Source organism: Manis pentadactyla, chromosome 13 (assembly GCF_030020395.1).
Source record: "Manis pentadactyla isolate mManPen7 chromosome 13, mManPen7.hap1, whole genome shotgun sequence".
NCBI lineage: Eukaryota > Metazoa > Chordata > Mammalia > Pholidota > Manidae > Manis > Manis pentadactyla.
In genome coordinates this window covers 96731425-96874770 of record NC_080031.1, presented here as the reverse complement: position 1 = coordinate 96874770, position 143346 = coordinate 96731425, and the positions used below count along the sequence as shown (strand labels likewise).

The 143346-nt window shown below is 47.9% G+C and overlaps 2 protein-coding genes across 14 annotated transcripts; both read left to right on the top strand.

Moving 5' to 3' along the window:
* Positions 1-2846: 2846 nt before the first annotated feature.
* On the top strand, positions 2847-3437 carry TIFAB (TIFA inhibitor). The gene has a single exon (XM_036894658.2). The coding sequence runs from the start codon at positions 2847-2849 to the stop codon at positions 3435-3437; it is 591 nt and encodes a 196-aa protein (XP_036750553.2).
* Positions 3438-40212: 36775 nt separating this feature from the next.
* Positions 40213-122359, top strand: LOC118918758 (core histone macro-H2A.1). Of its 13 annotated transcripts, none has more exons than XM_057490897.1 (9): positions 40213-40406; positions 49500-49704; positions 69817-69923; positions 70361-70558; positions 96133-96243; positions 103617-103716; positions 105206-105326; positions 109685-109794; positions 110232-110321. In XM_057490897.1, exons 2-8 carry the CDS (start codon positions 49533-49535, stop codon positions 109782-109784), a joined length of 909 nt encoding a protein of 302 aa, XP_057346880.1. In that variant the 5' UTR covers positions 40213-40406; positions 49500-49532; the 3' UTR covers positions 109785-109794; positions 110232-110321. The 13 variants fall into 13 exon arrangements, with proteins under 13 accessions (XP_057346880.1, XP_036753854.2, XP_036753859.2 ...); XM_036897942.2 differs by lacking the exons at positions 103617-103716; positions 105206-105326; positions 109685-109794 and adding exons at positions 105420-105510; positions 112755-112929; positions 121595-122359 and having other exon boundaries at positions 40219-40406; XM_036897925.2 differs by lacking the exons at positions 105206-105326; positions 109685-109794 and adding exons at positions 112755-112929; positions 121595-122359 and having other exon boundaries at positions 40219-40406.
* Positions 122360-143346: the final 20987 nt, after the last annotated feature.

Here is a 143346-nt window from a genome sequence, read left to right as displayed (position 1 = left end):
TGCCGTGGTGACACTGGGTCACTTCCAGGACAGCTGGAGCTAGCTTCCATCTCCATCTTTTCCAGGCAGCCATAGAAGGCCTGCAGAGCCCAGGAAAGGTGGACAGAGAAGGTGGCCTTCCTGCAGCCCTGCAGGAGAGGGCGCCTCCATGAGCAGCCGTTTGTACCCTCCCCCCGATGGTGACCCTTTCCTGACCACTCATTTGACTCCATTTGCCCACCGCTCCCTTGGCTGCCTCTGGGCCAGCCATCACGCTCTCCCCACAGTGGGGCCCCCTTCTTGTCTGTCTGTCCAAAAAGGCTCTCCTTTCTAACAGGCCTGGGACACAAAGGAGAAGAACCCTGTTGACACGCTGGCCACAGCTCTCAAGGTCCCCGGGGATGGGCCAGTAGAGACTGCAGAGCTGAAGCCCGAGAGGGCACCCCCATCAGGGGCCTCTCCTAGCAGGGACCCCAGGCTGGGGTTTTCCAACCTTTCGGCAGTGGAACTGCACTTCTGCAATGGGAAATTATACTTCCTTTTTCTTTCCTAAAGGGAAAAAGGAAGAATGAAAGCAAACTGATGCTGAGCATTCCGACACACCCCATCCCCAAAACGCAGCGGGAATTGCCACCCCCAGCCCCACCCCGCCCAGACCCACTCGCTCCCGAGAGCTGGCAGCTGCTGGTCCCAGCCAGATGTACCCCTGAGAGGCAGGTAGGCGGCAACCAGAGGGACTTGAACCCACAGCTAGGGGAGTGGGCCCGGTGCAGCTGGGAGCAGGCTGCCACCGGCTCCTCGCCAGGCGCGTTCCCCAGAGTGTCTGCCAGCTGGAGACGTCTCATCCCAGAGATGGCAAGGGCAGGGCTGGGGGCTGCTTCCCCAGAACAGCCAGGTCCTGGAGACTGAGAAGGCCTCTCTGGGGGCTCTGCTCCGGCACACTCCGTGGAGCAGAGTGCGGCCACATGAGCAGTGGTGAACCTTTCTTTCGGAGGGGTTATCTTAGGGCCCCTGGGCCACGGGATTTGTTCTAGAAGTGACGTCTGAGTTTCTAGCCAGGCCTGAGGACTTGGCCCAGCTCAGCTATCCTGGGCACAGCTTGTGTCACACACTCAGACAGAGGCTTTCTGCAGGCTGGGGCTGCAAGGGGCATGTGGGTAGAGGCATGTGTGTGTCTGTGCATTAGGGAAAAAGCGGTGTCCTGAGGGGCTCACCCCTCACTATCAGACTGGAAGGTTCTCACCATGAGCTTACTTTCATCCAGAAGCAAGGGAGCAGAGGGTCTGGGGCTCAGACGGGCATCGAGCCTGTGCCACCTGTGACAGGCTTCCTGGCCCACAGCTTTTAAGGACCAAACTCTCTTTGGGGTCTCTTGGGACTTGATTTCACATGATTTTCATGTGTGTGAACTTCTCCGCACTTAGCCAGGTGGCATATGTGCTCCCAGACACTCACTGTGGTCAGGCCCTGTCCGCACAGGACGGTGGACACAGGGCAGTATGGCAGCTCAGAGGGCACCCTGCCCTCGGGAGGCCTCAGGGGCCACAGGAGGAGAGGAGCTCGGGAAAGATGGGACAAGGGCCCTCATAACTCTGACATATAATGGGAAGATGGACTGAAGAGGAGTGTCCTGGGGGGAGACTCCCCACTGTGGGGATCAGAGGGCAGAGAGAAGAAAAGAACTTCAGAGGAAAGGTCACATTTGCACTGGGCCTTTAAAGATGTGCAGTGTTTGTACACAGTTTAGGCTAGAAGATGCATTCCTAGTATAGAAGACAGTGTAAGCAAAGCCAGGTGCCAGGAAAGCAGACGATGGGTTATTCAGATCCACTCAGCCCTTGTTCCTGTTGAAGGCGGTGGCAGGTCCTGGGCTACCTGGGGCTGGTGGGTACGCCAGAAAGTTTACGTTCCTTGAATCCATGCAGGAACAAAGCCAAGGGTTATAAGTAGCCTTCTCGTAGGAGCCCATGGATTCTAAAGGACAATGACTGGAGGTAGAGTTGCTGGGACAAATGATGTGTGCACTTCACAGGACGGCAGATATTGCCCATTGACCTCTGCGCAACCCCTATCAGTTCTTGAGTAAGATCTCCCAGCATTCTCCACGTCCTTGGTCAGGATCTGTTTGGCGGTGGGGATGCGATTCTCAGGGCATTCACACTTAAAAGACACTTGGCCCTGGGCCAGGCCCATAGAAGCACTTTGGAATGTGCTAGATGTTTTTTTTATCTTCTTTTGCATATCCAGGCAGCCTTTCTGACCCCCCAGGAGCAGGATGGGCTTCCCTCTTCCATGCCCCTCCAAACTCCTGATTCCAGAAGCACCTGTCTCCTCTACCAGCTGGGTACTCAGGGAGTAAGGGCTTTTTCTCCTGCTTCATCTGCCTGTCCCCAGCTGCAGGCGGTGCCTGGCTCCGAGGGCTCAGCACGGCTTTGTTGCATGACTGTCAGATACAAGGAAGGTATGTCCTGTCTGTCCTTCTCTCCCCACGAAGCAGTGTCCCCAAATGACACCAGGCCACTCAAAACACAAGCTGGTGTGCCCTATACCTTGCACAGACAAGAATAGGCATACCTATATTACAGAAAAGAAACTAAAATTCAGAGTAAGTGAGTGGCAGTTTCCACTCACAGAGTGTGATGGAGATGAACTGAGGCTGGAACCAGCGGGTCTGATCTTCCACACCAGCTCCAATCCTGGCTCCGTCCTGGCTTGAGCAGCCGCATCCAGCACTCAGTTCTTGGCTGTTAGGCGGGAAGTGGTCCAGGCTCCCTGAGGTGGGTGAGCATGTGTAGGTTTAGGTAGCCACCAAGGTGGGTCTGGCTCCAGGCACGCCTGTGTCTGTGTTCCTTCCCAGGCACCCATGCATGGAAAGGCCCCTACAGTCCTGCACGTGGGCCTGCGCCACCCCACAGAACCCAGCCTCCTTCACCAGCGTCCCACCATGGCTGCAGCATGACGCCCGCCCACTGCTGCTGGGGCGGGGCCCGGACGCCCCCCTCCGTCTGCAGCTCCCCTGCCTCTCCCGCCGACACCTGGCGCTGGAGCCCTGCCGGGAGAGGGGCAGCGTGCTGCTAGCCTTCTGCCTGAAGGCCCCGACCCGCAAGGGCTGCGTGTGGGTTAACGGGCTGACACTGAGGTTCCTGGAGCAGGTTGCCCTGTGCACTGTCAACAGGGTCGCCTTCTCTCGTATCCAGATGCTGGACCGCCTAGAGGAAGGCACCTCCCTGGAGGCCTTTGCCTGCTGCTTCCAAATCAGCCCATCACCCCTGATTTACAGGCCCCAGGCCAACAAGACTGACAAATGGAAAAGCATCCCCGAAGAGCAGCCTCCCCCAGGTTCAGGGCAGCAGACTCCAGGTCACCTGGGGCTTCTCCACAGCCCTCCCCAGCTGAACCCTGGAGAAGGAACAGAAATACAGTCCCAGAGGGAACCCCCAGACAGTGTGCTCTGCTAGCCCTGCCGGCCAGCTGCCCTGAGCAAGCCTTGGCGTAAACAGAACTTGACATACTGGAGCTACATCATCCAAGCTTGACGGCCCAGACCTGCCTGGTAATAAGGAACTGCTGGAGTCGGGGACGCGCTCCACGGTTACAGCTGTGCAAGGTACCGGGAACTTCATATACTTTTAGAGGCCCTGAGGGGTTCTGGGAGCCCCTGTCAGCGTTCCCCACATTTCCCCCTCTTGTCTGACCAGGAGTTACTTTATGTTGCTAATTTTGTGTGCCGCTTAGTTGCTGAAGTTTGAGGTTGCACCAGGAATGCATGGACACATGTAACAATTACCTTTGTGGTAGCTCCAGGTTACCTTGGGCTTCCAAATACCCATAGGCACTTAGGGCTTAGAGAAGCCTGTGTTTAATAAACTGCAAGTATTTCATTAAACTGGCATACCCAATAGGATTCCCCCACCCCCAGACAGGCTGCATGCACGCTCCATTGTCACGCAGAGGCGGGGGCGGGAAATGCAGAAGAGGTGTAAGAGGAAATTAGAAAGGTGGGGGCTCACATTTCTGGAAAGGACAGGACACAGGCAGAGCTCAGAGCTGCCTGGGGATGGGGAGCTGGAGGCTGGGCCTGCCTGAAAATTCATTGTCACCATGATCCTTCTCATCCTCAAGCTCCTCAATTCTGTCATTTCTGGATCAAAACCTTGGCTGGCTAGGGGGCAAAGTTCTTCTGGGGAAGGTGGCTTCCCAGAGCAATGGGCTCTTTACAGAACTAATTCTATGAGAGGGAGGGGTTGGGGAGAGTGTCTTAGAATTCAGCCAGCAGTTATTTCATGCCGGGTGGGGTGGTCTTTCCAAATAAGGTACTAGTAAGGGGCTAGGCAGGCCAAGGGTGGGAACATTTTCTCTGAACAGCAGTGAGCAGAATGGAAGCCCCTCTACGTGCCATCCTGGGGAGTGGGGGGTGGGTGTGCGGGGGTTGGGAGTGTGGTATAGAAACAATGCTCACCTGTGTAATAAAGGCAGGGACCTACAAATCTGGATGGTAGCCATCATCCTAGACCCCACTGGGGATATCTGAGACCCTGAGGGCACAGTGCTGCAGACTGGCTGGCTCTCGGCCTGAGGTCTGTAACCACCTCCAGCAAGGCTTTCAACACTCCCCACTTCCCACCCCAGAAGAAAGACCCCTTTGCCTCCAGGGAAGGCTGCAGGAGGGTCAATTGCACTGCCAGGCCCTGAGCCTCCCCTCCATGGGAAAGATGGCAGTGGGCAGGACCCAGTCCTACTTGGCTTGGGAAGCTCCCCTTCCAATAGGGAATGAGACAAATACACTCAGATCACAGCCACAAGGCAGAAGAGGGCAAGGGCTGCAAGGGGAGGGGGCTGTCCGATGCTGCAAACGGCCCCCAGGGACTCCCAAAGCAGGCCCCTCACTGAGTCATCCAAAACCTTCACTGGACACCGACCTTGCCCCACAGGCGGTGCAAAGCCCTGAGAGCCCACAGTGAATATGGCTGACAGAGTCCCTACCCTCAGGGCACTTGCATGCCCTCAGGAAAGACGAGTTCAGGAGCTGATCCCTTAATTATGGGATGGCCACTATGAGTGGTGCTCTGGACATCTGCGCTCTCTAACTTGGGTGTGGCACTAGCTGTGCTGCTAAGTGCCCGTGTCTGACAAGCGCTCACCCCAGAGGCAGCACTCCGTTGGGGTCTGTGTGCACTGCCCCATGCATCCCCCCCAGCCCCAGATAGACAGCGGTATTCACCACATTGCACAGATGAGGAGCAGGCTCAGAAACTGTAGGCATCCTGCCCAGCAACATGCCACTCACGAGCTGTGTGACCTTGGGCAAATGGCTTAGCCTTCCTTTGTCTCTATTTCTCCTTCTGGAGAAGGAGTAGTTGTTTCTTCTAGCTCAGGCTGTATGGGAGTCTTAGGAGGTGGCATGTGTAAAGACTTAGCGTAGGGCCTGGCACACGGCAGGCGCTCAGTAAAGGTTAGCTGCTACCACGAGACCCGAGAGAGGGAACATAGTATGTCTCAACCTAAGGGCTTACCTGAGATGCGTATATGGAGCTACAGGAGGCGGGCAGCCCAGGCTGGCTGCAGAGCCCAAGGGCTCATCCGTACTCTGTGATTCCCTGACAAAGGTCTGGTCTCAGCCATGGACCTGGTGGGCAGTCAGGAAGGATTTTGACTCGTCCCTTGGGCCAGAAGGGCCAATATTCAGGGTTTGCAGACCAGGAGGAACCCTGTCAGGGCTGGCAAGCAGAAGAAGGCCCTTGTGGTGGTCTGATGAAGCCGGCTGTTTTTAGAACTGTCTTTATATTTCACACACAGATTCCAAATGCAGTCACGATGCCTTTGCAGACCAAAGTGCCCCCCACACTGTGCCTTAGGGAGCAGCCCCCCACACACAGAATCACGAAGCCACAGCCTGGACACTGCATCTTGGCATCAAAGGCTGGAGGGAGGAAGCTGGCTGGTAACACCCCAGAGTTCCCGGGGAACACTTCCCCGCTCCCCCAAGGAACCTCTGCCCCTCAGTGAGGGCCATCTCTCCCCCCAGGAGGGCGCAAACCCATCCTACCTGGGGGTCCGTGGGAGGGAGTAGTCTGCCTTCTCGGTGGGACTGTCTGTGCCTGGGAGTGACATGCCTGTGAAGCACCCCCCCGGGATGAGCCACACGGCAGGCCAAAGGATGACAGGCCAGAGACAAGAGGGAGTAGCCAGGATGCGTCCAGCTTGTTTCTCACTCCATCAGTTCAGGACATCTCCTGAGGACCCCACTGCTTGCCTGTACTGTTTCCGAACAGAAAAGCTACATTGCATGGTGGGTTCCATTTCTCTTAAGTAGATAACCATTTAAATCGCCAGGTCCCTAACCCTCACACCCATTCTCCCCTAGCAGCTGGGATTATCGGGCTGGCTTCGGGCCCTGGACTACCCACCTAACGCCACTTCCGTTCGCCTGCAAGACAGCCTGAGCACTTGGTGAGTCCCTCCCAGCAACATCCTCTGCATTCTCCTGACTCCCAGCCCGGGCAGCCCGAGTGGTTGGTGGGATGTGCATGCACACACACACACTCACACACACCACATGTGCATGCTGTGGGGGCTCCAAACTGGGGCTCTGCAGTCAGCACTGCCTGCGTTACAGCCTCGCTCTACTGCTTCCTAGTTCTGTGATCTTGGACAAGTGACTGAATTTCCCTGTGCCTCAGTTTCTCCTTCTGAAAAATGGGAAAGATAAACAGCTCTGTGGAGGTAAGACGAGGCCCTGTATAAAGCCCCTGGTACACTAAGTACTCGATGGGGTTACCTTCCAGGGCCAAGGCAACAGAATGGAATGAAGGCACTGAGCGCACGCAGCCACGTAGACACAGCCTTCACATACATCTGCTGCAAAGAGCTACATGCAGGCATACCCCAGGGCACTACAGGTCTCTGAGATGATGTCTGGAAATGTAGACACCAGCCCCTGTGCCCTTTAAGACATGTTTAACCCTCACATTCCTTTACTTTTCCGAGAATGGGAGTCCTCCAACCTGTCTATGAGACACTGAACCCCCTTGAGACCCGTGTGGAGAGACACACACAAATGCCCCATCAATGCATGGGGCTCTGCAGCCTGCAGAAGTGCCATGAGGATGTGATGGTGACACATTGGAGGTGCAATCCTGGCCATGGCCCAGACAAGGAAGGCCATGCCGCACACAATCCCGTGTGACATCAGAATGCTGTGGCCACGGTTTCTGTCTGCCTCCCTGTGAGACCGCAAGCTCCCCACAGACAAGGACCACAGGGTGGTCACAGTTGTGTTCCTGGTGGCCATTGCAGAAGTGGGCAGAGGATGGGTGGACACAGACAGGCCCTGCTGGCCAGGGAAACAGTCACCGTGGCTGTGCTAAGGCATGAGCCAGGCTTCTCAAGGCTACGAGGCAGGGCTGAGGCCTGCAGCAGTGGGACCAGAGCAGGCTGACCAGCTGGGGTGGCAGGACGGCCACCAGGCCGTGGGCAGACAGTCTCTTGCCTGCTCTACGCCTCAATGAGGGGAGCCCAGACTCTGGCTGTGGCAGCACAAGGCTGGTGCTTCTGCCTAGTTCTGGAGCCTCTGCAGCCTAGACTCAATCAGAATTCTGGGTTTTTGGAATTCTGTGTGAGTATTGCTGAGGAAGATTGAAAGATTTGAGAGGGCCCCATGTCAGCAAAAGACAGCTCTGCCCAAAAGAGACACACAGGTGCCCCAGGGGACTGTGGGAGGGGCTCCAAGCAGTAGCAGTCCGGAGCTGGGCTGCCTGGATTGAGTCTGGCCTGTACCCAGCCAGTCTCCATAGGATAGGGTTTGACCTCTCTCCTCTCCACTCATACCCCCAGCCCCCATGCAGTGCTGGCCAGCCCAAGTAGACCCCTGTCCCAAACACACACTAGGAACCCACTGCTTCCCTGGAGCAGCACCCCACCTGCACAGACCAGAGCTGTCTCAGAGATTCCCTGTGGTATAGGAAGCTAGGGTGTCCCCCCTGCTAGAAGCATCTGCATTTGCAAAAAAAGGATTGGAGAGGGTATGCTTACCTCCAAGAACCGAGTGTCCCTGTAGAAGGAGTGGCATTAAAAGCTACCCAGTAGGCCAATAAAGGACACACTCCCTGCCCCCTCAAACAGACAGTCACTTCATGACTGTTCACAGGGAGATGTAGTCAAGGGGCTGGCTCAGGGTCTCCCTGTGACTAAGGGGTGCTGAGACGGGAGTCCACTGGAACCAGTTCTTCCCACACAGCCCACTGAGCAGCCAGGCTGCCATCAGCAGGGGCATGTGCAGAGTCACGGAAGCCACATGCAGCGTGGACATTCGTCATCGCCTCCACAACCTCCACCACCCCGCAGTGGGTGGAGAGCTGAGAAGCCTGCCTTCCACTGTGTCTACACTGTGAGCTCGGCGGCCACTCCACGGCCTCCGATGGGGCTGATGTTGCCGTGGGATCAGCTGGCCCCATCAGAACCATCAGCTCCCCTCCACTGCACCAGCTAGGCCCGCATTTCCGTTTTCCTGTCACTTACCACCACACCAGGTCCTCCTGAGCTTTGAGGAGAGGAGTAAACAAACCCAGTTCCTCCATGTTTCAGAGGAGATGCTGGAATCAAGGAACCCTAGGCTCCTCGCAGGTCTGTGATCCCTCTTACCTTGAACATGAACTCACAGGCGGATTACACTGAAATAAAAGCTATCATGTGAGTTACATTCTCAGCTGATTGGAAACATGCCTTACCCCCCCATGACCGGACCGTGAGAAGGGAAGTTATGATCTTTCTTTAGATTTTGTAAACTCTTTATGGCTGAGGCAGCTTTAATCCTGCTGGAGGTAAAAATGATCCGGGAATAAACTGCTTTCATTTACCTTTGTTTTCCAATCACACGCTCCAGTGGGAACAAAACATTCTAAGTGAGGGGATGTGGGGAGCCAGGCGATCCCCAACAGAAGAGTTTAATTATTTTCTTCTTTGGACACTTGAGTTAAAAGAGCTGTAGAGTGCCATTTGGCACAGGGGGCTTGCTCCACAAAAATGTGCAACACTGCCAGCCCTGAGCTGTCACTCTTCTTTGCCTTTTCTTTCCATGTCCCCACAATACCCATTTCTTTAAGGGGCACTTGCAGCCACAGTGCCCAGAGCCAGACATTTGGGAACTAGCAGGAAAGAGTCTGAGACAGGGCAGATGTCACTGCACACGCATGGGCAATACGTGACTCTACGTGAAGAGCTCTGCCCCGTGCTCTGGGCTGCAGGGCTGCAAGAGAGCAGAGGCTGGAGTGGTGGCAGCGCCGAGGACAGAGGCTGAGGGGGCTGCGGGGATGGGGAGGCCCAAGGCAGAGATCAACTTGCTGCATGCAGACTTGCCCTGAGGTGGATGGGATTCCAGTGCTTGACCTGCCACTGTGGGACTAAAGCTGGGTACAAACCCTTTCACCCCAAGAACGGTCCTTTGTCATTTTTCCGTCTCACCAAATCAAGAGTGAACTTACCCGGGACTGAAACCCACTGGCAAGACACCCACCTCACTTGTGAAGGCAAGCATCCAACCTTTAAAGAAACTTGGCACCTGCACCTCAATAAATGCCACCCATTAACCTTGCCCTCCACCCATCCCCAAATGCTCCTCCCTCCAGAAGGCTTCCCCCGACTTTCCCACAAAGCCGTCTCCCTCCTAGCTCACTCTGGTATTAGACCCTCAGAGGGCGTTTTCGGGCAGTGATCCATGGAACTAAAGGGTTTCCCTTGGCTGGGAACAGGTACTTGCTGTGTGCTGGGCACCACGCCAGAACCTCTCACCAGCAGAGCCCCGGATGTGGCCGAAACTGTCTTGGACACACGTCTGCAGATTAAGCAGCCACCTGGCACACAGTAGGTCCTCAGTAAGGGTGTATTGATTGAATAATGAGAGAGTAAGCTGGGAGAAAGAATTTGGGTGGGATAAAGGCACACTTTTGGGGAATGAGACTTTGAGAAGAACCTCAAACCATAATGAAGCTGCTGCTTTAAAGGTTCAAATGCACTTGTAGCAATGAGTTGCTGAGGATCAGAAGAGGCCAAAGTGAGTGGTTTGCACAGTGAATGGACTCACTGTGTCTATAGGACTCTGAGCCCAGGAGCCAAGGACAGATCCCAGCAGGGCCATGCAGGGCCCCCACCCTCACTCCTCTCTGCCAACAGGTGCTCCTATTTCCAGATGAATCCTTTCTCTGGTACAACACGACCACCCAGCCCTTCACCACTCAGAAACCCGCGCATGAGGGGAAGAGCTCCCAAACTTAGATCTCTGCCCTGGGGGCCCTGGAAGCTTGATGTCAGAAGCTTCCAGAACCAGCACTGGGCCTCATTATTGAGGAACACGTGGTCCCCTGTGGACACTCACTGAAGGCCAAGGAGGGATGCTAGTAATCGGGGCTCCATCTTTCAGTTTTATGTTCCTCTTCCCCTGGGCCTGTGGTTGCTCTGCAGATTTCAAATTGAAACATCAGGAAAGCCTCATATGGGCATATTTCTCCTTCCCTACTCCACCCCCCAACACACGCACACACGCCTGCCTCTGGGCTCCATCAAGCTCCCCAGGTAAAGTGCTGGTTAGAAAACCACAAAGTAATTATGAGCTCTGAGTTTTGCCCCTCAGTTAAAGAGAAAATACCTCCACTTGAGATTCTCAGCATGCTTTATAAACTAGAGTGAATGCTTGGGCTCAGCTCAGGGGGAAAACAGAAGCCGAGGAGAAGCCTCATTAGAGGTATGGCTGGAGGCATTTGGAGGAGGCCAGAGTGTTCTGTATAAATAAATGCCGTACACACTGGACACGAGGTCCTAGGGATGCTGGAACGGCTAAGCCTGATGGAGAAAGCAGCCGGCTGAGAGGGAGACCCTCAGCCCAGCCTCAAGACTCTAAGAGTCACTGAAAGCCCCACACGCCTCTCTCTACACCAGTCTCTGCTATCGAGAATGTGCTGGTAAAAGTTTAGCAACTGGCTCTCTGGCTCCTAGTACTCTCTGATTGCAGTGCTTACCAATTTCGGGTTTCAACAGTGTGAATTCTTGCATCGTGGTCAATTTCAAGGTATCAAGGTGACATCCCTGAACTTGGAGTTGGAAAAAGATGTGTAGTGCCCTTCCACCATACAAACACAATATGTGTGTCACAGATATAGTAAAATAATTAAGAAGCAGTGAATTTTAATAATTTATTAACTTTGTATTTGATGTAATTTAACTGGAAGTTCATACCATTTAATTTTTAATAATGGCTTGTTTAACAATCAGCCCTCACAAGACAGTGTGGGACAGCTCCAGCCCACCACCACTGGAAAATTTCCATTCCCTTGTACTCAACCGTGGGCCAGAGAAACAAAATAACCTATATGAAAATGCCTTGAAAATGAAGATGGTACCTACACAAAAGCTCTGTAGAGGCCATGCTAAAAAACTTGTAGTATGTGTTGCTACTTAAAAGTAAATGTGTTTACAATGGAATATTATTATTCAGCCATAAGAAGAAAACAAATCCTACCATTTGCAACAACATGGATGGAGCTAGAGGGTATTATGCTCAGTGAAATAAGCCAGGCCGAGAAAGACAAGTACCAGATGATTTCACTCATCTGTGGAGTATAAGAACAAAGAAAAACTGAAGGAAGAAAACAGCAGCAGAATCACAGAACCCAAGAATGGACTAACAGCTACCAAAGGGAAAAGGACTGGGGAGAATGGGTGGGAAGGGAGGGATAAGGGTGGGGAAAAAGAAAGGGGGCATTACGATTAGCAGGTATAATGTGGGGGTGGGGCACAGGGAGGGCTGTGCAACACAGAGAAGATGAGTAAGGATTCTGCATCATCTTACTACACTGATGGACAGTGGCTGTAATGGGGATTGCGGGGGGGACTTGGTGAAGGGGGGAACCTAGTAAACATAATGTTCTGCATGTAATTGTAGGCTAACGATAACAAAATAAAAATAAAATTAAAAAAAAGTAAATGTGTTTAAACATTAAATATTCCAAGTAACCCTATGAGGATATTAAACCATCCTGTGCTAGAGATAAGGAAACAGGCTCAGAGAGGAGAAGCATGGCCCAATTCACTCAGCAGGTGAGTGTGGGCACCAGCATCTGATCTACTCTAGATCCTTGCTCTTCTCTTTTCCTCCATGTGCACCTTCGAGCTCTGGCTGAGCTGGGGCTGCAGTATCCCTGTCAATGCCCAGCTAGCAGATGTCAGCAAATCTAGTTCACGACTGGACTGCTGGAATCAGTCCTTTGGCTTAAAATGTGCAACAGGGCTATTAGGAAAGAGGCCACACTCAGTTCTTTCCTGGTGCCACCCTCTCAGGGCTCAGGAGCAAGACAAGCCGACTGCCATTTAGAGGCTACCCTCTTTTTCATAAGAAAACACAGCTCTCTGGGCCTTACTCCACCTCTTGGCTCTCTTGGATGTAGGATGTTGGAGTCTCCAAAAAACTGATCAGGAAGCAGAAGGACTTTCAACTCAGTCTCTGAGCTGCAGCCAGACTGCAAGGCCCCCTGACACTGAGAGCAGGGCAGGGCCTGGTTGGCCCCTAGGCTGTGTGTGAGCATTACCCAGCAGCCCTTCCAGGAGCCCAGACAGGCCACCCCCTCAACCCAGAGCAACTGCCAATGGATTCCAGACCATATCAGGACCCCGGCTTGAAGCTTTGATCCCAGACCCCAAATTCACATGTGGCTGGAAACCAGTCCCTACAAAATCCTCCAGTACAAAGTGAGCCCCTCTCACACCTCCCACCTTCTCCCCACTTGGCTATGACCCCTCTGGCTTCTGGGAAGGAGACGCCCCATTGCCCAGGCCATGCCCCCTCAATCTTTTGTCATTTCAAATTCTCTGGCAGGTAGGTTTGGTATGCTTGGCTCTTTTAAATATCACGCTTTATAGCCGTTTGCAGGGCAATTTTGTTCCTGTCTTGCCATTCAGTTTGAATTAAATATCAAACAGATGTGAGTTATTTTTTGCTCTTTCTAAAGAAAAAGTTTAATATTAAGGAGCATGCCCTCCTATATGATCAGGAAAGCCATTCAGAGAAATAAGCCCATTCAAATTAAAAAAGAATCACATTGGTTAACATTAAGATGCTTTCAAGTGGTACATTTTCAAGTGCTAAGGGAAGGTGAAGGTGTTTCCAGCAAGCTATAAAGCAGCCAGGAGAAAGGAGATGATATATGGCCCCAGGCCGATGGGGAAATTGGAGCTCAGAGAGGGGCAACCCCACCTGGGGAGGAAGCTCTGAGCTTGGAGATGAGGTTCCCAGATGATGATGATGGTGGGGGAGGCCATCTTCCCCAAAGGCCTAGGGGGCCCTGCTCTCTGCAGCCTGTGTGGTCAGGGTGGGAAGGGAGTCAGGAGGGGCTCCATTCTGCTCAGAGAGCGAGCCTGGCAGGGGCACCCAGTCCCCATCCTCAGACACTTACACCGGCTTGGCACATCTCCCCCCACCAGCAGCCGCATGGGTGATCGTGAATACCTGGACATGCTGAATGGCTTAGTCCCTTGGGTCCTGCTGTATCTCTTGGATAGTGAGGTCTTTGGCCTTTGGCAGGTCTTGGACACCTCTGATAACTCAGAAAAGTCTCCAGTGACTCCTCTTTGGACAGAGGGACATGCGTAAACCTGCATACAACCTCAGAGGCCCACGGTCCCCTGCCTTAGACACCCTCCTCCGACCCCCACATGACAGCATTTCATCACCAAGACACTCAGCCCACAGGAGTGAGGCTCTTCTCTCCCAAAGAACAGGAACCTGCGTTCATGAGCACTCTCACGCCCAGCATCACGCAGGGCCTTTGTGTGAGAAAGGAGTCGTCTCCAAACCCCTCTGGTTTCTTGGCAACACGCATGCCTGGAGCTCAGCATTGCCGGACCTGCTGCCATTCATGGCTATGAGCCAGGGCTTCTCCAGGCCTGAGTCAGGCTAAAGCATTTCCATGTGGTCCTTTGACTCACTGCACCTACAGGGCATCTCTCCAACGACAGCCGGCTGACTACAAATGACATTTCCATGTGGCACGGGAAGGGGCCGAATGCCTCTGCTTCCAGCTGGTTCTGGACATCCTGGACCTGAAACAGGGCTCTGCACACCAAGGTTGGCCTCTAGGGATGATATGCAAATGCCCAGGGACCCCGCTCCCCGGGGACCACGAGGCCCTGCTGATGAGAAACAGAACCAACACTTCCTAGACTTCTGCAGACAAAAGAGAAAGTTGAATGAAGGGATTTAGAGCAAAGAAAAGCCTAGACTTTGGAGTCAGACAGCCAAAGTCTGGATCCCAGCTCTACCACTTACTAGCATTGGGACCCTGGGCAACAGACCCAGCTCTCCCAGCCTCGGCCTCCTCCACCTGTGAAACAGGAATGTCACCCATCTCACAGGCTGACTGGGTGGAGGAAACAGGATAACGGATCTGCACCACTGAGCAAGGGCTCCATGCTTGGAGATTCTTTCTTTGCCCTTCCTTTCAAGATGAAACCCCTATCTGGGGGGCCTGGGGGGCCTGGGGGGCTGGGAGGTGGGTCAGAAAGCTTAGGGGAAGGGGGAGGGGCAGCAGGGCAAGGGGGAGGCCTGGCTGCCACCCTGCAGGGACTCAGGACCACATCCAGATTCTGCAAGGGCTCTGAGCTCAGGTCAGCGAGGCTTGGGCTGGCCAGGGGAGGTTTCTGGCAGGAGGAGGACAGAGCTGCACCTTGAACAAGGAAAGTCAGGGGAGAGACGCCTACTGTGCCTTGAGCCCACCAGGCAGGGGTCTGAGGACAAGGCAGCCAGCTCTCAGGAGTCTCAGTTTAGGCCCCCTCAACCTCCCATCCTACACAGCCCCTTGCACAGCCATTCACTTGGGCTTCACTAAGAAGAAGGGGTCCCTTCCTACAATGCTGCTTAGGTGCCCAGCCTTCAAACTCCTAACAGCGATGAAAACGCATTTCACTCATATTACAGGACTCATTATAGCGGCAGTCGTGTGCCGATTAGATCCCTGAGAACAACCCTAAGGACACTCCAGCCCCTCCTCGGGGGCTCAGTGGGGTACATGAGGTCCTGGCTGTGAAAGGCTCAGCCCCAACCCTCCCCCCACAGGATACCCAGGATACCCCCCCCCAGCCCCCTGAACACGCAGGTGGCCATACTTATTCTGATGACACTTCTCCTATGTCCCCGGCTTGGGCAGGCTTTTCTCCAGCCTTCGAGACCATATATCTTTTCCTGGACTGATGACACTGGGTCCCATCCTAGTAGGAACTTGATACCTTAGACATATGCATATCTATCTCTGATCTTATTTCATTTTCTTTTTAAATTATGCATTTCAATATTGAATGACATTTAAGTAAGCAATTACTTACCTCTCCTTCCTGTCTGCTTCAGGGTAAACTTTTTCCCACAGTTGTAACCAGGGCACATAGACTTGTTTCCTCCAGTTATTTCCTGGGCATTTTCCATGACATCCTCCTTGTCATAGTGATGTCATTGGATGTCACATGAATGACCTTCCTCGATATATAACCAATTGATGGGCCTTGTCATAGGTTACAGGTTTTTTGTGTTTTTTGTGGGGTTTTTTTGCTGTGTTCAAAGTAATACCGAAATGGTTTTCTTGTGAGTGATTCCTTTGGGGCTGTTCCCAGGAGCTGGGTGAAGATTCTCTGTGTGCTGGTCGCAGACCGTGGGGCTGATTGTTTATGGATGGTATCTCATTAATCCTCATGCCAACACAGCAGAGTTCATTCCTACATTTCCCGTTTTACAGATGAGAACACTGAGGTGGGTGGATGGAGGTGGACATTTGCCCAGAGCCACCCAATGCGTGTCTCTGTGCCATTTCTGGGATGGCCCCTCCCTCTAGATACACTCTGGGTTGAACAGGAAGGTAAGTACCCTTACCTGGCCAGGGAATGACCTAAGGTTGGAAATGCCCCTGTGGCAGCAGGGAGCTATTACAGGCTGAGGAGAGCTGCTTCTTCAGCCTCTGAAATAAGTCCTGCAGGTGGCCATCCCACACCAAGCCCAAGGCTGCCCTCCCCAACCCCTCTGGAGCTCCTTTAAGCGAGGGAGGGTGTGCTTCCTGGATCTCTAAGCCCTTCAGAAGATGTGAAAATGGGGGCAGGTCAGCCACATGAAGCGCTGGCTACAATGTGTAAACACCACCTCAGGGCGCTGATAATCTCCCAGGTCAGGCCCTGGTGCCACCAGCGGCCACTGTAGGCACATAGTCTGGGGTGGCTCTCGCAAAGTTGCCTGTGTGATTTCATGTCAGTGGCGGGTGATCACTGGGCTCCCGGGGCCAGGCAGGGGACCATTCCTTGGTTGGTACCTCTGCCCTGCGGCAGCCTGAGTGCCCTGCCCAGCCATCCCTACATGCAAAGCCACAGCGGCTGCTGAGCCAGAGAGACCCTGGGCTCACACAAGCATCCCTGGCCCCTAGTTGTGCCCCTGGGCGAGGTGCACGGGGCTAACCAGAAACACCTGTGGACATGGAATTTCCTGCCCCAGTTCAGCCTTCATTTCCTCCTCCAGTAAAAACCCAAGGCATGCAAAGGTGAAAGAAACCAGCCAGTCAATCACCCAGACAACGGCCACCAGGGCCGCAGAGACAGGACTTTCTAAATTAAATTTTAATTCCCACCTGATGGCCTAGCCAGGACAGCCATGATTCAAACTGTTCAACCGGCTGCCTCAGCCAGGCAGATGCCTGCCCAGGACCTTTGCAGGAATTAACCTCCCCTCTGGGCCAGTGGACGGTGGTGTCTGCCTTGGCCATCAGGTTGTGCAATGAGCCCCTAAGAATGAAGGGGTCCCCTTTCCCCCTCAACCTCATTGTGCAGCTGCAAGTGCTGCCCAGCTGATTAGCTACTCACTACACCAGGCTGTTTGAATTATTAGGTGCTGGAGAGATCAGAGCCCACGGGTGACTTGCGGACATTTACCAAGACAACATCAAAGCCAGGGGCAGACTTGGTCCAAAGTGTAGGATAACGGTCAGAGCCTCAGGGTCTGCTCTCTCCTGGCCCCGCAGGTTTAGGTAAGGAGAGAGTTGTAAAAATGCCTCCTTTTTTCCAAAACATTTTTCCAGAAATTCCTGCTGGCTAGAGGAGGTGGGGCTTGGAGCAAGAAGGGAGGTACTGAGCTGCCTGTTTTCTGGCCAAACCAACTGAAACACTGAGAGAATGACTTGTTTGATCACGCAGCCGGCTGGGGCCAGGCCAGCAGACTGAGTCCGTCGCTGGAGACTGAGTCATGGACCGCTCTGCCCATCTCAGCCAGCAGTGGGAGGGACAGGGGAGTGGCCTTGAGAGGCAAGACCAGAGTCACACAGTCCTGGACTCAAAGCCCAACTCGTGACCTTCTGCAAGGGAACTTCTTCCATTCTCAGGCTCTTGGTGTCTAAGATGGTAAATGGTAGATGGTTCTTCCTTTATAAAGTTGTTATGAGAAGTAAACCAGTAGCCATGAGGTGCTTCAAGCTGAGGAATGCGACAAGCCAGGAGACCAGATGAGGCAACCTTTCCGAGGAAGCTTCTGTTTCTCTGCCAGTGGCATGTCATCGATGGTTGCCGTGGGAACAGAGGTGCAAACCCTCCCTCGAGGAGGCCCACCCCCCATCTTGGACACCCCCAGCCCCCTTTCCTGCTCAGCCTTGTGCCAGGAGCACATGCCCCGACCCCCATTCTGTCAGACTGGTGTCCACCGGGGGCTCAAACACAAACATGTGCCATTGGTGACAGCACCAGGGGATGGTGGAATCAGCACAAATCCTCTTCTAGACCTGGAGGAGCAACTGGGAGACACAGCGTTCCAGGCAGTGGGTGGGGGAGGGGGGGCCAAGTAGAAGCCTCCTTGGAAGGTGAGAAGAATCCCAGGTTTTTAATCGCTGCTACCTGTCATCTTTTTAAAACAGCTTTGTGATTTTAAAACTAATACGTGCTCATTAAAATATACGACGAGTGCATACCACAACATGGGGGAGCCTCATCCACCACGTTGGGCAGAAGAAGCCAGACACAAAAGAGTTCACACTGCGTGATTCCATGTATATAAAGCTTTAAAACAGGCGAGTAGGGTCCACGGTGTTTCGATCAGAAATGGGTAAGCCTTGGGGGGGTAGTGACTAAACGGGGCCACAAGGGGAACTCCTAGGAGGGCCCGTGACGTTCTGTTTCTTGATCTTGATGATCTGTTTCTTGTAACTTCCTGGTTACCCAGGCATGTTCACTTTGTGACAATCCTCTAGGCTATATACTTACAATTTGTGTACTTTCTTGTATGTGTGTTTTATTCAGTAATAAATTTCCTTAACATAAATGATCAAGGCCATGACAACACTGCATGTACAAATAAATAAACAGAAAGTATTCATGTTCAGAGTAGAAAATGAGGGTAGGAAATTGCAAACAGGTCCCTCATCCTACCATCCAGAGTTAATTCCTTTAATGTTTTAGTAGTTTTCCTTCCCACTGTTTTCCAGGTATGATGTGTGCTTATGTTATACATTTAGTATTATTCTCGTAAAATTATTTCTACAACTTCTTTTTCTCAAGACTGTGTTGTAAGGATTTCCCCAGGCGTTCTTAATGACTCTTGAAAACCATCCTCTGACTCTGTAATATGCCCCCATATGGACACATGATGCTGTAACCTAGCGGTTCCCAACCAGAGTCAATTTTGCAATGTCCGAAGACATTTTTCTGTTTTGTCACAACTTGGGTGGGAGGGTGGCAAATGGCATCTTGTAGGCAGAGGCCAGGGATGCCACTAAACATCCTACCATGGCCAGGACACACCCACACAAAGAATTATCTGACCTCACATGTCACAGTGCTAAGGCAGAGAATCCCTGTAGAATCATATCCTTATTGTAACACAGTCAGGCTACTTCAACCTTTTTGTGTTATTAGTAAGGCAGCAGCAAATCTACTAAATCATTCTGCACATGTCTGCTTATCTCCTTAGTCTCAGTGTCTGCGGGTGAGCTCAATGTCATGGCCACTTTAAAGAGCTTGGTACCGACTGTTAGCCCGTCTTCCAGGAAGTGGCCTCAGCAGCCCTTACCATCTGACGTACCCCTTCCTTCTCTAGGGACAAGCTCTGGCTCCTCAGCCTTTCAGAGGCTCACAGATCCCCCCCCCAGCCCTAAAAATAGTCTTTGCCCAGACTCCCTCTCTCATTATGGCCACCATCTCGTGCTTTCTCTGTGGAGCTTCCTGACAGAGCCTGCATATCCTTCTCCCCACCCACCACTCAGGGCGATAAAGAAGCCCTCCCACCCTCACCATCCCACCGAGACCGACCTCAGAGCTCCTACAGGCCCCCCTTGAGACACATACCAAGGCTGCCTTTCAATGCTCCATCCAGCTGACCCTCAGCCATGTCTGCCACAGGCTCTCTGTGTCTGCCCCCCATCTCTCTTAGAAGATTGACCAAGACTCCTGTGCCCTCCCCGACCATTCCCCACCTGGGGCTGCCCCTCCCCAAGGCTGCCACCCCACCCCTTCCTCACCCAGGAGCTCAGAGTGATCACAGCCCAGCCTGTTCTCCTGAACTTCAGACCCACGTTTCCAGCTAAAACAATGCATCTTGGCCTTCCTCCTGAGCTAGACTTGAACTCTCCATGTTTCACCTACTCTGGGTGATCTTTCTAAAGCAAAAGTCATCACTGCAATATGTAGACTTGATTCGAGTCCTGATTTATACAAATCAACCCTGAAACAAAAACATTTGGGAGACAATCTGGGAAATTTGAATATGAACTTGGTATTAGATATCAAGAAACTGCTGTTCCTTGTGTGAGGTGTGATAATGGTATTAAAAAATCCTTGTTTATAAAGAATGCACATTGAAGTTTTTAGAGGGGAATGGGTAGGGTGTCTAGATTTGCCTTAAAATATTTTAGCGAAGAAGAAAACACATTAAGCAAATTTGGAAAAACACTAATAACTGTTCAATTTGAGTATGGGTTCATGGAGGTGTGTTATACTCTTCTCTCCTCTTTTTAGGGGATTTTCATACGTTGAAAACACCCCTGCAAATCTGACCACCTAGGTCTTCTGCGCAGGATATTCTGTGTTCCCTACTGCCTAGAGGATCCAGTCCGGACTTGTCACTGTATCATACCAGTCCAGGGGGCAGGTCACTGTTCCACATTCTAGCTCCCCTACTCTTTGCCAATGGCCAATCCTTTCACTCTGCTTGGACAACAGGGTCCCTAACCCCATCCTCTCTGCCTACAAACCCTTACTCCTCTTTCAAGAGTCTCTCCAAAGTGTCCGCTCCTTCGGAACTCTTCCCTGAGTACCCCCATCTCTGATCCCTCAGGCAAAGCCACTGGCCCTCCCCCTACACCTCACCCTACCCACTGAGCAATGGTTTTATGGTGGCCAGTTTTCAGTGTTCTCCACCCCCACTCCCAGCCCAGATGGGACTCCCTGTGGGCACTCCCACTCCAAAGGGACAGGACAGAGCCCCCCCAAACTCCCCCACCCTTCCACCCTCACACCTGGTTGGGATTCAATAAAAATCAGTGGGATGAAAGAAGGAACTTTCTGAAGATGAGCAGTACTAACATTTGAGTTCCCAGGCTGGGCTTTTTCTATGCTTTTCTGTGGATGGGACATTATTAGAAGAGTTTCTGCAAATGAGTCTTAGGGACTTAGTGGAGGTTAAACCCATCTCAAAGACTCCCTGAGTGGCAAGGCAACAAAAGGGTACACACATGGGTTCTCAGAGGGCCCAGAGCTGGTCTGTGATCGCTCAGGATCATTCTCCTCACTGGTACCTCACTTACTTGTATACAAAGGAAGACTTACTCAAGCAGTGCAGAAAATCACGTCCTTCACCGACAGCAGAACACCAGAAGTGAGATCATGCACACCGAGGGGACAAGCACAGGCCCCACCCCGGCACCGGGAGTGTTAGGCAGAAGGAAGGCAGTGGGACCACCCCCAGGAAGTGGTCAGAACCCAAAGCCGCCTCCTGCCTCTGGACTTTGCTGGACCCGGCAGAGAAGTGTGGCTGGGGAAGTACAGGCTGGCAGAGGATGCAGGATGGGGCTCTGAGACCTACATGGAGATGGGTAGGTGCCACTACCAAGCCCTGGACCTCAGGGCCACGGGTTGGTTGTAGTGTCCCTGATGGTCCTCTGACCCTGAAACTGCCGCATTCAGAGGTGCCCTGGGTACACAGTGTGCCCATCCCCACTCAGCCCAGGCACAGGGTGGCCTGCCTTCCCCCATCCCAGTGTGTAAACTGTGGGCGTCCTGCCTTTAGGACAAGCTCTGAAAAGCAGCAAGCACTCCTCTTGCTTCCCTTTGTTTCGCAAGAAAGGCGGGTTGCTCAACCTCTGTATCTCTGCATTTCTAAAACAGGCCCCTAGATGACCTGCATCAGAGACACTTGGCAAGCCTGTTAAAAAGACACATGGTAGGGCCCCACCCTGGACTTAATAATAAGTTTGGGAGCCGGTCCCAGGAATTTACATTTCCACAGACTCTTCCGGTAACTATTTTAAAAACTGTGATAAAAAAATATATATAACATAAAATATTGTCATTTTAACTATTTTTAAATGTACAATTCAGTGGCAGCATCAATCACATCAACACTGTTGCATAGTCCTCACCACTGTCTGTTTCCAAAACTTTTCCATCACGCCAAACAGAAGCTCCTACCCATTAAGCAGTAAACTCCCCAGTCCCCTAGCCTCTGGTAACCTCTAATTCACCTTCTAGCTCTATGAATCTGTCTTGTCGAGATAGTTCCTATGAGTGGAATCATACAATGCGTCCTTTTGTGCCTGACGTATTTCACTTAGCATAACTATTTTCAAGGTTCATCCACATTGTAGCATGTAGCGTGTATCATCACTTCATTCCTTCTTTTGGCTGAATAATACTCCATTGTATGTACAGACCACATTTTGTTTACCTATTTTTCTCTTGATGGACACTTGGGTTGTTTCTACCTTTTGGTTGTTGTGATTAAGGCTGCTGTGAATGTAGGGTACGAATGTCAGCCAAACTCTCTGTTTTCAGTTTTCTGGAGAGGAATTGCTGGATCATATGATAATTCTATGTTTAACTTTTTGGGGGCAATGCCAAACTGTTTCTCCCAGAAGATGCGCCATTTTATGTTCTACCAGCAATGGACGAAAAGGGTTCCGTCTGCATTTTGTCAACACTTGTTATTCTCCATGCTTTTGATTCTAGCCATCTGAGTAGGTGTGAAGTGGTATCTCCTTCAGGGTTTTCTTCAGGTAATTCTCATACACACTAAACTTGGAGAACTCTGCTGTATATAAAGGAGACAGAAACTTCAATAAAGAGATAGGAACTCAGGATCAAAGGAAGGGGATTTTTGTCCTTTTTCAAAATGAATTTTCTTCTTCTTCTCCTCTTTCCCCTCTTCCACTTCCTGCCCCCCACCACCACCTTTCTCTTCTTTTTATAAACAAATGCTGGTTCCTACTGCTGAATTCAGTGGCTCATCAACAGCACCTCTTGGTGCTGCAGTGAATTTGAGGAGTTTGGGAGTTGCAAGGGCCAGGTCGAGATCTAAGGAGACTGGGCCGGTGAGCGCACCTGAGCTGGGGCAGACGCTCAGGGCTGGAGACAAAGGAGCTGAGAAGCCAACAGCCAGGGGCCCACTCTCATTAAGCTTTTGCTGGTCGGAGGAATTAAGTCTGAACCTCTCCAGGGGCTAATGATTTTATGACTCAGCTTTGAAGGATAACTGCCTTTTAGGAAGAGCTGCAATGAGAATTCACAGTGGGAAACGGGCTGGGCAGCTCTGAATAAAAAACCATGTGAATCAGAGGTGAGGTGACTCACTTTTCTGCCTTCCCACCAACAGTGTCTGTGGAACAGCACTCAGTGGGTAAGATACCAGGCTCTGGGCCTGTCTTGACAGATGTCCGATAAGAGGGCATTTCTCATATTCCAGGACTTTAGTCCAAACTGAGTGGAAATCTCTTTGGAGGCAGGTGATGCTCCTCATAACCCTGCCTCACCCTGATCAAGAAACTGCTGCCCATTAGCTGTGGGGGTTCTGAGTGTCTGGGAGGAGTTGGGGGAACCTAGAGCTGACCCTCAGTCCCTGGAGAGGCGGCCCCCTCCAAATGCCAGAAGAAACATTCACTGCTTTTGGTGGGATTTTGCTTCCTTGTCTACACCAGGCCAATTAGCGTGGCTAAGCTCTGTGGGTAAGCACACTCTCAGTGGGACTTGTAAGATCTCCAGTCAAGAGATCAAATAACCCCCTTGCTCACTGTGCAATGGGCCTGGACTCCATCAGAAGGACACGCCCCTCCAGCCAAGATGTAGCTTTGGTGTAGACAGCAGGGCAATGAGGCAAGTAATAAAAAGGCCTAATCTCTTAAGGCAACATGAACTGTTGGCAAGAACCTAAGGGGAAAGCGACATTCGCCCAGGATCATTTTCCTCTTGCTAGAGATGCCTGCTGACTGCTGGGAAAACCCGAAGTGGGAAAAAATCCTGTTAATACTGGTGGATGGCAAGTTGCGATTTACAGAACTACTTTCCCCCCAATTTTAGCAGCTAAACAGTGAGTCTCCTTGCAATCACTGGTGACTACCATTGACTGTGTCTTCTGTGACAGGTATTATATATTTAATAGCTCGCCTAATCTCTGTGATCCTAAAAAATTAGCAGTATCAGTGTGTCACTGAGGTTCAGTGCAAGAAACGGAAGTCATTCTAGGTGTTTCAAGCAAAAGGGTATATTGTATTAGGAATCAAATGCTTATAAGATTATGGTAAGGGCTGAAGAAGCTTGTGCAATGGGTTAACAGTGAGCCGTTGAATACAAGGATCATTACATAACTGAGACCTCAGGAAACTGCTGAAGTTGCCACCATAACTATTACCACAATTACCTCTTCCACCCTGAAACTGTTGTTCATCTTTCTTGGCTGCCCCTAAACTCACTACAACCAAGCTTGCCAACCTCAGCAGGAGGAAGAGGCCCTTCTCAGTTCCACCTTTCAAACCTTCCATGAGAACCCTTGTCTAGTAGAACCTCCTTGCCATCCAGAACACTAGCTGCAAGGGAGTCTGGGAAGTTTTCTAGGCTTCCCAAGGGAGGAGAGTGGAATTGAGAACGAGAGTGCCTTGCATCCCCAATTTTCAGTTACATCCAGTAAGTCACTCATACAAGGCCGCACAGCTAGTGGGTAGTGGAACCAGTACTTGAGTCCAAGTTTGCAGAACACGAAAGCCTGTTTTTACCCATTGCTTTCTGGGAGAATCTAGGAAAAAAATCATTCTACTTATTCTCAGCATTCTTATTAATTATAATTACATTGGTGGTTATTATTAGATCTCAGATTAAATTGCCAGGAGATTGTTCTGAATTTTATAAAGATAACAACTTTCACAATTATGGGACAAGTTCCAGTATCAGGGGAGAGAAATAAGTAAGACAGCTCTGAAAGAAAACAAATATGACTAATCTGGAGTCAGTGCAGGGTAAATTTATTTCTCCCAGGGTCCCGTTCTTAGCCCCTGCTGCAGGCAGCCTGGAGAGCTTTACCGTCCCTCACTGAAGAGTTAACATGGAAGGGTAATAGTCAAAACTCATCCATACTGGCACTTGGATGCCAGACACCATGCCAAGCATATTACAAGGATTAATTCATTTCATCTGCATGACTTATGTCTCATATGAATTTCATAGATAAGGAGATTGAGCCTCAGAGAGGTTAAATGACTCACTCAAGGTCACACAGCCAGTCTGTGATAAAGTCTGAGTTGGCACCTAAGTCTTTCCAAGTCCATATTCTGAAATTCTTAGCCCCTGGCTGTGCATATACTTGCCTGACCCTACAAGTACTGGCAGCCCCTCACCCCACACACAAAGCTGGATTAAACCAAAAAGACCAAACACCAGGTGGGCGAACATAGCTTGGGCACAGCACTGGTGACTGACTCCCAGCACCCCAGTGTGGAGAATTCAGTGGAGATGGCTCCAGGAAGCCTGGAGATAATGTAGGGACAACAATTTCTCTACATCAGTGAGTCCTTCCAGGTCCATCATTCATCCCCTCTCCCCACAGCACCTCATCCTGGGGGATTTGGGGGCAATTCCTAAAATCCCATTGTTCTAGCTTGAGAAACTTTGGTGACTTGCCAGTCCAAGCCTCTTACCGTACACATGGAGAAACAGATTCTAAAGAGAAAGTAGCCCGCCAGAGGTAGGTCAGGTGACTGAAATTAAGGGGAGGGCAGAACCCAGGCCGCTTCATCTTCTCAGCTTTGGAGTAACATTTACAGGAGGCGTCATAGCCCGAAGAAAGTACCAGCAACTCAGCACGCCTAGATCACCCTTCCCCATCACCGAGAACTGCCCTTCCTTCCTTGTTAGTTTCTGAGGTGGTCCTCATGCTTTATTTCTTGACCTGAATGATAGTCACATGGCTGTATTGACTTTGTGAAAATTCACTGAGCTGAATACTTATAGATTTATTTTTGCATTTTTCTGAAATACTGTGTCAAGCTTCAATAAAAAATTTACTTAAAAATAATGTTTCTGACTAGATCTCCCCCAGGACCAGGAAAATATTCCATGTTTTAATTGGAAAGTACCTTCTTTCTAGCTTTAAAAGGCTGAAAAAACTGTATGCGGTGCTTCTGTCCACTCAAGGTTTAAGTAAACTGAGGAGACAAAGATCCAGGAAGGGTTGGAGGCTTTTTTGCAAAAGCAGAGACTTTCCTTTCACTTCTTCTTCAAAAGTAGAAACACACAAACACACGCGCACACACACGAGACCTGTGGTCGAGACTTGATAGCTGTTCACAAACTATTTACCTGTATTCCTCCTGGGCAACCTCGAGGTCACCCTTCCCAGCCCCCTTGTGGGAAGGCGCAGCCACTTTGACTGGATTCTGGTCAATGGAATGCCCGTGGTGTGGAGAAGTGGTCCATACAAACGCCAAGTCTGGCCCATGAGCCTTCCCACGAACAAGCCTCGGTTACCTTTTGCTTCCTACTGGCTAAGTGGAGAGCTCTCTGAGGCCCTGGAGGGGGAAGAGCCTTAGGATGGAGGGAGCCTGAGGCCCCATGGGGTCCTGCGCAGGAGAGTCGCCTGGCCAGGAAACCTCTGCTGGGATGTTTTGCACAAGCAAGAAATGAATATTTCTGTGTGAAGTATGGAAATTCATAGCTTCTTTGTTACATCAGTTAGTCTACCTGGATAAGAAAAGGGCCGTTTTGAAATTAGGCAAATCCTACTGCCCAAATCCCTCCTAGCTTCTTAACCTAGAACAAGCCTCAAAGGATTTTTTAAATATCCAAGCAGCCAAAGTGCCTCTTGCCTGTTACCTATTGACGAATTTCAATTCAGAAGCGAGTCAGGGCAAGAGACCAGGGGAAAGACTTACAGATTCAAGACGTGAGAGCTGGCATCTTTGTAATTGTTTTTCATTTTTAAATTCTAGTTAATTGAATAGATTTATTTAAATAATTAACATTTTAATGTATTACTTTAATTTTAATTTAATTATTTTTAATTTTCTCTTTAATCCTTCTGTCTCCCTTGCTGACACACCGTTGAGAAAAGCAGCCCTGTGGACCCACCCAGTACAGGCGCTCACAGTCCCGAACCACCAGAGGGCAATACTATGTAACAGCTGCTGTGCAGAATCACGGTGAAAGGGGGAGACAGGGTCAACATTTATGGAAAGGGGCAGGAGGCAGACACCCTGACTGTGGAAAGGTCCCCCTGTGTGACGGCATGGGGGACAGTGTGGAAGTATCTTTGAGGTGCATGCTCCCCACCTCCATATCCCTTAAAATTGTTCCAAGGGCTAACTTTGCCTGCATTTTTTCTATATGTATAAAAATTCTCCAGCTGAAAGATTCAGTTGCATGAGGCAGGGGAAAAATTGTGCTGAAGCTACCCTTCCACCAAAACCCCCAAACAAGGGGAGCTGCTACAAGACAAAGGCAATGAGAAAAAACAGAAATAAAAGGGAGGCATGTGAAGGGACAGAGCCCCGTTTTGTTCTCTATCAGGCCTGGGGCACGCAGGAGGCTAGAAGGAAACAGCAGTTTCTCTAGCTGGCCTGTGGTTTCCTTTTAAAATCTAGGGTTGTGAGTTCTGCTTCCTGGAACAGGGAGCAAGCTTTTTTCCAGACCAAGCTTCTAGGTGAAAATAACTAGAGGAGAAGACAGACATATACACCTTTTTAACTGTTTGATGGCATTAAAGAGCGACCAAGGCTTTTGTACAGCAAGATCTCAGAGAGAAAGGGAACCCAGGAATCTGAGCCCATTTGGGCGTCCCTTTTCTCTTTGAGATATTTACCAATTCAACTTTTTAATTGAAAGCTGATCAGAGAATGGCAGCAGAGAAGCTGAGCAGAACTTCTGACAGCCTCTCTCCGGGTTGTAGAAACACAAATTGCAGTTTGAGACCTGCCAGTCAGGAGAGGATATGATGAGCAGCACCGGTGTTCAGTCAGGATCTCAAAGATCTATAACCTAGAATGAGGGTCTTACCCAGATTTCCTAGAGGACAGAGCCAGAGGCCAAAGCTTGCATGCTGACCGTTTACTAGAAAATACACTTGCAGGGAAACCGAAGTGAGGAAGAAAGGGGAATGAGGCAAAGCATAAGGGAGAACGAGTGTAGGGGAGGGTGTTCGAAGCCCTACAAAACACCAGTAACTCCTCAAAATGCTCAAGGTCATCAGAAACAAGGAGAATCTAATACTGTCACAGACCAGAGGCAGATGAGACATGATGACTAAATATGAAGTGGGATCCTGGAACAGAAAAAGAACATTAGAGAAACACTAAGAAAATCCAAATAAAGTGTGGCATTTGGTTGGTAGTTATGTACCAGTTGGCTCCTTGATTGTTATAAATGTACCATAATAATATAAATTGTTAGCAATAAGGAAGAGTGGGTACAGGGTAGCCAGCACTCTCTGTATTATCTTTGCAACTTTTCTGTAAATCTTAAACTGTTCTGAATGAAATTGTATACCTTTTAAAGTTTGAAAAGAAAGAGTTAAACCAAACGAATTTTCACTGTTGAAAACACCAGTAATAATATCTTGTGGGATTTTAAATACAGATTTAATTATGGAATGAATTATATAATCATTCATACACATATTTAAATTATAGCTGCAATTAATTTTAATTAATTCATACACATAATGAAATGTTACAAAGCATAAACACATATTATATTTTGTACATAATTGAAGCATACAACAATAGCACAAAAGGCAGGAGGAGGGTGATAAGCAGTTAAGATGTTCAAACTCCTTGTCTGGAAAGTTGTAAAATTATTCATTTACATTAGATTTTAGTAAACCCCAAATTCATGCTGTAATCTCTAGGTTTATCACTGATAGAATAATAACTGACTATGTAACTAAGAAATAGTAGAGAAGAAAAACAGACCAATAAAAATAATACAAAACAAGCTAAGAAAGGAAATGGAACATAAAATAGGTGGGACAAATAGAAAAAAAAGGTAAGTTGCAATTCTTAAACCCAAATATCAGTTATAACCTTAAATAAAAATGAATAGAATGCTGCAGTTAAAAGTCTAAGTTAGAGTAGATTTAGAAACATCAACCAAAAGCTAAATACATAGTTTAACTCTAAGGGTACAGATCATTAAAAAAATAACGGGATGGCAAAAGACAATCAGTTCAAACAGTAAAAAACAAGAAAGGTGGTGTAGCTTAGTGGACTTTAAAACAAAGTATCACTAGGCATAAAGAGGGATAATGTATGTTAAAAGGCTCAATCCACTGGAAATAGACTATGACAATTCCAAATTTGTATTACTTTATAACAGAAGCTCAAAATATATAAAGCAAAAATTTGAAAGAACGAATAGGGAAAGAAACAAACCCACACCTAGAGTGGGAGATTTTAATACACTTCTCTCAGTAACTGATAGAACAAGCAAAAAAGAATCAGGAAGGATTTAAAAGAACTGAGCTATGCAATTTTTAAAAAGTTGATCCAGACTACCACTTCCCAACAACCAGAGAACGAATATACATTCTTTCCAAGTGCACATGAGCATGTGCCAAGACTGAACATATGTTACACCATAAAGCAAATTTCAACAGATTTCAAAGAACTGAAATCATACATCTCAAACCACAGTGGAATTAAGCTAGAAATTAGTAGCAACAAAATTACTAGAAAATACTCAGATGTTCTGAAATTAAGCAATATACTTCTAAATAAATCATGGATCAAAGAAGAAATCACAATGGAGAGGAGAAACTGCATAATAATGAAAGTACAGCATATGAAAACTTATGTGCTGTGGAATGCATATTTGTGTCCCCCTTAAATTCATATATTAAAACATGGATCCCCAGGGTGATGGTATTTGGAGGTGGGGCCTTTGGGGAGTAAAGAGGTTTAGGTGAGGCAGCATGGATGGGGCCCCCATAATGAGATTAATGCCTTTATTCAAAGAGGAAGAGATCGAGGCCATTCTCTCCCTTTTTTGTAAAGATACAGCAAGAAAGTAGCTATGTTCACATCAGGAATAGGGCCCTTACCAGACCCTAAATCTACTAACACTTTGATCTTAGAATTCCCAACCTCTAGAACTATGAGAAGTAAATGTTTGTTGTTTCAACCACCCAGTCTATGGAACTTTATTATAGCAGCCTGAGCTAAGATGTTGTGAGATATAGTAAACCTGGATGTAGAGGGAAATTTACACCCTGGAATTCATATAAGAGAAAAGAGGAAAGAACATTTATCTCCAGGAAGTTACATAACAACAGCAAATTCAACCCGAAGAGTTCCACTTCCAGGTAGATGAAGTAGTTTGTGGTAAGGCAATGCTCCCTTTAAACAAAACCCTAGAAATATCACACAACTTATAAAAATCATATCTTCAAAAGCATCAGAGAACTACAGAGACAATGGAGATGGAAGATTAAGAGACCTCTCACCAAACAACTGCACAGTACACATTCATTTCAAGACACATGCATGTGATAAATTCATTTTCAGTAAAGGTGCCAAACCAGACCAATGGAGAAAGAAGTCTTTTCATCAAATGATTCTGGAACAACTGAGTATTCAAATGAGATAAACAACAAAGCTGAGCCATCCTACCTCATACTCAAGATTTAATTTGCCATGGAGCAATGTAAAATGTAAAAGCAAACTGTACTAGAATTTCTTGTTACTGAAGGTGAAATAAAGAAGTTTTAAGACTTTTGGAAAGAAGAGAATTAATTGCCAGCAAGTCTGTATTAAGAGAAGTACTAATGATAGTTTTTTCAGGAAAAATAAAAATGATCCACATGGAAACATAGATACGCAAGGGAGTGTGAAGAGCACCAGAAAGGGTAAATATGGGGGTAAGCATAAATTAATACTACTGTAAAAAATAGTCCTAGTAATGTTTTGGAGTTTAAAAGATAGGTAGAAGATCCATAAGAATAATGAAAAGTTGAAAGAGTTAAAATATTCAAATGTCTTGAAATTATTGGGAAGATAGGAAAGATAATTTCTTGGTAAAATGTAAAATGATCCATCTTGTAATATCTATCATAATTTGTTACAACAGTAATAGAAATAGCTCCACTGATGATTTTTTCCCTAAACTGACCTTTACTACGAAGAATGCAAAGTGCAGGATTTCCAACTCTGACACTCCCTCTACATTGACTAGTTCATTTCTACTAGTTAACTTTCTACCAAAGCAAGAGAATTTCTTCCCCCAGCCTTTATAAATACATACATATATACTATATGTATTTATTACACATATACATAGATAGGTTTAATTACACAATTTTTTTATTCTCAGTATGGGCTAAAAAAATCACTCAAATTGTCCCAGGTTTGGCCAAAAAGAGCCTCTTCAAATAGGCTGCTTTGTTCTTGTGACATGCCCCCATCATTGTGCGTGTGTGTGTGTGTGTGCACGCGCGTGTGTGTCTATACGTTCCTACTTTCTGGCATAAGAAGGTCCCATGCTCATCTTGTGTACTTTCTGCCTCATCCCTAGAATCAGCCATTTCTCCAAGGAGCCCTGGGTCCTTGTAGTAGGAAACGGTATTAGAAACCCAGATCTGGGTGCTGAATGTACTTATTGCTACAGAAATGTCTCCTTTCAGCAGGTAGAGCTAGGAAATATATGCATGTATATAGACACAAACATACACACATGCATATATATGTATGTGTGCACACACACAGGTACACACACACACACACACACATATACCTATTTTGTAGTGAGTTTAACACCATACCTCCAGTCCCAATTTATCCCAAGTTCTTTCTTGCCTTCCTCCATTCCATATTTATATGTCCCTTCTACCACATGAGAACCCTGACTCCCGATATCACCAACACATTTACTCATTTGCTAAAACCTATCATAAATCCAAAATTGTTTTAGAACTGATTTTCCCATATATCACTATAAAAAACAAATGCAATAAAAATGGTTCAGGATTTGTTTGTAATTCTTCTCTGACTCCCTTTCTCACCACAGGCTGAGAAGATCAAATACTGTATTCATAAATTAAGTGGATTACTTCTTTTTCCCCCCTTCAGTAGGATTGTGGTTTTCATTTGAAATACAACTGGGTTCATTGGTTTTAGTTTGATTTCAGTTTTAGGGATTTTTCTCCCTGTCCATCCTTACAGAGGCAATTTTAGTTTTTGGATGTATAGAACATTAATATGCTTCCAAAAGCCTAAGGTATGCAAAAATATACTCAGAGAAATATCACTGTGTCTCTTTCTTCCTACCCCTCACCCTTTATAGGTAACTACCTTGTTTTCTAGTTTATCCTTCCTGTGTTCCTACTTGTAGAGATAGAGATATGTTTTCTTATTTCCCCTTCCTTCTTACAGAAAATGTAGCATACCATACATGCTCATTTGCATTTAGCTTTTTTCACTTCACAGTACCTCCTGGAAGTCACTCCTTAATTAGTTCATAGAGATCTTCATTTGTTTTTACAGCATATAGTATTTATTTTGTATATGTATCATAGTTTATTCAATCAATCTCTTATGCTTGGATATTTAAAAATTTGCCAATATTTTTCAATTACAAATAATGAAGCAGGGAATATTCTTGTGGGTATATATTTTTACAGCACTGGGGTGCATGTTCAGGGCAAATTCTAAAAGTAGAATAGCTTGGTTAAGGGTAAATGTAGAGAAAGTTTTGCTAAATATTGTGAAACTTCTCACCACAGAGCTGTAGTTGTTTATACTCCTACAAGTAACATGTGAGAGCCTGTTTCTTATAGGTCTGCCAACAGAGTGTAGTTTCAAGCTTTTGAATTTTTGCTAGTCTGATAAGTGAGAAATTATATCTAGGTGCAGTTTCATTTGCCCTTTTCTTAATGAGTGAAGTTGAACATCTTCTCAATGGTGCTTAAACCACCATTTTTATCTTTTTGTTCATTGTTCATATCTTTTGAGCTTTTTAAATAAGATTTTTAGTCTTTCCCCTTCAATTGTAATTCTCCACCTCAATATGTATGACTGCCATGGACAGAATTGTGTCCTTTCCCCTGCAAATTCATACTGAAGCCCTAATCCCCAATATGGCTGTATCTAGAGATAGGGCCTTTAGGAGGTAATTAAGATTAAATGAGCTCATAAGGATGGGACCTTAATCCAATAGGATTAGTGCCCTTATAAGAAGAGACACCAGTCAGCCATCTCACTCCCCACTCTCTCTTCTCTTTCCCCCTGTACATATGCAGAGAGGCGAGGTCACGTGAGGACAAGTGGCTGTGTGCATGGGAAGAGAGCTTTCACCAGAAAGTGAACAGTACCAGAACTTTGATCTTGGACTTAACAGCCAGCCTCTAGAACTGTGAGAAAATTCTACTGTTTAAGCCATTTAGTGTATGGTGTTTTGTTAGGGCAGCCTGGTCAGATTAAGACAGGGAAAATACTTTTTATCTGTGTTATATTTTACCAGTATTTTCTTCCAGTTGGTCATTTGTCTTTTGACTTTCTTATGGTTCATTTTTTTCTATGCAAAATTTTGTTTTGTTTTTAATGTACTTAAGGGAGGAGTATTACAATAACCTTTTCAGATAATTGTAGATATTGTTTGCTGATTCTACACCCAAATTCAACAAGTGGTAGTTACTTAAAGGTTAGCAGTTATGTAGGATATTAAAACAGATCACCAATTCCTCAAACTCTGTGACATTACAACATTGGTTTGTCTTGTACTTTGGATTTTTAAAACCTATCTGTGATTCTGTAGCATCATACATTAGTCATTTGGGAAAATATCGGTTCACTAAGTTATATTATCGCATAACAATAAGATATGTAAGATCTTTCCAAATGCTGACAGATCTGATTATACAACATCAAAAAATCATATTTGTTAATAACATCAATCTCATCAGGAAAGTTTTAAGTATTGGGAAGCTTTCAAGCTCATGGTGGTAGAGAAACGCTTTCAAAAATTTTTCAATCTGCTTCATTGAGGACATGTTTAATTCCTAAGTGAAACTAGCTCTTGTTATGTGTTTCAGTTAGGGGGGGTGGGTGGAAAGTGCAGGGGTGGGGGGTAAAGAATCCCACAGCTGCTAGCAGTTTGTGGCCACTGCCTTGATTAATGCTGAGGCACCAACAGCTTTGCCCACAGTGTGTGTGTGTATCATCAGTGCTAATGTCAACACAGTGAAAAAGGAAAATAAGGCCTTAGTATTTTTAAAATTTTTATTACGGTATCATTGATATACATTCTTATGAAGGTTTCACATGAAAAACATCGTGGTTACTACATTCACCCATATTATCAAGTCCCCCTGCCATACCCCACTGAAGTCACTGTCCATCAGTATAGTAAGATCAAAGTAGTTTTGACCTGCAGACCCTATTAAAGGGTCTCAGGGACTCCACGGACCACATTTTGAGTGCCGCTGCTCCACAGGTAGCCTAAATCCTTCAAACTGTATTTTCGATCCACCTCTAATCTCAGGGAAAAAATATTTAAAGCTAGAGATATCCTCTAGGTGTGGAAAGAGGTAATACAGCCCTGCCTCCTTCCGACCTACACTCAAGGATGGATTTCTTGGCTCCTTTGTTATTCTTCCTGAAGGGTAAATATTCACCTGTACTTCTCTGAGAAAGGGGATTAGCTGCTAACAAAGACAGGAGGGGGTGGGGATTGCGAAAAACAAGGAATACCGTCAGATGTTGCCGCCAACAGCAGATCAAAGGGAATTTATCGCTGAAGTAATCAAGTAAGGAAGAAAGGCTCCAACCGCAGGGATGACGAAGGCATCTGCTCCGTGGAAGAGAGCACATCTGTTTGTGGGGGCAGAGGATGGTCCCCCTTGACGCACACACTCTCCTTGGCTTGGTGTGTGTCGATCAAAAGCTTAAGAATTAACTAGAGACCCACTCCCTGCCCTTCCACAAACACAATCAAGCTAAACTGAGGGAAAAGGCGACACCCCACTGCCTGACTCACACGCAGATCATCAAAGGTCTCGGCGACCCCTCAGGGTGGGGCGAAGAGGTGCTGGGGAATGCAGGAATGTTCTGGCGCGCCCGCTGGCCAGCGACGTCTCAGGAGGGCCATTTGGCTACCTGTGTTAAAGCTTTTAACTGTAGATCTTTGACCCAGCAGTTCCATTTCCAAGAACTTACCCTCAACAGCCTGATGTGCACAAAGATGTATCTCAAAGGGCGTTCATCAGGTCTTTATAATAGAATTGGAAATGGCTTAAAAGAGAAACAACAATAAGGAACTGGTTAAATAAACGACAGTACAGCCCAAGATATCTGGAACAGTGGTTTGAAAAATGGGAGTCTGCAGATCCCTGAAGGTCACTGAGACCCTTTCCAGGGGTCCACAAGTTCAAAAGTTTTATAATAATGCTAAGACATTAATCAGCTTTTTCACTCTCTTGATCTTTGCAGCAAAGTTGCAAAAACAATAGTGGGTAAAATGGCAGATGACTTAGCACAGATCAGCAAGGGCACCAAACTGTCCTGGCAATAATTTTATTCTTTATTGTGAAGCACTCGCAGACAAAAACAAACAAACAAACCAGTTTCACTTAAGAATCTCCTTAATGAAGAGGTAAAAAGTGTTATTTTTATTGAATCTGGACCCCTCAGGGCACATGTCTAAATACTCAATGTGGTCAAAGGCAAAGTTTACATAAAGCACCTCGGCCACAATACACTAGAACAGTTGCCTTGAGGAAAAGTATTTGTGTGATTGCATTGTGAGCTAGACTAGCTGTCTTCTTCATGGAGCATGTTTTACTTGAAACAATGACTGATCACAGGACTTCCTTAATACTTTCATGGGCTCTGGGCACTTTTGCCCTGAGGGGCCCCTTTCTCTATAAAAATACATGAAAATTATATTTGATGACTAAATAAATATGACAAATATGTCAACATTATATATGAACATATTTTCTTCTACAAAATTAATCTTCATTCTCTTTTTCTGATTTTAAAAGAAATTAAAACTTTTCATGAACCTGTAAATCTTGTGGCCTCAGCAACATCCCTAATGGAAAAGCTGACTGACAGCTGTGAGTACAGATGTGGGCATGTGCAGGGCTGGTTTCTGCAAGAGCCACAGTTTTAATATATAATAGTAATATATTTGTCTTTATATGAAAGTGGATTTTTTTTTATGAAGCAAAGAGGCAAAATGCCTAAGGCCCACAAAATTCATAAGGCAGCTCTGTGTATGTGGTAGACATTTTCTTGAAAATGAATGAAATGAACCTGTCACTTCAAGGAAAATAACTTGACATTTTATCACCAATGATAAAATTGAACTTTCAAGCACAAATTACCATTTGGGGAAACTTGTATCTTGCTACCATGAGTTTGACAACTTCCCAATACTTAAAAATCTTCTCATGATACCAGTGGTGTATTAAGGAATGTTACTTTATTATATTGTCCATTGAAAGCTGTTCATATTTGAAAGTTTGGAAGATCTATATAACTCAGTGAACCACTAGTTTCCAAATGACCAATGTATATAATTTTACCAATCATGCATGGCTAAGAGATCAATTCGAGATATAACATAGATTAGTGGAGTTTTATATTACTAAGCTCAAAAGTTTATGGATTGGTTCCATATTCTACATTGCAATTAACTTTAAGAAACTATTCATTCTTAAATTTTGGTGTAGTATCAAAGAATAAAATCTGAAATTGTCTACAAAGTCTATTAAATATGCAAAATTGTAAAATGATGCCACTCTTCCCAGTAAATTTGTTTTTTGGAGAATATACAAATATGTTATTTATGATAACATGTAACTTCTTTTCATGTTAATATTTTAAAACATAAATAAATTAATAAACATTTTTAAATGTTCTGTTTTGATTACTAACAGGGCAAATACTGATAGATATAACCACATTAACAAAGCTCTTTGAGGTCTTCAATTTTTAAGTGGATAAAGGAGTTTTGAATTCAAACAGTTTGAGAACTGTTGTTGTAGAATAACTATCTGGTAAAATGTTCACAAAGGCTCATTAAATTTCGAAAGCGGGTGATAACCACTTACATGCAGTAGGAACCCAAATATATTTAAGATTAAGTAGTATGGACACAAAGGCTGGAAGGGGCACAGTGGTTCTTTCATAGTGGTGTATTTAGGGTGATTTTTATTTTTTGCACTTGTTAAGTTTCCAAGTTTCACATGGTGAGCATATATTTATTTTGCAATTGGGAAAAAGAAAAGCTGGTGATACCCTCTGAGCCAGATTGAGGGAAGGAGCAGGTCACTGAGGAGGGAGAACAGGGCACACAAAATAATGGAGGAGAGAGAGAGGGCAGTGCCTTATGCAGAGAGGTGGGGACAGGACCTCTGCACCAGACAGCTCCAGGGGACAATATTCCCAGTGAGTGCTATGAGAAAGGCACCCTGCAGAGGGTCACTGGGGGTGAGGAGGGCACCAGTATCAGCTCTTGGGAGAGTATAGACTCTAACCCAAGAACACTATGACTGAGTAGGGAAAAAAAGACCAATTCTGCACTGGGAGACATGGGGAAGATGGATGCTGGGCATAGAGGAACCAAGCCCCCAGAGGGACTCCCTCCAGGCCTGAATCATGAAAGCTCAGGTCCCAGACAAAGATGAAGAGCAAAAAATGACCTTTAAGAATTACCCACTAAGGATGTTTTATTGCCCTTGTCTAGCTTGGATTAACACATAGTCTACAGGCACACACTTGATCATCTACATTTGCTCTCTTACAACACTGAACTATGTTTTCTACCTTTATCTTGTATCTACCTACCACTTCAGCATTTTATTAAAAATAATAATAATAAAGAGAGAAATGTGGTATCCACGTATAAATCAAGTATAAAAATCAAATGAGTATTCATATTTGAACTGACTGTTTATAGTTCATAATGCATGAGCAAAACCGAAGGTTTCTGTGATGGCTGCCCTTGTACTGTTCACCATGTAAGAACTTAGTCACTATGTAAGAATTTGTTCTCCATGTAAGAACTTGTTTGTTATGCCTCAGAAGATTGGAGACTGACGAAAATTAGGCTTGGCGTGGATTAATGATTGTGCATTGAGCATTGACTCCCCTATACAGAATTTTATTGTTGTTAACAACCATTTGATCAATAAATATGAGAGATGCCCTCACAAAAAAAAAAATAAATAAAAAGTATACACTTCCAATGGTAAAATAATAAGTAACCGTGATGTAATGAATATAGTCAAGATATTGTAACAGCTTGGTATGGTGATAGCTGGTACCTAGAATTGTCATGTATATAATTGTTGAATCACTATGTTGTACACCTGAAACTAATGTAATGTAATACCGTGCGTCAACTACCCTTCAATAAAAAAATAATTGTCTACCAAAAAAAAAAAAAAAAAAAAAAGAATTACCCACTAAGTCACCAGAGAAATCAGCCGAGTCAGAAATCAATGCTGGGGCGGAGGTGAGTGAGTTACTTCTAGGTCCCCTAGGGTTGCAGATCGGGATCTATGAGACAATCACCCTCTGGGGCTGGCTTTGGCCATCACTGAGGACCTGGGGTAGAAGAAGCCTCAAGTCAACTTGTCACCTGGGCACCAGCTGGCAGCAAAGTTTCCCTTGCTCCACACAGGCCTGGCCCTCACTGCAGCCCTAACTGTACTTACTTGCTAGGGTTTCCAGGAGTACTGCTTACATTTCAGACCAGGACCTGGACACTGTGACAATACACCTAGAAGATTTCTTTCCCTGGGAAAGGGACTGGCACAGGCATGGCACACAGCAGGTGCTCAGTGAGTATCAGCTGAGTGAAAAAATGAAGTCTGGCATCCTCCCAAATGGCTATGGCCTACAAAGCCCTCACCTGAGGGCTGGCTCCTTGCATAACTGAAGAATCTGCCCGAGGACCCAGGGGTGGACAGAGAGCAACAAGGCAGGTGATCTCTGCACCTTCCCTGACGCCCCTCCTTAGCTTCCCTGGAGGACCCTCACGCAATCTTACTGCTTTGATTTGGGACTTGAAGAATCATCATTTCTCCGGTTTCATCTCCTGTTCCTCTCCCCTTCACTCATTCCACTCCAACCTCACACTCATTATTCCTTTAAAAAAAAAAAAAGGAACAAAGCAGTCCTATAAATTGTGTAAATGTAAGTTGTAGGATATGTTGATTTGATACATTTATATATTGCAATGATTAGCACCTGTAGAGTTACTGAACATCTCTCTTACACCACATAATTATCATTTCTTTCTTTGGTAGGAACACACTATTTCTTGACCATTTGAGAGACACTTCTGTCTCAGGGCCTTTACACTTGCTGTTCCTTTTGGTTGGAACACTCTTCTCCCAGATGTCCATGTGGCTTCTTCCCTTAATTCCCTTAGGTCTTTGCTTAAATATCACCTTCTCAGGGAGGCTGTCTCAAAAATTTGAAACCCCATCCATCTCAGACTCCCTGTTCCCCTTCCCTGCCTTATTTTTCTCCACAGTATTTACACCATCTTACACATCTCTTTTGTCTATTGTCTTTCTTTCCCTACTAGACTACAAACTCCAGGAAGGCAGGGATTTTTGCCTGTTCACTTTTTCTGTTCTCTGCTTCATCTTCATCACCCAAACTGGTGCATGGCACAAAGTATGACCTCAGTACTTAATTGAATTAGTGAAAGGCCATTAATTTAAAGTAAGTGTAAAGCACATAGTGAGGGGAGGTTACCGCAGCAGCTGCTATAGGACTAGGAGGGGTCTTTGATTATTTTGTTGATCTCCCCCCCCCATCTCTAGCAGTGGTACAGTAAACCTCCCAGTCAACTCTGCCCGGTGTGTATTGTTATCTAAATTCGGTTCACACCTGGGTGCTAAGGTGGTTTGGCCCCCCATACTTTGGCTGGGAGAGGGGAGGGGACTAGAGGGAACGCCTCTATTTAAGTACCCTGCATGGGGCACTAACGCCTTGGGGGGAGAAACCAATTTAGGAATACATTGATGGGCTTTGCAGCAGTTACTTCTCTTTCTGCTCATCTGCATTTCAAAACCGTGTGATGTTAAAGAATCACTGTTTACATTGGTAAATCCCAACTTGGGTCCAATTGTGAACGTTTGCTGAATCCAAGTAACTAACCGCTTCCATGTGCAAAGCAGGACCAGACTTCTGGGGGTCACTATGAAGAGCCCCAGGAGAGCCGGATATGCAGATGGGGTTTTGATGGGGGCTTCTATCAAAAAACAGCGAGAGTTTCTGAGGTGCGAGGGAGGTTTGCAGTGGGTGGGGAGGCTTTTAGTGCTTGATGATAACTGCAATTGTGCCTCCCTTCCTGGACTAATGGGAAGGCTGTTGGGACAAATCAGCGAAAAGTCCCGTGCTTAGGGCCAGGCACATAGTAGGTGCTCAGTGTCACTCGAGACAGACGCAGGGACGCTCTCTGGAGAAATGCCTCTTTCGGGACCGACCCTTTCCAAGGACTTAGCTCGGGGCGGGACCCTGCGTCTGGCGCCCAGCGTCCGAGCGGGGTGCTCGAGGGCACGAGCGCCAGGCCCTGGGGCCACCGTGCAGCCGCGGACGGACCGACCGACGTCCCGGCAGCGGAGCGCAGAGGGCCTCCGCGCGCGCAGCCGCAGGGCTGGGGGTCAAGGCCGGGGCGCTCTGGTGGCGCGGAGGGGGTGGCCGGACGCGCGGGGACGGAATGGGATGTGACGAGCGGCGCGCTGTGCATTGTGGGAATCCCGGGGCCGCGGCGACTGGTTCCAGTTCCCTCGGCAGCGGAGCCGGGCGGAGGGGGCGAGCGCGGCGCGTCGGGCGGGAAGCGAGGAGGCGGGCCGGCCAGCGGGCAGCGCTGAGAGAGCAGGCCAGCGGCCGAGAGGGCGCGGGCCGGACACCTCGCCGTGGGCGCCGCCGCCGCCGAGCCGCCCCGTAAGTCCCGCGCGGGCTCCGGCGCAGCGCGCTCGCTTCCCGCCGCCCGGACCCCGGCGCCGCGCTTCTCGCCCGCGGGCCCGGGGAGCGGCGGGCCTGGTGCGCACCGGGCGGCCCTCGGCGGGGTCGGGCCTCCGGGCTTGGCGCGGCGCACACCGGGGCCTCGCGCGCGCACGGCGCCCCCCAGGCCCTGCTCGGGCCGCGCGCGGGCTTCCCTTTGGTTTTGTTCAAAAAGCAAACCCGGAAGCCAACTTCTCTCATAGCCGCGTCCGCCTGCCCGCGCCTGGGCGCTTTTCTGGGAAGGAAACTCTCCTGCCCTCCCCCGGCGGCTCTTCCCGGGGCGGGCGGGCCGCGCCGGAGGCCGTTGGAGGGCTCGCGGCGCTGGCCGACCCGCCTGGGCCTGGACGCCCGGGAGCTGCCGTGCGCGGAGTTGTACTTGGTGGGGCGCCCGTGCGAGTTGTCGGCCCAGGCACAAGTGGGGCCCGAAACCCAGGTGGCTGTGATGGAGCGTCCAGCAGGGTATCTGCTGGGGGCGGGGGGCGGACTGGGGGACCCTCGCGGGACCGGAGCCAGGCAAGGGCGGGGAGGGGGTGTCGAGGGACTGGCTGGAGAGGCCTCGGGAACCCCCGCTGCTAGCGCTCGCCTCCTGATCGGCCTTTTGTTTGCTTTGTGGTTGGCAGGGTTTTTTTAGGTAACTCCAGAGGGCTGTTAGGCTCCCTGGGTGGAGAAGGCCAAGAGGGACGAGACTCGCCGGGGGTGGGTGGCGTGGGGAGGTGAGTGCGCTGGGTGCTGCCGGTCCTGTCACCTGACAACAGGTGTGCGCGATGGCGCCCCCCACCTCCACTCCTGTAGGGACCACTGATCACTCAAGGATCTTGTTAGTAGATTGATTGGGAGGTTCTTTCAGATAAGGTGTTAGGGAAAATATTTCTGAGTTTGAAAGTGAGAGACTGCTGTACAAATAGCTGAGACAAACTTTGAATTCAACAATTGCGATTTCCATGAAGTCCTTCTAGGATTTTAATGGTACAATAAACAGCAGATAAGAATAGACAATTAGAGGGGCACTCCTGCTAGCTTCTTTTATTCTGCCACCTTTGTGGTTTGAGGTTTTACCACTGGGGGTAGGGGTGGGTGAGTGCTTTGTTCTAAGGTTCCCTGCTCCAGAGAATTTTGAACAGCTTTAGCTTTGAGTGGAAGACAGTAGTTGTAAATTATGTGGACTCCACCCACTGCAGGCCACCTTTAGGGTCCTAGTGTGCCCTCTGGAATTATTAGCTGTGAAATGGACACCTCCTGCCTGCAACAGGAATTAATACCCTCTGTACACAACTAATCAAACTTGTAGTGGCAGCTTGGTCTGGCACAAGAGGCTCTCCAATGAGGATAAATAGGCTTTTAAACCTTCTTTTTCTTTCTTTTCTTCCTTTTTAAAATAAAAGGACTCTCAAGATGTTAAATTCTTCCCCATCCCTCCCGACCTGGTTTTAGGAGGAGAGTGGGAACTCTCTTCAGTCTGTTAATTTTGTTTTCATCTGTTGCCATTGTTAATGTTGATCCTAGATAAAGGCTTTAAGGAGGAGAGAAGGGGTTAAAGTAAGTGAAAATTCTTTGAGGCAAGGTGTTAGGATGAGGAAAGGATGCTCACTTTTTTAAAACTTTTTGAGAGTTGTCTGGAGCATCACATGTGACACTCTAGTATGTAACAGTAAGTCACCAGCTTGGTCTATACCAAATGGGTCAGCATCAGATTTGAAGTCATTTCTTCTGGTCCTGGAGAGCCCTCAACCCTTCTCAATAGAGAGGCTTGGACTATATGTATTTGGGACCTGCCTCTATTACCTTCAGAACTAATGCTGCTCCCAGTCATTTAAAGGAGATTTATTTAAACAAAAGCACAAGCTGAAAACCCCAAACTGACAAACCCCAGCAAGAGTTTGTTTGTGGTGTTCATGAGAATTGCAGCAGCCTCTAGTTCCCAAAATTTGAGTGTGCCCTTGGAACTGTGTTGGGTTTTTCAGAGCCCAGTTCTTGGCACATGGGCTAGGAAGGGGCAGAGGTGAGTGGGGCCCATGCCTGTCTTGTGGGTCCTTCCCATGTTCTGTGGGTTTAGAAGTACATTGGGGCCTGACTCAGCTCTTATGAGTGAATCCATGTGAGGCAACTCTTCATTCCAAAGAATTGTGTAGCTTGTTTGCTTGGATCAAGCCTGCCAAATTGGCATCTTGCAGTCTTTCAGTGAATATTTCCTGAGAATTGACTCTAGGTCAGGCACTGGGGACAGAACCATGATCAAGAAATGCCAAGTCCTTGTCCTCAGGAAGCCGAGACTAGGAAGGGAAGACAGGCAAGGGGTCACTGTGCGATCAGGGCAGGAGGCCACAATAGCTCCCATAGTACCCCTAGGACAGTAAGCTGAGCCAGAAACATCCCTTGCCAGGCACAGAAAGGCCAAGTAGAACTAGCTGGCCAGAGGAAGGCAGGTGGAGACAAGTGTTTGAGGCCCAGGGAGGCACATGCAGAGTCTTAGAACAATGATGATAAAGGTCGTAATGGGGAAACTGCCAGAGACTGAGGATTGCTGGGTCCTACAGGGGAATCATGCAAAAGTAGAGGGCCAAGCAGGCCACATCACAGAGGATCCTGACCAGAAACACATTCAGGTATTGAGACTTCACCCAAAGAGCGGTAAGAAGCCTTTGGAAGGCTCTGAAGACAGGCATGGTCAGATGCTCTTTATTCTTACTGGGAACACTTCATCTAATTAACAAATACTGAATGACTTCTAGAGGTCAAGCCTGACCAAGGTCCTGCCCCACTGAAACTCACATTTTAACTTTTCCTTTGATGGCTTCCCATTAGTATGGCTATCAGAGTTTGGCACAACCTTTAAAAGGGTGAGGAGCTGTGAAGGAAAGTTTCCTTGTTAAGCAGGCAGGCAGTGCCTTACTATTGAAATACAGTGCTGGTTCCTTCAGCGCAGCTCAGGAAGCACATCATGGAGTGGGTTTGCAGAGGTGAAATTTTAATCCCAGACTAACCTCCTGTGAACTTTTTCCTGCTTGTGAATAACACTCATGTTTGGGTTTTGTTTGTACTCCTGCTGCTAAAAACCTAATACATGAGGAAGATATGTCTGCTGGAACAAAATGTGCAGTTTTAGGATTTAAAACTGCTATCTCAATTTATCCTCTCCCTGTTTGCCATCCCTTGGATCACTAATAGGGTAGATTGTAAGTTGTTTTAATCACCCCCCTCCCATTATGATGTGTTTTATGAATGGGGAGAGATGTTTTCCCTGATTGGCTAGAGTACCAGAGCAGACTCTGTTCTGAGCCAATCAGAGTGCAACTTGTGAACTCTAGCTCTGTGAGTGATAGTTATGTAGTATGTCCACATACCTCTGAGGACATGACAGCAGTGGCACCATTAATCATTTGGTACAACAGGAGTAAGCAGAAGAGAATGCTGTAAAGAGGATTAGTGTCCCACACTTGTGAATTAAGTGTCTCGGGTTTGCCTTCATGATTGCCATTGATGAGAAGGTGACAAACGCATGTGGACACATGGGCATTTATCCAGCTGCAGGGAGCAGATCCTCTCAGCAACAGTAACTTCAGTGCTCACAGCTCAGATTCCTCCATCCTCTGGTGCTGGAGATAGGGCTGTCTGACCAGTAGCTCCCCAGCAGTTCTAATCAATATTTTGTTCAGTATCGATATGTATGCATTCACAGTTTAGATAATAAAAGACTTCGAGATTGACCATTCCAGTGGTTTTGTGTGTCCTGATTGTTTAAGAGTTTTTCTCTGCTGCAGCTTTAACAGAGGTCAGTCTCTTACAGATCTGAGGAAAGTAAGATTCTTCCTCTGGTACGTGTCACTGAGACGGTCTCGTGGCCAGAAGAGAGGTTGCTGGAGCCATAGAACTGTCAGGTAGCTGGAAGGCCTCTGCGTGACTCCCGCCTCAGCCGTCAGACCAGGCGCGGTGTTCCCCTCCTGGGAGTCCCCAGGGTAGCTCCACCAACTCCCTGAATTTTGAGGGCTCTGGGATCTGGGCTCCCACAGGGATTGGCCAAGAGGGTGTACATGTAGGTCCCAGAGAAGGTCCAGGACCAGTGTCCCTCTTGCTATATCTCTGAGTCCTGTGGCCTTTGGGAATGCTGCCGCCATCTTTGTCAAGAGAACCCCATACTCTGTAAATGCCAACTTATCAGTCTCCAGCCAGCCAGCGTTTGAGAGCCTACCAGGTACCAAGCAGGGTGATGGTTTCTTGGAGCTCTAGTAGTGAGTAGTGCTAACTAGTTCATCCCATCAGTAGGCAGTGATGATAACGATACAGTGTAACAAGTGCTAAGGGTGGGAGGCAAGGGGGCTTGTTTACATAAATCCCACCTAGAGTGGCAGTCAGATTGAAAGGAAGTGCTGGAAACTGTGTTTGCAGAGCACCTTACAAAAGATTGAGAAAATCAATTGAATGTATTAAAGAATGGTGGCAGGCTGAGGGACATAAGGGATTTTTAGCTGGGGTCAGGGGCCCTAGCAGGAATGTCCGCTGAGGAAACTGGAGTGATTTCAGCCTGGTGGAGCCCTGGTTGCTGGAAATAAGGAGAAATGTGCTGGGGTCATTGCAGCCTTATGTGAAAGGCTGGAGCCTAGGCATGGGGCTGCCCCGATCTAGACTATTACTGGGGGCCACAAGGCACAGCCACAGCAGGAATGCAGAGGAGGGGGCTCCTTGGTAGGTCTGCATTACCAGAGAAGATACTAGGACACTAGGTAGGATTGCCCCAGACAGAGGGTTGGAGAGAGTGTTCCAGACTGAACAGCGAGTAGCGTGTGCCAAAGGGTGGTTGTGGGAATGGAGATGGTTTGTAATGCAGTGAGGAGCCTGTTAGGGTGCCCTGTTGAGCAGCAGTAGAAGATGTGAGAGGAGGTAGCATGTCCCTTTCCCCTCTGCACCTCTATTGCCCCTCCTAGTAGTAAAGGACTTGTCATTTTCATGTCCACCTTATTCATAGGATCTTTAAAGCAGGCTTCTAATTAGTCCTGTGCTATGAGGATGGATCATGTTGTCCCATGTCTCAGCTGTTGAGGGACCTGCGGTCTCACTCAGGCCTGGTTCACCTCTGTACAGCACCTCTCCAGCAGTGTGTATCAGGGTAAGCATCGGGTTTCATACAAGGCTCATGTCTGTTGTGATTGACATGTAGTTGGAGGAGTTGCAGAGATAAAGACCACAGTGATCCCTTCAGGATCAACCACAGAATCTTCATTTCCTGGCCTGGTAACAGTCACAAAGGGAGCCAAGATAATGTACAGTGATGAACAGATGCCACAGTTGCCTGAAGAACTATCACTGTCTTCAAAGTGTGGGGGACCCTCTATAGTATGTGAATGGGGTGCCCTCCTGGACATGGAGTCCAGGAAGGAAGGACGTGAATTTGTCAATTTGACAAGAGAGTATAGGTGTTTCTCCTATAAGCAATGCCAGTGTCCTGAAGAGAAGAGTGGTAAGAAACCACCTTTTCTATGATGTAGGACTGTTCCATCTCTCAGAAGAAGCTAGATTACAGGACATAGGTTATATAGGGCCCAGCAGGCTTTGACCGCTCACTCAGACCCTGGCTTCAGGTCAGCTTTCAAGTTGGTTTGTTATGTGACAGAGACTGGCTGTTTCCTTTTTTTTTCTTCTAAGCAAATAAATACCTTGAGGACATTTTTCAACTGTCTTGCAATTAGGTGTGACCATGTGACCAAGTTCTAGTGTCTGGATCATGGTCAGAAGTGGTGTGTCCCACCTCCAGGCCTGGCCCCTGAAAACCTCTATGTGTTACCCTCCAGGGCCTTTTCCCTTCCTTGGTAATCCTGGGAATTGTGCATTGAAGGATGAGAAAAGTCTGGATTGCTGAATCATATGGAGAAACACCAGCCAATCATGGAAACCCACTTTGGGCTTCTCACAAATGAGAAATAAGCTGTAGGGGTTTGTTTATTATAGCAGCTGGTACTACCCTCCACCATATGAATGTCTAACATCATTTTCTTCAGTAAGGTGGCTTTTTTCCATTTTACATACATTGTCCTCATTTTTATTAACTTTATTGAGCATTCAGTGAGTGAGTGAGTGTCAGGACCCTTACATGCATGCTTTTATTCAATTCTCCCACTAGCTCTTTGAGGTTCATTCTGTCATCATCTCCACTTGACAGATGAGAAAAAATAGGCTCAGGGGTTAGGTCACTGCCCAAGCACACATAGGCAGTAAGTGACAGAGCTGTGACTCAAATTAGGTTAGTCTGACTTTGGAATTTGAGTGATTAACCACAATGCTCAATAGCCCCTTCTGCCTGGCATTGCTGCCCACATCTCCACAGACCTCTGAAGAGCAGATGGACCTGGCACATTTGTGGGTTTGTCTGGAGACTGCATAGCAGCAAGGTGATTTTCTAAACCATGTTTTTAAAATCACACACTACTTTATGTCTTTATGCTACAGGTCTTAATCAGAATTATTACATAGCTGTGGCTGCAGCTTAGGGATCTATAGTTAGAAGTTCAGAAAGAACATGGGGAGGGGTGAGGAATAGAATCGCTATAGAACAGCCCCCTGGGGGAGGGGATAAAGATTGGGGGCTGCCTTATCAAAGAGGAGTCTGACTCAAAATGAGACATGAAGATGTTCTTCTATCAGCAGAGTGGCACCTGAGGGTCCATGTTGTTTAAGATCTTTCCTGGGAGCCAGGGACCTAGGGATGAGTTGACTGCAGTGCCTGGCATCAAGTAGCTTATGGTTCAGTCGAGTTGGGGAGGCAGGCACACAGATATGTGCCAGGATATATGTGTGGGCACACGGAGCAGTGAGCAATTCCAGTCTATGGTTAGGGGTTAGGTCCAAGAAGAGGGGTCGTGTTATGTGAGCATCAGTTCAGCAGATTGTCACAAGGACAAAGGGTGTTGCAGGTAGGAGAAACAGCATGTATGAAGGCATTCCTGGACAGAGCATTACAGGTCTGCAAGTCAGTGGCGGCCAGGGGGCAGTAGGCAGGGTTGGCAGGAAGCAGTGCAGAAGTACTTGAATGGTGCTGTTTGTGGCTGGCTCAGAGTGATGGGGAACCAGCCAAGTGGGCAAAGGTTACTTGGTGTCCATGCAGACAGGTGCCGGGGAGAACAGATGAGAAGTAGAGCTGAGCCAAGGTGGGGAGAGTGGGGAGAAGGGAAGAGGCTTAAGAAGGTCTGGAACTTGGCTCGTGGTCAGGGGCTGTGGAAGTGGGCGGAGGAGTAGCGGCTAGGGTGACGCCTGTGTGGCAGCTTGATGCCTGATGCTGCCACTAATGGGGCCGAGAAGCCCGGAGGAGTTAGGGTACCCACAGGATTTGCAAGTGGGCCCTTGCTGCAGGCACTCACAGCAGAGCTCGGGGGCTCAGCAGCCAGGTAGCACAGGGCTGGAGACCTGGGCATCACTACAGTCGATTCAGAGACTCCGGGCTGGACTTGGCGGGAAGCACCGGGAGCATCCCTTTTCAGGAATAAACGTGTAGGACCACCAGGCCTGGGCTCATGGACCTTCTCGGGGCCGGGCGTTGTCCAGCTTCCACAGAGGCAGCCCCGAGCTTATCCAGTCAGGGCTGCCTGAACACAGTGATGAAGTCTGAGCTCCGCAGAAAAGGGACTGAGCTAGATTAATCATCACGGACCACAGGCTTCTCTTGCTGAAAGAGAGGAAACACATCTGAAAGCTCTTAGTCCAAAGGTGTTGCGTCTGTGAAACACATTTGTGGTAAAGACAAAAGACTGCTAGGAAATGCAGCGCCACCTTTCCCTGAAAATACACGTGCACACATGTATACACATATCATTTCCTGCTCAGAATGAGCATGGGCACCTCTTTGCAGGGAATGTTTTAAGAGGGAGCTCACTATAGCAAGAAATGGAACGAACCAATTGTTTCAGAAAAAGCCAGACTCTTCTGGGACTCTCTTGAGCACTCAATGATCAGTTAAGACTTGATGCCCCTTGATAGGGTGAAATACAGGGTTTCTCGTTACAGAAGCCTTTAGACCCCCTCCAGCGTCTGTCAAGCCACCTTAATTTGGCACAACTACCCTAGGGTGTCCAGGAATTCTGTCTGCTGTTTTGGCTGTCTGTCAGGCAGTTGATTTGAGGTGGTCTTGGGGGTCACACTAATGTTAGATACAGACTATAGCATGTCCCAGATAGAGGGTTGGGTGTCAGAGTGACAGGACCTCCTAACTCTAGTCTCCATGATCATAGAGGCATGGACTATTGGAGCTGGAGGGGCCCATACTCCAGCGTGGGGCCAGTGGTGGGGAGAGCTCAGATGTTCGTGATGATTGAGTTAAGATAGTGATGATCTGTATTCGGTCACAGTTGGGGTAGAGAGGCGAGGCCTCCACAGAGGGTGTGGAAGGGGGAATCCTCTGGAGGGAGTGGCCCTTTGGGTGGGGATTGGGATGAGGAGGAAAAACACTTCTCCCTCTTCTCCAAGGGTAGGCCTGCCTAGCAGACAGGAAGTCTTCAGACTGCCCCTTTATTCCACTCTGGCTATCTGCTGAGCTCCTGTGAGCTGTTCCTGCCTTTCACAGATAAAGGATCGCAGCGTAGAGATGCTGCTTTCATTGAAGAACCTAGTATCGGGCTTTCCATCTTCATTCTAGGGGCTGATGACATAGTTTTCTTTTCTTTTATGAAGGCTTCAGCAGATTCATCAGCCCCAGTCTCAACTGCATGAAAATGCAAGTATTAAACAAGTGTACACAGTGTAGCCAAGAAACCCATTTTCTTTTACATCATATGGCACAAAGGCAAGGCACTTAGGAGCAGTCGTCGGAATAATGTTTAAATGAAAGTGGCTGAACTTGATGTCATGGTATAAAATGTGAAAAGCTAAGCCGTTCCCTTTTCAGGGGCCAAGGTGCTCCAGCAGTGCCCAGACTGGGCACAGGGGGCTCAGCAGCTGCAGGCAGTGGCATCTGCTGGCAGAACCCGGTTCTTCCAGTGGCGAGAGTATATGGGGAGATGGGAGGATGCGCTGTTCCCAGTGGGCCTGACAGTGTGCCTCTTGCCCCCACAGCGTGCTTACTGATCCACCTCCAGGGCCACTGCCATGTCGAGCCGGGGTGGGAAGAAGAAGTCCACCAAAACCTCCCGGTCCGCCAAGGCGGGAGTCATCTTCCCTGTGGGGCGGATGCTGCGGTACATCAAGAAAGGCCACCCCAAGTACAGGATTGGAGTGGGGGCACCTGTGTACATGGCTGCCGTTCTAGAGTACCTGACAGGTAAGTGTGCTCGGGGTCAACTGTGGATGCCACTGGCCCAGATTGCGGTAGTTCTGACAGCTTTTCAAGGATTGACTGATAGGACCCATTTTATTTCTTTGGTTTTGAAACATTTCAAACCTACAGGAAAGTTACAAAAATAGTACAATGAACATTTTTACCTAGATTCACAAGGTCGTTAACATTCTGCCCAGTCTGTCTCATCTCCCACCTCGTGTGTGTGTGTGTGTGTGTGTGCATGTTTGTACACTTAGGTTTGGCTGTTACATATCATACAGTCCATTTTGAAATTTCCTCAGTTGTCCCAATAATTTTGTCTAGTTTTAAAAACAATAATAATGCTTGGTTTTATTTTCTGACCCAGGATCCATTTCAGGATCATACATTGCATTTGGCCATCAGGTTTCTTTAGTCTTATTTAATCTGAAGCAATTTCCCAGCTTTTTTTTTTCAGTCTTTTCATGATGGACGATTTTGGAGTCCAGGCCAGTTGTTTTGTGGAACACCCTTCCCTCTGAGTTGGTCTCATTCTGGGATTAATGTTAAATGTTTTGGTCGGAGAATTCCAGAAGTGGCCTGAGTCCTTCTCTGGTATCGTGTCAGGAGGCCCCTGGTGAGGATTTGTCCTGTCACTGGTGACATTCAGTGTGGCCACTTTGTTAAGGTGGTGTCTGCGGGATTTCTGTACATCTAGAATCACAGTGGTTCACGCAATGGCCTTGGCATTCTCTGATGATCTAATCTGAATCCATTTCTTCTATACTAGTTACAAAATAGTGATTTTTCTACTTCTGTCCCTTCTACAATTACTGGTTGGCATTCTTCTTTAAAGGAGAACTTCCCTTCTGCCCTTCCCCTCTTGTTATTTTTTGTACTATCAACGTTGGTTCGTGGATTTTTTTAATTTAGTGGGTTATGTGCTATCATGTCCTTAACCATTACAATGCTCAAATTTTCTCAGATTTGATCTTCAAGCTGGTTCTTTGCCGTGTCTCCATCAGTTGCTGTCCCTTTCCTTGCTTTGCAGCACAAGAAGATGTTCTAGTTTCACCCTGATCTTTCGCTGTCTCAGTCTTGGAATCAGCTGCCTCTCCAGTGGGGTACTTGGTCCTTTTCCCAGAAATCATATTGTTGATTGCTTTGTAGCTACTGTGGGATGCCAACAGGGCAGGGTTATCACGCCCATTTTTAGTGGTGAGAAAACCAACCTCAAAGCATAAAAGGACTTGCCTGGGATCACATATAACCATCAAGGGCTGAGAAGGGACCCAGACCCTGCTGTCCTGCCGTAATGTCCTTACCACATACTGCTGCATACACACTCCGCGTAGGTAGCAGGGGAGGGCGCCCTTAGTTCTTGCGGTTTTTGCACCTCTCCTAGATCCAGAAAGGGGAGACTCAGCAAGGTAAGGCGCCTCTTCCAAAGTGATACAGTTGGGCAGCAGGAGAACTGGATTGCTTCTTGCTCTGCCAGGTCTTTCAATAGTGCAAGACAAAGAACAACATCTGAAGGATATACAATTCTGTGTATAAGATGTTCTGTTGAAAACGTCTAGGCATGAAAAGTAATCGTGTTAAAATCATGAGGCATTTGCACACATTCTGGGACTTCCGGCCCTCTGCATGTCAGAGACTCATAGGTTGTATGCCTGGTAGTGCCAGTTAGGCATGATTCTTCTCACTATCTAGATGAGGAAACAGAGGCCCAGAATTTATGTGACATACCCAAGAAAGCCTTGTATAACATTGGCAGTTAGACAGGCAGACCGGGGAGAAGTCAGTAGATATGAAGCAGAGCACATTTTCTAGTTGTGGCCTGGCAGCGTACATGCTGTGTGACCTAGAGAGTCGCTTACCTTTCTGAACTCCAGTTTCCTTACAACTCCAGTGGGGACAACTGCCCCTGTTTGACCAACTCCAGGCTGCTGTGAGAGCCGGAGGGGCTTTGAGTGCAACGGGAAAGCCGATGTGCGTGCAAACCCAGCCCGCCCATGTTTTCTGGTTCCTGAACACCACGATGCCCCTGTCAGTGGAGTGTTCGCAGGCACTATCATCATTCAAGTGCAGCATCAGTTTTATATCTTCTGTCAAGCTTTGTTTTTTTTAGTTTGTAGGATGTGGTGGAGGGGGGTACCATTGCGCCATCATATTTGCAGCAGTTACTATCTTTGCCACACAGAAATTCTGTACATTTTCTTTGCCTATGTCTGGCTGCTTGTGAACCTGAGCACAGTGCTCAGGAGATTGAGGTCAGCGAGTCCATTCTCATGTGGGCTAGAGACCCTGACTGCACCCATGCCTGTCTCCCCAGCTAGCGTGGATGTGCAGTAGTGCTCAGAGAGGAGTGGGAATGGTCAGGGCAGCCCATCACTAGAGCTGGAAAGTAGCTGAAGGCAAATCCTTATCTGGCTACAGCCATGTAAACCCCTGTACATTGAAGAATAAAATGTATTTTTAAGTTTTACTAGGCCCTTCCAGCAGTGCTGCAGTTAGCTGATCAGCTGTTCCTCCGCCTGCCTGCCCCAGCATGGTGCCCGGCCTGTGCGGAAGGTGCCCTGGGAGATGTGCTGAGCTGCTCGTGCTGTGCTTGGAGCCGTGTGCTGAAGGGATAGGACTGAGCTCAGGAGCCCCACCCAGTGAGGTCGCTGCACCATCCCATCCCTCAGAACGGGACGGCACACCCATGCCGACTGCTCTCAGAAGGCCACCAGCCCTGGGCACCTTGGGCTGGAATGTGCGAGCATATAGGTATTTGAAGTTCTGAGCATCTGCTCATGCTGAACTTTGGTTTTGGTCCCTGAGTGAGAAGGAAAGGTGGACAGGCTCTCTTTCTGCTCTGCTCTCTGCTTTTGTCTGACTGAAGGCCCTCTCTCATTTGTTCCCCAGACTTACAGGTACCTGCTGTGTGCCAGGCACGTGCTAGACTCTGTATGAGGGCATGGAAGTGAGCAGGGCGGAAATGGTCTCTGTCCCATGCCGCTCAGTCTAGTCTGGGAGAACGAGCCAGCCAACTCAGAGAGCTACTGGCTGTGAGAAGGGCCACAGAGGGCGTAAACAAGCCAGACGGGGCCTGGACGCGCACTGGCTTAGGAAGGCTTCTTTGAGGAGGAGACATCAGCTGAGACCTGGAGAAGGAGATGGTGCCAACCAGCCCTGTGAGAGCTGGGAGAGGGGCTGTACCATCCACTCACCTGTGTACCTGTGGGGTGCCAGCCTCTTCCCAGAGCCTGTGGAAGAAATGGAAAGAGGGAGAAGCCAGAGTACCAGCCCTCAAGCAGCTTAGGGCCTGCCCAGGATGTGGCCCAGCCATCATGCTCTCATACCAGGCACCTGAGGGAGGTGCCACCCATTTAGGAGGTTCCCACTGGGAGCTTTGATGTATCTGGCCTTGGGATACAAACCAGAATGAGACCTATACCCCCTCAAAGAGCTTTCTGTCCAGAAACAGGTGCAGGCAAGAAAAAGGTGGTGGTGATATAGGACCACCCATGCTGTGAGTAGGCGTCAGGTGGAGGGTGCCTATTAACCAGTTGACCAGAGCTGCCCTGCTCACCTAGTTGTCATCTGAAGGGCCCTCTGGAGGGATTGTTTTCTTCTCTGTGAGGCCCCGACTCTTACAGGTGGCATATGCAATTGCAGGTGTGGTGATGGAGGTATGCCACACGATGCCCCTTTGAACTGGCTAGGCTAGGCTGCCTGCTCTCAGAAGGCCCCAGTGTAGACATGAGGAGGGTTCTGGGTGCTCAGGACTGCTGAGCTTCAGGGCTCACTTAGAGCTAAGTGGCTGTGGAGCAGGGAGCTGATATCTCCTTGGTGCAAGCCCTGGGGACCATTTGTGATGCCTGGACATTCAGAGGGAATCAGGAGCAATAGCACTGGGAGGTCACGAATGTGGACCCTAGGTGTCAGAGCTACCGTTCTTAATTGTGGCCTTTGGCAATCTCACGGTCTCCAAGAGACAGTTTTATTATCTGCAGAATGGGCAACAGTAACCACCTCTGGGTTATCGTGAGGCTGACATGAGAGGATGCGTGTGGAGTGCTCATGCTAAGCTCACAGTGTAGGGCCCCATGCCCTTCACACTGGGGTTAGAGCAGAGAGAGGAAGGAGGCCCCAGAAATCCTGCTCCAGCTGCTTAGGGCCGATGATGGGAGCTGCTACTGCCCGCTCATGTGTGCTGTCCTTCCCACTGGTCAGAACCCGTTGGTCCTCACCAGGCACCTGGGGAATGCCTTGGCAGCTTTGGGTCCCTCTGTTCAGGCTGCCACTTGACTTCTCCTCCTAAAGCCTGTGTCAGCCTCAGCACCAACGTGCCCTGTTACCAGACTCTTCTGTCTGGTGTTGAAGGCCACTTCTGTCCTGAGCTCCTGGCACATGCATGGAAACCCTTCCTGAAAGATGTTTCGGTTAGCCAGGAGCTGAGCATACCCAGCTCCAGGCTTATGTGACAGCTGAGCCAGACCAGCACAAGAGCATGTGAAGCAGCAGCCCCTTCAGGGGCCATCAGAGCCCCATCGCATGACCCCCTGTGCAGAGAATGCTTTCAGAGGTGGGGGACCACGCAAGTACTCCTCCCTCGGGTCTGCTCAAGACTGGGGTGGATGTGGGGAGGAGATTATGGCCTCATGTCTTGCTCTGAAACTTGAAGCTGGCATCTGTTTCTCCTTTGAGCACAGAGCCTAATCATCTGCTGAACTTAAAAGGAAAAGGCAACATCTGGAACAAGCCTTGGTCTGGCGACCAGACAGCTCCATCCCCAGGTCTGTGTGCGCCTGGCTCCGCAGCGCTGCTGGACTCTTCCCAGAGCCCTTCCTGAGGCATGTGGTGCTGTCTGTGTGTCTTCTCAGTGCCCCAGGACTGCCTGAGCCTTACGCTGTTCTCCATGAGGAGACTGTAACCTCTTGGGTTGCTGTGAGGATTGATAGTGCTCCTAAAGCATTTAACCAGCATTCATAGTAACCACTCAATAAGTGGTAGATAAAAATAAGTGTTATCATGGGGAATCTGAGGCAGCCAGGGCAACCTCTGCCAGCCAGCATCTTTGTCGCCATAGTACTGTGGGACTTTTTTTTTTAATGATATTTAAAGGGAACTTGACTTGAGTCAGTGCAGAAAGCCTCTTAGTAGTCCCTCCCCTGTGCGGAGCAGAGTGCTGTGTGGTGCTGGAAGATGTAGGAGATGTGAAATAAGAAACAGATGACATGGCTTCTGGCCCAGTGGAATTTCCATTGATGTCAGGGACACACAGTGCAGAGATCAGGAATCCCTTCCTAGGGAGATCTTACTAGGGAAGAGCCAGGAGATCAGTTGAAAGTGCCTGAGTCCCACCATGGGGTAAATGAGAAGCGTGTAGCAGAGCAAAGAGCAAGCACACTTGTGATTTGATGGTCTTAAGTCGTGGTTCAGCATTGTTCAAACTGTGTTCAGTGGAACCTAGGTGTTTGGCGAAATTTAAGAGGTAGTCCACCAAAAAATAGGGTTCTATTGCTGACATTAGAAGATGGTTAGATTGGCATTCCCTCTTTTGAGATGGATGTATGAATAACTTTGATGAGTTTCTCAGTAAAGGAATTTGTTTTAGTTTGGGAAACACTGAGAAATCACTTTCTTTACTATAGGACTTTTTAGAGCCTTTAACATACTGGCATCACCATGAATCCCCATAGGAAGGAACTGTGATATGCAGTGGTTCCTAAACCTTTATCACAAAAGCCTTTCAAGGAACCCCTATGAACCACTCACACAGTACAATGTAGAGGATACTGTTGCTGGTTAAGTCCATGAGAAATGGCACTCTGAGGAGTGCTGAGTGAAGAAACAAAATTAAAAGCTGCCATAAAGAATGAAATTTGGTCTGGCTGTTACGGCCTTGAGGAACAGAGCAATAGGTAGGAGGCCTAGATCTCCCTCCTCCATAGAGAGCCCAACACGTGGAAGGTGCCTGGGGATTTCCCGAGTGAGGCGGTGACTTTGACTTGGGAAGCTGAGTACTAACTCTGCTAAGCTGGGTTGCTTAGGCCCTGACCCCGGTTGGCCTGTCATGCTCCAGGCCCTGTTTCAGACACTGAGATACAAGACAGAAGTCCCTACTCGAGGAACTTACCCTGTGAGTGTACCTTTGGAGCTGTCTTACCCAACCGGAGAGAATAGGCCTGGCACCTGTTCATCACATCCAAAAAGACATTTGATGACTTTTTTTTTTTTCTTTGATCCTGAAACCTTGTTACATAGCCTGATCACACACCATATTCCTCCAACTTACCTCCTAGGACTTAGGCCTAAGGAGGTCTAAGTTTTTGTTGCAAAAATCAATTTCACTCTCAGGCTTTCCCAACATGAAGAAGGATGGAGAGCCCTGACTTCCAGCTCTTAGCACTGAACACTGACATCTTGGAACAAGCACAGACCCTCCTGAGAGGGCTGCTGATTTGGATGCCTAAGCTCTGCTCTGTTTATAACCTAGTGTCATAGGACTGCATTTCCACCTCACAGGCTGAGGCTAGGGCTAGATTGTTTTTTTCCTGTCATCTTTGGATCTAACCCTCAAAATGATGTTCCCTACTCCTTGTCTGTGCTCCCAAGTCTGGCCTCTCCTCCTCTGCCATGGTTCTGACCTTGGTCCCACCTCTCCCATCCCAGCAGAGACCAGACCATCCTCGCATGGGTGCCCAGACCTGAAGCTGCCTGCCCGTACTTGGCTAACTGTGGTGAGATTTACAGGGCTAGCCCCAGATCCAGGGAACAAGCAGGGTGCCCTGGGTGACTTTACGGCAACTTGACAGACTGGATGAGGCGTAGGCCTTTGCCTGACTGGATCCTGCTATAAAACCCCAAGGAAGGGGATGGTTGTTAAAAATACACCTTGCTGTCTGGTTCTGGCTAATAAAATAGTCATCCTCATCCCAAGCGTCACCTGTTTGAGCTCTGATCCATAACTCGGGTCAGATGTTGCATGTCCCTTGGGCCACAGTCGTTCTCTCTACTCCTGCAGGTGCAGTAGGGAGCACTCTCCCCGTCGGACACCCCGCTACACAGATGCTTGTGTCAGCAAACTCCCATCATACTTGGCACTTCTGGCCTGGAAAAGGGGATCCGGCGGGCTCGGAAGACTGCGTAGACACAGCCTACAGTTGGCTCTGTCCCTTCCTTAGCCTCTTCACCACTTTCCAGCCAGGACACCCAAGTGTATCCTGTACTCACACAGCTAAAAATAGGGCAGAAAGAAAAGGACAGTCAGGCTGGCTCCTTGCTGCTCTGACCACCCCTGCCTTAGACTAAATGGCAGCTCACACCAGGACTCAGCTCACTCTGGAAAGCACCTTCGTGGATATCCATGCTGCTCTGGGGCTCTTAGCACACCACAGTGCTCCCTGTCCTGCCAAGCCCTTCCCAGCTTCATTTTCCTTTAAACAGCGCAGACACATTCAGGAAAAGTAGGACTAGCGATTTCAGTGAGCCAGGGGGTCACAGCTGGAAAAGCCGGAAACACTGAAGTCGAAACCCCCATGTGCTGAGTGCTCAGCGTGCACAGACTCTGCTGGATGCATGTTCCCTTTTCTGATTCTGTGGGTGATTTGTATCTGAAAATTAAAGATGCTAAAGCCCATCTGTAATCCCTCTGCCCAGAGAGAGCAGCTGGCACTGAATGACTTTGATGTGTATGTGTATCATGCATGAAAAAGTTAGATTTTAGTCTAATTTTTATCATTAGTATCTTCCGTTGGTGGTCTTCACCGGTAGCCAGTCAGAGAAAACCATCACTATACGTAATCTTACAAGGCAAGTCATGAGGTGATTAGGAGGTGCACCCCACACAGCCCACACTGTCAGTCCTCCAGTCTCTCGGGGGAGCGGATGATTCCGTGGTGGATGAACATTTAAACGGTGCTTGAAAATGCCGCAGTTGAGCACTGTGCACCTTTGACATTTCCCAATGATGTTTTGAGTGGCCAGCCAGTTAGCAAACCTGCATGGGTCAGACCTCAGGCCTGAGGCTCAGATGTGGAGACCAGGAAGGGGTGGACTTCCCCAGTGCTTCACTAACCCACTCAACATGTGCAGGGGGCAGCCCAGCTTGGGGACTTGCTCCTACTAGTCACAGGAATTTGCATGGAGCTCAAAAACTGAGTTTTATCTAGCCCTTCATCCAGTCCTTTAAAGAGTCCGTGAGGTTGTCTAGAGGAGTGTAAATGTGACCTGCACCCACTTCATGAGTCAGTGGCCCCTTTTCTCCCTGGTCTCCAGGATCAGGGGTTGGACTACATCACTTCGGTCAGAAGAGGAAAGGCCTCGTTGGACTCTTCTGCGATGTTTTCTCCCAATCTGTGACTTACCTTCTTTTTCTTCTAACAGTGCCTTTCACAGAGCAGTTTTTAATTTTAATGAAGTCCAACTTACCAATTCATTCTTTCATGTATTGTGCCTTGGATGTTATATCTAAAAAATCACAGCCAAACCCAAGGTCATCTAGATTTTCTCCTGTTATCTTCTAGGAGTTTGACAGTTTTGAATTTTATATTTAGGTCTTGATCCATTTTGAGTTAATTTGTGCAAAGTGTGTAAGGTCTATGTCTAGATTCACTTTTTCCATGCGGATGTCTAGTTGCTCCAGCACCATTTATTGAAAACTTCTCTGCTTTCTTAAAAATAACTGCATTACCTAGAATCCTCATTGTCAAGGAGTCTCACTTTTGCTTCACAATTTCCCGAGGAAGGGTAATATGCAACTTTCATTTCTGCCATTGGGGTCTGCAGATGCATAGACAAATTCCATACGAAGGGTCCTTTCCATTTTTTGTGGGCCAGAGGAAAAACACTCAGCATTATAATACCTGTGCATGTGTTCTTGCAAGGAAAAAGGTCTGACCAAAGCTAAGTGCCTCTTTCATCCCAGACCTTCCATTTGGGATCACTTTAGATTGAAGTATGTCCTTGAGAATTTCATTTACTGAAGTCATTTGGTGATAAACATTCTCAGGCTCTGTGTTTGAATATGTCCTATCCATAAAGTTTTTAACAGTTATTTTTTCAGTGTCTCTATTCTAGTCTCTCCTTTTTTTATGGAACACAAAAATATGTTAGTGTTTCACTCTTTTCCATATCTGTTCATCTCATTCATATTTTTCATTCATCCAGCTTCTGGACTACTTTCTAAATAGTTAACTTCTGATCTATCATCTAGAACTATCTCCCAGTTTACTAATTCTCTCTTCAGCTGTATCTTACCTGGTATTTAATTCAGTTACTGATTTTTAATTTCAGTTTTGATGCTTTCCTTTTCTAGAAGTTCTGTTTAGTTGTTTTTTGAGTCAGCTTGGTCATTCTTTATAATCTCTTGTTTCCTCTTCATTTCCACAGTTTTCTTTAATTTATTACATATAATTATATGTTTACCTAAATAATTCTTTTTTTTCAGCTTATTAAAGAAAAATTGACAAATATAATAGTGTATTTTCGAAGTATACAATGTGATGATTTGCTATACATCATGAAACTATTACCAAGTTTATGTGAATAATCTTAAAATCTGCTGGATTTTGAGTCAGTGTTCAGTAAACCTATCTCCAAGGTTACATAGGAATTCTCTCATTCTTTTTCTTAGTATTTTTATGGTTTAATATTTTACATTTTTACTTTAATCCATTTGGAGTTTATCCTAATGTATAGTGTGAGATAGGGATCAACTTAATTTCATTCCAGATGGTTACTGAGTTAACACAATTAATTAAATATTCCTTCTTTTCTCTGGTGATCTGAGATGCTACCTTACACATGGAATTTCTAGACATTATTAGGGCTATTTTTGGACTCTTTTCTGTTTCATTGGTCTGTCTAGTTACATGTCTTATCTGTTTCTTATATCTGGTAGATCTCTCATTGTCTTTTTACTTTTGTGGAAAGTAATTGTTTTCTTTAATAGCAATACATCCTAGTGGTAAAATTCACATGTTCCCGAAGGACATACAGTGAGACATGCGTCCCTCCCTGCTCTTCTGCACACCCAGTTCTCCCTGGAAATAATGTTACTTGATTCTTATATATGTTACATATCTTTCTAAAGGTATTCTTCTTTCATTTCAAAATAAATCTAGAAAATGAAATGCCAAAAAACAGTGAATCAGGATAATGGGTACATGTGATAGCAGAGAGAGGTTTATATCTGAGCCCAAATTTTGGCTGGGAGAATCTGAGGATCATTTGTCTGCCCCTAACTTATCCTAACACCCCCCGTGCCCTCAGCCAACCTTGAGTCCTGACTTGACACTGTAAGGTGAGGCCTGCCTGGATCCTGGGCCATCAAGGGACTGCTTTCCCCTGGGACAACAGCTTTAGGGTTCACACTGCCTGCCATGGATCCTGAGTGTTTGTTTTAACACATGAAATGAGGCCAGGGCCTTGGGGAGTGTCTCTGCACCTCTACCCTTCATTGCTGCCTGAATGCTGCAATGCTTACTTGTTTAGTAATTCATCTGTAATGATCTATGAAGAGAGTCCAAGCTCTGACCAGGTGCAAGGTGTTGAGCTGAGTGCTGGGGGTCAGAAGAATCCACAGATTGGAACTGAGTGTCTGTGAGGGGCCAGACATATCAGAGGCCATATCAGTGACCCTAGGGCTGGGACTGTGCCTTCCCCACCCCTTCCTCATTGCTACCCAGCTCCCGACATAAATGCTGATATCCTGTAGCTGCTCAGTAAATTGTTTTTCACTGAAGGATAAGAATGAGTTAGAGGAATGAGTTTCAGAAGGAGAGAATACCGGTAATGGCAGATGCCCCCAGAAGACTGATGAGGAGGAAAGCTGAACTAGACCCCTGGATTTTTTTAATGAAGCATAATTAGGATTAATACCAGGGCACAGTGGGCAAATCTACCTGAGAAGAGGCAAGCGGCAGGGCAGCTGTTGGTGGCAACCAGGAAGGTGTTGGAATTGTTTCAAGGGCCGATCTCAGTTCATCCACAAAAGCCTCTGCTTTTCAACATAGACATGTTGAAAAGCAGAGGAAGCCAGGAACTGCCCAGCAGATTAAAAGAGTGGCCTCCCAGGAGGAGTTCTAGGGTGGATGACTGTCAGCTTACTGAGAGAAGGAAGTGGGAAGAATTCTACAGCTAGCTTCTCTCCCCAAATCTTCCCATTAAAATATCAGCAACCAATAAAACATACTTACAGTCCGCTTTCTGTTGTTCCCTGCCTGAGGGCTTCTAAATGTCTAGTCAGCCCAAAATAAAATACCATGAAAGCAAAGAGCCACTCCTCAGAGCTGTAAGTAAGTCCTAGCAAGACCAACCTAAAGCATATTAACCATAGTCAGCCTCCCTCCATCTCCATCTCCATCTCCATCTCTTCCCACCGCCCCTCCAGTCCTCTTTGCCAAGAAGATGACACAGACTCTCAGATTTGCCAGGCTGCTCAGCCAGCCTACAGCTCTGACCCTGGCTCCCACCTTCCCTCCCTCCCTCTCTTTCTTCCTTCATTTTCCACCCACATTTTTTTTCCTTTTTAGGCAAGTGCCTTCCATCTAGTGGCCAGAAATCATGTGTTTTCTGGCGCTTCAGAGGCCTGCGATGGCTCCTGGTGCTGAGGTGTCTTCTCAGGATTATCACCCCCATGTCTACAGGGGGGCATTTATAGCATGACCTTTCCAAAAGAAGGCTCATTCTCCGCCACAGCTCACACTTCTTTCCTGTAGAACTGTGGGAACCATGCAGAAATCTCAGGCCTTGGGAAAAGACTCATCTATTGGCTTCCCTCAGCATTGGTGTCCTGACTGATGCTCCTTGTGGTAATTGGTAACTGGGTTTGTCTTTGGTTGAAGTTTATCTGTTGCCTCTGTAAATCTGGATATTGACTGCTGACAGTCATTGTCAGAAAATGAGTGGTTGTACTTAACCTGAGAGCATTGCTCTTTTACCCTCCTACCTCCACCCCAAGCTCTGGCAATCCCTATTCCAGATTCAGATTGTGGCTTGTGATAATGTTAGCTGTGGTGGGTATGGAGGTCAGTGTTTTGAATGCCAGGCAAAGGCCAAGGATTTTAATAAAACATCTGCCATTTATCGAGCACATACTTGTGCCAGACACTGGATAAATGCTTTACATTTGGTAATGCACTAAATCCTCAAACCGCCTGATTTTCTTAGGAGGAAATCAAGGCTCAGAGAGTGACTTTCTCCAAGGTCACTCAGCACAGTAGCCATCTCTAGATGAGAATTTCCTCTAGGCTTGATACTGGAGCTGAAACCTTAGCAGTTAAATGGAGAGAACTGGGACTCAGGGTCACGCAGTCCACCTTCCATCTGCTTCGTCTTGAGTGGACATCTCAGGAGGATAGTAGATGCCTAGTCCTCCAAGACTGGCTCCTGTCCTTAGTGGAGCTGTGGCCTGGCTCAGGCAGACATGGACTCCCAAGAGGGGCAGGCCCCGAACAGTCACAGGTGGTTGCCAAAGAGCACATGGTGTGGATCTGCAGAGGCTAGTGACAGTGCTGTGGCCTGGTGTGGACAGAGGACAAGGGTCCTGAACGGATGGGCCTGGAAGGACCTGCAGTCACTGACGGGAAGTAGGAAAGTAGAGGGCTTGCAGAAAGGAGACAGGTGCGAGCACAAGACAAGATGGGGTGCTGGCTGTTGGAGTGATGTGTGTGGGCTCTGGGGAGGGGCAGCTGGGTCAGGGTCAAGGCACTGGCTGTAGCAGCAGGACAAGTGAGGTCCTAGGGGAAAGTGCTCAGATGGCCAGAAGCGGTGTGAGGGCTGCTGCCGTGGAATCCTTGGAGATGGGAGGCTAGTGCCCGGTCGGGAGGGGGAGGTTGCATCATGCAGCAGCCCTGGGAATAGACGGGAGATCCAGAAGCTTTTTGCCCAATGTCCTCTCATTGTTTCCTTTGTGAAGGGCAGGAGGAATCCTGGGTGACAGAGCTTAGGCAAATCCCTGGACAAGTAGCCTTCGGTGTTGGGAATCCACTTGGGCAGACAGGGCCGAGACCAGGCTGTTAAAGATGGCCCTGGGAGTGGCAGCCCCTCTCGGCAGCCTACCCTGTTAGGGCACACTCATTGCTCTAAAAACGGTCCTGAGAAGAACCTAAAGAGTCTCTGTGTGCTCAGAACTCTTTTGCAAGAACCCGGATTGAGCTGGCTGGGACGTCGGAGCAGGAAGATGCCCCGTTTCCCCCAAAGGTCCACGGGGGGAGGGGAGGGCCCATGTCAGGATGCCTTCAGGGGGTTTCCTCTTTAGTTACACTCTTCAAATCATTTCATTTCAGCAGGCGTCCCTTCCTGAGATGAATTAAGAACAAATGGCTGTGATTTTCCATATCAAAACGTACATATTAACCATTTCCTTGTAAATGAATTTAGAGAGCAAGTGACTGTGGGTGGGGGGTGGGGCTGTGGAGCAGAGGGCCCTGCCCTGCTGTCAGCCTGGCCCTGGGTTAGAGCAGCTTTCTCTGGGCCTTCCCCTGGCACCCGGCCGTCCTTCTGCCTCCCCTTGTGGCCTTGACCCATGCCGGCCCAGCGGTTGCTTTAGTTCTGCCCCTGCCATGGCACACCCTGCTGGGGTCAGAGGAGAGCCCCAGACCCCATCCCAAGGCAGAGACTGCCTGTGGGGCCGGCCTGGGTGCTGCGTTCTATCAAGGCACGTCTGGCAGCACCGAGGTTAATCAGGTTCAAGTGCATTTTTCAAACATGTGTAAACTGTTAAGTGTAACAGCAAAGAGTAAACTATCAGGGGAGGAAACACCAGTTTTTCTATATTGCTTTTCTCCTCTCAGCCCTCACACATGTCCATCTACCCCATCTAGCCAGCCAGCCAGTTATTTCAGTAGAGAAAGCTTAGGAAAACAAAGTATAGTTTTCTTCCTCTTGAAATCAAGCCCACTATACATTTTAAAAGATAAAGTGTATGGTTGTAACCTCCAGAATAGTACTTATGTTCACAAGTGTTCTAAGCATGCAGCTTGGTAATTCATTAATCCTCACAAGCCCAGAAGTGATCTCGATTATCATCGCCCTTTTATAGAGTAGGCACACGAGGCCAGGCCCAGGTGTCTTGACAAGCCTCGCATTTAAGTTCAGGAGTAGGATTCACATCCAGGCTGTCCAACAGCAGACGCGGCACTGCGCCGTACTGAGGAGGTGAGCTGACACAGAAAACCTGAAGATTGGGGAAAGGTAGAGGCAGGCTTTCCTGAAGGGGAAGGGATTCATGCACTGGGCTGGGTTTGTGGGTTAGGTGAAGGTAATGTTTGCCGTAATAATATCTCCTTTTTGTTAATGTGTATAATGAGAATTACTTATTTTTTGCTCTGAAATATGAAAGACAATCAGCTTACTTTAGAATCTCCCAAATTATGCTGCATTTCTGTCTTATTGGGAGACTTTGTGAGGAAGTGGGGGGATGGACCAGATGTGGTCTCTTGGACCCCTGCCTCTTAGGCCCTCAGGAGGGGCCTGTAATGTGGGCTTAACAGCAGCAGATGAGTTTATGTCAGACTTGGAACATCTGCAGAAAAGCAACAGAATGGCTCCAAATTCCTTGTATTCTGCACAGAAAATACTACCTTCAATTACTGCTGTAGGTTTTTTTTCTCTGGGGACTCTTGGTTCCTTTGAGGCCCCTGGGACAGGCAGACTGGAGAGCTTTGCTATGGCTCACAAATGAGGCCCCAGAGCTCTGGGCTGACAGCTGAGCAGGCTTCGGACTCTGCCACTCATCTCCTGGAAAGGTGGGATGTGGGCTGCTGGAGTCTGGGCTGCCGAGGGAATTGGAGGAAGCAGAGGTGTAGTCAGGATGCAGGAAACCCTTAGCAGTCAGTCTTCAATTGGGGTTGATTGGGTTAAGGCCTTCCAGAATGGTGTAAAACAGTTCTGAACTCAATGAACTGCTGATGGAAGCCTGATGAATTGAAAGAAATACAATAAACAGATTCCTTGTCATGTTGTTGGCTTTGTAGCAAATATCTGTTTTCTCCTTGGGATTATGTGAACATTTGCTTTTCTTTGATTTCTGGTTGTTATTTTCAATATTTCTTTTGTTAGAGGAGATGCTTCAAACAGCTCCATAGGAGCCCCTGACTTTCCTTTGCAAGGTTTGTGTTTAGATGTTGGCACAGCCTCCACACATCACCTGTTAGCTGTTAGGAGTCTAATTCTGCAAGCCATGACTTCATCTCCCTAAAGGAAGATAGACAGAATGCTTCAATACAGCAGATACGGTTCAGTTCAAGACATTTGGAGGAAAAAAATAAGACTCTAAGCCTTTGGTCTCTGGGTGAACTCAGAATGTAGGCCTGTCAAAGGTATTCATGTTCAGACAGCTGGTCTGTAGCTGAAAAGGCAGCCAAATAATGCCATTATTCAAGGCTGTGGGAATTTTTTTAAGTGGCCTTAAAGCAATCTGTTCAGTGACACTGGGGAACGTTGGGCCCAGAGGTGGCTCTGCAGTGCCTGCTGCCCCGAGGAGAGAATCTGGTCACACTGCTCATCCAGGCAGCTACGAATGATGGAGCTGGCGGCTTACTACTTGCCAGAGACTGGCCCCGGCCAGGAGTGGGAGCCAGAGACGCTTGGGTGTTTTGCAAATTAGATCTTACAACAACAAATAGCACTCATGAGCTGACCGGTGTTGCTCATCATTCAATTTTTCCCCTTTGTGGCATTTATAATTGGGGAACCCTGAACCCTACCATACTTGGTCCTCTCCAGAGTTGACCCCCAGGGTTTTAGTCCCCAAACCAGTCCAGTGTTGGTCACTGGTAACAAAATCAGACTGTTACTGGCCAGGAAGACCTGCCTTGAGCAGGTGGAGAACCTGGCGGGCAGTCTGTTTCTTCTCCTCCTATCTGCTCTTTCCCAGTTTCCCCCCTGGCTTCTTGTGGACACCGTTGGTTTTGGTTACATCCCCCGTGGCTCTTGATGCCTGAAAGCTCCCTCCAAGGGAGGACCCAAGCACTCAGCTCTGGAAAATGGACAGAATTTGTGTCTGTAGATCTCATACTTTCCTAGTCTTCTTTCTCAGAATCCCTTTTCTCTTAATCTAGTCAGAAGCAAAATACATTTAGGGAGGCACAAGGCCTTCCAAAATACAAGATGAATCGAGGGCAGGAAACCATCCCTTGTAGGGAGGCTTGGGTTCCCCTCGAGCTGAGGCAGACTAAAGCTGGCTCTGGCCTAACCCGGAGGCAGGGCCCCCACTGGGGGTGTTGGGGAGCCCCTTCCGCTGGGCATGGTGGGTGGGGGCAGGAACTGACACACTGCCCTGAGCCTAGGGCTTCCATGACTTTGCCCTTGCTGTCATTTGCAAAGCCAAGGATCACTTACTGGAAAGGACACTTAATTAGAAAATCTCTCCAGGCGGATGCCTTGCCCCACTTCCTCAGGACTCTGCCCACCCTCTCCCTCTCCTCCCGGAAACATGCCCTGGAGAACCCAGTGGAACCATTCTGCCTTGTCCAGTTGCTGGCATTTTGCACCCCTCCCGTCCCTCAGCAGGCAGCCCTTAGCTGGGAAAGCCTTCTATGATGGCCGTTTCTAAAACCGGCCTGAGGATGAAAGAGGGGCTACTACTGAATACTTGGCAAGGACTGAGTTCGTGCTCTGGGTTCCTGCTTCTGTTAGCAGTCAGAGTGTGTCGTCTACTTTCTCAGCTGTTGTAAACTGCCCCAGCCTTCTGCCTGCTGCATGCAGGAGTGGGGCAGCTGTGGAACACACTTCCCACAAAAGGTGTGTCTCTGAGGTGCTCTGTCTTGTGTGTCCCTTGATGAAGGAGTTGCTATGGTAACTACCATCTGGAAAACTTGCAGAAGTAAACAGAAGATAAAGCTCTTGCTCTCCTAGCTGGAGTGTAGATCTCTGCCCCTCTTTGTTATCCCCACTTGTCACAGTGCTCCTCCCTCCCCACAGGGCTGAGGGCCCACTCTTTGGCCTGTGAGATTAAAGGTGAGCTGGAGTTTTGCAAAATGAAGGAGTCCTGGATTTTCTAGCTCCTTGGTGAAGAAAACAGAGGAATGGCACCCCTGCCCAATCTTTCCAAAGAGCTGAAGCACTCTTTGGCCCACTCCCCACTGCTCCCCCACCCGCGCCCCTCCCACCACCTCACTGTCACTCCCCACTGGGTCCAGTCTGGCATCTCTGACTCCAGGCTGAATTAGCACTAAGCACAGCCCTTGATATTTCCTAAGTGGAGGAACTGGCCATTGGAAATTTGAGCCACAAAGTGAGAGCACAGGGGGAGTAAGCTCTCGGAATAGGGGAATTCCTAGAGAATCGATCTGCAGATATCCCCTTGGGTGCTACTTAGACGTCACTTCATGGCTTTACTTTTTTGTGTTACATACTGCCTGTCCTCCAGTCAAATCAGGGGCCCAAACCGACTCAGGGTTCTGTTGAGCCCCGCCCCACCTTTCAGGCCTTTGTATCCATCACCACCACCTTCCCTGCACAAGAAAAGTTAAAGCAGTGCTGCCAAAAATAAAAGACCACATCCTCCTTTCCTCCCCCATTCCTGCCCCCACCAACGGCCACTGCACCTTCTCTTGGGGAGAGCGTTCCACAAACACTCTGGGCAGGAAGAGGAAACAGGCCACCTCCACTTTCCTGAGAAACCGTCATTTCCAACGATCTTCTTGCCAAAGGGGTGGGCCTAGGGCACCACTGTGGTTTTCTCTGTGTTTTTCTGTCTGCCTTTAATGAGGGCCAGGTAAAGCATTCTTAGCACATTGGGGGGAAAGGGTTGTAATCCACCAGGCTCCTTCTATGTATTCTGGCTCTATAGATACTGATGAGCTGTGTTTCCCTGTGGCCCCCAGAAAGTGGGGGAAGGCAGGGCAGGTGAGGGGATGGTGGAGGCCAGGAAGCCAGCCAGGAGGGTGCAGCTCCGTGGTGCCAGCTGCCCCTTTCCTGCCTTCCTGCCACATGGGCTGCAGTACAGTGACAGCTGTGGCTGTGTCTCCTTCCTGCGTCCTTACTCCCAGAGTTCTGCTCACGTAGGGTCGGACTCCTGCTTGGGCCTGCTCACCCGCCAAGGGCAAGATGAGAGCTTTGCACATATGCTGCCTCCTCCACAGATAGGAGAATGGAGGCCAACCTGGGCTCATTTCTGCATTCATGGCACCTGGGCCTCAGGCCACTTAGTCATCCCAAGCACCCTTTTCTGCTTGGCCAAATAGGTCTGTCTGCATTGGGCACTGGGACATACTGCCACAATCTCGGGGAAGCTGCAGTGAGATTGCCAGGTGGGCCGTCTCCACCCATGTGTCCTCAGGCCATGTGGGGAGCAGCCCTGTTGAGACTAGTGGGTGAGGGTGGGAAGTGGGCCATGATCCCCCCTTCCTCCTTGGGCCTCACTCTGTGACCCGTAACGTTCAAGGCGAGGGACTCTGTGGCCTGGGGTAGAGGACTCAGGCAGGGGACTCATGGTGCCTCTGGTGTCTGGGCCATCAGTGCAGCGATCACTGAGTAAAGGAGCTCCTGCCTGGGATCTGGGAGGAAACCTGCCCTTCCAGGCATAACTGGTGTTTCAGCCCTGCCATACGAGAGGTACATGAGTGGCCAAAGAGTTTTTCAGCTTTATACACAGCAGGGTTTGCATTGGCTTCAGCTGCTAGTTCACCTTAGCACTGTATACCATGGAATGTTGTCAGTTTAAATATGTGATTTTCATGTGGCTAGAATTATTTCCCCTAGTTATTTTATAGTGATTCTGAGTTTTGCCTTTGCTGGAGACATCTAATGTGAACAGCATAACCTAGAATATTAGAAATTCTTTAGGATCAGGAGGTGGTCAGACTTGAGTGGGCTGGAAGTACCTCACAGGCAAGGCTGTGACGTGAGCAGGACTGCGGAAGTGGGTGTGTAAGATATGTTTCGGGACCGTCCCTGTTTCTCATTAAGAAAATGAGGCGACAGCGGTGAGGTTGGCAGTTACCAAGAGAACTGTGCCACTGAGGTGGAAAAAATCTCCTGCCCAAGGGCCCTGCCTAATTTCCCCCATCTGTGGTGCAGTGGGAAATCTGACTTCTTACCGAGTGAGAGCCTGCCCCAGACAGGTAAGTAAACTCGTAACTTAGCACCAACTATGGGTCAGGCACCTGTCCTTCTAGTTTTTTATTTTGAAAAATGTCAAGCGTATCAAATACTGAGACAGAGACACTTACACCACACATGAAGGTTTAACCGCTGTTAGCATTTCACCGTGTTTGTTTTAATCTGTGGACTTTTTTCAGTTATTGAGAGTAAATTGCAGACATCATGATACTTCACCCTTAAATACTTCAGCATGTACCTCCTAAAAACAAAATGTTCCCTAAAGAACATTATCACACCCAAGAAAGTTAATAATTCCCTAGTGTCTGAAAGCCAGTCTACATTCAAAATTCCTCAATTATCTCCAGAATGACTTTAATAGCTTTTTTTTTATAATCAGGATCCTATCAAGGATTGACACATTATATTTGGTTTTGTCTTTTCAGCCTCTCTTAATCTACCATACCCTGTAGTGTTGGGTTTTTGTTTTATGTTTTTATGATGTTGACTTTGTAAAGAGTCCAGCCATATCCTTCTAGTTTTGAATCCTTCTAATTCTGAATCCTTCTAGTTTTGAATCCAAATGTGCAGGCATTCAACACATAAACAGATTTACTAAGCACCTATAATATGCTGTTTCTCCCTGAAGTCCCATAAACCCATGCATGACCCATTGCTCATGAAGCATGGTTCACTCTCGGGGGGCACACTGCTGGCTCTGTGGGGTTGGTCCTGGTGACTCTGATATGCCAAATGTAGACAGCCCTGTTCCGGGAAATGGGCTCACATCTCAGCTCTACGACTTCTGACTGAGGGACCTTTCCCTGGTCCCTTCTAAGCCTCAGTGCCTACATCTCCAAAACGAAGTTGTTGGACCAGGGGCCTCCTCGTCCCAGTCAGCTTAGCCACTCTGTACCTCTGTGACTCAGCTCGAAGTGCTGCCAGGCAGACCGCCTGCAGTTTCATACCTCAGGGTGGTGGTTTCGTGAAGCTGCTGCCTGCTCGAACTCTCCACACTGTGAAGAAGGGCCCGGGAGGATGCACACGATCCTCTGATGCTCTAATGTGACCATATGCTCACCCCTCTGCTCCCCGCAGCGGAGATTCTGGAGTTGGCTGGCAATGCAGCAAGAGACAACAAGAAGGGCCGGGTCACGCCACGGCACATCCTGCTGGCCGTGGCCAACGACGAAGAGCTCAATCAGGTATGGGGCTCTCCCCGCCTCCCCACCCCGGACACTGCAGCCAGCAGTCACGATGCCTGGGAGGCAGAGCCGTTGGTCCTGAGGGAGGTGGGTGTCTGGCTGGCTATCAAAGGTGCGGACTGTATTTTGGATTGCTAGCAATTTCCCTGGCATACCCCATGGCAGTTTTTCCTCAAAGATTTACTGGGGTGGGGGTGTGAAACAAGGTGTTTGGCTTTCCCTGGAGGAAAGGTGTTACGGAAATTCCACCCAGGTGAGGGGCGCTGAGGACTCGCTCCATGTGTAGGGAGTCTGAGTCCTGTCGGCATCCTTGTAGATGCCATGGAGGGAGGAGCTCTGCTAACCGAAAACAAGAGTGTGGACTGCAGGGCTGACTTCTTGAAGGTCAGGGACAGGGTAGTCTGGCTCACCATCTGCTACTTTGGTTTTTCTGCAAGCTGTTAAAAGGAGTCACCATAGCCAGTGGGGGCGTGTTACCAAACATCCACCCAGAGTTGCTAGCAAAGAAACGAGGATCCAAAGGGAAATTGGAAGCCATCATCACGCCACCCCCAGCCAAAAAGGCCAAGTCTCCATCCCAGAAGAAGCCTGTATCTAAGAAAGCAGGAGGCAAGAAAGGGGCCCGGAAATCCAAGGTATGTGGTTTGGCAGGGGTACGTGGGGTGGGGCAGGGACGGGGTCTTGAGGGGTCCCCTTACTGCCAAGGGCTTATCCCACGGATGGGGCAGGAAACTATGGGAGGGACATGTGGCAGCTCTTTACAGCGGGGCTAGTCCAGCTCAGGCAGCCGGAGTCTGGACACAAGAGGGACTAGCTCCTGTGGGCAAAGGGAGTCTGAGGAGGGCACTGGGGCAGATAGCCCCAGGCTGGAAGGACCCCATGCCTGGCTTTCCAGGGAGATGCCCACACCTGTGGGAGGGGGCCCGTGTGTGCAGGAGCTTCCCTGTGCTAGGGACAGATCGCACCGAGTCCTGCCCAGAGTGCCAGCTGCCTGCTTGCTCCTGACGCTCTCGCAGCTGCCGCTGTGTTGCTATGGCTCACAGCCTCCTCTGAGTGCAGTCCAGCAATGACAGACAGTTCAACAGTTTGCTCTTCAGAAGGACTGGCTTGTTAAGGAGGAAAACAGATGCATTATTCTGGCACTTCTGCCAGATCCAACTTGACCTGAGGCTAGGTCCTAGGTGCCGATCTTTTTGTGGTGAGTGACACCCTCTCATTGGGATGACCTAATGTCTTCTTGGATGGGGCAGGCCAACTCATCCTGAGCCAGGATCCTCACAGTGTGAGGGAGCTGCCACCCAGCCTCAGGGGGCCCAGGCCTGTGGGTGGTGGCACTAGCCTGTCTGAGCATCTCGGGGAGGCCCCAAGGGCCTCACTGGGCCCTGCTGTCATAGCCTCTAGTCCAATAATAAATTGGAATCTAAGACTGCCCTGCTCTGTTGAGCCCCATTAAGAGTTGTCCTTCTGGCCTCTAGCCAGATGAGGAAGAAATGTCCTCTGGCAGAGGTGGCCTTCCTATTTTGTAAGACCCTCCATCATAACTCCTCGGAAAGGCCTTGTGGACACTAATGGTACACAGTCGGGGCATCCGTCCGCCCAGAGCCCAGAGCCTCTCACCAGAGTGAGATAGTGAGGATGCCTTCCCAGAAAGGGCTCCAGGGTTGCTGACCCAGAGCTATACTCCTGCCTGCTTTCCCAGCAGGTCCCTTTGGGTTTTTTAATTAATTAATTAGTTTGTTTGTTTGTTTATTCCCTTTTTTTATTATCATTAATCTACAATTACATGAAGAACATTATGGTTACTAGACTCCCCCCTTCACCAAGTCCCCCCCCACAAACCCCATTGTAGTCACTGTCCATCAGCGTAGTAAGATGCTGTAGACTCACTACTTGTCTTCTCTGTGTTGTACGGCCCTCCCTGTACCCCCTCCACACTACACATGCTAATCGTAATGCCCGCTTTCTTTTTCCCTGCCCTTGTCCCTCCCTTTCCACCCATCCTCCCCAGTCCCTTTCCCTTTGGTAACTGTTAGTCCATCCTTGGGTTCTGTGATTCTGCTGCCGTTCTGTTCCTTCAGTTTTCCTTTGTTCTTATACTCCACATATGAGTGAAATCATCTGGTACTTGTCTTTCTCGGCCTGGCTTATTTCACTGAGCATAATACCCTCTGGCTCCATCCATGTTGTTGCAAATGGTAGGATTTGTTTTCTTCTTATGGCTGAATAATATTCTATTGTGTATATGTACCACATCTTCTTTATCCATTCATCTACTGATGGACACTTAGGTGGCTTCCATTTCTTGGCTATTGTAAATAGTGCTGCGATAAACATAGGGGTGCATCTGTCTTTTTCGAACTGGGCTGCTGCATTCTTAGGGTAAATTCCTAGAAGTGGAATTCCTGGGTCAAATGGTATTTCTATTTTGAGCTTTTTGAGGAACATCCATACTGCTTTCCACAATGGTTGAACTAATTTGCATTCCCACCAGCAGTGTAGGAGGGTTCCCCTTTCTCCACAACCTTGCCAACATTTGTTGTTGTTTGTCTTTTGGATGGTGGCGATCCTTACTGGTGTGAGGTGATAACTCATTGTGGTTTTAATTTTCATTTCTCTGATAACTAGTGATGTGGAGCATCTTATCATGTGTCTGTTGGCCATCTGAATTTCCTCTTTGGAGAACTGTCTTTTCAGCTCCTCTGCCCATTTTTTAATTGGATTATTTGCTTTTTGTTTGTTGAGGCGTGTGAGCTCTTTATATATTTTGGATGTCAACTCTTTATTGGATCTGTCATTTATGAATATATTCTCCCATACTGTAGGATACCTTTTTGTTTTATTGATGGTGTCCTTTGCTGTACAGAAGCTTTTCAGCTTGATATAGTCCCACTTGTTCATTTTTGCTTTTGTTTCCCTTGCCCGGGGAGATATGTTCATGAAGAAGTCACTCATGTTTATGTCCAATCCCTCTGGGTTTGTCCACAGACAGACCAAGCTTCCTCATGCAGTGGGGGTGGGGGAGGGGCACCTTTCTGACCTCTAACCTCTCATCCACACTGTTGGTGGCCCTTCTTTAGTTGAGGTGGAAAGAGCCTGTATTTTTGTACACCCTTCTGTGTGCAAATGCTTTCCTGATAACAACAGAATCTAAATTCCTCTTACCAATGCCACCGCCCCACCCCATCCCACCAGCCTTAGAATTACTCCCAGCTCTTTGAGAGAGAAACTTGATATTGAAGAGTGTCTTGTGAGTTATTTCCAGACTCCACCTAACTCACAAGTCCTAGAGGAGGCTTGGGGCCAGGCAGGGATTTCACAGAGTGCTCCGTTACTCATTCCTGCTCACTATAAAATTAGCAGATTGAACTGTTTCTTTTTCCCCTTTCAACATTTGCAGTTGTGGGGAGGAGCAGTTCAGGGAAGGCAGGGAAAAAGTGCCTGGGCAGCCCTTTTTAAATGTTAAAAAAGAAAATGAAGATACCAAATCCATCACTGCTTGCTAATGGGTCCTGGGGAGCTGCCTGCCCACAGAGCAGGGCCCATGGTGCTTGGAGCTGGGGGCCAGCAGAGGCAGAGCCTTATCCTGCTGCTTACCCTTCCTCCAGCGGTGGCCTGGGCCATGGGCCTTGTTCATGCACGCTCCCTGATGTTTGAGAGGCCTCTCTGACACCAGTGTCTCTCACAGCCCTGGGCTGAGCCTTATCCTTCCCTCTAGTACATTTTGCCCCATGACTTTCCAAAATTCCCAATATATATATACATATATATATATATATATATATATATATATATATAGAGAGAGAGAGAGAGAGAGAGAGAGAGTGTTCTTGTGTGTGTGTGTGTGTGTCTCTTTAGCGCCTTGAAATATAGAGGATGTGTGTGTGTGTGGGTGTGGGTGTGTCTTTAGCTCCTAGTAGCTGTATTTGGAACTCAGTGTTTCTAATAACCATATGCCAATAATCACTCGAACACTCAGCTTTTCCCTTGATTACAAAAGCAGGAAATCTGTTATGGTGGTCTGTTTTTCCTCCACACAATAAAACATATTGTCTGCTTACTGTACTAGTATTTGGCTAACATTAAACCCTGGGGGAAGCTGAAATTGGAACCGTGAACAGCTAATTTTCAAAACATTTGTTTAATGTAAATTGTGGTGTCAGCTCCCAGAAACAGCAGAGAACCCTGCATCTCCAGGTTTAAGTGGAATGTTCTGAAAATAACCTTTCCAGAGACATGCAGAGAAAGCCTCAGTAACATGCTAAAGCACTTGTAATGCAAGGGAGTTGGTATTTTTCAAGTGTCAACACTTGAATTCCAAATCATAATTTTTCCCCCAATTCTATGTAATTGGAAGGTTTTGAAAGTCTCCAGTTGTGACAGCTGAGTCAGCTATATTGTGGAAAGACTTAGAGAAGGCAACAGCACCCACTGGGGGCTGGGAGTCCTGGGCCCTCTTCCTCCCTACTTGGGTGGCCTCAGGCAAGTCTGTTCCTCAGTTTACCCCCCCCATAAAATGATGGGGTTCATTTCAGCCTTACAGTTTAATGACTGCGAATATTTGCATAATGTGTTCTTGACTAGGTAATATGTGTGAGAGTTTGGACAGTACAGCAGAGTATGCAGTACTAAATCTCTCTCCTACCACCATTCCCTGACTTCTCCCCAGAGCAGGCTCTGTGATGCGTTTTTAGGTATCCTTTCTGAAAGTGTGCATATAAAAACATAGAACCATGTAAAGCCTTCTTCATCCTACCTGCCTTTAAAAATGCTATGTATAAATCATGTTACCCACTATTTTGGCAGTGTGGATTAGTGCTTAAGGGAGCCAGCTCACCTGGCTTTGTATTCCAAGTGCCATTTGGAATGTGGCTATGTGACCTTGTGGATTTACTTCTCTGGTACCTCAACTTCCTTCTCTGTAAAGTGGAGATGTAACATAGGGTAGTTGGTTCATGTAAAGTGCTTACAACCATGTCTGGCACAAATGCTTGCAGCTGCTACTAACTTGGCAGTTTTTCTGTGTTGCTGCATGTAGAGCTGCTCTAGATTTCATGGTGTGACTCTAGTTACCTATATAATGTGCAAGGCCATTACAACGAGTTCTCTAAGAAGGAGCTTTGTTTCTTGCAGTCATTCTAACCAACAGCACCACAGTGACCATTGATGTATGTGGGTCTCTGCTCAGGTGTAAGTGTATGTATAGGATAAAGTCCTCCAGTTGCACCTGCTGAGGCAGACAGCATATTGTTAACTTTGATGACTGTTGCTCGCATAGAGCATTCTGCCTGAAATTTCAGAAGCTGCTTACTCTTGTAACATTCAACACTGAGCTGTTTAAAGAAGATGCGTTCATTCTGTTTATATTCATCAAGTCTGCATGTGCTCATTACCATCCTTGGGGGTGAGGGTACTGCAGCAAACAAAAGGCCCTGCTCTACCGCCATGCTCGGTGAGCTTTGATTTAGTAAGGGAAGGCAGGGTCATTATAAGAGGCAGGGGAACTGCTGCTGTGACAAAAACAAAGTGAGTGATGGCTTGAGTAGTATTATTTTACCTGGGGGGTCAGTGAGGCTGCTCTGATAAGGTGACACTTTGAATAGATACCTGAAGAAGCAAGGTGTCAACATCAGGTGGCAGGGGAAAGAGCCCTCCTGGCAGGGGAAGGGCAAGCAGGCCTGAGGAGGGGGCATGCCCAGCTCCTCCCAGAGAGAACCTGACAGGACTTGCATGTAGGGCCCCTGACATTTCCATAACACAGACATCTTTGGCAGATAAGATTTTCAAATGCATAAAATACTGAAGGTGCAAAGGAATCCATTTATGCCTAAATCCGCTAAGTTAAGACTTCTTGTTTGAATGTTTACTAAGAGTCATAGGATAATCTTTAGGGGATCTCCAAGAAGATTGTTTTTGCCAAAAACTCAGATAAAAAATCATGTCACCTATAGGATTTTTCAAACATATAGCCACACTACCACCCCAGCTGAACCCCCTCTCCCCCCAGTGGAAGTCACTCTCCTGGATCTTGAAGATATGCTTGCTCCTCACTGCCTGGCAAAAAGCCCGAGAAGATTTTGGTAGAGCGCCCCTTTCTTTTTTGAGAAATAAATATTTAAACTGCAAGTTGAGTGATTAATGTTCTGGAAAGGGATGGCAAAGAAAGGGATTGGTTCTTTTGAGATGCTGCTATCCTTGCAAATTTTGCTGACCTTCTGATAAGATTTCCAGCAGGTGAAGCAACAGCCTGAAAGAGACCAGGGAGATGTGGGAATCTTGGGTTGATGATTTCACGAAAGTCTTTTTGGACCTTCAGTTCTCTTGCATCTTAAAAATGTCCTGTTGACTCTTGACCTTACAGGTTTCTTCTCAAAACAAAGCTGAGTGCATGTACAACACCTGGGAGTTTTTGGATTGGTAGAACAGTATAAAATTCTAAATAGTCAATCATTATGGACACTGGCAAAAGGTATTGCTTGCTAGCTTTTCTTCCCCCACCCTCAAGCCAGGATATGAAAAGAATCTACCACCATTTCATAAAAGAAAGGGCATTTTAATACCAAAAAATTAGGAAGGTGGTGGTGGGGAGCCTATGTTGTGAAATGATTACCACAAAGCCTGTAGAACTATAGGTTTTATGAAAAACGTAGGGTGCAGTTAGGATTTCAATGTAGTGACACCTAAAAGATAACTGTGTGGGCCCTAAAGCAACCCCCCAACCCCCGTGGGCTGGGAACCTAGTGGGGAAGAGGCAGGGGTCGTTGGCCATGTAGCCAGGCTCGGAGAACCAGGAAGAAATGGCCTGTCTTGTACAGACAGGGTTTGTCCAGTTTCTGCCACAGCCACTCATCTATCAGGAGTTCCCCTATCTTTGTCTAATTTTCTGCACAAGAAATCTATGGCTGAGGGAGGGTGAGTAATTTGCCCAAGTTTATGTGGCTGGTGGAACCATGAACCAAGTGCAGAACTTCAGAGCTCAAACACAGTGTCCCTTGCATGTCCTGTGATCACGGACCAGTTACTTCCCTTGGCGGAGGCCCGTCTGTTCTGGTGTAGGAGGCTGCAAAGCTGCCCATTACAGGGTGAGCTGACGAACAGCTTTTACTTTTTTTGCTTTTAAAAAATTTTTGATAGTCACCCCAACTAGTGTAGTTACTATCTGTCAACATAGATATTATAGAATTACTGACAATATTCTCTATGCTGTACTTTCATTTCCATGGCTAATCTATATTATGATTAAGATTTTGTGCCTCTCTCCCCTTCACCTATTTTACCTATTCCACACCAGCCCCTCCCCTGTTGTAACCACGAGTAATCTCTCAGTGTCTATGAGTCTATTGCCATTTTGTTTGTTTTGTTTTTAAATTCCACTTGTAAGTGAGATTGTATGGTATTTGTCTTTCTTTGGCTTATTTCACTTAGCATAACACCCTCTAGGTCCATGTTGTCACATGGATGTCGCATGTTCTTTTTTATGGCTGAGTAATACTCAATTATATATATGTACTACATCTTCCTTATCCATTCATCTATTGATGGACACTTTGGTTGCTTCCATATCTTTTCTTTTGTAAATAATGTGGCAATAAACAAAGGGGTGCATACATCTTTTCAAATTAGGGATTTTGTTTTCTTTGGGTAAATTCCTAGAAGTAGAATTGCTGGGTCATAAGGTATTTGTATTTTTGGTTTTTTGAGGAACCTCCATGCTGCTTCCATGTGGTTGCACCAATTTACATTTTCACCAACAGTGTAGGAGGGTTTCCTTTTCTCCACAACCTCACCAACACTTGCTATTTCTTGTCTTTTGGATGGTGGCCATTCTCACTGATGTGAGGTGATACCTCATCATGGTCTTGATTTGCATTTTCCTGATGATCAGTGATGTGAAGCATCTTTTCATGTGCCTGTTGGCCATCTGTATTTCTTCTTTGGAAAAATGTCTGTTCAGGTCCACTGCCTATTTTTTAATTGGGTCATTTTGGGTTTTTTTTAGATAATTATTTTTTATTGAAGGGTAGTTGACGTACAGTATTACATTACATTAGTTTCAAGTGTACAACACAGTGATAAAACACGTATATACATAATTCTAGGTTCCAGCTATCACCCTACCAAGCTGTTACAATATCTTTTTTTTTTTTTTAAATAATTATTTTTTATTGAAGGGTAGTTGATGCACAGTATTACATTACATTAGTTTCAAGTGTACAACACAGTGGTAGAACATTTATATACATAATTCTAGGTTCCAGCTATCACCCTACCAACCTGTTACAATATCTTGACTATATTCCTTATGCTATACATTACATCCCGGTTACTTATTTATTTTACCATTGGAAGTCTGTCCTTTTTTTTTTTTTTTTTTTTGTGAGGGCATCTCTCATATTTATTGATCAAATGGTTGTTAACGACAATAAAATTCTGTATAGGGGAGTCAATGCTCAATGCACAATCATTAATCCACCCCAAGCCTAATTTTCGTCAGTCTCCAATCTTCTGAGGCATAACAAACAAGTTCTTACATGGAGAACAAACTCTTACATAATGAATAAGTTACATAGTGAACAGTACAAGGGCAGCCATCACAGAAACTTTCGGTTTTGCTCATGCATTATGAACTATAAACAGTCAGTTCCAATATGAATACTCATTTGGTTTTTATACTTGATTTATATGTGGATACCACATTTCTCTCTTTATTATTATTATTTTTAATAAAATGCTGAAGTGGTAGGTAGATACAAGATAAAGGTAGAAAACATAGTTTAGTGTTGTAAGAGAGCAAATGTAGATGATCAGGTGTGTGCCTGTAGACTATGTGTTAATGCAAGCTAGACCAGGGCAATAAAACATCCACGTATGCAGAAGATTTCTCTCAGAACAGGGGGGGTGAGGTTCTAAGCCTCACCTCTGTGGATCCCCAATTTCTCACCTGATGGCCCCCCTGAGACTGTGCCTGTGTTAGGTTGTTCCTCCCTTGAGGAATCTTACCCGTCTCTGGCTAACCAGTCACCTTACGGGGCCATACAGGGAAATGTAAAGTTGGTAAGTGAGAGAGAAGCCTTATTGTTTGAAATGGTTAGCTTTTTATTTCTTTGCATATTTATGCCCTGTAGCTTCTATGCCCAGCATTTGTCTTGAGGTATCTTTACCACTTGGAAGAATTATGATACTCGGTAAATTTGATATGAGGCATGAGTTCTATTTAAGGGTTGTAATTAGGAAGGAAGAAGAAAAGCTATAGAAGTAGCAGGCGGAAGAAAACATGGGAAGATTGATTATTTCTTTGACATATCTTCTTGTAGAGTAACCTCAGCATGTATAGGTTTTAAGCTACTACTTAAATTGCGCACACACATTAACATAATAGGAGTATAGTTACATAACCAAAGCATATCTGTAATTATCAGCCATCTCCAGTGAAACCAAGAAAACCAGTTAGGCACCTTAGGCATTTGTGAAAACTTATCTATGATATGGTGGATATTGTCCAACTGAACTTGAACAGTCTGAGAAAAATCCGACAAATTAAAACAACCCATTCCTGGGGAATGTTCACATCCCTTATGTTCTTTTAACAGTAAATAGTCTGTAGTTGTAAGATTTTGGAGCGCTACAATTTGCACTTCTCCTACTTCTTGGTTGAGTTCCAACAGTATAGATCCAGTCAAATTTGTTGTTTTACTGTATGCACAGGCCAGCTTAGATATCTCCTTCATTCCCATGGCAAGTCCAGGAACTGGTGGGGTGAGTGCATCTACAGCTGTAGCAGTGCGTGGATCTTTGTTGGGGTTTTTTGATGATCATCTTCTGGCATGAGTCTTACAAAGAGTGCTGATGTTGGAAGTTCTCTTTCATATCGTATCTTAGTTCATTTTCGGGGTAGCCCAATTAGGCTTTGATCTTCTGTATAAACGCAAACAGACCCTTTGCCTACACTTTTATATGCCCTTTATACCCTTGTGTAGAACTCATTGGAGGTTACCACACAGGAACTGCCCTTTTTTTGTTTTGTTTTGTTTTGTTTTTGGTATCACTAATCTACACTTACATGACGAATATTATGTTTACTAGGCTCTCCCCTATACCACGTCTCCCCTATAAACCCCTTTACAGTCATTGTCCATCAGCATAGCAAAATGTTGTAGAATCACTACTTGCCTTCTCTGTGTTGTACAGCCCTCCCTTTTCTCCTACCCCCCCATGCATGCTAATCTTAATACCCCCCTACTTCTCCCCCCCACTTATCCCTCCCTACCCACCCATCCTCCCCAGTCCCTTTCCCTTTGGCACCTGTTAGTCCATTCTTGAGTTCTGTGATTCTGCTGCTGTTTTGTTCCTTCAGTTTTTCCTTTGTTCTTATATTCCACAGATAAGTGAAATCATTTGGTATTTCTCTTTCTCCGCTTGGCTTGTTTCACTGAGCATAATACCCTCCAGCTCCATCCATGTTGCTGCAAATGATTGGATTTGCCCTTTTCTTATGGCTGAGTAGTATTCCATTGTGTATATGTACCACATCTTCTTTATCCATTCATCTATCGATGGACATTTAGGTTGCTTCCAATTCTTGGCTATTGTAAATAGTGCTGCGATAAACATACGGGTGCACTGATCTTTCTCATACTTGATTGCTGCATTCTTAGGGTAAATTCCTAGGAGTGCAATTCCTGGGTCAAATGGTAAGTCTGTTTTGAGCATTTTGATGTACCTCCATACTGCTTTCCACAATGGTTGAACTAACTTACATTCCCACCAGCAGTGTAGGAGGGTTCCCCTTTCTCCACAGCCTCGCCAACATTTGTTGTTGTTTGTCTTTTGGATGGCAGCCATCCTTACTGGTGTGAGGTGATACCTCATTGTAGTTTTAATTTGCATTTCTCTGATAATTAGCGATGTGGAACATCTTTTCATGTGTCTGTTGGCCATCTGTATTTCTGTTTTGGAGAACTGTCTGTTCAGTTCCTCTGCCCATTTTTTAATTGGGTTATTTGTTTTTTGTTTGTTGAGGCATGTGAGCTCTTTATATATTCTGCACATCAAGCCTTTATCAGATCTGTCATTTTCAAATATATTCTCCCATACTGTAGGGTTCGTTTTTGTTCTATTGATGGTGTCTTTTGCTGTACAGAAGCTTTTCAGCTTAATATAGTCCCACTTGTTCATTTTTGCTGTTGTTTTCCTTGCCCGGGGAGATATGTTCAAGAAGAGGTCACTCATGTTTATGTCTAAGAGGTTTTTGCCTATGTTTTCTTTCAAGAGTTTAATGGTTTCGTGACTTACATTCAGGTCTTTGATCCATTTTGAGTTTACTTTTGTATATGGGGTTAGACAATGGTCCAGTTTCATTCTCCTACATGTAGCTGTCCAGTTTTGCCAGCACCATCTGTTGAAGAGACTGTCATTTCCCCATTGTATGTCCATGGCTCCTTTATCAAATATTAATTGACCATATATGTCTGGGTTAATGTCTGGATTCTCTAGTCTGTTCCATTGGTCTGTGGCTCTGCTCTTGTGCCAGTACCAAATTGTCTTGATTACTATGGCTTTATAGTAGAGCTTGAAGTTGGGGAGTGAGATCCCCCCTACTTTATTCTTCTTTCTCAGGATTGCTTTGGCTATTCGGGGTCTTTGGTGTTTCCATATGAATTTTTGAATTATTTGTTCCAGTTCATTGAAGAATGTTGCTGGTAGTTTCATAGGGATTGCATCAAATCTGTATATTGCTTTGGGCAGGATGGCCATTTTGACGATATTAATTCTTCCTAGCCACGAGCATGGGATGAGTTTCCATCTGTTAGTGTCCCCTTTAATTTCTCTTAAGAGTGACTTGTAGTTTTCAGAGTATAAGTCTTTCACTTCTTTGGTTAGGTTTATTCCTAGGTATTTTATCTTTTTTGATGCAATTGTGAATGGAGTTGTTTTCTTGATTTCTCTTTCTGTTGGTTCATTGTTAGTATATAGGAAAGCCACAGATTTCTGTATGTTGATTTTGTATCCTGCAACTTTGCTGTATTCCGATGTCAGTTCTAGTAGTTTTGGGGTGGAGTCTTTAGGGTTTTTTATGTACAGTATCATGTCATCTGCAAATAGTGACAGTTTAACTTCTTCTTTACCAATCTGGATTCCTTGTATTTCTTTGTTTTGTCTGATTGCCGTGGCTAGGACCTCCAGTACTATGTTAAATAACAGTGGGGAGAGTGGGCATCCCTGTCTAGTTCCCGATCTCAGAGGAAATGCTTTCAGCTTCTCACTGTTCAATATAATGTTGGCTGTGGGTTTATCATAGATGGCCTTTATTATGTTGAGGTACTTGCCCTCTATTCCCATTTTGCTGAGAGTTTTTATCATGAATGGATGTTGAACTTTGTCAAATGCTTTTTCAGCATCTATGGAGATGATCATGTGGTTTTTGTCTTTCTTTTTGTTGATGTGGTGGATGATGTTGATGGACTTTCGAATGTTGTACCATCCTTGCATCCCTGGGATGAATCCCACTTGGTCATGGTGTATGATCCTTTTGATGTATTTTTGAATTCGGTTTGCTAATATTTTGTTGAGTATTTTTGCATCTACGTTCATCAGATATTGGTCTGTAGTTTTCTTTTTTGGTGGGGTCTTTGCCTGGTTTTGGTATTAGGGTGATGTTAGCTTCATAGAATGAGTTTGGGAGTATCCCCTCCTCTTCTGTTTTTTGGAAAACTCTAAAGAGAATGGGTATTATGTCTTCCCTGTATGTCTGATAAAATTCCGAGGTAAATCCATCTGGCCCGGGGGTTTTGTTCTTTGGTAGTTTTTTGATTACCGCTTCAATTTCGTTGCTGGTGATTGGTCTGTTTAGATTTTCTGTTTCTTCCTGGGTCAATTTTGGAAGGTTGTATTTTTCTAGGAAGTTGTCCATTTCTCCTAGGTTTCCCAGCTTGTTAGCATATAGGTTTTCATAGTATTCTCTAATAATTCTTTGTATTTCTGTGGGGTCCGTCGTGATTTTTCCTTTCTCGTTTCTGATACTGGTGATTTGTGTTGACTCTCTTTTCTTCTTAATAAGTCTGGCTAGAGGCTTATCTATTTTGTTTATTTTCTCGAAGAACCAGCTCTTGGTTTCATTGATTTTTGCTATTGTTTTATTCTTCTCAATTTTATTTATTTCTTCTCTGATCTTTATTATGTCCCTCCTTCTGCTGACCTTAGGCCTCATCTGTTCTTCTTTTTCCAATTTCGATAATTGTGACATTAGACCATTCATTTGGGATTGCTCTTCCTTTTTTAAATATGCTTGGATTGCTATTTACTTTCCTCTTAAGACTGCTTTTGCTGTGTCCCACAGAAGTTGGGGCTTAGTGTTGTTGTTGTCATTTGTTTCCATATATTGCTGGATCTCCATTTTGATTTGGTCATTGATCCATTGATTATTTAGGAGCGTGTTGTTAAGCCTCCATGTGTTTGTGAGCCTCTTTGCTTTCTTTGTACAGTTTATTTCTAGTTTTATGCCTTTGTGGGCTGAAAAGTTGGTTGGTAGGATTTCAGTCTTTTGGAATTTTCTGAGGCTCTTTTTGTGGCCTAGTATGTGGTCTATTCTGGAGAATGTTACATGTGCACTTGAGAAGAATGTATATCCTGTTGCTTTTGGATGTAGAGTTCTATAGATGTCTATTAGGTCCATCTGCTCTACTGTGTTGTTCAGTGCTTCCGTGTCCTTACTTATTTTCTACCCAGTGGATCTGTCCTTTGGGGTGAGTGGTGTGTTGAAGTCTCCTAGAATGAATGCATTGCAGTCTATATCCCCCTTTAGTTCTGTTAGTATTTGTTTCACATATGCTGGTGCTCCTGTGTTGGGTGCATATATATTTAGAATGGTTATATCCTCTTGTTTGACTGAGCCCTTTATCATTATGTAGTGTCCTTCTCTATCTCTTGTTACTTTCTTTGTTTTGAAGTCTATTTTGTCTGATATTAGTACTGCAACCCCTGCTTTCTTCTCACTGTTGTTTGCTTGAAATATGTTTTTCCATCCCTTGACTTTTAGTCTGTACATATCTTTGGGTTTGAGGTGAGTTTCTTGTAAGCAGCATATAGATGGGTCTTGCTTTTTTATCCATTCTGTTACTCTGTGTCTTTTGATTGGTGCATTCAACCCATTTACATTTAGGGTGACTATTGAAAGATATGTACTTATTGCCATTGCAGGCTTTAAATTCGTGGTTACCAAAGGTTCAAGGTTAGCCTCTTTAGTATCTTACTGCCTAACTTAGCTCGCTTATTGAGCTGTTATATACACTGTCTGGAGATTCTTTTCTTCTCTCCCTTCTTGTTCCTCCTCCTCGATTCTTCATATGTTGGGTGTTTTGTGCTGTGCTCTTTCTAGGAGTGCTCCCATCTAGAGCAGTCCCTGTAAGATGTTCTGTAGAGGTGGTTTGTGGGAAGCAAATTCCCTCAGCTTTTGTTTGTCTGGGAATTGTTTAATCCCACCGTCATATTTGAATGATAGTCGTGCTGGATACAGTATCCTTGGTTCAAGGCCCTTCTGTTTCTTTGTATTAAATATGTCATGCCATTCTCTTCTGGCCTGTAGGGTTTCTGTTGAGAAATCTGACGTTAGCCTGATGGGTTTCCCTTTATAGGTGACCTTTTTCTCTCTAGCTGCCTTTAACACTCTTTCCTTGTCCTTGATCTTTGCCATTTTAATTATTCTGTGTCTTGGTGTTGCCCTTCTTGGATCCTTTCTGTTGGGGGTTCTGTGTATTTCCGTGGTCTGTTCGATTATTTCCTCCCCCAGTGTGGGGAATTTTTCAGCAATTATTTCTTCTAAGATACTTTCCATCTCTTTTCCTCTCTCTTCTTCTTCTGGGACCACTATAATACGGATATTGTTCCTTTTGGATTGGTCACACAGTTCTCTTAATATTGTTTCATTCCTGGAGATCCTTTTGTCTCTCTCTATGTCAGCTTCTATGCGTTCCTGTTCTCTGATTTCAATTCCATCAATGGCCTCTTGCATTCTATCCATTCTGCTTATAAACCCTTCCAGAGTTTGTTTCATTTCTGTGATCTCCTTTCTGGCATCTGTGATCTCCTTCCGGACTTCATCCCATTTTTCTTGCGTATTTCTCTGCATCTCTGTCAGCATGTTTATGATTCTTATTTTGAATTCTTTGTCAGGAAGACTGGTTAGGTCTGTCTCCTTCTCTGGTGTTGTCTCTGTGATCTTTGTCTGCCTGTAGCTTTGCCTTTTCATGGTGATAGGAATAGTCTGCAGAGCTGGGACGAGTGACGGCTGGAAGGACTTCCTTTCTTGTTGGTTTGTGGCCCTCCTCTCCTGGGAGAACAGCGGCCTCTAGTGGCTTGTGCTGCGCAGCTGCGCGCAGACAGGGTTTCTGCTTCCTGCCCGGCTGCTATGGAGTTAATCTCCGCTGTTGCTGTGGGCGTGGCCTGGCTCGGGCAGCTACTCCAAAGTGGTGGAGTCGCGTTGGAGCAGGAGCTGCTGGGAGGCTATTTATCTCCGTAAGGGGCCTCCCTGCTCCCTGCAGCCCAGGGGTTAGGGTGCCCAGAGATCCCCGGATTCCCTACCTCTGGATTAAGTGTCCCACCCTGCCCCTTTAAGACTTCCAAAAAGCACCCGCCAAAACAAAACAACGCCCACCAAAAAAAAAAAAGAAAAAAAATTTTTTAATTAAAAAAAAAAAAATTTTTTTTAATTAAAAAAAAAAGGTGGTCGCTTGTTTTTCTTTTTTCTCTGGCGCCAGCCTCAGGCCTCTGCTCACCGGTCTTGCTGCTTTTCCCTAGTATTGGGGTCCCTATCCCTTTAAGACTTCCAAAAAGCGCTCGCCAAAACAAAACAGCAAAAAAGCAAAAAAAAATGGTCGCGCACTTTTCTTATGTCCTCCGACACCCGGCCTCCAATGCCCGCTCACTGTTCTTGCTGCCCTGTTTCCCTAGCATCCAGGGCCCCCTGGGCACGTACCGTGTCTGCACTCCGGCCCGGATGGCTGGGGCTGGGTGTTCGGCAGTCCTGGGCTCCGTCTCCCTCCTGCTCTGCCTATTCTTCTCCCGCCGGGAGCTGGGGGGAGGGGCGCTCGGCTCCCGCGGGGCCGGGGCTTGTATCTTACCCCCTTCGTGAGGCACTGGGTTCTCTCAGGTGCGGATGTGGTCTGGATATTGTCCTGTGTCCTCTGGTCTTTATTCTAGGAAGGGTTGTCTTTGTTATATTTTCATAGATATATGTTGTTTTGGGAGGAGATTTCCGCTGCTCTACTCACGCCGCCATCTTCTGCCCCTCCTCGGTCATTTCGTTTTTTGGTGTTGAGTTGTATGAGTCCTTTATGTATTTTGGATGTTAGCCCCTTACTGGATATATCATTTGTAAATATATTCTCCCATACCATAGGTTGCCTTTTCATTTTGTTGATGATGTCCTCTACTGCACATAAGTTTTTTAATTTGATATAGTCCCATTGTTTATATTTGCTTTTGTTTTCCTTGCCTAGGGAGACAAATTCAAGAAAAAATTACTCATGCTTATGTTCAAGAGTTTTTTTACCTGTGTTTTCCTCTAAGAATTTTATGGTTTTGTGTCTTATATGTAGGTCTTTAATTTTGAGTTTACTTTTGTATAAGGTATTTCATTATCTTGCATTGTAGCTGTCCAGTTTTCCCAACACCATTTATTGGAGAGACTGTCTTTTCCCCACTGTGTATTCTTGCCTCCTTTGTCATGTATTAATTTACCATATATGCTGGGGTTTATTTCTGGGCTCTCTATTCTGTTCCGTTGATCTATGACTCTGTTCTTGTGCCAGTCATACTATTTTAATCACTGTAGATTTGTAGTATAGCTTGAAGTTAGGGAGTGTGATACCTCCAGTTTTGTTCTTCTTTCTCAAGATTGCTTTGACTATTTGAGGTTCTTTTGTGGGTCCATATAAATTTTAGGATTATTTGTTCTAGTTCATTGAAAAATGCCATTGGTATTTTGATAGAGATTGCATTGAATCTGTAAATTGTTTTGGGCAGGATGGCCATTTTGACAATAATTATCTTCCTATCCATGAGCATAGGATAGATTTCTATTTTTTTGTGTCATTATCAATTTCTTTCATTAGTGTCTTACAGTACTCAGAGTACAGATCTTTCACTTCTCTGGTTAAATTTATTCCTAGGTATTGTATTCTTTTTGATGCAATTGTAAATGGAATTGTTTTCCTGATTTCTCTTTCTGGTAGTTTGTTATTAGTGTATAGGAATGCAACAGATGTCTGTATATTGTTGTTGTTCTTTTTATCCTGAGACTTTGCTCAATCTATTTATTCTAATAGTTTTTTGGTGGAGTCTTTGGGGTTTTCTATATATAGTATAATGTCATCTGCAAATAGTGATAGTTTTACTTCTTCCTTACCAGTTTGGATGCCTATTATTTATTTTTCTTGTCTGATTGCTGTGGCTAGGACTTCCAGTATTGTGTTGAATGAAAGTGGTGAGAGTGGGCATCCTTGTCTTGTTCCTAATCTTAAGAGGAAAAGCTTTCAGTTTTTCTCCACTGAGTACAATGTTAGCTGTGGATTTGCTGTATAGTTTTATAGTTTTCAGAGTACAGATCTTTGGTTATTTTCATGCCATTCCCTTTTGGCTTATAAAGTTTCTGCTGAAAAATCTGCAAATAGCCTGTGGGCTCTCCTTTGTAGGTAATAGTTGGCCTTTCTCTTGCTGCTTTTAAAATTCTCTCAATTTTTAATCTTTGCCATGTTAATTACCATGTGTGTTGGTGTCAATCTGCTTGGGTTCATCTTGGTGGGGGTTTTCTGTGCTTCGAGAACCTGGATATCTGTTTCCTTCCCCAGGTTGGGGAAGATTTTAGATGTTGTTTTTTCAAGTAGGCTTTCTGCCCTTTTCTCTCTCTCTTCTCCTTCTGGGACCCATATGATACAAATGTTTCATCTAAAGTTGTCACAGAGATCGCTTAGCATCTTTTGGTTTTTAGAAATCTTTCTTTGTGGTGCTCAGCTTGGTTACTTTGCTGTTCTCTAGATCACTGATCCATTCTTCTGCATCTTCTAATCTGCTATTCATTCCCTTTTGTATTTTTCATTTCAGTTATTGTATTCTTCAACTGTGACTGATTCTCCTTTATATTTTCTATCTCTTTATTGAAGTTCTCCCTGAGTTCATGTATTCTTTTCCCCAATCCAGTGAGTATCTTTGTGACCACTACTTTGAATTCTTTATCAGGTTGATTGCTTATCTCCATTATATTTAGCACTTTTTCTGGTGTTTTATCTTGTTCTTTTGTTTAGAACATATTCCTCTGCCTCCTCATTTTGTCTGGTTCTCTGTTTGTTTCTATGTATCAGATAGATCAGCTATGTCTCCTGGTCTTGAAAGTAATGGCTTTATGTGGTGGCATTCTTTGGTGCCCAGAATTGGAGAACCCCCTGTCCACCAAGGCCAGGTACTCTAGGGGTGTCCCTCCTGTGGACTGTGTCACCCCCATATTGTAGCTGAGCCATTACTGCTGTTGGTGGACTGAGGGTTAGGCTAGCCCCAGCCTGGCTGCCAACAAAGGCCCATAGTTCCTGCTTTGCCTTAATGTGCAACTCACTGGTACAGCTTAACAACTGGTCTACTCTTGCCAGTATGTGGTGGGCAGCACCAACACAGCCTGCCTGTCAGCAATGGCACATTCAACTGCTGCTGGACTAGACATGTTGAGTGGAGCAAGTCTACCAGGGAATGCCAGGGCAGAGCAAGTGGGGTAGATGGTGAGTTTTAGAACTGTCTCCCACAAGCATCTGGCCAGCTAGGCTGAGGAAAGCCTAGAAAAGTGCCATCCACCAGCCCTTTCTCTGCTAGAGAGAGCTCCTTCAGACTCCTAGCCCTCCAGTACACTTCCCAAAGTTAATAAATCTTAAATCTGCTGTTTCTCTGTTGGCTCTCAGAAGCAGAGACTTGGTCTTCCACAGCCCTCCACCTCTCCCTGGCATTTGGTTCCACTGATTTTCAAAGCTAAATGCTGTGTGTCTTGTCTTCCCAAAGCAGACCCCCAGGGCTAGGTGTACTGAGTTCCTGAGCATCTATCTCCTCCTCTCTCTGTTCTTCACTCCCTTCCACTTACAGTTTGTGATGGTAGAAGGACTTGGATCGCAGTCAGTTGTGCTCTGCCCCTTTACCCTTCTCAGTGTGGTCTGCTTTTTCATTAGGAGTAGATGGTTTGTTCTGCTAGTCTTCAAGTCATTTTCAAGAGTAAGTTGTATTAGATATAGTTGCTTCCTTGGTGTATATGTAGAAATATGTTATCACAGTGACCTCCTATTCTGCCATCTTCCCAGAATCCTCCCATTTTGAGTTAATTTTTGTATATAGTACAAAATAGTGATCCAGTTTTATTATTTTGCATGTGGATATCCAGTTTTCCCAACACCATTTTCTGAAGAGACTGTCCTTTTCTTATTGTGTATTCTTGGCTCCTTTGTCATAAATTAATTTATCATATATATGTGGGTTTATTTCTGAGCACTCCATTCTGTTCCATTGGTCTGTGTGTGTTTTTATACCATACTGTTTTAATTTACTGTAGCTTTGAAATATAGTTTGAAATCAAAGAGCATGATGCCTCCAAACATTACTGTTCTTTCTCAAAATTGTTTTGGCTATTTTGGGTCTTTTGCCCCACAAATTTTAGAACTGTTTTATTTCTGTGGAAAATGCCATTGGAATTTTGCTAAGATTTGCATTGAATCTGTAGCTTTCTCTGAGTAGTATGGACATTGTCAATTCTTTGAATCCATGATCATGGAATACCTTTCCATTTATTTGTGTCTTCTTCAATTTCTTTTATTAATGTCTTAGAGTTTTTCAGAGGACAAGTCTTTTACCATCTCGGTTGAATTTATTCCTAAATATTTTATTCTTTTTGGTGAAATTTTAAGTGGGATTCTTAATTTCTCTTTTTGATAATTTGTTATTATATAGAAATACAGATTTCTGTATATTGATTTTGTATCCTGTGACTTTATTGAATTTGTTTATTTTAATAGTTTTTTGGTGGAGTCTTCAGGGTTTTCCATATATAGTACCATGTCAAATAGTGACAGTTTTACTTCTTCCTTACCAATTTGGATGGCTTTTATTTCTTTTTCTTGCCTTCTTGTTCTGGCTAGGACTTACAGTACTGTGTTGAATAAAAGTGGTGAGAGTGGGCCTCTTTGTCTTGTTTCTGATCTTAGAGGGAGCTTTTAGCTTTTCTCCATTGAGTCTGATGTTAGCTGTGAGTTTGGCATATATGGCCTTAATTATGTTGAGGTACATTCCCTCTGTACCCACTATGTTGAGAAATTTAATCATGGATGTTGATTTTGTCAAATGCTTTTTCTGACTTATTTATCATCATATGATTTTTATTCTTCATTTGTTAACGTGGTGAATCACATTGATTGATTTGCAGATGTGGAACCATCCTTGATTCCCAGGAATAAATTCTACTTGATGATGGTGTATGATCCTTTCAAAGAATTGTTGAATTTGCTTAGGTAATATTTTTTGAGGATTTTTGCATATGTATTCATCAGGAATATCAAGAATTTTCTTGTGGCATCCTTGTCTGCTTTTGGTATCAAGGTAATGCTGGCTTCATAAAATGAATTAGGAGGTCTTCCATCTTCTGTATTTTGGAAGAGGTAAAGATTAGTATTAATTCTTCTTTATATGTTTGGTAGAATTTACCAGTGAAACCATCTGGTCCTGGACTTTGTTTTTTGGGAGGTTTTGATTCCTGATTAAATTGAATCTCTTTATTAACCAGCCTGTTCAGATGTTTTATTTTTCCCCTGGGTCAGTCTTGGAAGATTGTTCCTAGGAATTTATCCATTTCTTCTAGATTATCCAATTTATTGGCATATAATTTTTCATAGTAGTATCTTATGGTCCTTTGCATTTCTGTGGTATTGGTTGTAACATCTCTTTCATTTCTGATTTTATTTATTTGCATCCTTTTTCCTTGGTGTGTCTAGCCAAAGGTTGGTCAATTTTGTTTTAACATTTCAAAGAAGCAGCTCTTATTCTCATTAATCTTTTCTATTATCCTTTTTTTTTTTTTTTTGGTCTGTTTCATTTATTTCTACCCTGATCTTTGTTAATTTTCTTCCTATTACTAACTTTGGGCTTCAATGTTCTGCTGATTCCTTCAGGTATAACGTTAGGTTGTTTGGGATTTTTCTTATTTCTAGATGTAGGCATTTATTGTTATAAACTTCCCTCTTAGAACTGCTTTTGCTGCATTTCATAACTTTTGGTATGTTGTATTCCCATTTTCATTTGTTTCAGGTATTTTTTTCATTTTTCTTTTGCTTTCTTCTTTGACCCATTGGTTATTAAGTATCCTGTTGTTTAGTCTCCACATATTTGTGAATTTTCTAGTTTTTTTCTGATAATTGATTTCTAGTTTCAATCCATTATGGTTGGAAAAGATGCTTGATACAATTTCAGTCTTTTTAAATTCATTAAGACTTGTTTTGTGGCAGCAAATATGATCTAACCTGGAGAATGTCCCATGTGCACTTGGGAGGAATGTGTATCCTATTGCTTCTGGATGGAATATTCTGAATATGTTTGTTAGGTCCATGTGGTGAAATGTGCCATTTAAGGCTAATATTTATTAATTTTCTGTCTGGATGATCTATCCATTGATGAAATTGGGGTATTAAAGTCTCCTACTATTATTGCTATTTCTCCCTTTAGGTCTGTTAATATTTGCTTTATATATTTATATGCTCCTACTTGGGATACATAAATATTTATAAATGTTACCTCCTTTTGTTAGATTGACCCCTTCATTATTATGTAATGCCCTTCATTGCCTGTTACTACAGTCTTTGTTTTAAAGTCTATTTTGTCTGATATAAGTATAGCTACCCCAGCTTTCTTTTGGTTTCCATTTGCATGGAATATATATTTCCATTCTTTAAGTTTGTGTTCTTACATCTGAAACAAGTCTCTTGTAGGCAGCATATAGATGTGTCTTGTATTTTCATTCATTTATCCATTCTGTCTTTTGAGTGGAGAATTTAGTCCATTTACATTTATTTACAATTATTGATAGGTATGTACTTACTGCCATTTTGTTAATTATCTTCTGTTTCCTAGTTCCTCTGTTCATTTTTTTCTTCCCTTGCTCTCTTCCTTTGTGACTTGATTTACTTTAGTGGTATGCTTAGATTTATCTTTTGTGTATCTAGAATAGGCTTTTGCTTTGTGGTTATCATGAGACTCACATATAACAGCTTACATTTATAGCAGTCCATTTTGTTGATAAAAAAAATTAAATTTGAATGCATTCTACTAAAGCTCTACATTTTTACCCCTCCCCCTGACATACACACTTATTATTTTGAGGCCACATGTTACATCTTTGTATCTTGTGTATCTCTTAACTAGTTATTGTAGTTATTTTTACTACTTTTGTCTTTTAACTTTCATGTTAGCTTCATAGTGATTAATCCACCACCTTCACTATGTATTTACCTTTACCAGTGAGATTTATACTCTCATGTTTTCCTATTACTACTTAGTGTCCTTTCTTTTCAGCTTAAAGAAGTCCCTTTAACATTTCTTGTAATGCTGTTTTAGTGATAATAAAGTCCTTAAGCTCTTGGTTGTATGGAAAACTGTCTTCCTTCAATTCTGAATAACAACTTTTCCAGGTAGAATATTCTTGGTTGGAAGTTTTTTACTTTCAGCACTTTGAATATATCATGCCACTCCATTCTGGCCTGCAAATTTCTGCTGATAGTATTGTGGGGGGTTCCCTTCTATGTAACACATTGTTGTTCTCTCGCTACTTTTAAGATTCTCCCCTTGTCTTTAACTTTAGACATTTGAGTTATAATATATCTTGGTATTAGGTTTCTTTAGGTTCACCTTATTTAGAACTCTCTGGGCTTCCTGGCAGGATTTCTTTTTTATGGATTAATAATATTCCATTGTAAATCTATAGATACCACAACTTCTTTATCCATTCATCTGTTGACAGACACTTAGTTTGTTTCTGTATCAGCTATTGTAAATAATGCTGCTCTGAACATGAGGGTACAGATACCTATTTGACATAGTGTTTTCCTTTCCTTCAGATATATTCCCAGCAGTGAATGCTGGATCATATGGTAGTTTTAGTTTTAATTTTTTGAGGACTCTCCATATTGTTTTCCGTAGTAGCTGCACCAATTTACAATATGGGGCAACAGCTTTAATGGAGGAGACCATAAGCAAATGAATCATTGTTGAAAATCAACAGTATTAATTAGGGTAACATGCTAAACCTCATAACCTGGCTTCATAGGTGGCTGTTGACTTGTATTAGGGACAAAGGGATGCTCACAGGGCTCCCTTCTCCCAACAAATCCAGCTCCAACTCCCAGATGCCTGACATTCTATCAGTTAGGGCCTTCTCACCTCTTAAAACTCCAGGTGTCCCTGGGCAGAACCACTCAATTCTTATCTACTTATTAACTGCTTCCCATTCCCAGGCGTTTACTGAGCACCTACACATGGTGTTTGCTGAGTAGAGCAGTGGTTTTCAAACTTTTTTGTTTGCGTTCCTCCTAAAACAACTTTGAAAATTTTTGTATTTCACACATTTGAAATTTGACAGCTAAACTTTTTATAATAAATTTAAATATTTGCAAAGGGTATAATTGTGGTATATAATAAATATTAACATTTAAAAAGAAAACTTTCATCACTCATTTAAGTATATCTGAAGAAATCTAAATACTGTGATTATTTCATATGCCATCATCATTTAAAAAATACACAGGCTCTTTTTTTAATAGTTGGAAGTTTTATATTATTTTTCTCATTGAACCATTATTTACCTTTCATTTGCCCCACAAAATTTTATCCCAGTGTAACACATTTTTATGCTTGTACTATTTGATCAATATCTGCAACAAACATAATGTGCATAAATTAAATTTATTTTGAAAAAAGTTCTTATGATCATAAAAGCACTTAAATTTTATGGATTCTACAGGATTGGATAGCAGTCACATGTATTAATACTATGCAATTGATCAAAATGACCAGTACTTTACAAATTTTAATAACTATTAAAAACTAAAATTTTCTTGAAACTGTATCTTGTAATGGGATGGATGGAGATAGAATTTTTTCAGTTAACTTGAATATCCGAAGATGAATGTTACATATTGCTAAAATAAGTTTCAGCATCCTGTATTTTTATATTTATAGGTATAAGTGCCTGGAAAGTCTTGTTCACAAAAATAATTAAGTGGGAATAGAAAGGATTTTGTTATAACAACCTCACTCAATCCTCTGAGCTTTTTCCTCTAGTTATATGCCAACAATCACATAGTAATCTGTCATCAGTTTGTTTTAATAAATGTTTTATTTTATAATTGTTTTAGATTTACAGGAAAGTTAGAGACAGTACAGAGGGTTCTGAGTATCTCTCATCCAGTTTCTTGTTAACATCTTCCATGACCCTGGTATATTCATCACCACTAAGAATCCCGCATCGGTACATTACTGTCACCTACACTCCGTCAATCTGCTCTTTAATGATCTCTCTGCTGTTAACTCAGTTTGGTATTTCTTCCATTTTGTTGAAAGCACAGAATTAAAAACATCTGACCCGCGAAAGGGTTTTGTCACCCAGCCTTTCCCTTTCTTGTTTCCTGCCTGGAAAGTATATCAAAAAAGGCTTTCCTAAGACTTACCATGTAATTGTTGATTATACCTGTTTCTCTTTCACTTGTCAAATCTGATACACTCAAAGTATTAGGAAAATTAAAATAATGATAATTTTAATATATTTTTGCTAATACCATATTTCTTGATAAAATGCTTTTTGACTTATTTATGTGAAAACTTTGGAGCTCCAGATTTCATTCATTTAATTTATGGAAACTGTTCCAGATTATTTAGCCATATAACTTTAAATGTCAAAGTAGTCCTTTTTGTTAAGTGCATTCAGCAAAATTAGACCTTATTTTTCAACTTATGTAAAAAGTTAATATGTTAATGCATTTCAGTCCTAAATGGGCAAAGGCACCAGGCATAGGCCTTGCCCTAAGTTCACTATCTATCTGTGTCCTTCAGGAAGGCACGGTCATCTGTGATTTCCCCTCCCCCTACTTTCTTGATTTGCTCCCACCAGACCTGTCCTCAGGAGGGATGTACTTCCAATAATAACTGAGGGAAGGGAAAAGGTGAGGAATCTAAACAAAAATAGCCATTGTTTCCACTGTCCTTACTCTGCAATGTATCTGAATACAGAAAATCTCCAAATGAGCCAAAACAGCTATGTCTAATACAGACCTCATCGTTAACAAAAATACACAGGAGACTTGGAAAGATGTGCACCCCTGCTCCCGAGGTGGCGAGCCACACAAACATTCATCTGGGGAGCGGAGGAGGGCGGCTGTACAGTGAGACCCAGCATGAAACCTGGATCACAGGGGTAGGCCGCTCAGGGCAGTTGAAATTTTAGGAAAGAGGACATGAGGAAGTTGAGGATCTGGGAATTAATTAAACTTCTCTATACAACATCCCTTTGCAAGGCTCTTAGGAACCCCAGGGTACACATCCCTCAGTGTGAGTGATCCTGGGAAGAGGCCCAGGAATACTGAGATCCATGCCCACTGTGGAGTGTGGAGGTCCCCAGGGGGACAGATGGGCTGCCAACAGCCACCATATGGATCCCTCTGCATGGCTGCTTGTAATGAAGGAGCCTGGGAGAGTCCTACAGGGCTGGAGAGGGTTGGAGGGCTATGGTCCTTGTCTGCTTTTTGGCTCTTTGAGAACTAGTGACCTAGTTTGTTTTTCCTCCCCTCTGACTTGAATGGTATAGACATCTAGAAAGTGAAGACCCTCACTTAAGAGATACTCACTTGGTCTAAACTTATGAAAATGTTTCTGTTCTAAATTATCACTGTAAAACTTTGCCTTTAAGTAGCTTTTTTTTTTTTTAGTTATAAAGTGATAAAAATAGGATTTAACAATCTTCATAGAACTCTTGGACTTCAAAATAAGCCTTCATCCCCCACTCTGAGAAATGATAAGAACTGGTTGTGAATTAGTTTCCTGTTTCCTCTTGAATATTATGGGGAAAGCCTGTGAGCTGCCTCCTGTGAGAAAGTGCAGATTCATGTTGTTTGTGCCTGTGTGGGCCTCATACTGACTCTTGTATTTGTATAAGAAGAAGCAGGGAGAAGTCAGCAAGGCAGCCAGCGCAGACAGCACGACCGAGGGCACGCCGGCCGATGGCTTCACAGTGCTGTCCACCAAGAGCCTATTCCTTGGCCAGAAGGTAGGCAGACGTGCAGCCTCGGTCTGCTTGTGGGCCCTGGGACAGATGGGTACAGGCCACTGCCACCAGCAGGAAGGCCTGGGGACTCCCAGAGGCCACTCTGACCTCGTGGGTGTGGGTGCAGAGAGTGGGTGGCAGGGGCTTCAGAAGGGGCCTCATGGAGGGTCATGGCAGGCGTGTGAGGGGAGAGGGGAGGGTGGTGAAGAGGGAAAGCCGCTCCTGTTGGGGGGATCAGGACACCCCAGGTTAGTCTGCGCAAAGAGCTGCTTTTGTGGGATAACCTGGTCATGGTATAGCACTGCCCAGAAAAACAGCCAGAAGACAAAATTGGGTCCTGGAAACGGAGCAACCTAGCACGCAGCCCACGCGTTGTTCCTGGTAGGCCCTGAACACAGAGCCCTGACCCGGGAGGCAGGATTGTTCCTAGAGGCACGTGACCAAGCCACCTGATGACTCCTCCAGCCAGTCCTTGGTTTTAACCACGGGCAGTATATTTTCAGCCGCCCCAGTGATGCAGCTTTGCCAGGACGCCATGGTTTTGTAAAAGATTATTTACTTTTGTTGAAAATAAAAATGATGCAAAGGCTTTTAAGACCTGAGAATGAGAGTTAATTAATACTTCTCTAGTAACACCAAACAAAGGGGTTGGAGAGAGAGGGGAATTAAACTTAATTTTTTTATCCTACATTAAAAATAAATAAATAAATAAAGGTCACAAATTTGACCTTTCATGTAAATTGTGTTTAAGTTTGAGTGTGCTTAACAATTTGGATCTGAAGCTGCATCATTTTTAAGGTCTCACCATCAGTTTTCTTTTGCATCTCAGTGACCCAGGCCTGCCAGTGCCGTGGTGGGCGCTCCATCTCCCCTATGCCCTCTTCCAGCACCCACTGTGCTCAGGCTCTCACGACGCAGTTCCCGTGGCAGACTCTGTGTTCCAGCAAATAACCATTACAGTTTACATTTTATAACCATTATCTGTATTTTGTATGCATTTTTCAAGGGAAAAAATAAGCAGCACTAGCTGTCATCTTAAGGTGTCTGGGGCTTTGAAAGTTTTTGTTGAAAATATTTTTCACTAATTAAAAAAATTTCAACTCAGCAGTGAAGGCAACCACCTGGGTCTACGTTCGCACCCCTTAACATGTCCTTTGGGTAATATACTGAAAGTTAATGTGACCTGTCATCCAGATTGCTCTGGTGTGAACTCACGTGTGAAAACCCCTGCTATTTAGGACTAGCTCCAGTATGCTTTCGGTCCCTAATGTAGGTGATTAGCCAGGGCTTGGAAGCCCATAAAGCAGGTAGAACAGTTTAGCCCCTGGGGCCACCCTGGCTCCCACTCCTTCCCCCATCCCACCCTTGGGCGCCCTGACCCTGGCCTCTCTTTCCCTGTGTTCTTCTTGCTACCTCCTGCTGGCTATCCCAAAGCCAACCTCAGGTCTGAACTCCTCACATGCTCAAATACTTCCAATACTCCCAGTATTGAAATACTTAAATACTTCCCAGAGAGGAGCCCTCAGCCTTACAAATGTCCATGTGCAAATGGAGATGCCCTTCATGATCTTGGAGCTGCAGCCTTGCGTGGGCATTGCTGCACGTGCGCCCTGAAAGGGAAGTGGCAAAGGCTACAGACCTTGCTGGGCTCTCTGTAACCAAGCAGTGCAATCCTCTCTGCTACCTTGGGGACATCTGGTCACAGGCCTCAGGACCAAGGCCACAGACGTAAAAGTACCAGAAAGGACAAATTCAGCTAATATTGACTGTACCTGGTCAGGGTTGAGGAGGGGGCAGTTCAAAATGCTAGAGAGAAGTATTGCTACTCTATAGTAATTTACAGGCATGTCATCAGGTGTTATTTAAGAAAGGAAGATGGGAGAAGTTTGACAATGAAACTAATGAGCCTGTTTAACATCTTGACTTTTGGAGGGAGAATCTGAAGGGAGTGGTTGAGCTGGAACCCAGTGTAAAATGGTCAAGAGTTAGAGAAGGGGCTGAGTGCAGACCCAGACAGATGACCTCCTGCCGTTTCCCTATGGTGCAGTTAAGTGTTAGTGGTGAGAACAAAACACCAAGCCCTTCATGTTAAATGTGCTTCCAGCTTAATGACCCACGACTCATACATCCAGGACAAGGTACCCCAAGTTCAGCACCACAGGTGCCCTTTAGCAGAGGAAACTGCATATCCCCAAATGTGGTGTCACAAAATAAAGTGGCATGCCAAGTCAGCCTGAGCACCAGTTAGAAACTATCATGTAGCAGGCCTCTCAGGAACCCTGTGCCCCTACAGCATGAGAGGGACAGAGTGTTTATAGTTCAGAACATTATTTTGAAGCAGTACTTTCTGGTCCTTTATTGGCTATGACTGTGGGGTGGAATTCATGGCAGACAGTGCAAAGGGGCAGGAGTTACAAAACTGACACATAGATATTTTTATACAAAGCACATTTAAAAATGTCATTATTACAGGCCTTAATTCTTACTTGGATTTTTGGCAGTGCTTCAAAAAGGGTACTTTAGAGTGATGACTGTATGGTACCCTGTGTTCTGTGAATCTAATTTTTCCGTCTGTGGAGTGAAACCAGTGCTTGGGTATTACAAGCCAGTGAGGTGAAGACAGGTGACACCATGCTTGCTACAACACTGGAAGCACGGTCGCTACGCTACTCACAGGAGAGGCTGGCCCAGGGCTTTGGATCCTGAGATCAGATTGTTGATGATGATGATATATTTCACATACTGAAGTCTCAGGAGGAATTGCCCTCATCACTTTATGATTTTACCCCATTCTATACACATTGTACTGCTTTCAAAAAGAAAATAGTGCTCTAGATCTGAATCAACCAAATGTTTTTGCTTTGTGGTTCAAAGGAGATTTGCAGCCTTCTCAGAGATTTAAAAACCTGATGGTTTTATTTCCAAAAACCGTTCCTGTGTATTTCTATAGCTCTGTGTCGGTAGCAGTGGGTGGCTCAGGCTTCCTTTGTAGGGCCAGGATTACAGGCAGTGTGGGGAGCACACGAGTGAGCACATACCTCCCAGAGCATGAGGATTGCCACCGCAGCCCTGAACGCCTCTGAAGACCAGGGCAGCCTACCACGGGGTTTCTTTCTCAGATCCAGACGTCCTACTCCCGGGGGCTGGAAAACTTGGAGGGAGGGAGCCCTTGAGGCAGCAGTGGGGAGGGCAAGGCTGTCACCCGCCTATACTATGGCTGGCGATTGGCTTCTAAGACACTTTAGGAAAACTGGCGAAGCCACAACAAGGGGTGACTTGACTCCTGGTCCTTCACAGTACCCCATGTGTCCTTATCTTTGTGTGTCACATTCTAGCCTGAAGTCCATCCAGATACTACACCAGGCCTGAGGCCTCTGAGGGAGTTCAGGCTGGGGATGCATGCCAGGTGGGCAGCATAGCACAGATAAGGGAGCCCCTGCATCCCATAAACAAGGGCAGGAGAGGGCCCAGAGTGAGCTACAGAGAAAACACGGCTGTCTGTGAGGAATTAGGACAGTTCTATGGAGGACATCATCCTTTACATCCTCCTCCATTAAAGTGGACTTTAGGGATAGGAAAAGAAGTGCATTTTATGTGGCTAGCACAGGGAAATAAGACTGGCCAATCTTCTTCCTTCCTTGTCTGTTACAAGGGGATGAAGAGGCACCACAATTTGACAGTTATAGGCTAAAATCAACGTATCATTCAGATAATCTTTAAGGATCACTTTAATGTCCTAAAATTCTATTTCTGATCATATTATGTAAAGTAAAAAAAAAAAAAGATGGTACTATTTCCTGTAGCCAAGTAGGTCATGTCAAGGCAGCCCTGATGCTGCCTGCCACAGGCTCCTTCCCTTCCAGCAGGCCACCTCCTTCCTGACCTGCCTTACGCAGAGAGTGCCAGCCTTCCTTCAGGGATGGCCAGTTTGGCTCTGAGCCGCCTCAGCTTTCCAAGCCAGGCCTAGAGCCCAGTTCTGGAGCTCTGGCAATCCCATTAGCCCTGCTTTAAGGAAAGGGGGTGGTCATTTCATCTCAGTTACAGCAAGATGTGTGGCATTCATTCCAGCTACGTTTGTGTGCCGACAGAAACCTGAGCACTGTTGTAGGCATTGCATGGCACTCGTGTGGGAGGCACCCACTGTGTGCCTTCGAGGAGCTTCCACTCAGATGAAGTCACATCATGAGTAGGGAACGTGGGCACAACCACTACAGGGAGGACCTGGGCACTGTAGACATCAGAGGCTGGCTATAGCAGAGCCAACTGAGATTGGGGAATCTGGTCCCACTGGTGGAAGGGATCTTGAAACACACCGGGCTGAGTCCCCTTCTCCCAGCTCCATAGCCAACTATGACCCCCTTCTGCTCTATAACTGGCAAAACCCTTTATCACTCTCTACTGCAGCCAACAATCTTCACAAATATTCTGAATTCCCCATGCTGTGGTTTAAAACTTAGTTTTCCATCTTCCCAATGATGGGACAAAGAAGCAGTCACCTTTTTCAAGTTCTGAAACCATTAATGACCCTCCTCCCTCCTGGAAAGTTAGACTAGGGAATTTTTACAGTTCCCCAGAGATCTGATTTCCCAGCCTACACCTACAAGTACCCCTGCTCTGCCCGTGTTTCAGACAGCAATGTGCCCCTTTGGCAAAGAGACCCAGTTGGATTTGACCCGGGGTGGGGGGTGCCCTGGAACCTCCGAGGATTGGGCATCCATCCTGGCCCTACCACTCCTATTCGTGTGTGTCCACTGGATAGCAGGATCTTTTCAGGCATGTGACTAATGGCCCACTTACAGCCCGTGCTCATGGGTTTTCTCCTGTCCAGGAGAGCTGCTTTGTTCAGGAACATTTCACCACTGGCTTCTGCCCACTGGCCAGGCTGCCCAAGCCAAGTTGATTACCATTTGTCTTTCCAAAGTGCCTGAAGCAATTTGCCCCCTCCCCTCCACATTCTCTCTCAACCACACACACACATGACCACACAATTTATAGTCCAGAGGATTTTTTTAAAGTATATAATGTATACACTTTATAGCAGCAAAAAGTGTTTTGTGGCTCAGCCCCTCACCCTGAAGACTTATACAGCTGAGCCTGGTGCAAAGCAGAGCATAGTTTGAAAGTCAAGACTCAAATGTGGGTGAGAGCGAAACAGCACTTGGTTTGCTGGGGGTTCAAGGTGCTTCCAAGAGCCAAACCCCCCTATGGTCACAAGGAAAGTGATGAGTCCAGAGGCAGCTGGGACTTTTTCAAGGAACTTGAGTTCTCTTTGCAGCCACTCCCTTGCCTCAGCAAAGCCCTAGCCCCTCAGTTTCCCCAGAGCCCGGTCCCCAGACGGAGTCAGACAGCTCTGGGGTCTTCCTGGCTGAGCTGAATCAGAGCCTATGGAAATAGCTGATTTTCCAATGAGGCATTTCTGAATACAAATCCAGAATTCTCTCCACAACTGGAAAAAAGTGTAAATCTTAAGGATTTAAGCGTATATCGTTTTGAACAAAAAAGAATTCTCATAGATGTCTTGAAAGTATACATAGCCATACCACAATTGAAATGTTTTTCCCTTTTTCTCCTTTTCTTTTCTCCCCTAATAACCTCCTGCCACTTCACATAGTAGGAGGTTATTTTGGGGGGTTGGTGGGGAGGGGGCAGGGACTATTGGCTTAATTTGAGTTTTTATAAACAGCATTGTTTGAAGTCACTTACATGATATCATAACCAAGCCCTTTACCTTGTCAGGACTATACTGAACATTTGCCTTATCCTGAGACCCCCCCAGGCTGTGCCCAGCCACACCCCTTCTCCCTGAGTGCCCCAGTTTGCTCCCTGGCCCTGATGCTCTCTCTCTTCTCCACCTCTGTCCTGTCACCAGGGTCCTATGCTTCACCCCCAGTGGACTTCCTTCAGTTTCAGGGATGTGGGTGGCCCCTAAATTGCCCTGCAGTGCTAGGAACCACAGCCCAGAAAGTGCAGGTGGAGAAAACTCTCTTGGAGTCCTAACTAAACATGACCAGATTCATTTCCACAATCACTCTAACACAAAGGATGACTTTTAGTCTAAGCAGGTCCCTTTTTTGAGAATCTACAAATGGCTTCCAGGAATCAGAAATGTGGGTTTATATTTCTGATACTTACAGAGTGTTGAGTTTTTTGTTTGTTTTCAATAAAGTGTTTGGCCCCAGAACTTCAATGACTTGTATCTCAGAAGCCAATAACCTCTCTGTCCAGCATCTGCATAGGGCCTCTCCTCAGAGTGAGCCCCTGGGCAACGCCCCTGCCCTGCAGGCCCCTGTGGGCTGTGCCAACACTTCCAGCCTGGATCACAGTTGGTCTTGGGCACCAGCGTCTCTGGGGGCTGCTTAGGATTGCCCTTGGCTGTAGCTGTTAGGAATTCATATCCCTGAAGAATGAGCATCTTCATTGAGAGACAAGGATGAGCAAGAGCTTTGCTGCAGGCACTGTACGTAAGAACAGGAAGGAGACAGTGGTGGGACCGGGCAGTAGTCCTGGGCCAGCTATTTCCCCGTGCCCCGCCCAGAGCTTGAGTTAGCCCTCAGGGCTCCTCGCATACCCAGGGTTGCTGTGGCAACCGAGTAACAGTGGGGAGGGGGCATTCAGTGGCTCTTCAGAAAGGGCCTATTGGTTGTGTACTCCTAAAACTCACTCCAGAAAAGTGCTCAACCCATTGGGCCTCAGAGTACTCGCACTAACAAACTGAGAGCAGTTTAAAAGATACATTGTCTTGCTAGAGAAGTGCTGCTTCTCTTTCTGGGTTTCACCAGAACTTCAGCACTATGTGAGTAATAGGCAGTACCATCAGATGTTGCTGAGCAACAGACTGCCCTTGCTCCTTGGGGCCCCTGAGCAGGCAAGGGAGCCAGCCAGACCGTGGTCATGGGAACGGGGACAGCCTTCAGAGGAGAATGGCAGAGCCAGTAGGGGTTTGCCCAAGGCAGCTAGGACTTATGCACCACCCTAGTGCCCAAAGAAGAGTGTGGTCACACACACCCGACCCCGACCCCCAGCCCAGCAATGAGTACCCTGATTCTGGATCCTGAAAGCTGCTTTACTTTGGCCCCCAGGTCACAAGTTCTTTTAAAGGGAACTGGATCTACCAGCCCCACGTGGCCTATGCCTCCCTTGTGCCCCAAGCATCGCCCAGCAGGTTCTGGACCCTCAGCCTAGCTTATTTCCTTGCAGCATCCAGAGCAACACTTGTCTTTTATTGGAGATGGATTTGTTTTAGCCAGCAACTCTCTATTCCCCTTTGTGCCCAGAGCACTTGGATTGCCCGCTGCCCCTCACCTATATCCCAAGGCTCCCTTCTCTGTGACTTCCCGGCTGTCCTGTTATTTCCCACCTCATGCTTTTCTTTTCAGCTGAACCTTATTCACAGTGAAATCAGTAATTTAGCCGGCTTTGAGGTGGAGGCCATAATCAATCCTACCAATGCTGACATTGACCTTAAAGATGACCTAGGTAATTGGGGATGGGGTTTGGCACCACCAGCTGTCAGATGAAAAGTTATGGAACCCAGAATTTAGGTCTTTCATCTTCTCAAATTTAAGATAGTCAAGCCAAATTCCCCAATCCAAGATTAACATTTGAGTGTAGACGTTGGATGTCTACTTACTCCAAGCCATTCCAAATGAAAACAACCTGATGATGGTGCATTAAGTGTGATTGGCTGCTTCTCCCTGATTGTAAATATATCATCATCTAAATTCTCTTCCATAATGATCACACTGATTGCTGGTTACTTGGGAGGGATTATTTAAAATGTGTTTTTTTTTTAGAACTGAAAAATCTCAGGTAACTACAAAATGATAGTTTCTCCATTTAAGAGTCCATGACAGATGACACTCAAAGAAAGCACATAAAAAGGGAGATAACTAAACTGCATCAGAATATCATCAAGCTGTCTTTAACCCACCAGCAAATTGATTTTCCCCAAATTTGCCACCTACTGTCCCTTCCTCAATTTTTTCCACAACTGAAAACAGTATATGACTGAGTGCCACCTTCATGGATTATTTGGCTAGAGGATGATATTAAACAGAAGGGCAGTATCTTTCCGAGCAAGTTGCTACAGAGGAAAACTCCAGAGCCGTGGTGTCTCCCTGCTCAGGAGGGTGGGCAGGGCAGGGCAAGCTGAGAGGTAGCCCTCAGGTGTCCCATGCTGTGGCTTCATCTGTGCCTAGAGGAACTGTCAGCTCAGGGGCGCAATAAAGGTTCTTGTCCTGCTAGCTGTGAGCCTTGCTAGAGACAGCAGGCGAGCAGATGCCCACCAAGGCAGCCTCTCGCCTAGTGCTGACCTGCGTATGTTTCTGTGCCTTTAGCCCCCACCTTCAGCTCCCTTCAGATGGCAGATGTCCTCATTCCAGAACCCAGGCCTAGACCACACAAACGGGGTGTAACAGTGGGCTGAAGACACAGGATCTGGGACTCAAGAATGTCCTGCTTGAACTGGTTTTCCAACTGCCTATACACATACTTTCTTAAAAACAAACCGTAAGCTAGAAAAAGCAAGGATCCTAACTAAAGTACCTTTTATATGTAAAATACCTAACAGTAAGATGGACTAGAATAAGAGGCAAGCTCGGCAAAACATTTTGACCCTTCGAGGGGGAAAAATAAAGGCAGTCCTCTATGCAAACCTTTACTGTTTTCTCCATTTTCAAGAGCTGCCCCTTGAAGGTAGACAAAGTGGTGAACGTCGCAAGAGTGAAAGTCCAACTCTGAAAGTTGAGTGCTGCCAGCAAAATGGAGAAACTTGTTGTTTTGGTTGGCCTGAGAGTCCACATTTTTTTTAAAAAGAAATGCCATGTTTTAGTAGCCTTCTCAGTGGGGTGCCAGTTTTACAGGGTTTTGCAAAGTCAAATGGGGCATTCATTGTTTTGTTATTTCTTTTAACCTTTGGAAATGATCTCATGTGTGTGTTTCTCTTTTTTTGGACTTGCCATTCAAGTGTTTAATTCAAACATGTCCCATCTGATCTCCCTCCTCCTCTCCTCTCCTCACCCCCACCCACACGTGCGCATCCTTCGTGGACTGATTGCCCCTTTGGCTCATATGTTGGAATCGACCAGGTAGGCCGGCCCCACCGCTGGGGCATTAGTAACTGTGCCTGTGTGTGGGTCTCGGTCCAACACAGTTGATATACATTTGTTTACCTGTTATAGTTGCAAGTTGTACAGGCTGACATTGCCTCGATCGACAGTGATGCTGTCGTTCACCCGACAAACACTGACTTCTACACCGGTGGTGAAGTAGGTAATGCCTAGCCGGGTGCTGCCGAGTGTGTGTGTGCATGGTCAGTCGGCCGCCGCAGACAGCTTGATACTTTGACAGCTATGCAGGGCTGCATTCATTTCACACTTCCAGCTGTCCTGACCTCCCCAAGGTCTCCCATCCCTGGGTTGTGACCTAGAGAAATACCAGCTAGCAGTCAGCCAGGGCACATCATGCGGCTCGCAAATGGGCCCATTTCTGGTTTGGAAACTGGTTCAGCAGGAGCATTTCTTCATTTGCTCCATGAGGTACAGCTTTGTTGGAGACTTGGGTTGGCACTTGATTTCAGCTGCAAGAGGGGTGCAGCTAGAAGGGCCAAGAGGAATGCAAGACCATTTTCGTGTCCTCTGTGGATCATACACACACAATACCTGTGCATGGGTCTGTGTTCCCCACATCTCTGTGTCAGAAACATGCTCATTTCTGCAAATGGCCTTAGAGCCTCTGGTGCACACAGAGGCACTTTTAAACACTCTACCACACTCAGGAGTTCTCAGCCCTTAAGTGCATGAAAGTCACCCAATTCTGATATGGTGTCCCTAAACCACTCTTAAGAAACACTCTCCCAGGCCCAGAAAGCCTCTTCTGTTCCCTGAGCAGCTGACATGCACCAGCATTTGGCTTCTGGCACTGAATAGCTGAGGGTGATGTGAGGCAGAGCTTTGGGGCTGCTGAAGCAGGGGCTGCAGACTGCGCAGAAGCGCCAGGTAGTGCCCTACTTTAAGAATATGCTGAGGAGGCACCCAGGTGTGATGGCAAAAAGCACAGGCTTGAAGCCAGGTAGCAGGAATGAATCCTAACCTTGCCATTTACTGGGTATGGGGCCTGGGCAAGTCCCTTAATTTCTCGAGGCCTCAGTTTCCCTCTCTGTAAAATAGTGGTAGTATATGAGAATTACTTATATTAAATAATGTAAGAAAGCACCTTGTTTAACACCTGGCTTATGCTTGGTCCTTAGTGTATGGTCTGGCTCTCATGACTATATGTGATTTTTACAGTAGATGTGCTCATCCCAAGAGCAACCGTCTGAGTGTAGACTTAAACAACAGCTTCCAGAGAGAAGGGACACATTTCTAGTGAGGACGAGAGTGAAGTCATCTTGAGGAATGAGGCTATCAGGATTTTCCTGGGTGTCCTGGACACTAGAAGTGCAACAGCTTAGCAATCTGTGGCTGTCCAGCACTGTTCAGAGTCACCAGCAAAGCCTCCTGTTCACAGTCTGCCCCAGCCGCTGGGTTCTGGGCTAACTGCTCTCCTGGGCATTGATTTCGGACATGGTTGAAAAGACAAACTGGACGGAAAGTCAGGATTCGCCAAGTCAGCCTGGCCCAAATGGAGTCAGGCTGCAGGCAATTAAAACAAACTCCTCTTTCACAGGATTTTGAGAAGTTTTAAGAGCTCCTAAGTCAGGCAGCTTAAGAGGAAGATACTTCCTTTCTTACCCAAATGAAAACTTGATGGGAGAAAAGTACTTATTTGGAGGAAAACAAATAAACAAACAGCTAAGGGCTTATCTTTCCACCAGGAGTGAGTGACTAAGTCCTGGGTTCATCCTGTCGTCCAGGACTTTTGGTGAAATGAAAATTAGGAAACTCCCTGGGCAAAAGTATCCCATCCAGGCCAAGGGAGAAGAAAGTGGCCGCGGAAGGCACGTGTTCAGAGGGATCGGCCATGCCTGGACACAGGCTGGGAGCCGGCCGGGCCCGGAGAAGAGCCAGTCCTTCCTGAACTGTAGTCAGAACTGGTCTTCTTGAAATGATGACCGTGCTAATGCCTTTCCCTCTGACGTTTGCCCTCGACCCACTGACGTGCACAGGGTAGCTGGATCAGCCTTGGTGACATCTAAGTAACTGGGTCCGAGAGCTTGCCCAAAGTCACACTGCACGTCACCCTCTGACACTGTCACAGCTGGGAGAAGCCTCAGCAGGGCCAGAGAGCCTGACCAGCCGCAGAGCGACGTCTATGCCAGGACCAGAACCCAGGTCTTCCAAAGCCCACCTCAGTGCTTTTTCTCAGTGAACCAGTCCAAACTAGTACTGAACCCAGAAGTCATTTAAAATGCGAAAAACAATGATAAACCAGATTCATGGTCTCAATTGGGTCCAGCTCCCACCTGGCTGTGTGAGAGGGAAAAGAGGAAGCTAGGAAGTAATCACTCTGTGTCCCCTATTTGTGGAATTCCCAGAGTCCCAAGACCGCTGGAAGAAGGAATGCGAGTGCAGGAATGCTTAGCCCCAGGGGTTAACTCTTTCCCATCAAAAGTTCTTTCTAACAGTGAAATAGACCACAGGCTTAGCCTGACATTTGTCCAAGCCTAAATTTTTGCTTAGGCTGTTTTGAACACTGATACTTATGCCTGCTTTCTAAGCATGAAATAATGTTCTTGTTCTTATGGGAGTAACACATGTTTATGCTTGGGGGCAAATAAGCCAATTGCTTTATGATTAACCCTGAAGTTAAGCCTAAAAAGCAAGAGTCTTACATTAAGAGTGTTGACAATACACTTGACATGGGCCTGTTTCTTGTTAAAAAGTACACGTGTGTCTACATGAACATGTGCATACATATGTGTGTGTAGGAGTCAAGTCCTGACTGGGTTGATTGCCTGCAATCTAAGGTTCAGTTTTTAAGTTTGGGAAATGCATTAAGTGTATTTTAACTCGCAAGTTTCACTTCTAATTAAAGCAAGATTTAATTATAAGTAAAAATTTTAAAGTAAACACTCTTCCTAAGATATAACACCTTTTATTATAAGTCAGCCCATTTTCTTAACATTTTATATTTAGAAAGGAGTTGGTGGTATGTGCTAATACAGTACTGATTTTATTTTACTTTCCCAATTTCTCAGTTCTCCCCCAAAGACTAGATAGGTTAGAGAACGCGGACCCAAATAGTTGCACCTAGCGTGTACTTGTTCCTCTCCCTCAACCTGGAGAATAGCCTAAAAGGGAAGGCTGGGCAGCTGGGCAGCAACATTTGGGACCCAGTGGATTCAGATTCGTTTTTCCCAGTTGCGTGAATATTTTGGGTGAACCTGTAATCGGGCTTCACTCACCTGAGTTGTATCCGCAAAGTTCCCACTGCCTGGCAGGTAGAATTGAGTCCCGCAAGCCCACTCAGCCACCGTCTCTGACGCTGAGCTTTGTCAGGAACACACAGCAGCCCCAGCTGCTGCCATAGCAGGTAGCAGTCTGGAGTGGATGTGTCTCCCTCCTGACACATCTGCCATTTAAAGCCTACCTTCCTGCTTCCCAAGGCATGGGAAGGCACGCAGGCAGCCTGGACTAATGATGAGGGACCCTGGCTCCTACCTCAAGGTTCCCAAGTTAATCTCTCTCTGAAAGCAGGTCCTTCTGTTAGTTGAGAGCACCTTGTGGGTGACAGCCCACTGGTCACATTCATTCGTGCACCCCAGACTTGTTACAGTGGGATGGCTTACAAGTCAGTGTCTGCCGTTGGCCCCTGTGCTGTCTCATATGGGGCAGTGCCTGGCCCTCTGCTTTTCCTTCCAGACACTTCCTGGGACGGGTTCACCCCTCTAGAACAAGCATGCAAGTAAGGCAGGTCTCTCCAGGGAAGTCAGACCTAGTCATTATGGGGGAATACAAAGAATTTGGGCTGGTGCACTCCGATGCACCCTGACCATCATACCAAAATGTGCCAGGTGCACCTTGAATTTTCCAAGACAAATGGTGAATCTTAAGGGGAGTATTTTATCCTCTCATGAGGAAAAGTACTTTAAAATGTGCAAAACTGAGGAATCAGAGTTTAAAGAAGACTGAGACCCCATTCTGGTCAAACTTTAAAAGATATCGTCCCTCACTTTAGGTGCTGCTTTCTGTCCCACATGAGGCATTTGACCCACAGACCTTATCAGATGTTGGTAATCTTAGTTTGGGAACTTGGCTTTCATAGCAGGAGTTGATTACCTAATTGAAGAGGAAGTGTTCCCTACCAACATTGGATTTTATTTTTTAAATCTGGTTCTGAACAGTTGGTTGTCTTTCTTTCCAAGCTTTTATATCATACAAGCTCATCTTTAAGCTCTGCTTCTGATGTTGCTCTCCTTTACCTAAAGTGATTCTGAATCATTAGTGTGATTAAAGAAATATTGTCTGAGGCCATTTTTTTTTTGTATTTGCATATGATGCCAAAGCTGCAAAACAGGAACTAAGCGTGGTGACAATGCTGGTCCAAGGTCAGACCTGAGTGCTTTTTTTCTGGGCCTGCTGCCAAGAGGAGAGCTGGCTGCGTGATGGGAGCATGGTATGCTTCTTCTAAAACCTCCTTATTTGGGGGTTCTCCCCAGAGACAGAGAAGAAAACCCAGGGGAGACATCAGCCTTGGAAGCTAGCATGGCCTGGTTTCTCATGCCGACGAAAAGCATGCGGGACGGGCATGCTGGCAAAGAACAGGCATCTCCCTCGCATCTCTGGCACATCCAGGCTCACCCTGACTCACGCCCAAATGAGGGGCAGCAAAGACAGCTCGGTGAAACCAGTGCCAGAGTGGCAACGGGCCATGGCAGATCCCTTCTAGATTTCACTTTTCTGACTCAGCCAAGGCTTGGTTCCTGTTTTACAGCCATATGGAAATTTAGCGGGTCAGATCATTTGAAGTACGTAATCACCTGACATGCTAAGTATCTGTGTGTGCCCTGAAACACAGGAATGGCAGTCTGACCTCACCCTGTCCTTGTCTAGGAAACACGCTGGAGAAGAAAGGTGGCAAGGACTTCGTGGAGGCCGTTCTGGAGCTCCGGAAGAAGAGCGGGCCCTTGGAAGTAGCTGGAGGTGAGGGGGGCGCGCTGTGTCCGCCTGGGTGGCGCCCGCAGCCGCAGGGAAGCCGCTTTATGGGGCAGTGTGGGCGTCAGAGGTACACGCACTGTGAGCCTCTCTGAGAGGAGGAAGAGCCCGTAGGCTTTAAAATGTAGACTCACCGCATGCACGTTGTCAAGGGAGCTTAAGGATCGGGGAAATTGCCTTTCCAATTTTTTTATGACTTAAAATAGCTTCTGAGTGTTTAATGACTGGACCTCAAATTTTAAGGAATTATAGAAACTGAGTTTGGCAAACCTAAGAGCTGAGAATCACAGATAGTGGTAATGAACCATCTGTGGACCTGCCGGTGAGAGATGCAGATGAATCGTGTTCATTCTGTTTAACGGGAAAAGTACCAAGACATATTTTTCCTTTACCAATTACACCTTTTGCAATACCAGGAGTAAGAAAATAACCTAGAATTTGAGGTGGGGAGGGAGAACTGCTAAGGACTAGATAGAAGCAGGGTGTTCCTTACTGCTGCCAGCCTGGGTTTTGGAGGGCTTCCTGAGAACAGCGGGGTAAGGCCCAGCTCACCCCACCAGCTGTGCAAGGACTGGCCAGTTTCTTTGGGATCAGGTTTTCTTTTCTTACTAGATGGTCCCAGTGTCCATTCTGTCTTTCAAATCCTGTTTCTAAAATGAATCTTAATATGGGCATTAACAGTTCCTACGTGAGGTCCACACAAGCCCTCTCTGAGGCGTACCCCAAACCGTGCCCCGGTGACTACACATAACCTCCCATCCTGGGCTGGTCACGGGGCCTGGTGGGGATACGAGGGTGGCATACCCTTTGCTGAGCTGTGCCTTTGACCTCTGGCCGGCCAGTTCTGTTTTGCCTGAAAGGGGTATGGCATTGCGGTGTGGTACAATTATCCAGCTCATAGGCATTTCCACCAAAGTCCACAATGAACAAGGGAGGGTACACACAGCACTAACTACCCAGCCAGGGGCTCCTGGTCATTCTTGAGCCCCTTCCCAGTACCTCTCTGTGCCAGCCCAAGCCCTCAGCTTGAGGGGTAATGCAGGGTGGCCCTGGTGCTGTCATACACCAAACTCGGCTGGAGACACCTGTCATAGCTGATGCAAACCCATTAGATTTAGCATGGCTAAGGATGCTTGCCTGTTTTAATAAGACATTTTGTTCTTGATATTATGATCTATTTTAGAAAATATTTTATCATCTTTGTATGTTAAAAATATTTTAAAACAAGCCCCTACTCCACTGTCCAAAGATAATCACCGTTGTTTCTTCCAGTCTTGTCCCATGCACAGTGTAGCACTGCCCTCTCCTATGGACAGCCCAGTGAATTAAAATCCCCAATCTCAGGTTTCTATAGGTCAGCACTTCAGCCCAGAGTTCTTGTACCAGTCAGTGAGCAAAGCTAAGACTCAGACCTCTTAGCTCAGAGCTATTTCTACCACACCATGAGACTCTCTCCACAAATCACTCTTTGCTAGTATTTGCTAGTGACACAGCCTTCACAACCCATCCCCTGAGGATGGTCAGCCTTCACAAAATGGGTTTAGGAAACGCTGGGTCAAACAAACCAGTTTGGGTGTCTTTTTGTGGCAGTGGTGTGGAGACCTTGGTATGCCCCTGTGTGGCAGGATGGCCCACGGCACTGAGCAAACCTGCTGGGCCAGGACCACCATCTGTGCATTGTTCCTTTTGGGATGGGAGCCCTGGAGCGTGCTCTGGCAGACACCAGGCTGACTGGTTGTGTTTCCTGGTGGGTAGCACACCCAAGGCCAGTGTCTTTAGATCTGACAAGGGGCACAGAGTGAGAGTGAGCCTGGAGATGTGGAACTAGAAAAAGGCTCCTCTGCCAGGAAAAGAGAACAGCCCCACCCTAAAGAAAAGCAGTCTAATTATTCTGTCAGAACTAAACAGGGTCAGTTAGTAAAGGAGAGGGGAGCACCAGAGATGCCAGGGCTGTTGCTTTCCTCATCATTTTGTCCTGCATCATGTCTAGGCCATTTATAAATGTATCATAATTATCTACACATAAGTCCACTTGAAGAAAGGGGGTTGGAGACCCCGAAAGACAACCTGAGGCTGCAAGTACTGACCAGAGTAGATGGTTAAGGCTCTGACTTCTGGGACAGTAGAGAGAGGGCTCACTACAGTCTTGGCTAAAATTCCTGGTGGTGATGCTTCCTAATACCAGCTTTCCAAGGGTCAGCCTTGACGTCTTCTCTGAGTTAGAAGACCATTCATCACTTCCTGCCTCGAGCTCACAGTGGCATTATTGCATGGCAGGCAGCCGTGGCCAACTCCCTGGACATAGGCCCTCAGAGGGCCCAGGAAGATGGGCAGTAGCTAGGCAGGGGACCTGGGTTTGGCATTTGTGTCATGTGCTTTGCAGAGGGACAGAACTCACTGTTCCTGTCTCATCCCCTCCAGCTGCTGTTAGTGCCGGCCACGGCCTGCCGGCCAAGTTTGTGATCCACTGTAACAGTCCAGTGTGGGGTGTGGACAAGTGTGAGGAACTTCTGGAAAAAACAGTGAAGAACTGCTTGGCTCTGGCAGATGATAAGAAGCTCAAGTCCATTGCATTTCCGTCTATTGGCAGCGGCAGGTAAGGGCACACAGCTTGTTACTGTGTCAGTCGTGGATGTATTTCTCTGCATGCTGAGCCTGTACTCATGGAGCTCTGAGTGTGTGCAGGGTGAACAGAGCCACTTTCAAGCACTTTCCTTCATTGAGAAGCCCTAAGGCATGAGAGAGGGAAGAATACAAATGTAAGCAATGGTGAGGGACAGTTGGAGAGACATGCTGAGACAGGAAGCTGGGGTACAATGTAAGCTTCAGGTGTGACCGTGAATGCCATCACAGAAGCTCACCTTGGTGGACTGGGACCTTCAGAGGTGGTGCTCAGAGAGTGACTCTTGAAGGACACGAAGCGGTAGATGCATGGGGAGATGTGAATGTAGGGTTGCGGATGCAGAGTGCCCCTCCCAGCCCTACCAGTAGCTGTCGTGGCTCTGTTCCAAGCCACAGCGGTCTGTGGGCAAAGCCTCTGCCCCTTACACTTGCATTCCACACCATCCTTCTCCAGATCTGCTTGCTCTATCTCCGTCTTGTCGTCCTGCTGATAAGGGGCGGGGCGCCTGGTAGAACCGCAAGGTCAACTGCATGATGGTGAAACGGGGCTGGGCCTGCTCTACCTCTCAGCCCTGAAATATCTCCAGGCAGAGCAGACTCCCCAGCATCATCAGTAGCGGCCCAGCTGCCCCTCAGACAGACAGACAACCCAGAGGGCCACCCTGGGAGAGAGCCGTCACTGAGCAGCTGATGGGGCAGGCAGGACTCAGCAACAGTGCCCAGCTACACCGCCTCCCTGCCGATGTTACCCCCAACTGTCAGCAAACAGTCACTCATCAAGCTCCCGGCTGGGGCTCAGGCCTCACTCACAGCTCCACCGCAATGGGCTTGGTATTTCAGCCACTAACCAGGTACATGATGGCACATAAGCCCAACTCTGTCAAATGGCATAATGATCCCCCATCAGCATCTCAATGTTGAGATGGGAGAGAGCTTTGAGAACTCTGTGCCATGGTGAGGGTGTGAGGCTGGTCGGGTCTCCTCTGCCTCTGAGGCTGTGTCCTACCACCTGTCACACCACCCGGCTCCTCCCTGCCAAAGGGCTAAGTCACAAGCGTCTGGAAGCTCGCAATCAGGATTGGGCACTGAAGAAAGGGAATCTGGCCTTTAGAGGCTGCCACTGTTGGTATGTGGGCCAAGAGGGCCACAACCCAGGGCTCTGTGTGGGCAGAGACTGCTCCTGGGGCTTCCTGTCCAGATCACAGGCCTTTGGGGTCTCTGCCATCGGTCCCTCCAGGTACCCAAGGGAAGGCAGGGCTGTGTGTCAGCTGCACTGTCCTGGGCGAGCCTGAGGAAAGGTCCTCAGAACCATTCCTCATTTATAGAAAGCTTTTGTTTCCAAAGCACTCCCCTTCCCAGCCCATGAGGAGGACAGACAGTAGATTCTGGTCCGTTTTCATCTTGGGTAAGCCCTGTAATTCTGCCTTCCCAGACACCGCTGTCACTGAGATCCCACACCTCAGGTGGCAGGGCTGGTCTTGGGTGGCTTTCCTGTCACATCACCCTGGGGTGTCTGCTCAAGCGGAGCTTAGACATCGTACCTGGAAGGCCCTGCCCTCAGGCAGACAGGCCCTGCCACTGTGCCCAGGGCTTTCTGAGGGCCACAGAGGTCACACAGACTGGCAGAACCCCCCAGCCTCCTCTGGAGCCTGTCACTGCCTGCCCCCTCCCTCCCCAGCAGTCCCGCCGTGGCCCCCTGCACCAGGGCTCCTTTGAGCAAGGGCCTCAGCGCTCTGCGCCCTTAGAGCAGGTGCCCTCCTCCAGCTCCAGGCAAAAAGAAGCTGGAGCACCAAACAGCCTCATCTCCGGCGTGAAGGGGGATGGGTGCGAGACCAGGAAGGGAGAGCTCCTGCCCCCAGCCCATGTTTGCCCGTGCACTGCGCACGCCTCCTCATCCCCCAAATGCAGACACCCAGAGGTGATGCGTCACACCCATGTTGGTTTGCAGTGCCGTCTACACTTCCAGCTGCTATACTGCTTCATTCTATTCTCTTACCAAGAGCATATGTTGAACACCATTTAAATGCATATTGAAAGAAGAAAGGCTAACAAAGTGTCTAAAACCCTTTTGGTTGGCTCTCAGGGCACCTGACACAGACCAGCACCCTTCCTAAGGCGGTCAGCAAGCACCCTGTCGACCCGTGGAGATGCACAGGAGGTGTCAGGGCCAGTCCCAGAGCCAAGACCTTTTCTCTTTTTTTCAAAGTACTTTCCTTTGGATCAGAGCAAAACTAGCCAGCTTCCTGCCTCCCGCCCCCCACCCCCCCGGAAGGTCTGCTCTCGGGCACTGCACCTCTGGGGCGGCCTCTGTCCCTGGCCTGTCCTCTCAGGGAGCCAGGCTGTGGAGACTGCCCTTCCTCACAGATGGCTCTGAGGCTCAATTAGGCAGATGCACTTTGATCTATTTTGATGAAAGGTGCTTCCAAAGAAAGAACAGGAGCCTTTATTGGAAGTAATAATTTCATGCTCTTTCATATGGCTATTGGGAAATTTTTAATTGAAGCATAAAAGTAATTCTCTACATTTTTCATGGAGTAAAAAGTTTTTAAAAATAATCAATTGAAAGCTTTTAAGCAGGCAGAACGCCAAAGGCAAGCACATGCACAGCTGCCCGGCCCCACATCTGTCAGGCAGACCTGGCCCCGCACAGCCATGTAAACAGCTGCCCCCTCTTTCATGAGGAACGAAAGGGATTACCCCAGAGCCAGCCAGTAAATCACGGGGGGCTTTAGGAGGGGAAATAAAACCACTTGTTTGTGGCATCCAGTGTCTCCAGCATAAAAGTCGTGTTAGAATTAAAACAATAATATAAATGCAAACATGTTGGTAAAGAGCCGAGGGATCACTTTCTCTCGGCCGAGGCCCCGCACGGCAGGCGTGTGGACAACCGCAGCCCCCGCCAGCACACCGGCCCATCTTAGAGCCAGGGAGGCTGCAGGCGTCACCCCGGCCTCAGGAAACCGCCTCCGCACCGGGGCCTCCTGTCCCCGGGCTTTCTGGCCCCGTGGTGGTTGGTATCTCCATTCCCTCGGCTCTTTGTGACATCAGGGGCGGCCCTCTCTGGGGCGCAGTACCTAGGGCACAGCTAGTTTGGGGCTTTGATTAAACTCTCCTTAGATTTATGAGCTTAATAGGAAAGCCGGTTTTTCTTCAAGCTCCCGTTTATGGGTATTCCTCGAGTCCCAGGCACTGTGCTGAACCCTTGATCTGCATTATCTCACAGGGACCCTGTGAGGTGAGCACTGTTGTTAATTCCACTCAGAGGTGGAGAAACAGAAGCTTGGAGGGGTTAGGTTCACCTGAGGTCATGCAGCCAGTACTTGGTAGAGCCAGAATATGACGGGAGGCCTGTGGTGTCCGTTCTCCTTATCCTCAGCCTCCTGTCCCTGTTGGTCACCTCATCATGTCCCACCAGAGGGTCCCCCACTACCTGCACAGTGTGTGTGAATGGATTTGAAGGAACCTGGGAAACACCACCTTGAAATTCGCTGACCTGACACAGCCGTCAGCCTCCCTAAGCCCCCCAGGCATGGGCCTTAGAGGAGACATATGAAGGATAGAAACACACTGAATTGGGGAGAATTACTTATTAACCCGGAGCCTGGGAGCTCTGGCGTGGAAGGTCAGAGGCCACCTTGGGGTCAAGTGGCCCCTCGCTAGTGTCAGGGGGCAGAGCCTGCAGGGGCGGCACTGGGCCCATCAGCCCCTTCTGACTGTTAGCTTCTCCTCCTTGTGGCCCACTGTTCTCAGCCCAGGACCCCGACGGCGTGGACTCTACGTCTAGATGGAGTGGCCTCCGGCTGGGGCGGCTTCAGGCAGGTAGTCAGTCGAGGCCAAACAGAACATGGGAAGATGGAAAGGCCCAGAGCAGTGTGAGGGAACCTAGTCCTAGCGGCAGAGTGTCCCCAGGGGGTGGCATTGTCCCCATCACCCAAGCTTTTGAGATATCCAGCCCTGTCTGTCCCCCAAACAGCCAATATAATTAGACACGTGGCCTGGTCCAGCAAGAAAGTCAGGATCCATCTGGAGTCCCCCTTTACTCCTTCCTAGCCCTCAAAGGCCAGCTTCCAGGCTGTCTCCTCCAGAAAGTCCACCCAGACTCTTCCAAGCCCCAGGACATGGCCCCTCCCCATAGGAATCTCTGGAGTCCCTCATCTGCCTGCTCCAGGCTCCTCTATGCCTGACCCGCCTGGCCCCGGAGGGTGAGCTTGCTGTGAGCAGGGACAGTTGGCGATACTCCAAACGCGGAAGGGGCTCGGGAAGGCCGGAGGGACTCAAGCCGTCTGTAATGCGGCCCTTGTGACCCCAGAATCCCTGCCGTCCAGGGAGGATGACAGGACAAGCAGCCCACACGTACAGCCCCCGGCCCCACTGAGCAGACCGGCCCAAGAGGTCACCTTGCATCAGCCTTGGGAAACTGAGGCCAAGGCACTGGGGAAAGACCGCTGCAGAGACAGCTGAAGTGACCTCAGGGAAGCTCAGACAGCTGCTTAGTCTGGTCAAGGCCAAAAGAGAAAAGAAAAGGTCACAGTCCAAGACACTTGGCTCAGGGGAACTTAAGGCTCATGCTATAACCACAGCCCACAGCTGGCACATCAGGGGCCAAGGAAGAATATGAGGGACCCCCTTTGGGTGCAGCAGCTCCCTTGGTACTACCTCCAGTGTTGCCGTCACCATGTATGCCATTGAGGTACTGAGTTCCCAGTTGGTGAAACTTATGCTTGGCGGTTAACATCTCTGCCCAAGGACAGCTGGGATTCAAGCCCAAAGCTGACCTTAGAGTGCAAGCCCCTCTCCCCTTTTGCTCTATTGCATCTGGGAGGAAGTGGTGTCTGGTCTTGTCCAGAAGGCCGACACCTCAGTGTGGCCATGGGACAGAGGGACTATCATGGAGGCAGGAGGCCTGAGATGGGGACGGAAGGCACAAAGCCTCGGCCGAGCAGGGACGGCCAGTCAGAGGGGCTGTGGTTACACACCAACAAGGAACAGAGCCAGCGAGAGGCCAACCGGTGGGTGGGACACTACAGGCAAGCGGCCTCCTAAAGCTGGGCACCACGGCACGGAGCCACTGGCCACACCACGCGAGCAATCGGGTGGTCACCCTCCGGACTGGGCACTACAGACCCCATGGCTTTCTGGGGTGCTGACACCGACGTCATGGTGCAGGGAAGCTGTGAAGACAGCAGCAGTGCCACAGCCACAGCTGCCTCGGGCCTGGGCCTTCCGGGAGAGCCTTCGAGGCCACCTGCTTTATAGAAGGGCATCGTGTTGTTCAGTACTCCCAGCCTCCCCAGGTAATCAGTACTTCAGTTACCCAGGCCCTCTGCCCAGCTGGGAAACAGGATGCAGCCAGGGCTTAGACTCAGATCCTGTGTGGCCCCAGGGCCTGAGCTCCGAACCGCTCTGCTGCTGTGCCCTGGAGGCGGGGGCACAGCACGGTGTGGTGAAGCACTCTTGTGAGAGCACCTACTTACATATTCCATTTTGCTACAAATATTTCTAACTGTGGCTACTAGAAAACATTTTGGAGCCCCCACCAGAAAACATTAGAAAAGCCATTGCCTCTGCCAGTCTTTCCTGGCGGCCTGCATGGTACAGAGTAGCCACAGTGCCGTGGCTGGGCTTCTTTACATTGTGGTTGCCCAGGAAAGGGGGATGGGTTTGTCAACCAGAGGTTCTCCTGGAAACAGGTCAGATCCACACTGACCCAAGAGCAGCCTTGAAGGACAAGGCCAGCCCGGCCCATGTCTCATTAACAGCAGAGCATGCAGGTCTAAAACCCGTGGTCCCCACCTTTCTCCCCGCTTGCAGGTTCTTAACCTTCGGGCCCACGCTGCAAGCCCAGATGGTAAAGCGCACCCTGGCCGCAGGTAGAGCAGAGGCTCTCCGAGGAAGGTTCCAGGTCTGCTGGGTCAGACTCCCTGGGTGGGGCCCAGCAGCAGGCGTTTCAACAAGTCCTGCATGACCCCACTAGAGATGAAAATGGAACTATTGATGTAGAGGAGCAGAGAAGAATCTTCCCTTGTTGAGAGTCACAGACCCCTTTCCAAGGGTCTGAGGCAGAGGAATGGAAAGCTCTGGATGAAGGTGTGTCATGAAGTGCTGGTCTCAGGCGGGAGTCACTGGCATGGGGTTGACACCCTGGGGGCCTCCCGGTCAGCAGGGGCCGGGGTATCTGCGTCACACCGCAGCCCACCCGGCTCTGGCAGACCAGCTGCAGGATAGGTGAGGGCAGCCAGCGCAGCTCCGCCCCAGGGCCAGCTCAGGCTGGGCAACACAGGAGGAGATGGGCTGTGACCACAGGGCCACACAACACCTGGGGAAGTCCAGGGCCCTCGCTTCAGTCCAGCTCACCTGTGGGAGGCAGGCAGGCAGGAGGGCACCTCACCTGGGGGAGCTCAGGGCTGGGGGAGCATGGCCTCAGGCTTCCTGTGCAGAGAGCATCTCCAGCAGCTCTGCTCAGCCCCCACCTGAAGGTCTGCCTGGCCCGGAGAGCCCTCAGAACTCCCTGGGCCTGAGCGCGAGCTGCTTCCGGCAGCAGGCTGGGCTCCCTGTCCTGCCACAGCTTCTGCAACTTCCCCAGTACTGCAGGTCTGGCCATTTGCTACTGCCGCCTCCATTTTTTGCATCAGGGATGAAATTAGTGTCCATGATTGGACGAGCCCTTTGGGCAGCATCTGAACTTCCATCAGGAAAGTAAACCCTTGCTCTTTGTGAGACGCTTAAAATGGGGTGTTATTCCAGTGACTCTGTGGCCCTGCTCCTGCACACCCCTCGGGAGCGGGGCCGGTGGAGGAAGGGCCCGTCCCTACATCCCCACAGGTGTGAGCTGGGCTCCTCACACCACTTGTGTGCATCCCTCCGAGAAATGAGAGGTGCCCGCTGAAAATGGACAGTGGAATTTACTTCCTCAAGCACTTCCCAACATATGTCTTCCTCCGGACAACCTACCCTGTGTGCTCCTCAGCTCCTGCGAAAGTAGTCAGGGCAGCCGAGCCGGGTGTGGTGAGAACAGCTGCTTCCCAGAGTGGCAGATCTGAGAGGGGCATGACTTAGCACGTGGGTCCCTACCTCTCCCCACTCCCAGCAAAGCCCTTCATCCCACAGTGTCCCCACCACCCTCCATCCCGCCCCACCTGTCAGTCCCCCTTCCTGCTCTGGTGGCCGGCAGAGCCCCCGGGTCCCCGTGGAAGGAGGCGTGCCTGTCTGGTGGCGCTGCCCTGCAGGAACACCTCCATAGCTCTAGTTCTGCCTCTTTGAACAGCAGGTCTTGTTGGCGGTCGTGTGTGCTGGCGGCCTTGTGCGTGTACCATGTGGCAGAGGAGGAGCCGCTGGTGTGTGAAGGGTGGGTCACACCCCCTGTCGCCCGTAGGCGCCTCTGCGCAGGCTGGGAACATGCACTGGGTGACACCCGTGCATCCAAGGATGTGCTTCACTTCTGAGGAGTCCAGAAGTCACAAGGGGCCCACTGGTGCACTGGGCGAAGCCCTGTTTGACCAGAAGCAAATCACATGAATGGTCTTCTGAGGCTCCCGTGAAGCTCTGAGCACTGACAGAAGAATAAGTTGCTCTCCAAGAGAACCAGCTAAGTTAGTCCAATACTCACAGGCCCTTAGCGTGAGGCTAGGAGTGTTCTAAGAGGTCCCGCACCTTACCCATTCAAGAACCCCTCACCTGGTGGTAGGCACCCTGTCTGCAGGAGAGTCCCACCGAGACCCAGCACTTCGCCAGCCGGTCTCCAGGTTCAGCACAGAGTGAAGGCTGTAGCTCTGCCAGAGGACAGGAATCCCCGGGAACCCTGGCCCCAGCTCTCCCCCAGCGAGCATCCCTGACTGCAAACAGGTCGGCGAGGGCTGTGAATCCAGGGCCATGACTCCAGAGCCCGCGTTACCTCTGCCAGGTTAGGCAGCCTGCTGCCATCCACCTGGGTGGCCTGGGCCCTGCACCTGCAGCGTTGAGACCGCCTCTGTTGGATTAACAAATACCAACCTTTCCAGCTCTGATTTTAGCCTCTTGCTTAGGTTCTGAGCCCCTACCTCCAAAATTGCCATGGGACGTTCACCTTAGATGGAAATGCACGTGGATTCCCACCATTCTGGCTCGGGCGTGGGAGCTGCCCCTTGGCCAGGAGCTCTTTCCCTGCCCGCGGCTCCCTTTGCCCTAGACTGTGGGGTGCTGCAGGCTGATGAGCACTGGGGTTGGGCTCCTGGCCAGCAGCCCCAACTCCCGTGCACTCCAAAGCCATGACCCTTCTGTGTGCGTGGAAGGGAGCCAGTGTCTTCCTGGAGCGGCTCCCACCTCCAGCTTCCCCCGAGGTTGAGGCCCGCAGGGAGCCTTTGAAAGCCGGGGCTGTGTCAAGCCCTGTGCTAGTCATGGTGATGTCGGGACAGAAACGTAGGAGTTCATGCTGCCCTTGGGAGACTTAATGCAGACCACACGCCACGGCACACAGATCCTGTGCGTCTGCTGGTTGCCTTTCAGAAAACCTCCTGCCATGCTTTTCTCTGAGAGCACAGAGGATGCTCTCCCGTAGGTCACAGCTCTCTGCCCACTTGTCCTGCTCCGTGTGGCTGGGGGAGGGGCGGATCCACGGCCCTGCGGCCGCCTTGGTTGCTGAGCATTTGTTCTGCCTCCTGCAGGAACGGTTTTCCGAAGCAGACGGCAGCTCAGCTCATTCTGAAGGCCATCTCCAATTACTTCGTGTCAACAATGTCCTCTTCCATCAAGACAGTGTATTTCGTGCTTTTTGACAGTGAGAGTATAGGTATCTACGTGCAGGAAATGGCCAAGCTGGACGCCAACTAGGCTGAGGACCTCCAGAACCAGCCCACACCGTGCCCCCGCCTCCAACTTGAATGAAAGAAAAGAAAAAAAAAATCCCTCTCACTCCTACTGGGAGGCGGGAACCCTTTCATTTTCGATTTTGCTCATCTAGGGAAAATAAGGTTTTGGTTTCCAGTTTAATTGTTTTTGACCTTCTAAAATGTTTTTGCGTTAGCACTGATAGTTGGCATTACTGTTGTTAAGCACTGTGTTCCAGAGCGTGTCTGACTTTAGTGTAACCTAGGAGATTTTATAGTTTTATTTTAATGAAATCCTGCTTGGCACCGAGCAGTGGGGAGAGCAGAGTCTCCTACATGTGGCAGAATCCAGGAAGCCCGTCCCGTAACCGTGTGTCGTGGTGCTTTATCGTACACCCAGTGGCGTTCTTTTTACTATAATGTTCCTTTTTGTCTCAAGAAGAAAAGTCATGAATTTGCAGCAGACTTAATTTTTGTTTACTTTTTGTCCTAATGATAGATTTGAAAATGAAAGATTTAAAAGGCAGAACAGAATCTGTTGTCCTTAATTATATTTGCAATTTGAAATTTGTGTGAATTGATTTAGTAAAATGTTAAACTGTTGTTATGACTGGCATGTCTCAAGTTACTGTGCCCTTGAGCCCTAAGTCAGCTCCTCTTGTCAGAGGATGGGGGACCTTGGGTGGGGTGCCCACCCCCAGGCTGCCCCACGGCGGCCACTGCAGCCTGGTCAGGGGAGCGGGGGCTGCGTCTTCAGGCCCTAATGGCCGGTAGAGGGAGTCATGCAGTCTCTCCCCTCAGCCCTGGCACACTCGGGCAAGGGTGTTCGCCCCGTTTCAGGCACGAAGGGAGTAGATGCCTTGAAAGCTGTCTGGGTGGCCAGTGGCGAGCTGGGACTCAACCCGGGTCTTCAGACTGAGCCCGGCTCTCCCCTGCCGTCTGCCTCCCTCCTGACAGTGTCTCCGGTTCGTGGTTGGTCCAGTGCTGCTGGGCCACTTGCCGGATGGAGCTGCAGAAGCCTCGAGCCCTTTGACGGGGCTTTGTTGGGCCTCTCGTTCTAACAGGATGGGGGGTCTGGTGCCAGAAGTTTCCTAAGGGCAAGGTGCCGCCGCCGAGGTCCCTAAGATGTGCTGCCAGCAGGCGTGTGCCTTCTCACGGCTGCGCGTGTTTAGGGAGGTAGATTATTTAGAAAGATGGCAGCTGTGCCAGGGGAGCTAAATTTCTGTTACATAAATTCAGCAGAACACAGACACTATTTGCTCTAAAATGTAATTTTGCCTTAATCTAAATTTGTCTAAAATGCACAGGAGACTGCTTCTGTCTCTTCCTAAGAAACATGCCTGCTTCTCAAGCCAACTGAGGAAATGTACAGCACACTGCATATCATGGGTGAATGTAAAGGGCTGCTTTTCCTTTCCAAACTGTGCCTGATGAAATCGAACTAGAAGTCCTAAAGCATCACACAACCAGTGGCAAGAAAAGGCACTACTTCTAACTCAAACCTGAAAGTTGTTTTGCCAAGTTTCTCCTATATGTAAGGTACTACTGATAAGACTTTTCATCTTTTTTCCAAGATCTTTTCTGGGTATAGATTACACATTCCTACTTTTTGATTAGAGTTTAGCAACAACAACAAAAAAAGAATATCACTGTTTTTTCAAGATGTATCTTAAAATGATACCATTTCATAAGTAAGGTCTGCAGACTGCTTGGACAAACCATATTGTGCAGCCGCTCACTCAAGGGCATGGTTTCTGCAGGCAGAATCTGCAGTGTGCAGGCACACTCTAGTCAGCAAAAAAAGAAAGAAAGAAAGTCTATTTGGCCTTGGTGGTATTTCTAACTCGGACTGAAACACAGATGGACTGGGGCTTAAATGGCCCGTAGGTGAATTCCATGTCCTTACCTTCCCAGAAGCAGCTCCTGTACTTGGCAGTGATCTGCCACTAGATGTCACTAAAAGGATTGGGAAGTAACCAGAGGACATGGCAGCCAGTTTCTGCTCCTCCTTGTGCTGGCACAAAAGAAATTGCATTTGTCAGGATTTGCATGAATTATCTACCATAATCACCTAAATGTTTCTAAACTTTCAGTAATCCAAATGCATCGTGCCCCTGAGATGTGGGCTTATTCAAGAAATTCTTTCCAATAAAACCAAGGGAAGAGCCACCCAACCGCCTGAGATTCTCATCATCTTTAAACCACCCAGTTAGTTTTAAAAACTGGGATCAAAAGCTCTTCTCTGATGTCAACCTCATGTTTACAGGAAAAAAAGAAAACAGCTCGTTGCTTTAAAAAAATTGGTGTAACTGCAAAGAACCACTTGAATGCATACATGTCTCTCCATTCAGAAGATAAGTTGGCAGTTAGTAAAATTTACTAAAAATGCAATCATTCTGTGAGTGGGGAAGTCTGCAGGGTGCACGGAGGAACAGTTGTCCCAAGCCTTCCCTTTGCCACAAGCTATGTCAGAGGCACACTTGCAGCGAGTGCTAGTGAGCGGAGCCACCCATCAGTGCCTGAGCCCCCAACCCCAAGCGGGGGCCGTGCAAGCCCATGATCTGACAGGGGCACTAGGCAGGCAGTGCCCCCCACTTGTTTCTGAGGAGCAGTCCTTCCCTCAGCAGCTGGGCTCGGCCCTGAATAATCCAGATGATTTCCTCTGTGCTCCTCCATAAAGCCCTTTAAATGCCATCTGAGCTTTAACATGGTAAATGGCTCTAAGTTGGACTAAACTGACAATAACTGTTGTGTGTGTAATGCATGCATGCGCACACACACACACACACACAGTCCTCTACACCTATCATTTCATCTACTTGGCACCCTTATGAGGTTGGTAATACTATCCCCATTTTATAGGTAAGAAAAGTACCACAGAGAGGTGAAGTATATTCCCCAAGGTCATACAGCTATCAATGCCGGGGCTGGGATTTGAACCCAGCTATCTGACTGCCAACACAGCTCTCCCTGATCCCCAACCCCCAGCGCTGGCCTCCTCTTTGGGGTGCACACACACCACCCTGCCACCCCGCAGTTTTGCTCTGAGTAGGCAAGGCTTCTAGCCTATTCATTGATAGTTCCTATGTGGCTGGCCCTGGTGGCACAAACAGAACCCGCTGGAAGACAGGCAACTAGAAGTGTGTATTTAAAGCAATCCAGGGGCCAACAAAGGTTGATTGGGTACTTCCTATGAATGAAGCCTCAGACGGAGGGCTCTGGCAAAGGTAGGGGGACATTGCTTCTCCCCAGCAAGTGGGGGCCCCAGAGAGGTGCCTGCTAAATGGGCAGGGGCTCAGAAGAGGGAGCTGCTCTCAGTGACTCAGAGTGTCAGGGAAGCTTTCTGGGGGCAGACCACCAAGAGCTGGTCTTTGTAGGAAAGCCTGAAATCTTCTAGGCTAAGAGAGCAAGGTGACAGGTGATAAGTGGCAAGAGGCACACAGGTGTCTCTGCCCCAGCCTGGGGAGTTACCTGTGTCCCCTGGGCTGAGATGCCAGGCCTGCACCCCACTCACAGCCCAGCCTCGTCAGCCCTGGCCTGTGGATTGTTTGGCTGGACTCCTCCCTCCATTCAGGGTCTGGTGGCTGTGTTTGGTCACAGCTACAGTTAGCCGCCACTGAGAAAAGACAGAGAGAGAGAGAGAGATGGGCAGTAAGCTCCCTCTCACCCAGTCATGCCCACCCAGTCCCGGGGCCCCAGGGCATGGGCTTTTCTCGGGCAGTGCAAGACCTGACTGGGTCAGCCAGTGCCGGGGCAGGCAGTCCTCTCGTTTCCTTATTTGTCACTGCAGCCACATTGTCAGTCACCCTGAGCAGTCCTCCTGTCCCTCTCATCAGAGGCAGCGGTGGCTGGGGGGACAACAGGGCAGATTTATTCATTAGCAACTGCAATATTTAATTTTCACAGCCAGGTGCCACCCGTCAACATTATCTCGGGAGCCGGCCTTGGTGCCGCTTTGGAGCACTGTCCCTACGGCCCAGGGCGTGGGAGGAGGGTCCCGGGCCCACCCTGGGCTGAGAGGAAAGGGAAACGCTCGGTGGCAGTGGTGAGACCGCCTTCACTTTGACGTTCCTTCTATTTATAACCTCGCCTGTTGTGTTTGCTTCTGGGGCCCCCAATATCAAAACAATGTCACATGGCTCTCCTGACAGGTGAGGCAATAAAACCGCTCATTAATCCCGGCCTCCGTTACCACCCCTCCCTGCTCCTCAGCAAAGGTGTGTCAACAGACTGGCCTTTCCCTGACCCCTGAAACCAACCCAGCCGGGGCTGCTTTGTCCAACTCAGAGGGGGTGTCTCAGAAACACTCTCTCCGTGGCAGGCACTTTCCCCCTCACGCCCCTTCTGTCACCCATGCTCACACACAGTACTCACTTGCGTACACCCATAGGGCCTTCAGAGCCCTCTGCCAGCAGGCATGCAGAGAAATGGCCACCATGGGCAGAATCAGTCCGGACTCTGTCTCCTACAAAATAGCTGAAATTCCTCCTTGGAGAGGCCCTCCTTGACCTATCTCTGTGAATGGAGATCTGCTACAGCCCCCTGGAACGGGCTTAGAAGGGGCACCCAGGGTGCCTCGGGAACATGCTGGGCCCAGCCCCCACAGCAGAGGGGGCACCACTGATGGGCCCAGAGCACATGCCACAGGTAATGTATTCACCAAGAAAGAGGCCTTGGAGTGCCCTGAAAACTGTCCCGGTGTCCCATGGAGAAGGCCACTGCCTTGAGGGTGGTTTTATGACCATACTTTGTGGAGGGCAGAAAGCGTGGAGTCCCACAATGATACTCTCCAAATCTTGCATCTGAAACACTGGAGCCAGAAGCATGACCACAGCACAGACGAACACAGCCCCAGAACGCACGTGAGCAGGCCCTGCGCACCCTGCTGGTGAGAGTCCCGTCCAGCCCTGGACCCTTGGACAGGCAGCTTTGAACCCAGTGACATGGGGATGTCACACCGCCCCGTTCCCACAGGCAACCCTCCCACCGACGAGCTCAGCCTCCTGGGCAAGAACCCTGGCCTCCCCTGAGCCAGGCTGATGACACCTCCCCTGTTGACCACCACGGCTTGCCAGGTCAGGCCCTACGCTCAGCCTTCTTGACACGTCCGATACGCACTCCACAGGCAACCTGATATTTCTGTACCTTGAAACGACAAGCCTTCCTGAGCTTAAGAGAATAAATTAGGGTTGAGTTCAACTAGGCTCAGCTGTGGCAGATGGGCAAATTGATTTGCTTCCCACCTGGGAGATTAAATTCCACCGCCCAAAAATGGCAGCAGGGTAATGAGCTGTCAGTCAAACGGCGCAGAGCTGCGGCCAGGCGCGTAATTGAACCCCAGCAGCTCCTCATTAGGTCCTGTGTAGGTCCTGGCTATGGATTCCCACCTTGGAGCGGCCTCTGAACCCCATGAGAGCACACCTTCCTCTGCAGGGAAAACACCTCCTTGGGCAAGGGTGACACCAACTTCAGGGAGCTTTCTAAGAGCCAAAGTGCTCACATACACTGTCCACGGCCACTGACAGCCCCTCCAGGATTGAACTGGGGGTAAATCCAACCAGGAGGTTGGCAACTTCTACTGAGGATGATGCCTTAGTACCTTGCTTCCCAGGGGCCCTGGCCCGAACCCTTCTGTGCCTGCCCACATGTCCCTGGTCACCCCAGGGCTTCTCAGAGGGCAGCATGCTGAAACCGTCACCACACTCCACTCAGCATAGGAGACGCACGCTGGTTCGGCCCTCACAACGACAGGGCCAGTGGTGGCAGTGTCTCCATTTATAAATGGATAAGGAAGTTCAGAAGCTGCCTTCTGAAGCCAACACAGGCCCAGGAATGGAGGAAGGCTGGTCTCTGCCATCCGTCATCTTCCACCCCTGCCTCTCTTTCCACCCGTGGTGACTCTTTCAGGCCACTCTTACTTGCTTTCAGGCCTTTACATATGCCAGTTCCTCAGCCCAGAACATGCTACTGCCATCTTTTACTTACAGCCCTGCACAACCCATCAGGTCTCTGCTCTCAAACTTTCACTGCCTCCAGGAAGCCTTCCTGACCCCACTGTCCAGGACAGGTCCCCCTTCTTGGTATACTCTGCACACCCACCATTCACAGCACTGTGCCTACTGGGCAGCTGTCACAGGTCGACATTGCTGCCTCCCCATTAGGCAGTGGGTGTCATTCATTCCCACACACCCTGAGCCCTCTGTGTGGGCCACACAGCAGTGAGCATGCAAAGGAGACCCTGCCCACCAGGAGGCCAGGGACCAGGGCCCTTGCACCCAGTGGTACCCTCGGCGCCTGACCCAGAGGGCCTGGGACAGGACAGGGGCCCCCTCTCAGCAGCTGTGTGCATCACTGGTCAAGCCAAACCTGCTAGGACCTCAAAGGCTGGTCACAAGGCAGGGGGCCTGACTCAGAGAAGGCAGAGAGAAGACTGAAGAAAACATGGTCACACCTGATGCTGTGTAAGCCAGATGGAGATAACATCTGCTGGATCTCTTCCTTCATGTGGGCACATGGTAGCCTTAGAGTGAAGTCTGATGTTGGCACTAGGCCCCAGCTTGGCACCCTCTTGCCACACTGCCTAACCATGGCCTGGATCTCAGAGCATCTGGTGTTTCTGCTTTCTTTGGCTCTTGATTTGAAAATAGAGTAGACATAGGACTTTTCTGGCTAGATGCTAAATCCACGGTATCAATAAACAGGGGAACAGTGGAAAACATTTGCAGGAGGGACCTCTGAGCTATAGCAGCCAAGAGCCCTTGCCCACATGCCAGCGAGCCTAGGTGCACAAATTTTACAAGCAAGGGTATTGGCACAGGGCAGGTGTCCTTGGTGGGCTACTAGCAGCATTTCCTGATGGTCTAACACAAGCCTGAAACAGGAAGCCTCTCCTGGCCCCAGCACAGCGGGCGGGGGGCCAGCTGCTGCCAACTCAGTCCGAGTTCTGGATTCTGGAACTGTCAGGCTCGTACGGCAGACAAAGAGGCTGAGATCATGAGCGCATGGGGCACGCTGGCCCTTGTGAGTCTCCAACATGCCCTAGAGAGGATGTGTCTTTAACCCTCTGCCTCCCGGACCACCACATCACGGGCAGAATCCCAACGGCCCAGGGCCTTCAAGGCCCCATCTGCTTCATCCCTCCTTGATTAGGCGGAGGAATGAGAGTGACCAGCCAGCCAGAGCTGTGACTGCAAACTGAGAAGTGGCAGAGGTGGGAGGACCAGGCACGCTAAGAAGTCTGCGTGCATCACCTCAACCCTCCCAATGACCCTGCAAAATGTACATTGTTATTCCCACTTTTCAGATGAGGGAGCGCTGATCAGAGGGGTGAAGAGACCTGCTCAGCCACACAGCAGGAACCTGGCAGGACCAGGATTCCAGACCAGGATTGGGTAACTCTGAAGTCAACTCTTGTTCACTCTGTTATGTTGCCACCCAAGGCCACAAAAGGCATGTTATCCCGTTTTACAGATGAGGAAAAGTGAGGAGGAAGTCAGCACCTTCAGCAGCAAGTGGCACAACCCGGGTAGAGACCCAGGACTCCAGCAAAATCTCAACTGACACGGGAGCCAGCCTCAAGCTCTGCTCCTCTACAGACTGGGGGCCAGTCAGGGCCTTCCAGCAATTAGTGGGCTCCTGTTAAGACCCAGTCGCGCCGCTCTTGGGCCAGGACTTGTTTTTGTTCCCGTGCGGAGGCCCTCGCAGGAAGGCCAGGCACACGTGCGCAGCCCCATAAATCCAGCCGGCGTCGCTCATTACAACGGTTCTGCTTCACGACTCTGCCGGCCCCAGCCCGCGCGGGCTTCTCGGGCCGGCGGGCCTCCCTGCAGCCGAGCTTGCTGCCCCGTGCCGCCCGCAGCCTCAGACATGAGCTCACCCAGCGCGGCATGTGCGGAAGTGGCCGGGCGGCACTCTCCGCAGCAAGGGGACAATGTGCCTATTAAGGCTGTCAGCTGTCAGCCCCCCACCAGTACACCCTGCCCTGCTAGGGCAGGACCACCCCACTCTGGGCCCTGCCACCCTCCAGCCCCTGTGGGTGTGCCCACAGGTGTGGCCTGTCCCCTCCCACAGTTGCCACAGGAAGTGCAAGCAAGACAGGGCAACTGGGGAAATGGGCTCATAGCCAGACAGCCCCTGGGCACTGTCCTGCCTCCTGGAAGACTGGCCAGTTCCCTGACGGATCTTGGGCAGGTCCCTGGATCCCCTGAGCTTCCAGCCCCACACCTATAAATCGGGAAGCCCCTCCCCGCCCTGGCAGGGCAAGCTCTGCTCTGCAGCCCACGGCCTGGGACCTCCGTACTGATGCGTTCTGTCTGTATGAAACCTGGCAGGCCCTTTATTTCTGCGGTCTGAGGAGCTGGGAAGGGATGAAGGGCGAGGGGAGTCACCCTACCTCTTGAGGGTGTGTTCTCCTCATCTGAAAACAGAGTCGGCAGCTCACTGTCGGGGACAAATAATACACATGGGCCATTTCTTTCTATTGCTCTGATTTCCAGAAAGGTTAGAAGCCATGTACCTGCCTTGGCTAGAATCCAAACTCTGGCTATGGTCAGTGTTTGAAAGTGGCCAGCTCGTCTCCATGTGGATCAAGTTCAAGGGAATCCATGATCAACACCATGTGCCAGTCTAAGCTGACCTTTACTAGATGTGGCTGAGGGTTGCTGCTGCCATGAGCAAGCCCTCCTCCATCTGTGCTGTCCAATATGGTAGCCATTAGCCACATGTGGCTGTTTAAATTTAATTATGATTAAATAAAATTAAGATTTCAGTTCATTTTCATTAGTTACCTATAAGTGCTCAGTAGCCACATATGGCCACTGTACTGGGCAGCTATGTTCCAGAACATCAACGCATGGAGCCTTTCAGAGTGACACCCCAGGCTTTTCATACCATTTAATTTAGTGTGCAGAGCAAAATCCATGGCCATTTCCACCAGCAAACGGTTCTATGCTACCCACAGCGATACTGACGGTGATTGATAATCCCAGTGGTGGAAACAATAATATCCATGTAGTGGACACTTCTGTGTTCTAGGCACTGGGCTGGCTGCCTCATAATTATTGCACTCGAAACGCTCCCTCTCCTCCACAATACCCCACAGTTAGTGGCTATCTCCATGTTGCTCATGACAAAATGGACTCAGGGACACTAAGGAACTCAGGCAAGGTACAGTAGCAAAACCAGCTTGGACGTCAGAGTCAACCTGCTCCTCGAATACAAACCTGATCTAAGTGCCTGCTGTGCTTGGACTGGACTTGTACCCAGGGGAGTGACTGCTCTTCCCAAGGGGCACCCATTCCCTTCCCACCCCCCACTCAGCACTGATCACTTCCTCCTCTCAGGAGAGCTGACCTGTCTGAGCCCGGGCTGAGGGTCCTTGGGGGCCACATGCAATTCCATGTATTGGCCACCGGGATGTCCTGGCCCCACCATCCACCCCTAGTTCTCAGAGGGACCTGCTCACTGGGCCCAGCAGGGCCGGCCACCCTAGGGAAGACAGTGGATGGCGGCCCCGTCTGCACTGCAAACCCCTCAGGGAGCATGGCTCCCTACAGGTGAGGTGAGGTCAGGGGGCTAAAAGTGACACAAGGTGTCAGGTGGGCACCCCAGTGAGTGTGCCTGTGAGCAGGAGCAGACCCCAGGCGCCTGCCCAGAGCCACGGCTGGGGCACAAACCCAGGCACAGAGAGCCCGACAGGGTGACTGGCCTGGCCCTTGCGGTGAGCCCCAGCACTTCCGTTCACTCACCCCTCCACTGAACACATCAGCACCAGGCCCTGGACTCAGCGCCAGGGTCGCCTACAGATCAGGTCCTTTGGCCACGACACACTGTCAGCCCCAAGCCCCTCTCCCACTCCATCCTCGGGACCCCGAGAGGCTGGCAGGCAGGGCAGGGACAGTCACCGAACTTGACAGACGGAGAAACTGGGTCTTGAGGAGCAAATGCGGTCAGTCTCCCAAGTCCTGCCGACCGCCGCCCAGGGCCTGGCCACAGGGCTCACCCCCTGCTCACCAAGTCACTCTGTAAAAGGAGCACTTCGCGTGGACGAGGCGCACCGTGGGCTCTGCGGCTCAAAGGCCAAATAAGGACAGCAGAGGTGCGAGTCCATCCTGGCCTCCCCTCCTCTCCTCCCTGCGGAGGGCTGGGCTCTGCCCTCCCCAAGGCGTGATCCCATGTTCGGCTCGCTGAAGCCCTAGGACTCCAGTTTAAGAGCCTTTTTATAGACTCCTATAAAGGAGAAAGTGAACTTTCAACATGTTTGCACTCCACTAAGTCAATACACACAAAAGGGACAACAGCAGAGCTCCCTCTACTCAGATGCGGCCCGGCAGGGCTGGAGGGTGGCAGCGGTGCCACCAGCCCCCGCGGGCGTCTATCTGCGGCCGCTTCTCCTCACCTCTGGGTCTGCAGCACGGCGCCAGTTAACAGGCCGCTGCCCACCAGGGCCGAGGGCGGGCACTAATGAGGCTGGAAAGCCCTCCCCGGCGGGGCTAATGGCTGGCTCCTGCCCTCACTCAGCTGAGACGACCCCCAGATGGACGGTTTCCATGGGAAGATTTAGAGGAGGGGAAACACGGAAGCTGTAAAGTTTTAGTAGGAATCCTCAGCCATCCTCCTTTGTCCCCACCACTCGTGCTGCCCTTTATTTTGGAGAGAGCTTCCTTTTTGCTTTGAACTTAACCCCTTACATCTAAGAAACCCTGTGCCCTCCTCCAGGATCCAGGATCTGGGCACAGAGTCCCCCAGAGATGCCTGCCTGCCCAGGAGGAAGAGGAAGAGAGGGATCAGGTACCCCAGAGGGCCTTCTCCTGCCCAGCCTTGCCCTGGAACAGTCCCCAAGAATGCCATCTGCCAGCCTGCCTCTACGCCAAGGTCATGGCAATCAAAGTTGCATGCCTGAGACCTGACACACCCCTGAGAGTCGGGTTTGCAGACACGGCACAGGACTCTCTCTTTGCTCACCGATACTGAGCACCTACTGTATGCAAGGTTTCCTGGACGCCTGGTGGGAGGCTAAGAAAGCAGACATTTGAAAGGATTGCTGGGTTCCAGTCCCAGCTGTACCACTAACTGTGATCTTGGGGGTATCACCTAGCTTTTCTGAGTCTATAAGTGACCTCTAAAATCGGAACAATAATACCCCTGCACACACACACCATGAGATTGCTGTGAATACTAAACGACATGGTACTTGTGCCTGGCATGTAGCAAGTACTTGAAAAATGATAGCTTAGAGCCCTCACAGCTCTGTGAGGAAGGTACCGTTCTCCCCCTTTGAGAGCAAGAGAACTGAGATGGGTAAGTGACCTACCCCAGGTCACATGGGAGAAAGAGACAGACTGGGTTTAAATCCCCCCATTCTTTGAGAACCTGAGGCCAGAACCATAACTTTAGTGCAAAACACTCCAATCTTGGGAGCAAAGCAGGCCCCTACATCAGTGAGAAAAGCTTGGTGTCAAGAAACTTTCCTAGAATTTTCGTAATCAACAAAGCTAAAAGAGGAATTAACTTGGGCATCACGGATCAGTGTTGCTTCTTAGTTTGAATTGGCAATGGCAGAGGAGGGTGGCATTTTAATGTTTTCAGTGCTTAGGGAAGTCAGTCTAGTGTGGGGGGCAAATTTATTACCTGCTGCAGAAGGTCTAACCCTTATTCCATGGGCAGTTAACTAACCATGCTCCTCGGAAGCCAGGCCAGCAGCATCCCAGCCCATGGTGACCGGGTGACAGATGTCCTCTAGCTGTGCCCTCAGACAGGGTGGGGCGGGGAGGGGTTGCAGGTAAGAGTCAAGGCTGCCTGGCATCCCCCTCAAAGAGCTGGCATCTCTCTGCCACATTCTGGTCTGGAATTATCTGAAAAATTGGTATCTCTGCAAATTCTTACATTCTGGGGGAATTTTTTGGAATTATTCATGAAATAGTTTTTCCTTGTTTCTAAAAGGATCAAGGACTCCTCAGTGTAAAGTCATATAAAGGCCTGGAGTGATTCAAGCCTGGAATTAGCAATGGCACAGGTCAGAAGCAGAAGGAAACTGAGGCCCGGGTGCAGAGGGACCGCTCAAGAGCCACTTACTAGTCTTGTGTTAGTGCTGGGCAGGAGGGCAGCATTCTCCTGGTCTGCCTGCCTTTCTGTCTCTGCATCGCCCTTCTTTATAACAGTCTCGAAATGCCCAAATCCCAGGTAATTGTCTGCACTAAATTCCACTTTAGATAAAGAACCAATTTGCTTTTCTAAGTGTTTAAAGGTCGAGGGAGGGGCGGATCAGTGAGGCTCTGGGTAGAGGCCCTCCATGAGCAAAGGCTGGCCTGTTCACAGAAGATTCCCGAGGCCTTAAAAAAAGTACAATGTCGAAGCTAACTGCGCCTCACCACGCCCCCCACCTTGTCATCACCCCAGCCTCTCAACAAAGCCAGCGGCGAATCGCACGCTCTCCTCTTTAAGCCTGGTGAGGATGTTGGTTTAGTGCTTGCTCTTTGAACACACTAAAGCCAAAGGTATTTCTAAGAAAAGCTCACAGAGCCCATGGCCATTTTGCTGTTCTATACAGACCTGAGAGGAATGGATTCCCCTGGAACCCATCTTTTGGCTGGAGTGTCTGCTCTCTGGAGCACATCGAGCCAGAACTGTTGAAGAAATGCAGCCGAACAGAGAGAAGCTGCAGTCACAGAGCTAATGACTGTGACTCCGTAGGAAAGAAGGGCACTGTTCTGTGTCAGTGAGTCCTGATTATTCCCTGGTGGCCTGGTCTCCCTGCTGTTTGATCCCTATTTGCTGTCAAATGGGACTCTGAAGGGAATGCATGCTCCAAGGCTGGAGGGTGCTTGGGAAGGCCCACCAGCAGATGCGTCAAGTAGCAAGAGGAGAGAGGAAACCCAGCCAGGACGGCTGCTGAAGGCCAGTGGCCTGGCACCTGCTGCAGGGGCAACTTCAGGAGACAGGGAGGGAGGACGAGCTCTGGGGTGGACCTGGGACAGGCCCTGAGCTCCTTCGCTCATTCAGCCCAAGCTCAGGACTTGTGTCTGTATTAGCTTCCCATTGCTGCTATAACAAATTACCACACGTTCAGTGGCTTCAAATAATACAACGTATCTTACAGTTCTGAGGTCAGAGGTCCAAAATGGTTCTCAGTATACTAACTGTCAGGGTGTCACCAGGCTGTGTTCCTTCTGGACACTTGTAGAGATCACCTGTTTCCTTGCCATTTCCAGCTTCTAGAGGTTGCCTGCTGTGGGTAAAATTGTAGTATTTCCAGAATATCTCTCCTGGCTTTAGTACATCTGCATATCAATAGGCATTCAGAGGTGGAAACAAGTATGGCTTTAGTGCATTTGCATCATTCCTCAGGGGTGGAGAGAAGTTCATCTCCGTATCAATGGGTAATTACCTGGGCAAGAGGACTTATCTGTACCTGAGAGGTGAGGGGAGGGCCGGTTTTGCTTCTGCTGAAGCAGGAAACACAACCGGCCCTGGACTGCAGTTTGTGAGCAATAAATGGATTTCAAACTTTATTTCTCCCTTTGACTGCTTTTGATTTTTAGAGGTATTTTGCCCTGGGATTTACTTTCCCCGGACTTACACCTGCATTCTTTGGCTCCTTCAACGCCCTCCATCTGCAAAGCCAGCCACGAAGCATCTTTTAAGTTCTCTCTGGGTCTGTCTGACCTCTGCTTCTGTTGTCGTGTCTCCTTTCTGACTCTGACACTCCTGCCTCCCTGTCTCACTTACCAGGGCTCTGTGATCACACTGGACCCAATCAGATAATCCAGGATAACCTCCCCATCTCAAAACCCCTAACTTAATCACATTTGCAAAATCTGTGCTATGCAAGGGAACGTATTTACAGGTTCTGGGGATCAGGATGTGGACATCTTTGGGGTGCTTTATTCTACTTACAGTGGAGTCCTCATAGATCCTCGGGGCACAGTGCTCCCTCACACCAACAGAAACAGAGAAATATGAACTGCTGTTAGCAGAAATAATGTGTTACCAGGGCAGGAAGTCCAGTAGATTATGCACAGCTTTCCCTACAGCGTTTGTTCTCCCAGGGGGCCCCAGGCTCCCCTTCTCTGACTGAGCCAGCCCCAAGGTCAGGCACACCCTGAGCCCTTGTGGGATTAGGACCTGGACCCTTCATCACTTAAACTGAATCTTCCATACCTGGCTGCTGGGCCCCCTCAAACCTCTTATTACACCACCTAAAAAAGCTCCAAATGTGGCCTCCAGTCACTTTGTTTTTGAGTAAGTTCTCAATCCTGCAAATTTATGGGAGGGTGTGAGATATGGATGCTGCAGAACCACAGAGGGCCCAGGTTGCTGGCACTGGGCAGCCTGGTGTCAGCTGTACACTGCAGCTCCCCCGGGACACACACACACACACACACACACACACACAATGTGCTGGTTGTGAGCAGGACTCCGGAGCCCATGTACTTGGCCACGTACACCTATTTCTGCACTTGGCTGAGCCCCCCAGCCTCAGCAGACCCACGGTCACAGGCACACTGCAGCCCAGAGGGTAATTTCCTATCCTTTTCCAAACACTGGGGCTGGGGCTTTCTCCTGCTTCTCTCTAGGCCTTAGAGTGCCTGCCTTCTCTGCAGACTCCCATCCCCAGGAGGCGTGCTCCTCCGCAGCCTTCGTTTAGGAAGGGCTCTTGCAAACCCAAGTCACGTTTAGGCACAGGTGCAAAACCGCAGCCTCCCCAGCCTCCCAGGAGGACTTGGGGGCAGGGTGGGGCAGAGCAGCCCCATCTGAGTGGGGACCGTGGGCTTCACCTGCAGGACTCCTTGAGGAAACCTGTGTAAACTCCTTGAGGCTCCACTCAGCCTCTCAGACGCCCTCCTCCCAGAGCTGGAGGGCCATCACTTCCCCAACACTGGCAACTCAGTTTCTATGTTGACACTCTGAATTATTGGCTCTTTCATCTGGGCTTTCCTCTCATCACCCAAACCAGACCCAACAGAACTTAGTCCCACAGACCCCAGTGACAGTGACAATAGGTAGCATTTGTTGATTGCTCCCTGCCCTGGCCTGGTGTTTCCCCTCTTGTCAAAGAACCCCACCCAGAGGCCCCAGCATTCCGGCTGCTGGGCCCAGGCAGCCTGTGTGACCCTAATGCCAGCCCCAGGCGCCGTGGGCAGCAGCTGAGCACTCCCAGCCCTGTCCCCTGGCCGAGCAGAGCCCCCTGCCCCCGCAGGCCTGCGAAAGCCGATGCGAGCACAGCACAGGGCCTTGTAGTCCCTGAGGAGAAGCGTCCTTCTGCTCTGCCACTAGCACCTGCTGAGGCCTTAGCTTTCAGTGATGGGGACGTCCTGACGCAAAGACTGCCTGGGGCCGGGGGCAGTGCCAGGGAGAAGAGATGAAATGCGACTTTCCTAGTGGAAAAGGTCTAAACAAACACTCGGGGCTGGGGGAGAAGATTTAAAACCAGACTTGTGCGATAGAGCTGCTGAAATCCTTGGGAATTAATCCTGATTTTTTTTTTTTTAATCTGAGGTTCTGGACCCCAGGAGCTCTGGCCAGGGAGTGTTTCGGGAACAACTCAACAACACAGTGGCTAGTACCTCTGCAGAAGTCTGCAGGGTGGGCTCACGGCCAAGTGCTCATCACACACACATCTCTCAAGGCGTCCACGCTCGGGTCACCAGCAGCTCCAGACGCCGACTTTAAAGGAAACAGGGCCTTGCCTTGACAGTGCCCACCACAGCCTTCTGCCCTCACAAATACAGTGCAGCACCCGGCACCCCACTTGAAGGTTTACCTGTCTGTCCCTTTTGAATTTCTACAGCTATCGTGAACAAAGAAGGGGAAAATACCAGCAAAACCCCACCCATTGGTGCCCACCACTGTCAGTGTGCCACTTCCACTCAGAGACACAGCTGTGCAATTGGCACGCGGAGAGCCAGGCTGCTGCCCATGCAGCCCGTCCAGGCCAGTCAGGGTCACTGTGCCGTGTCTTCTGAAGAGGCACAGGACAGTGAAAAGGGGGTGGGCCTGGCTTCTCAGCCCAGCCTACCTACTAGACGTGTGACCTGGGGTACATCACTTGCCATTTCTGAGCCTTTCAAAGGTTGTTATGAGGATTAAATAAGATGATACAAGCAGATAAGCAAGGTGCCAATACAGGGTCTTGCACACAGTAGGCAGTCGGTGCTCATTAAATGCATGGGTCTTACTTCCTCTTCCCCCTCCTTGTGTCTCCATGCCCTGTCCTTCGTCAGATAAGAACCTTACAAAGATAAACTGGATCTTTTTCCTTCCTCTGGATGGACCCTGGGCTGTGTCCGGTGTGCCCCTGAGGCCTCCTGAGACACAGAGGCTGCTGGGTCCCCGGGGAGGATGAGGCAGGTTACTGCACAGGCGAGACCGTCTGCTCCTGGCAGTGCACCAGGCCCCTCTCTCAGAAACGGCCGCCACCAACGCTGGACAAGACACAATAAACATCAATTTAAATGTGAAGGCTAAGCAGGGAGAAAGAAAGGAAGGGCGAGAAGGAGGGAGGAGGAAGGGAGCAGGTGAGGGAAATCCTAGTGCTAAAATCGCTAAGTAGGACGACAAAACTGCGTGAGCACTGCCGCCAGGGGATGCCTGAGGGGCACGTGCCAAGCCCAGAAACAGACGAGGCTTCTGGCCCACAAAAGGGGGAGGTCTGAACTGGGGGCTCTGCCTGGATCCGGGAGGGAAGAGCTCCCCCTCCTGTAATCCAGTCACTGCACAAGGAGACCAGGAAACTCGACTGTTTCCAGCCTCAGCTCTGAATGAGGAAATATCCAGGAAGCGTCCCATGTGAGTTCACAGCCCGAGCCTGCCTCTACTTGGTTTGGGTGTGAAGTTACAACCCTTCTCAAGGTGGGAGGTTCCAGGCAGGTAAGTAGATTTAAAGTGCTTTCAGGTAGGTAGCCTCCCTGGGCACCAGGAAGAAGCATTCACAAAATCTCTGTGGAGGAAGGCGCACCGAACCCAGGCCCCTCAGGAATCGTGCAGATGACAGTCAGTTAGAGATGAACCTACTGTCAAAAATAACCCAACACCTGAGGGAGGAAGCCACCAGGAGTGACCATCCACAGAAATGATAGCAGCAAAATTGGCTCCTGAGGGCCAGATATTAAATTTGAAGATATGAAATATAAAATGAGACCTGTAAATTTAAACATCATAGAGAAAGAAATGTTCTATGCCTAGGCATATTTGAAAAAGAATCAACTAGAATTTCTAGAAATGAAAAATGAAATTAGAAGGCCAACGAACAGTTAAATACAGCTGACATGAAAATTAATTAACAGGAAAATATTTAAACAACTCAGAAATTGGCACAGAGATAGAACGGGGTTGGGAGAAAAAAATGAAAGCAATGTTTTCGAAAAATAAGACACTGCTCACACTCTGTGATAGGCCATGAGGAGAGCAAGCCTTAGACAGCGGCTGCCCCCTCAGCCTGGAGCCCAGAAAGTACAAGTTGAGTAGACCTGAGCATGCCCAGTAGCCTGGAGCACAACAGAAGACCTCCAGACCCCTGAGTGAGGAGTATTTTCTGTTGTATGCCTCTCAAATTATTACGAAGAATTATTGCTGCAAGAACTAATAAACAAAGAAATTGGTACCTAGAAGTGGGGTGCTATGGCAACTTAAATATGTGGCATTGGCTTTGAGACTGGGCAGCAAGTGGTAAAGAAATCTAAACAGAACTAGAGAAATGGCATCTGGGTTATATGGTGGGAAAACTGCTGCTCAAGAGACTTGCAAAGCCAAAAACGTACCTAGTGTACTTATGGCTTCCCGTGAAGAAATATCAGAAAAGATGATTCCTTGTGGGAGTCGCCTGTGAGCTGCATTTCGTGGGGTGCTACAGGCAAGCAATGAGCTCAGTAAAAAATTGGTTAGTTTGCAAGCAGAATTGAGAGGGTCCTGAAGTCCCTGGACTTGCACATTGGAAAACAGAACAGTTTCCTCACCAAACTGAGGGTGTGGCCATTCATTAATTAATCAATGAAGGGTGTGTGGTCTTGGGTCAAAGACCAAATCAAGGGCACAGCCTTTAAGACTGTCTCAGAACAGAGATCAAATCAGAGATGCGGCCACCACGCAACAACTGTAGAAATGTGATTGGATTTAAGTCATAACTGGGCGATGAAGGATAAAACCAGGCTTTCCACTGGAGGAAAGCCTGATTAACTCAAAATACCTGTAATTAAGGGGAAGGAGAGATGAAGAGAAAGGGAGAGGGAGATAAAAGAGGAAGAAAAAATGACGGAGGAAAGGGCAGGTCTCAGAAGAGCTGCGGGTCTGGCTTTGGCATACGGATTGGGACTCAAAAACACTTTAAAGGTATTTAATAAAATATTCAAAATATCATAAAGTCAAGTGCATTTTTAAAATTTTGGTATCATTAATATATAATCTTACATGGTCAAGTGCATTTTTAAACATGATTTTGAGAGCTCTGTGTTGTCAAAACCATTGCCATAAAAATTCCCTTGAACCCCCAACTCTCTATAGGCAGAGAATAGGGTGAGAAAATGACTGACTTGAAGGAGGGCATATTTCCTAAGGGTAATAGAAAAAGTAGGAACTTCCACAGGGTGAAACCAGGAGCCACGGAGAAAATGGATCCGGGTGCTGCTCTGAAAGAGCAGAACCCCGGCCTAATCCCAAGTGGAACCGCGCCTAACCCCACAATAAGAGGATCTCACAATATTTTACCCAAAGGAAGGCTCTGCCACGGACCCCCCTGCTTCACACCCCCCACACTTCCCCTTTTCAAGGGGCAATGATGACTTGTTACTTTGTCATCACTCTTCAGTTGCATATTGTATATCAGTTAATTTTTTTCAGGGGTGGGGAGCATTATGCAGATACTTGATTATTTAGTTCACAGGTCTTTGGGCCCAGACAGCTGATGCAAATTGCAAGATTCTGAGCCTGGTGGGATAACTGGATGAAACTTTTAAACTGTTTATCAGGGGTAGGGAGGAAGTCCATTTTGCTTGAGACTTAAAGTACATGTTTGCAACTCCGACTGTGGTAAAGGGCATTACTGTTCAGCAAATAATCATCTTTCCTCAACACCCTCCATGAGTGAGGTGGACTCTGCCTTCAGGCTTAGCCATGTGACTTCCTTTGACCAATGGAGTATGAGTAGACAGGATGTATGCCATTGTTAAATGTGCTTTTGCGGTTTGTCCTGGCCTCTCACATGCCTGAGAATTCACCCAGGGCACTGCTGTCCTTTCTGCAGGGGTCCTGGGAGCCCTGTGGATCAGACCCAAACCCAGCCCTCAGCATGGAGTGGGACCACAGAGCCAACCCACAAATCTGTGAGCAAAGAGCACATCCCTACAAAACTCAACAGAGATAGACTGAGAAAGTTTATTTATTATGTATCCCATTGGATTTCCTGAAGAGAACAGGATGGGAAAGAGGAAATGAAGAGATAATGGGCAGATGTTTTACAGATTTAGGAGGCCCAATGAATCCCAAGTAGGACAGATTAAAAGAAATTCACACTTAGACATATTTCAGTGGGACTATACAACCCCAAAGACAAAGACATCTTAAAAGTTTCCAGCAAGGATGCAACCTATCCCTTGCTCTGCATGAGCTCCACACCTAGGGGTCTACATATGAAGACAGATACTCACACTCTTTATTGAGGGGAGTTGCCAGGCAGGTGGTTTCATGGGTATTATGTTATCTAGAAGGAAATTCAGAAGGCCTCTACTCTGGCCCCCTCAATGAGAGATGAAGACACTGGGCCCCAGAAAGGAGAGGAGACATGTCTGCATATGTTGTCTCATTCCCCTGGCAAGTAAGACTTGAGGCCAGAGCACCACCCCGCAGCCCGCATTTCCTGTCACGAAGGGCTGAACGCACCTGGACCTGAGGCAGAGCAGTGCAAAGACAGCAGGTGCTTCTCAAATCCATGCGACAGGGTCTGAAAGGAACAAGGAGACCCCTGAGGCTCTGATGCATGGGTCACTGGGCAGACCCTCCTTAGCTCATGCTGGCTGTGATTTGGAAGAAACTGCCCTCTACATAGTACAAGCTGTGAGCTGGGGTCTCTCCTGGCAAAAATACCCACTCCAGGCAGCAATTCTCAAGAGGCCACCAACCCAAAACAAAACCAACCCTGCCAAGCAGGGGCATGATGGGCCCTATCAGAAAAGTGTCTGGCAAGCCAGCTCATCCCTTTTAGAAAGACCCACTTGAAGTGAACACAGCATGACTTTCCTTGTTCCTTGGCTGGCTGAGGGTGTTCTGAGGAGGATGGCCAACACAAACAGCACATAGAAATGAGTCCAAAAACCAAATTTCCAATTTCAGAATAATGAGCAGGTCTGTCTATCGGCAGGTAGTAGACCAAACTTCCTGGGACAGCTTCCCAGGACACAGAGCCACCTGTCCTAAGCATGTCCCCAAGCCCAGAGGTGTCACTGGTAATGTGGTCTCTGCAGACGACAGTTGTGAGGGGATCTGCCCTCACAAATACCTTCCTCCCAGGCTCTGAAAGGGAAGGACAGAAAGAGCTACGTGGTTCACAGTGGCCCAGCCAACATTCAAATGCTTAGAGGCTTGAGGAACGTGTGGGCTGGCAAGTGAAGAAACAGCATTTGTTTGCAAGCAAAAGGGTCTCCACGTGGAGGTGACACAGGCAGTTACTTGGATCATTAACAACCAAGGGGTGGCTCATTGTCATTGACAGAATCATCTGGCTGGTGTTTCCCTAGATGGCACCCCTGCGGACACCTCCCAGGTGCCGCTTTGGCCACTCTATTAACATTTGGCCACCCCTGGGCTCCAGGGTCGACCAGAGGGTGCTCATTCTCACACTGACCTGTCAAGCAAAGTCTGTTTTAAGAAAAGAAACCAGACATTCCCCCTAAACCAAAGGTGGTCACAACTTATCTGCAACCCTCAAGCAATATTACCTCTTGAGAATGCTTAAGGAACCAAGAAATAGGCCACAGGGCCTCTGAGCAACCGAAGAGTTGTCACAACTCCCATGCATGAAAGCCCAAGCCCTCTCCTCATGCAGCGAATCCCTGAGATGCTGTCCCTGACTAGCCTGTTCCTCTGGCCTCCTGGCCACAGCAGATTGCAATGTACAGGCAGGAGCCACTGAGAGGACCAGGCAGGGCCATGGGCAGGTGGAAGGCTGGTGACAAAAAAGTGATAGCTCCTGACAGCCAGGACGCAGACAGAGAATGGGAACCATAGAAACAGATGAAAAGGAACTCAGAAAAACTGGCCTGTGACCACTCAGGGCCGGGACATACAGGGCCGTGTATCTGAGTTAGTTCTGAATTACAGCACAGAACAAGGCCTGGTGCATCATAACAAAAATTTTTTAGTTTTATAATGAAACAACTTTAATTACTTTTGCTTGAATTAATTATCATTATAACCACTGAATGGAGATTTTTCTAATCTCATTCCCTCTTCTACATTGATCGGTTGGCATCCCACTGTGATGATAAGCTTTCGCTCCCACATTTAGTCATTTTTTACCAGTATGGACTCATGGACTGCTATTTAACGGACTTTAGGGCATCACTAGCATTATATTTTGATGCTCACATGACTCACATTACACC

Coding starts and splice junctions, on each gene's coding strand:
- TIFAB (XM_036894658.2), top strand. CDS start 2,847: ATGGAAAGGCCCCTACAGTCCTGCACGTGGGCCTGCGCCACCCCACAG.
- LOC118918758 (XM_036897925.2), top strand. CDS start 49,533: ATGTCGAGCCGGGGTGGGAAGAAGAAGTCCACCAAAACCTCCCGGTCC. Junction 49,705..69,816: donor CGTTCTAGAGTACCTGACAG/GTAAGTGTGCTC, acceptor TGCTCCCCGCAG/CGGAGATTCTGGAGTTGGCT. Junction 103,717..110,231: donor TGACCTTAAAGATGACCTAG/GTAATTGGGGAT, acceptor GTCCTTGTCTAG/GAAACACGCTGGAGAAGAAA.